This window comes from Podarcis melisellensis (genome assembly GCF_964234715.1).
Source record: "Podarcis melisellensis genome assembly, chromosome: 10".
Taxonomy (NCBI): domain Eukaryota; kingdom Metazoa; phylum Chordata; class Lepidosauria; order Squamata; family Lacertidae; genus Podarcis; species Podarcis melisellensis.
In genome coordinates this window covers 47232567-47368842 of record NC_138542.1, presented here as the reverse complement: position 1 = coordinate 47368842, position 136276 = coordinate 47232567, and the positions used below count along the sequence as shown (strand labels likewise).

Here is a 136276-nt window from a genome sequence, read left to right as displayed (position 1 = left end):
CATAACCTTCCCAATGGATTACTGCAATGCATTCTTTGTGGGGCTGCCCTTGAAGATGGTTCAGACCCTGCAGCTATGGTCAGCTCCTTACGGATCATACAGCATCAGTCCTGAGAGAATTACACTAGCTGCCAACTTACTACCAAGCCAAATTCAAGGAACTCTGGAGTTCTCTCCGATTATTAGTATTAGTATTAGTATTAGTATTAGTAGTATTAGTATTAGTATTAGTATTATTAGTAGCATTATTCCACCCATACAATGAAAAATATAGCTTGGATACTTTAAAAGCAGATTAGCCAAATTCATGAAGGCTAAGGGTATCATTGGATGACTGCCTTCAGTGCTGCCTTCAGTGTTGGAGAACAAGGGCTGGCAGTCCGAACTTGTTCCACACCTGGCAATCAGCCAGTTGGCTGCTCAACCCTGGTGTGAAAAAATCAGCCCAAAATCAAGCTTGCCTGTTGAAGCCTAGTTCCTGAAGTTATGCTTGTTGACTTGCTAACTGGATAGCTCAGTTGGTTAGAGTGTGGTGCTGATAAACAAAAGAGGTTTAAAGAGTCTCTCAAGGCAAATGTAAAATAATGTAGTACAAACACCAACAACTGGGAAGAACTGGCCTGCAGGCGCTCCAATTGGAGAACAGCCTTTACCAAAGGTGTCATGGGATCTGAAGATGCTTGAACTCAAGATGAAAGGAGAAACGTGCTAAGAGGAAGGCACGCTTGGCAAATCCACACCGTGATCAACTCCCACCCAGAAACCTATGTCCCCACTGTGGAAGGACGTGTGGATCCAGAATGGGCCTCCACAGTCACTTACGGACTCACTGTTAAAACAGTGTTCATGGAAGACAATCTTACTCGGCTACGAGTGATCGCCAAAGGAGGAGGAGGAGGTTCTGTTATCTCCAAGGTTGCAGGTTTTCCTGCATTGCAGGGGTTGCACTAGCCAGCCATGTGCACCATGCACCTTCTCCTGGGAAGGAGGTACCATTTGTTGTTCCACCTCAAGTAGCAAAATATCCTGGGCTGGCCTTGTAGACATTCCTTACCAAAGGACCAGCTACAGGAACTAAGAGGGAAATGGGAAAGGACTGCTAGATTCTGCTGCCACCTGGTGGCGTTTAGACTGAACAACCAAAGGCATGTCAAAGGCACCTAGGGTTAAGTACTTAATTCGTTCCGGAGGTCCGTATTTAACCTGAAACTGTTCTTAACCTGAAGCACCATTTTAATTAATGGGGGCCTCCCGCTGCTGCCGCGCGATTTCTGTTTTCATCCTGAAGCAAAGTTCTTAACCTGAGGTAATATTTTTGGGTTAGTGGAGTCTGTAACCTATAGTGTGTCTCTTTCTGCAAGAATATGTTATCATTTCAACATGCAGACATCAGAAACATTATTTCCGTGTGATCCAGTTTTTCATCTTGGTGACATTTTGTCCTGAGATCAGTTTCATCTGTGCCACCATCTGGTGAGCTTTTCCGCTCAGGCCTTCCATGGCAACAGAGTCTCTTTGCTGGACCTGTCAGGGAAGGGGGATGGTACCTGCACCAGGTAAAAGCAGAAGGGAGCTGTATCAGTCCAAGGAAGTGGAGCAGGTGAAGGAAAATATTGCTGTGAGCTTCAGCTGGTTTTTGTTCAAGGTAAACCTGCTGGGCAGCTCTGACGGGCTCATCCCTTTGTTATGTAAACAACGGGAAATCAATATTGCTGGAACATCTCACTGCTCAGAGAAGTGAGGTGCCACATCACAATATCCAGGCATATTTCTTGTTTATTTTGACAAGACAGAATTTGATCTTGTCATTACAAAATACAAAAAAATAATAATTAAAATGTATTTTACATGTTAAGAGAGTCATCAGGGCAGCATGTTTGAATAAGGTGGTTTGCTGTCCTAGAAAAGCAGATTTGTATCAGAAGATAGATTCTGAAGCAACAGGCAATGAAATGCATAATACAGCAGTGGCGTAGCGTGGGTTGTCAGCGCCCGGGGCAAGGCAAGTAATTTGCACCCCCTAACCCATGGATTTGCACCCCCTAACCCATGGATTTGTGCCCCCTAACACTAACCCCCAGATGTTGCGCCCGGTGCGGCCGGCCCCCCCTGCACCCCCCATGCTATGCCACTGTAATACAGTCCCAAGGTCGCAGCTGCACCACACATTTAAAGGACATGGCTTTCCTCAATGAATCCTGGGAACTGTGGTTTGTTAAGAGTAGCAGGAATTGTAGCTCTTTGAGGGGGTAAACTACGCTTCCCAGGATTTTTTGGAGGGAAAGCAGTGTGATTTAAATGTATGGTGTGAACATGACCCCAAACCCAGCAACAATGCAAAACAATTGCTTTCCGCAGAACCTTTGTATATTTTCCTCTTGTGATAAAAGCAATAAACACATGACAACATGAGTTGTTTAGCTTTTTTTAGTTTTGCCCAAAGTTGTTGAGCAAGGTTGCAAAAAAATGAAGTTTTTGAGCTATTTTTAAGGAAAATTGTCCAAAATGACATTGCCGGCATAGGTTGCCATATGTCTGGATTTTCCCAGGCATTTTTAGCGGTTTCCGCCCGGAGACTGCTTCTGACTGCAGTATTCTGGCTATGTCCAGGAAATTCCAGGCATATGGCAACCCTAGCAAAAATGCAAAAGTCCAGCTCAGAGGCTCCAGGGTCACTTCCAGAGTTTATTTGTTTACTGCTCATTCATCCTGATTTATTCATACAGTCTTTGGGGAGGTTAGAAGACATCTACTGTTTATTGAGCATCCATTCTGATTTGTTTGCAGGGAGATTACACGACTTTGCGTAAAGAGATTGTGGTTCCACTTTTTCCAATAATTTCCTCGTCACTTTCCTTACTGCAAAAAGTCTGGGGATTTTTAGAAGTGGGTTTGATGCACTGCACAGGATCAACAAATCCACTTTAATTCCGTAACCGGTATTTGTCATATTGTGACTGAATCTCACCCGCAAAATACCAACAGTCTGGCAGTAGCCTCGGTGGATTTCTTGGTGTCTTAATTTATCTGTTAGAATGGTTCAAACACTGAGAATCTTCTCTGTACGACATGCCCTGAATGTTTCGAACACTGCATTTACATGGAGAGACATGTGCCTAGGGGGTGGGCCAATCAACCAATTTCACTTTCTCTCAGTTTCTCATCTTAAGTTCAGTTCTCCACATCAGTTTGCGATTTTAATCTATTCTTTAAAAAATCCACATGAAAATTCATCGACATTTCAGTGTGAATTTCTCCTCCTATACAAATTTCTGTATGCAATTTCCCCTAACATAACGCATTGTTGTATGTTTTCTTCAGTAACATTTGCATCTTTATACACACATTATTTGGCTGCGGACATGAACTTTAGGAATTGGGGAAACATGAATTCCAAAGAATGCTTGAGTTTCGGTTTGCATATTGTTATGGAAAATGCGAATTAGGAAGGTTTGCCTTTGAATAAGAACCGAATCAAATTTCTTCTCCATCCATGACCCAGAATGGGGGTGGTTATTCCCCAAAGCCCAGTGGCTAAAGAATATCTCCCTGCAATCATGGAAATCACCACTGGAAAGCCCCTGCAGTACCCACGGGTCATGCTTCCAGACAGGAAGCCATGTCACATTAGCCTGTTGCAAAAAACAAAACGACAGAGTCTTGCAGCACCACTTAAGATTATTATGGCTTAAGCTTTTTTGGAGTAGAGTCTGTTCTTTGTGCAAAGACTATAAGGCGCTGTTGCAGGGTTAACCTTGCACCTTGTTTGGAAACTGCAGCTTGCGCAAAATGCAGCTGCCTGGGTGTTTAGTGGGACACCCAGCTTAACACATATTCAAATAACTGTTGAAAGATCTGCACTTGACTGCCTATAAGCTACAGAGCCATGTTCAAGGTTTTGTTCTTGACATCTAAAGCTCTAAAGAACTTGGGGCCTAGTTACCTAGCAGATGACCTTCCTTGGTAGAACAAGTTGATCTTTTAAATCTTCTGAAATTTACCCTGATGATGTTTCCATGACCAGCAGATTGTCTCTTGGTGACAACACAAAAGCAGGCCTCTTTGGTGAAAGCTCACCCACCCTCTCAGTGGCCTCCCTCAGGTAATTTGTGAGTCAGTGGCAGTGACAGCCTTCAAATTGCCCATTAAAACTTACATGTTTTCCCCAAGCTTTCCTGAACTCTGACTCTTAATTTGAGCTATTTCAACCACACAAGTTTGAAATTGTGCAAGTTAATTTCATGCAAGATATGACTGTACTGTACTGTGGATTGGCAGGGTGTCTGAGGGTCTGAGTGAAGTGTGAGATGGAGGAAGCAGCTGGGCACGCAGGAAATCTGGTTGCACGTTTCACCCTCTTCAAAATCACCATCCCATTGCATCTTATTTAGGAGACAAGAGGCAAGGGAAATAAAGAACTGGCAAATCAACTTGCATGGGAGGAAGGCGACAATCCTGAATTTCCTCCTAACCTCTTAGTTCTGTGAACATTGGTACATTTGCCTTGAGATAATACCACTTTGCAAAGTGAAGTAGCGAAGGTGAAAAGGAGTGATCTCCAACAACCGCAACTTGCTCTTCCCTTTTGTTTTCCGTGAAGTGTGTCTCCCCTCCCCTATCAAAAGGCACGCCTGAAATATGAACTTCACAACCCAAAGGAGATGTTTATTTATTTCTTACTTTATTCTTTCTTTCTTTTCTTCCCCCCCCCAAAAAAAACCCATTTCTGTTAGTGCTACTTACAGAAACATATTGTGTGTGTGTGAAATAATGCAGTGCAGCTAGCTCTCCTCAGCAATTTTAGAACCATTCCCAGTTGTGCTTATCAAAACTGGTAGCACAGTGGTCTGTGATGAATGGGTGTAGGAGAGGAAATCCAGGCATCTTCAAACAAGGATGCCTTTTAAATCTACCAGCGGTGAGGTGCAGACAATTCTGCAAGTTACCTGAGCAAGGAAGTTTACATGACAGTCTCTCAAGACCGACTTCCACATAGATTTACTGACTGACCATTGAACATTAATGGTGTCCCTTAATGGTTTTAGAACAAGATGTTTTGTACGGCAGTCATGACTGGTTTGGATTATATCATGTTGACCAGTATCTCCTGAGCTGTCCGTGTGGGCATGAAATCAACCAAGTATCCAGCAGAAGATTTCTGAAGGCTTTTCCACAGACTCGTTCTGAGGGCTCTTCCTAGAGTGCCCTACTTATGTCCTACACCAGATGACTGCTCTCTGCTGTAATGTCTCTCGATCTTCAGTCTGAAGCAGTTGTTTCTCTGCCCAGTCCAAAGTCACTTCCAGACAGCCTGTTTACAGTCATCCTCACCCGTTTGCACAAAGTTTGCAAGGAAATTGTAGCACAACCTGGCAAAATGCACGCTACAAATGGGAAAGAAACGCACCTTTTGCACAGATGGGGGGTGGGGAGCCTTAAAAGAACAAAACAAAATGACCTCGGGACCTATTGACCACTACAACATGAGCAGACATGGAAAAGGAGGCTAAAGAATTGCCCTCCACTCAGGCTGGCCACTTGGGGAGAAACAGCTTCCCCAAGATAATGGCAGCCTGAGCTCAGGGATGAGAAGGGTTGTCCAGGACAACTTTCTCTGCAAGCCACCCACCCTCCCCAAACCATAGCTGGCTTTCACCGGATGACGGGTGCCGATCGGTCGTTGGTCACCGTTGGGCGCAATTTGACTGTAGCGAAAGGATTGGTACCTCTAGGAAGAAGAAAAAGAAAGGTGGAGATTAAATTTTTGGAAACGCATTCAAGCCAGCCACATAACTCCATTACAACATAAAGGCTACCAACACACTGGATACAATCCGTGGTCCTCAGAAAAGTTGCTGGTGTCAGATGAATTCTAGGTTAATAGATATGGTCAGATATTACCAGATATGGTCTTCCACAGTGTCCTAGTTTTGATGGACACTCAGGGCCATAATACCTCAAGGACCGCCTCTCTCCATATGAACCTACCCAGACCCTGAAATCATCGCCTGAGGGTCCTCCACGAGAGGTCCACATGTTAGCAACAGGCCTTTTCTGCTGTGGCCTTTTCTGATGCCCTTTTAAATGTGTTATGGGAGGAGAATTATTGGGTTATCTGTATTCTTATTTTTATTATGTGTTTTATGTTTCTAATATTGTAATTCTATATTGTGAGCAGGCCTGATATCTACGGATGAAGGGTGGTGTCAGGGTTTCAGGGAGAGAAGAGCAGATGGGGGAGGAGACAGAGAGCGAGGGGGAAGAATCCCAGAGAGATGAGGAGGAGGATGACGATGACCAAAGGTCGTCTATGAGTTTGTCCAGTGAGTCAGAAGACTCCCAGAAGGGAGCCCCCCTGGTCAGACCAAAGGGGGGCCAAGGGGGAAGCAGGGAGGAACAGGGGGGCGAAGGGAGAAGCCTCAGTAGGAGTAGGACACAGGAGCCAGCTTCTCAGCCGGAACGGAGTGAAGGGGGTGGAGTTACCAGGGTGTCAGAGGGAGCAGAGCGTGAAGGAGACAGGGGGAGAAGATCGGAGCAGGACCCTCAGCCGGAAGGGGTGGAGAGTAGCACCGGGAGCAGTGTAGCGGTCGAGAGAAAGGTCAGAAGCAACGTACGCGCGCCAAGTTCAAAGGTAGAGGCGCGCGGAAGTGAGGAGAGCCCTGGGGAGGAGCCCGGCCCCAAAGCGAGAAGGAGGGGGGCGGAGGCGTCAGAGGATTCAGCCTCGGGCGAGTCCCGGCGAGGGGGAACCCAGGGGGGCAGAAAGACCCTGCGGAAAAGGAAGGAGAGGAAGAGGTGGTCCAGCACAAGCCTCTTAAATTGGTGCAGAGGCGGGACAGATTCAGAGGGTACTTCAGCGATCTAACGGTACAGACGTAGAGTCACAAAGTTGGAGTGTAAACGCAACCATGATCTTCAATAAAGACTTTCTGTAAATAAACCGGATTGGAGTTGGGTCTCTTGTGAGCTGGGACCAGACGGGTGGCTCTGACAGTAAGTACCCTCCACAGAACGCAAAAAAATTTTTTTTTTGCAAAGCTCACCAACGGGAGCAGCCATGAGCGCGGAGGAACAGCTGCTTACGCTGAGGAATCAGGTTACCGAACTCACAGCTGCAGTCATTGCATCGCAGAAGAAGAATGACGAACTGGACAAGACTTGCCAGGACCTGCGAACAAGGTGGGAGCAGGCAAGCAGGGCAGGGGTTCCGGGGTCCAGATCGGAGGGCGTTGCACTTGGACGGCGGGGGGGCGCCCTAGTTACGCACTTTAATGGCAACCTAGAAGACTACCCTAACTTCAGGGCAGACGTCGTGTATGCACTGCATTTGCTCCGTCATGATTTTAAAGATGAGGAGGAGAGAGTGGGGTTCATAATTTCGCATCTGCATGGGGAGGCCAGGACTTGGCTGCGCAATTTGTGGCGCGAAGATGGCCCTGCCCGCCGCGATTCTGATGAGTTTATTAAAGCGATGGATGCTTGTTTCCAGTCCTCTGTGGATGTGGATATTGCTCGCAAGCAGATGCACGGACTGCGGCAAGGCAAAGCCACTGTACGTCAATATCATTCTAAATTCTTTGCATTACTAACTGCGTTGGGCTGGGAGAAGGATAGTAAACCCGCCAGAGATCTTTTCTGGGAAGGTCTTAGCCCCCCCGTCAAGGATGAGATCGCCAGGGGAGATAGACCCCAGACCCTAGAAGACCTAGTGCAACGGGCTTTGGCTATTGGAATACGGCATGAGGGGCGTCCGTGGCACGAGGGGGAGGGACCCCAGGCGCGTGCACCAGCGAGAACCCCCCTTTTGTCCCCAGGGACTTCAGCCGGACGCACCCTTCGCCCTTGGGGAGGCAAGGAGAAGAGCCGATGGAAATTGGTGGTGCTAGGGCTCAGACACCATCCAGAGCCCCTGTTTCCGGTGCAGTGAAGGCGAAGCCTCCTAGAGGGACCAGGAAATGTTACATCTGTGACAGTGCACAGCATATGGCCAAAGAGTGCCCCCAGAGGCTCCAAAAGCACACTGCAGCTCTGGCAACAGTGGCAGCGGAAGTGGTGCACAGAGAGCAGCCTCAGGGAAACGACAGTGCCTGGCTGGAAGCGGAGCTACTGGGGCTCAGCCAGGCGGATCTGTAGAACAGTCCCCAGCATCCTTGCACCACACAGACCCTTTACCACCCAAGCCAGCAGTGCAACTCACTGCAACCCTTCAGCTGCCAAATGGACAATCCCTGGAGGTTCCCATCACGATCGATTCGGGAAGCAATGCGGATTTTGTGGGGATACAATTTGTCAAGCAGCATAGCATAGCACTCCTGCCTGCAACGACGCCTCTGAATGTGGTCACAGTGGACGGCAGAAAACTGCTGGGAGGGCAAGTTGTGCAGCAGACGCCTCCCATGGTGATGCAGATTGGAAATCATCGAGAAGTCATTAGCTTCAATGTCACCCACCTGTCAGACACGCCCATTGTGTTGGGCATGAGTTGGCTGGAGAGGCATAGTCCCGCTGTAGCGTGGTACCAGCGGCAAATCACCTTCTGCTCATCGTATTGTGCTCAGCATTGCATCCAAACCAATCAGGAGGAGGGGGCCGAGCAGCAGCTGCAACTGGGCATGGTGCAGGCAGTGCCTCACAAGTACAAAGGATTCTTGGAGGTTTTCTGCGAGAAAGAAGCTGACCAGTTGCCGCCTCACAGGCCTTACGACTGTGCGATCGACCTGGTGCCGGGGGCGCAGCTGCCAACTGCAAAGCTGTATTCCATGTCTGAGGACGAGATGCAAGAGCTCAGGGACTTCATAGAGCATAATCTGCAGCGTGGGTTCATCCGGGAATCCAAAGCAGTGGGAGGCAGTCCTGTTTTCTTTGTGAAGAAGAAGGACACGCCCCAAAAAAGATTGGTTGTGGACTACCGGTTCATCAACAGGCTGACTAAGCCCAAGGCCTTCCCCATGCCCAGGATTGACGACCTCCTAGCGACCGTTAGGAAGGGTAAGATCTTCACCAAGTTGGATTTGCGTGGAGCGTACAATCTCATCCGCATCCGGAAGGGCGATGAGTGGAAGACTGCTATGTTCACGCCTCTAGGCACGTATGAATACAGAGTTATGCCGTTCGGTCTCCAAAATGGCAGCCACGTTTTCCAAGCATTTATGCATCACGTGTTGGCGGGACTCCTCTACAAGAAGTGTGTATGTTTTCTCGACGACATCCTGATCTTCTCGGAATCGCCGGAAGCTCACGAGAAGGATGTAAAGGAAGTCCTACAGAGGTTGAAGGAGCACAGGCTGTACGCCAAGCTGGAGAAATGCCAGTTTGATGTGACGGAGGTGGACTTCCTTGGCTACAAGCTGTCCGACGAAGGGCTGGCTATGGATAGAGTCAAGGTCCAAGCGGTGTTGGACTGGAAAAGCCCACGCAATCGGAAGGGGGTCCAGAGATTCATCGGATTTGCCAATTTTTATCGCAAATTCATCAGAGGTTTTGCAAAGGAGACGGCAGCAATCACGGACACCCTCAGTTCCAAGAAGAAGAAGTTCGCTTGGACGGAACAGGCAGAGCGCTCTTTTCGGAAGCTTAAAAGCCTCTTCGCCTCCGAGGAGCAGCTACTACACGTGAATCCCGGCAGGCCCATGCGGGTGGAAACCGACGCGTCAGACAGAGCGGTGGGAGCCGTCCTTCTGCAGGAGGATCCGCACGGCAATTGGAGGCCGGGCGCCTTCTACTCCCGGAAGCTCAGCAAGACGGAGCGGAACTACACCATATGGGACAGGGAGCTGTTGGCCATTCATGCAGCTTTCAAAGCGTGGCGGCACTTCCTCATAGGAGCCAAGCACACAGTGCAGGTCCGCACGGATCACAAGAACTTAGAGTATTGGCGAACGGCAAAGCTGCAGACCCAAAGACACATGCGCTGGGCAGAATTCTTTGCGGATTTCGACTTCAAAATAGAATACATCCCGGGGGACTCAAATGTTATAGCGGACGCACTATCCAGGAAACCGCAATACCTGGAGGAGACGACACCAATTGCAGCGAAGCACATTTTCGCACCGCAGGCGTGGGCGTGCGCTGCCATCACAGTCGACCTGGACGCAGTGCGACGCGCGTTGCAAGCGGATCAGTTTGCACAGTCCAAGATGGAGGAGCTACGCAACGGGTCGCAAAGCGGCGATGAGTTCCAGTTGCGGGACGGACTCTTAACTCGCAAGGGTGCCCTTTACGTGCCTAACGACGAACTGCGCGCAAAGGTTCTGCAGCAATTGCACGACGCTCCCAGTGCGGGCCACTTCGGCAAGGAGAAGACACTAGAATTAGTGGCCAGGGACTTTTGGTGGCCCCAGATGCGGGGAGAGGTGGCGGATTACGTCGCCAGGTGTGACACCTGTCAAAGATCCAAACCAGTACACCAGAAGCCGGCGGGATTGTTGGAACCGCTGGAAACGCCACAGCAGCCGTGGGAGAGGGTAGCACTGGACTTTGTTACTGACCTACCCAGCTCCAGGGGCAAGACGGCGGTACTGGTGGTTGTGGACTTGTTCACCAAGATGGCGCACTTCATTCCTTGTGCCAAGGTGGCGACGGCAGAACAGACCGCCAAACTCTTCATCGACCACGTGTTCAGAGTGCATGGACTACCGCAGTCCGTCCTGTCCGACAGGGGGCGCCAATTTGTTTCCAACTTCTGGCAGAAGCTTCTGGGTATCCTGCATGTCAAGATCAACCTAGCGTCGGCGAGACATCCACAGACCAACGTCCAAGCAGAGAGGGTCAACGCGATCATGCAGCAGTACCTGAGGTGTTACGCCAATCAGCGACCCGCAGCGTGGGTGGACTACCTGCCGATGGCTGAGTTTGCCTACAACAACACGAAGCACGCATCGACGGGGGTGACGCCGTTCTTCGCGAACAATGGCCGTCATCCCAGAACCTTTCCGAGGCTTATGGCACCGGGAGGGGAGGTGCCTCAAGAGGCCGACCAGTTCGCAGCAGAGTTGCAAGAGGTGCACGAGGAGCTGCGGAGACATTTGGAGCTGGCCAAACAGGCCTATAAGGTGCAGGCGGACAAGCACAGAAGGGAGGGAGAGGACATCCAGGTGGGGGATTGGGTATGGTTAGCGGCCCAAGCGATGCCAGCCAGATCGTTAGCCAAGAAGAAGCTAGAACACAGGCAGCTAGGACCATACCAGGTTGAGGCTAGGATCAATCCTGTAGCATTTCGCCTGGCCCTTCCAGAAGGCTCCAGAGTGCACCCGGTCTTTCATAGGTCGGTGCTCACTCCCTACAAAGCCCCACACAGGTTTCAAGAGTCAGGAACAGTACCAGACCCACGCAAAGAGTCACCCAAGGGGGGGGTCGCCTAGGGCCGAACCACTCAACGAGGTCACAGAGATACTGGACTCGAGATGGGGGGAAGAGGGAGTTGAATACTTTCTCGCCAGAGAGGGCACCCCAGCCACTGCCAATAGTTGGGTGCCAGGCTACGCGTTAGACGAACCCCTTTTGAAAGATGAGTTCCATGCACTTTTCCCACATAGACCCATGCCAGCTGAGTACTTTGATGACTGGCTTTTCACGCCCACATTGTCAGATAGCACGTTCAGGGGTTTCTCTTCCCCCGAGGAAAGAACACCAGAATCAAGCCCGCCCAGGGGATCGTGTTCGGGAGTGGACACGAAAACCCCTTATTGGTGGGAGGAGCAACCAGAGGAGGAATGGCGTAAGAGGTGGATGATGGGTCCTTGGCGGGCAGCACCAGAGGAAGTAGCAATGGGTGAAGAGACTGAGACCGCGTTGGGTGAAGAACCCGGGTTCGAATACACATACACAGAACTGCCAGCAGAGGACATTGAAGTAGACGACCTGTATCCCGAATCTACCCCCGAAGAGCCGCAGCTTCCACGACCTGCACCCGACGAGCGGGAGGGGGGAAGGGGGGGCTTCGAGGGGGGGATGGATGTCAGGGTTTCAGGGAGAGAAGAGCAGATGGGGGAGGAGACAGAGAGCGAGGGGGAAGAATCCCAGAGAGATGAGGAGGAGGATGACGATGACCAAAGGTCGTCTATGAGTTTGTCCAGTGAGTCAGAAGACTCCCAGAAGGGAGCCCCCCTGGTCAGACCAAAGGGGGGCCAAGGGGGAAGCAGGGAGGAACAGGGGGGCGAAGGGAGAAGCCTCAGTAGGAGTAGGACACAGGAGCCAGCTTCTCAGCCGGAACGGAGTGAAGGGGGTGGAGTTACCAGGGTGTCAGAGGGAGCAGAGCGTGAAGGAGACAGGGGGAGAAGATCGGAGCAGGACGCTCAGCCGGAAGGGGTGGAGAGTAGCACCGGGAGCAGTGTAGCGGTCGAGAGAAAGGTCAGAAGCAACGTACGCGCGCCAAGTTCAAAGGTAGAGGCGCGCGGAAGTGAGGAGAGCCCTGGGGAGGAGCCCGGCCCCAAAGCGAGAAGGAGGGGGGCGGAGGCGTCAGAGGATTCAGCCTCGGGCGAGTCCCGGCGAGGGGGAACCCAGGGGGGCAGAAAGACCCTGCGGAAAAGGAAGGAGAGGAAGAGGTGGTCCAGCACAAGCCTCTTAAATTGGTGCAGAGGCGGGACAGATTCAGAGGGTACTTCAGCGATCTAACGGTACAGACGTAGAGTCACAAAGTTGGAGTGTAAACGCAACCATGATCTTCAATAAAGACTTTCTGTAAATAAACCGGATTGGAGTTGGGTCTCTTGTGAGCTGGGACCAGACGGGTGGCTCTGACAGGTGGTATACAAATTTAATAAATCATCATCATATTCTGGGCTTAATAAGTTAGATGTGAACAAGCCCCTTTGCACAAGCCATGAGTGAGCCAGGAAGTCTCTCATTAACCTTAGCTTCCGTTTTAGCCAAACAGCGAAACTATTGTTACTAGACAGTTTTGGAACGATTCAGGGTATCAAACCACTGTGCTTTAATATCCTGGCTTGTTCCAAAGCTGGTGACTGTAGTTTTCCAGTTCAGATGAAACGGGGAAATATGGTGAACTAGATCCTTCCTGTTTTGATCAGGGTTTGCTTGAAGGCTCTGCTGCCTGGGCAGCCAAAAGGCTCCTTCATCTCAGACTATTAATCTATGAATATCTGAATGAGGTCCATCTTTTCATGATATACATTATAAATCATCAAACAACACCATTGAATTAGGTCAACTGGACTGTCCCTTTTTGTATTTGACATCTGCATTGGGAAGTGTTGGGTATTGAAACTCCAGACCCTCCCAAGTGTCCCTATTTTCCAGGGACGTCCCTCATTTATAGAAGCCATCCCAGTTCCCAATTTGATCCTGCAATGTCCCACTTTTCCTTAGGATGTCCCTTTTTTCATTGGAGAAATGTTGGAGGATATGGAGTTATCCAACCCATGAGCTGTCTGAAGGCAATCCTGTATAGGGAAGGGGTTTTTTAATGTTAAATGTTTTGTTATGTTTTTATATATGTTGGAAGCTGTGCAGAGTGGCTGGAGCAACCCAGCAAGATGTGTGGGGTATAAATAGTAAAATTATCATTATGGAATGGGATGTTCCTATTTTCATTGGAGAAATGCTGGAGGGTATGTAGCTCTAAGAGGACAAAATAATACTCTTTGAATGTGTGTAATAGGGGTGGGGAACCTCAGGCCCAAGGACTGAATGTGGCCCTCTAGTTCTTTCCATTTGGCCCTTGAGACTCCCCAGCCTATATCCCTTCCCAAACTGCACCTCTTCTCCCCAGACCACAGCCCTTGCCTCCCTTCCTTGGCTGTGTTTTGCATGACTGGGATGTGTTCTTGAGCTCTGATAATGCCACTCACTTGCCTGGAAGGAGGCTAGGCTAGAGGTGTGTGGGGGTGTGTTGTTTGTGTAGAAACTAATCTACTGGCCACACCCACCATTAACATGTGGCCCCCAGAAAGCCATGTGGCCCTCAAGCTGAAAACGACTCCCTGCCCCGATGAGTGAGTGAGATGTGGCATCATCACATAGTCCAAATAAATATAGTTAAAAGCATCTCTTAAAAGAAATGGCCTTAACATATGCAGGGAGTATATTGTTCAGGAGGAAAAGGACACAAACATTTACCTGGGAAACAGTTCTGGATGATGTTCCCTCCCTGCTGGCTTCTGCAGTGAAGAAAAAAAGAAAAAAAAGGTGAAGGCTGAGAGAAACAATACCTTAGGAATTTTCAACAGAGACAAAATGAGAAAGGAAGGGACATGCAAAACACACAGACATGTATAGGTTCAAGTGGTGTCTGCACTAATGGTTGGCAGCAGGTCAGAAGCGCATCCAATAAACATCCAACCCAATTTTTTTTAAAAAAAGCAACCTCCAATTTACATTCGCTGATCCATTCCTGTTCAGGGAAGTTTTTAATATGTGACATTTTAGTGTATTTTTCATTTCTGTTGGAAGCCGCCCAGAGTGGCTGGGGAAACCCAGCCAGATGGGCGGGGTACAAATAATAAATTATTATTATTATTATTATTATTATTATTATTATTATTATTATTATTATTATTCCACTCAATATCAAACCAGGTTGTTCAGAGTTTATAGTTTTGCTTTTTTAAAAAAATTACTGTCCAGTTGTTGCAATGAAATTTACTGAGGGTGTGTGTTTGCTTGCTCAGTTTGCATATATTCCTATACTGGAGGTTACATCCCCCAGGGGAAGAGGAAGAAGCCTGTAGAACAGAAGTGGCTAACCTTTGGACCTCCAGATATTGTTAGACTCCATCTCCCATCGCCCTGGCCATTGGCCATGCAGTCTGGGAATGATGGGATATACAGTTCAGCAATGTCAGTCACAAGTTAGCTACTCCTGCTCAAGAAAGACTTGCCTACTAAAACATGGAGGACAAGACTCATTCATCACAGAATGGCCTCCTCCAATCTGAGCAAAAGGGACCTCTGCTGCAAGTCCACTGTTGCTTATTGTTGCTGCTTTGTTCTCCAGGATTTCTTACTTGCACGGACGGCAGCCCTAACAGAAAACTTGTCTGAAAAGGGAAGTCATGTCAAAATCCCTCCTACACATGGTAAGCTTATGAAATCCAGATCTTCCACACATGGGAGATTGTGACTTGGGAATGCTTTCTCGTCTGTTCAAGCTCTCTAGAAGTCTAAACACTTCAGCAACACACCCAAGGCTGTGTTCACACGAACAGAAAGAAACAGCATTAGGCCCTCCAGGTGTGGTTATTCCAGAGGTTGGACTGGTTTTCATTGGCATATGTTCTTCTGTTACTCATATTTTGTTTATTTATTTGTAATACCTATTGCCCGTCATATATATAAAGGTAAGAAGCCTTGTGCATTCATGATCAGGACAGTTATACATGACTCCACTTTCAATACTGATTATGCCTGCATAAATTTCCAGGCAAACATACTGCTTTCTTTCCAATCAGTCAATTTCCTGCTGAAATTCTGTAACTTTTTACATTCCAAGGTTGTTGAATTTTTGCCCTGCTTTTGTCATGCTGTAGTGCCCCTCCAGGTGGCCATAATACGATAACACTGGGGAAGAATCACAGAGCAACTGGAACATTGTGTGGATGGTCCAGTATAATGCCACAACCAATGCATTATTATTGACTCAATGACAAGTTGGCCCACAAATGCCAAACTGGGTGGAGTCTTTTGTCGCCATAGCCCAACAGAAGTGTATTCTACCTGGCAACAGCTCTCCCGAGACCTGCTGCATAAGGTGTCCAGAATTTGTGGACTTCCTCTTCCTTTTCTTCCTCTGCACGCCCCCTGCCAAATTTCCTCAACTCTCTGGAATAGATTTTCAGGGTACAGAAGGGCAGCATTGGATGCTCCCCAAACTCCACTGAGCTTTAGCTCTGTAATCAATCATTATTGTGTTTTCTGGTCATTCTCAATTTTAAAAAAAATGGTCCCAGTTCCATCTGGGCACTCCCTGTCATAGCAGCAAGCAAGCAAGCAGTATTGCTGAGAGCTGTTTTGGCAGCCAAGGAGAGAAAGATCAGGTCTTTGTCTTTCAGCAGTGCAGGATAAGTTATTAATCTTCTTTAACCAGGGAGTTGTTAATAATTAACAACAACAACAACAACAACAACAACAACAACAACAACAATTTATTTATACCCTGCTCATCTGGCTGGGTTTCCACAGCCACTCTGGGTGGCTCCCAGCAGAATATTAAAAGCACGATAAAACATACAGTAAAACATTAAAAACTTCTCTAAACAGGGTTGCCTTCAGATGTCTTCTAAACGTCAGAGAGTTGTTTATTTCCTTGACATCTGATGGGAGGGCATTCCACAGGGCGGGCACCACTACCGAGAAGGCCCTCTGCCTGGCTCCCTGTAACCTCACTTCTCACAGTGAGGGAACTGCCAGAAGGCCCTTGGAGCTGGACCTCGGTGTCTGGGCTGAATGATGGGGGTGAAGACGCTCCTTCAGGGATACTGGGCTGAGGCCATTTAGGGCTTTAAAGGTCAGCACCAACACTTTGAATTGTGCTCAGAAACATACTGGGAGCCAATGTACTTTCTTCATCCAGTGGAGTCCAACTTTTGTAACATTATGAACATGGGAGTGTAAAGGACATCTTTTATTTCATAAAGTGCATTTGTTAAATTGAAGTAGCTATTCGTGTGAACATGGCCAAACTCTCAATCCACAGCAAGCAGCAACACTCCCCCCAACCCCCTTGTGCTTTCCATTCCTAGAAGCCAAGAATCCGCCAGACCACAACACTAGTTTCCTTTTGCTTCCAAGACAGCCCCTTTGGAAGAGACACTCCATAATGCTCAGCAGAGGAAGAGAGAAAAGGAAGGCTTCTCCATCAGTTGGCCAGGTGGCCCCACCCAAGCCCAGGTTCAACACTCAGCGTCCTACTGTTAGCAGAAAGAGCTGCTGCCCCGGAGCCACCAGAAATCAGGCTGAGATGTCATGGAGAAGAGGAGTGAACTGAAGGGACCCTGGGGGGCGAAAGAGAAGGGACTGAGATGCTCCCGCTGTCTGGGTAGCAAAGCAAGGGGCCAAGGTGGCTATGGATGAGGGTGGCATGGGATGCTATCCTTTGAGGTTGTGGGTGGCTACTGTAAACTGAAAGAGAAGAACATCTCAGAGAAGGACTGTCCTAAGTGAGGACAATAAGCAGATGTAACGGGAGGAATTGCAGAAGTACACAGATGTCTATCTAGGACGTCTAACAGAGAATTGCAGGGGATTTCTAAATGCCATGTTAATTCCACAAATGAAATCATGACCTGTTTGCATCAGAAGGGAAGCCTCCATTGGTCCAACGGATGCTTCCTGTCTGAAGCAAATAGCAGCTTTAGGGGAGATGATTTTCATTAGGAACAGGAGAAGGAATAAACTCTCCCTCCACACCCTTTGTGGTTGCTGTTTGGGCCACTAGTTACCTTTTAAAAACCATGCACATCCATTCACTTATGTTACGCTACAGGCAAATCCATACTATACATTTAAAGCACATCTATTGCACATGGCCTCCCCAAAGAATCCTGGAAACTGGTTGGTTAAGGATTCATTGGAAAAAATCTGGTAACCTTAGACTGGAGTGGGAGCCCAACAACCTCTGGAGGGCCACAAGTTCCTCAACCCTGTTGTGCATCGTTAATTCATCGAAATCTATTGCTTTGTTCCTTTCTCCCACCCCCCAAACACCCCAAAATGGCATAAGCACTTACCTTGGTGTCTGAGGTGGCTGCGGCGCTGGCTGAGCTGCTCCGGCGGCTGCCTGCCCCCAGCAGAGCAGGAGAAGGACCTGGAGACTGAGGTCTGCTGGGGTTGTGCCAGTAATTGCTGGCTGATGGGGTGCTGGGCCGATCCAGGAGCTCGTCTACGCTGCGACTGCTCCGCAGAGGAAACATTCTGAGAAGGAAGGGGAAAGAAAGGCTGGCAAAAGCTGTTGGGGTGCAGGGGGCACATTTATTTATTTATTTGGCCTTGCCTGGTTGGAGCCAGAGTACCTGAAGGACCGCCTGTCTCCACATATACCAGCATTTACGCTGAAATTCCCGCCAGAGGCTAATGAACATACGAAGGATTTTTTCCAAGAATTCCACAGAAATTCTCCAAATAAATAAATGACATGCCTAACTAGCACTAGGGAGGCAGCCTTTTCAGCCACTTTGCAATGTTCTTCCTGGAAAGGCTTGCTGGGCAACCACTGACGTCTTTCCAGAGCTGAGCAAAAACTTGTATTTCCCATTTCCCCAGTCTTTTCAACTTTGGCTGACCTGTTTTGCTTTTGATGCCAGCTGTATAAATTTGCTGCTTTTTAAACTTATTTTAATCCATGAGTTAATTTTGGGGGGGGCGCATTCAACAAGGCTTTGCCCAAGAGCAAAGAACAGCATGTATGAATATCACCATGGAGGCAACTCAAGTTCACAGCACCTGGGGGTGGTCTCCTCGGGGTCTCTCGCCTCCTGCAGTGGCTTCACGAAAGCTTCAGGAAACCAGCCACTCCTGAAACCAAAAGCACATGACAACAGTCACCTTTTATGTCCATTATCGCCACACCTTTTATTCTGGAATGTTAGCTCCTCAGGTTCCCTATAATATAAGGGATACAGAAGATACAGCTATTAATTACAGGTCTAGGAGCCCTGCTCTCATTCTGCATTTAATGAGACTGAACTGATGAGATGCTGTAACAATCAAAAAACCTGAATCTCTTGCACTAAGTTTAGATGTTTTGTTTTGTTTTTAAGACTCAGAAACCGAACTGATCTGAACTGATGCCCTAGATAAGCTCCAAGTCAAAGAAAAACATGTGTGGTGTGCATAAATTCAGAAGCATGGTACAAATTTCAATACGTGGTCCGAAGCCCTCAAAGCCAAGAACCTCCTCAACCTATTATTATACTCTCACAGATCCATGTCTGAGCAGACTTACGTGGATGTACCTTCCAGCTTGCCATACAGCCAGCCATTTTGTGCTTCTGGTATCAGCACGGTGACTATATCTCCAATGCTGAACTGCAAAAGGGTCCGGTTGGAACCAGCAGAGTGGGGCGCTATGGCTTGGACTCTCAGCACGCTGTTGCTGCTCCCCTCTTTGCCCCCAGCTTCTGCTCTTCCTGCTGCCTGCTCCCCAAAGGAGCTGGAACGAGAACGCTGGCCGGTGGAAACAGAGCCTGCAAGAAATTATGAGAGGCAAGATCTCTTGGGGGATCCCAGCTTTGCTAGAAAAGTGGGCTATATAGTAAACATGAATTTATCCACAAATAGGTCAAATGACACCTGTAAAAGAAACCAAAACAACCCTGGAGTTTGTCTTTGGCAGGGGTTGAGAACCTGTGGCCTTCCAGATGTTGTTGGACAACAACTGCAGTTATCTGTAGCCATTGGCCATGATGGTTGGGGCTGATGGGGGCTGGAGTCCAACAACATCTAGATGACCCCAAGTTCCTCATCTTTGGTCTATGGATTAGATAAACTGCCATATTTGTCTCTCATATATGTAATGCCACATTTCCTCTATAGAGATCATTGTGACATACGTGATTCTCTCCTCCTCCAACCATTGTATTCTCACAACCACGCTGGTTGTTAGTTGGTAGGTTAGTTTGAGAGATAAGGACTGGCCCAAGGTCACCTTAATGGGGGCTGACTGGGAACATGGGTTTGGCCAGTCTTAGTCCAACACTCTTAATTTTGACACTACAGTGGTTCTTAAGCGTCCAGTCCTATGCTTCACCACTGTCTCCAATGAACCTAAACACATCATGCCTACCCATATATCAGGAATTCCAAGGCATCTTGGGAAAATGTTTCTGAATGGAGAGTCTTCATCCACTATCAAACGGGACACCCTGACTCCTCTTGAACCCAGGATTTTCCCTCTCCCCTGAAAGATCTTACCGATAGAGGGAGTTCTTTGCAGAGTTCTCCTCCTTGTTTCTGGCTGAGAGGCAGGCAACATTTCTGCCGTCTCCTGTGGGAAGGGACTGGCGCTTCGCCCTGCTATCACTGGACTGAAATCACCCAGAGGCCTCTGGGGCTGCAACAAGGAAATGAGAGGAAGAGCAGGCACTTTGTGAAAGCAGTCCCAGGGGAGAAGATCCTTGGAAGCAATCCTTAAGGCATATTGCCATCTCCTGTGACACACTCTGGGCCAGACACCCATTTCACAACCACTAGAAACCCTGAACCGCCAATCAACTTAATTGGGTGGCTGACAGGGAATTCATGTTTTATGAAAGGGGAAAATAAAAACTACCAATTTTCTCCACACCATGCCTAATGTTATTAACTTTGTATTGTGTTCCCTTTTAGGCTGCATATGCAGCATACCTTTAAAACACTCTCTGCACCAAAATAAAGGGGGGAAAGGACCCTGGGAACTGTACCTCACACAGTTACAATCCCGCTTAACAGTTCCTGGGATTCTATGAGAATGGGAAATGTACTTTAAAGGTTTGGTGTAGGCATGGGCCTAAGTCATCTTTAAAAACAAAATCCCCAATGGATGGGGAATGTTTTTTAGTCTGAAGTGACATTATCTTGAGTCATATGCCAGCAGTGGATGGGCCAGAGGCCAAAGTTGATGGAGCAATGGGTGTACATTTTACCTTTATACAGTTTCTACACGCACCCACACACCTCCCTCTTCATCTTCCTTCTAGGGAAAGCAAGACGCAGTCATAGAGTTCAAGGAAACATTCCAGCCAGGCAAAACAACTCAAGGTGGATGTGAAACAAGGCCAGTGAAGGGTATGGCTAGGGAGGGTGTGTGGCTTGGGAATAGTTTCAAGGGCCAGATGGAGAGGCCCAGAGGGCCACATTTGGCCCACAGGCCTGAGGTTCCCCAATCCTGATTTAGCCTTTCATGGTAAGAAAGTTGGTTCCCCCCGCCAAACCCACTTGGGTTACCCTTTTTCTGCACCTTCCATAGTTCTGGGGTATCCTCCTTGAGACTGTCCAGAAAGAACTGCACACAGTATCCCAATGGCTAACTTTGGTAATTATACCCCAGGTGTGCCTCGTTTCATAAACCCTTCCTGCCCAAGGTTCCTTCCATCTTCTTACCATCTCGAGATGGGAAGGAGCAGGAGCCAGAGAGCCAGATGCATGTCCTGGGCTGAGCGTTGTGCTGCTGAGCGAGGTTGGGGCAGGATTTCGGGTGGCTTCCAGCTGTTCCTTCCACAATGGTGCCTTGCTCTGAATGATGGCACAGGCCTTCGCAGGAGGAAAGAAGACAATAACAGAGTCTGGGAAGTATAATGACAAAGGGGGAAGCGGGAGGTGCGACCCACATCTTATTCAAAACAGCAGTCCCAAAGATTGCAGCAAGGAGAAATCACCACTACCACCAATTTTGTCTAAGAGGTCCCACAAATTTCTGCCTGCCAAGTAAAGTTGTAAAAATGGCCACTTGACGCTATATTTAAGAGATTCAGGCACAAAACCAAACAATGCATTTGGAATATATACAGTTATGCAAACTGGGCGCTTGTTTGTTCAATATTCAGTGTTTGGTTATGTTATTTGTAGGCAATTTTATTTGACTTTGCAGAATTCCTTCCCCTCCTTTCTCCCAGCTCTTTTTACAGGAACCAAAATAAGCCCCGAGACAAGAAAGGTCAGCACTCATAAAATGTTGGTGAGAAACAAGCCTGTAAATCAGGGAAACTAGTACTGAAGAGAAACCGGGAGCTGTGCTGAGTACTAACGTTTCATCATCTGGCAATGGATTCCCTACCTTCCCCAGTTTCTGAGCTTTTAGCAAGAAAATAATGTTAGCCATATATTTCCCATGTCTTAGCTGCTTCCATAAGGGCTAGAAACTTGATATCTTTGAAATCTAGAAATCAGGGTTCTCAGAGTTCCTCCAGCACTGTCACATTCTAATATTCTATGATTAACTGGGTGATTTGTGGCTATTCACGGTAAGCACTGGGGTCTCTTGCTATAGTGAAAGCCTCTTGGTTCCCTCCAAGAGAAGGCTTCTCACCAGACTCCCTTTAATACAACAAATGAGGAACCTGCGGCCTTCTGGGTGTTGTTCCACTGCAATTCCCATCAGCACCAGCCAGAATGGCCAATGATCAAGGATGATGGGAACTGTAGTCCAACAACGCCTGGGGAGGGTCACGAGTTCCTTGTTTCTCCTTTAATGCCAAATTAAACCATCCCCGGCACCACCAAATCTGGGTACGCTGAGGCGCCCTTTCCCTACATACCTCCCTCATATTACATATGTCTTACCCTGGTGTAGAACTGCAGGAAGTTATTGGAGAGTAGCTGGTGCTTCTCAGCTAGGAAGCGGTAGCGGCGTTTCTCCTCCAGCTCAGCAGCCTTCTGGCTCTCAGTGACAAATTCTTGCATCTCGGTGTGCAAGCGCATCATGTTCTCCTGGAGTGAGGGGAGAAAGGATCTAGGTCAGCCTTCCTCAGAGTGAGACCTCTGGGGCCCAAGCATGTGCTCACACCTGCTGCTTTACTGCAGCCCTTGGAAATTCTCTTTAATTTTTTTGTTGAACGACTAGTAATTTTACATTTTTACAGCAGTAACAGCACAGCACTTTCTCAGGACACCTCACCCAGAAATCCTTATTCTGAAGAGGTACCCCCTTCCTCAGAGTGAGGTATAGGAGTAGTGGGAAAGTGCCACAGGAGCTGGGTGAGCAGTTGGCAGCTGCTGGGTAGGTGAACTGGCAAGCCAGGGTCCCAGGGCCACTAACTCATCATCTCCTTGCCCCACACCCAGAGGCAATTTGCTTCATAATAATAATAATAATTTATTATTTATACCTCGCCCATCTGGCTGGGTTTCCCTTAGGCACTCTGGGCAGCTTCCAACAGAACACTAAAATACAATGACCTATTAAACATTAAAAGCTTCCCTAAACAGGGCTGCCTTCAGATGTCTTCTAAATGTTTGGTAGTTATTTTTCTCTTTGACATCTGGTGGGACGGCGTTCCACAGGGCGGGTGCCACTACTGAGAGGGCCCTCTGCCTGGTGCCCTGTAACCTCACTTCTCGCAGTGAGGGAACCACCAGAAGGCCCTCAGCGCTGGACCTCAGTGTCCGGGCAGAACGATGGAGGTGGAGACACTCCTTCAGGTATACTGGACCAAGGCTGTTTAGGGCTTTAAAGGTCAGCACCAACACTTTGAATGGTGCTCGGAAACGTACTGGGAGCCAGTGTAGGTCTTTCCAGACTGGTGTTATATGGTCTCAGCGGCCGCTAACTGTCATGTATTTATTTATTTTTGCTTTGCTTTCCCGCCTTTCCTCCAAGGCTCTCAAAGTAGTGTACATGTCTCCCCCCCCCCTTTCCAAATTGTCCTCACAATAACTCTGAGAGGTAGGTTGTGTAGGAGAGGCAGTGACTGGCCCATGGTCACCTAAGTGAGCTTCATGACTGACTGGGGATTTGAACCCTGGTCTCCCAGGCCACAGTCCAACACCCTAACCGCTATACCACGAGTGCTGAGCTTCAAATGGCAGCATCCGAAGCAGCTATGTCTCACCCACTGGTGCGGACAGACTATACTGGGGTGCACGCACTTTAAAAGCACAAACCCCCCCCCCAATAGTCTGGAAAGCCAATCGCAATTCCACGCCTGGCTTTCAGCTGAAGAGCAACGACTGGGCAGTGCCAAGGCGCCACCCATATTCAAGCAGCCTCCCTATTGTTCCACACCTTCATCTCCCAGACATTCTTGTCTCGCGTTCTCTCCATTCTCCACAGATCCGAAATGCATTTATCTATGTTGGCAGTTCTGCGTCTGTGTTCCTTCTCATATCGCTGCCGGCTATCCTATGAGCAGGCACATTGAAAAGATTTTTAAAATATATACATTTAAAGACAAAAGCCTGAACTCCCGGCTAAGAAAAAGGTCGGGGGAACCAAGACCCAATCCCTGCACAATAGTTTGCTGAAATAAATTCGAATACAATCAAACCTCGGTTGTCAAACATAATCCGTTCTGGAAGCTCATTTGGCTTCCAAAATGTTCGACAACCGAGACGCGGCTTCCAATTGGTTGCAGGAGCTTCCTGCTCTCAAGCGGAAGCTGCGTTGGATGTTCAGCTTCCAAAAAAATGTTTGGAAACCGAAGCGTTTACTTCCGGGTTTTCAGTGTTCAGGAGCCAAAACGTTACAAAATGGCGGCATTTGGGATGCAAGGTTTGACTGTACGTTAACAACAACAAAGTATGTTTTCATTGCTCCTGAGCCATGCCATACTTTTAATGTGCTATGATACCACTTAAAACAGTCATGGTTTCCCCCAAAGAATCCTGGGGACTGTTATCTATTAAAGGTGCTGAGAGCTGTTCCCTGCACAGAGCTACAGTTCCCAGAGTTATCTCTGAAGAGGAATTTATTGTTAAACCACTCTGGAAATCATAGCTCTCTGATAGGGGTCTCCTGGCAGCTCTCAGCACATTATTCTGCTATTCTGTGTTACAGTGCTGTGCACAAGGCCAAGGCCTTTCAGGAGCCAAAGGGATGGCTCAAAACAAGAGCGAGACAGGCACTCACATTGATGAACTGCACATCCAGCTTAGTGTTCTTCTCCATGTGCTGCAGCAAATCTGCATGGAAGGTCTGCGCCTGCTCAGAGAAGAGGAAGTTGTTAGGAACCAATTCAGCATCACTCACCTGGCTCAAAAAACTGGGCATTAAGTGGGAAAGCGGTTGTAGCCCAGTGGTAGAGAGAACATGCTTTGCATGCAGATGATCACCAGCATCTCCAGTTTCAAAGTAACAAATGATGGGGAAGACCCTCCACTGCCTGAGACCCTGGAGAAATGTTGCCAGTCAGAGTAGACAACACTGGACTAAATGGACAAATAGTCTGAACATGAGCAGATCCCTATGTTCCTAATTATTAGCAGAGCTCAGAAGACAGAGTATGGTTCAGGTAGGGATGGGGAAGAAATGGGATTCAGTTGAAAGATAAAGGCAATTCTGCCTAATTCTCACTTTCTGAAACAACCCAAAAACCAAAACACAGCTATGATGGGATAATGAGCTGCTTGTGCGTAAAAGCTTGATCCCTCTGGTGTTTGGCTGGTCAACCAAACCGAGGCACTAACGGAGCCTCCCAAGGCGTGACTCCGTTAGTCGCTGGTAGAATCTGACAGTGGGCGTCTACGAAATTTACGCCAACATAAAAGTTGTTTCACGGACATGCGCCTTCGTGACTCTCTGCGTGACAGCTTCCGGCGAAGGGTGGGAGTTGCCAATGGGGGTCTTGTTACCTCTGCACTATTCTCACTAGAAGTATCCCAGAGCCCTCCCTCCTCCGACTCCCCTTCTGCCGGAGCTTCTGCTCTCCCCCTGCTGGTTCCCTCCTCCGCTGCAGAATCTCTCCGAGTCTGCTGGAGCCTCTGCACCATCTCTCTTTCCGATGGCAGTTCCCTGACATCCACCTCCCCCTCAGGGCCCCCTTCACCCCCCGCTTCCTCTCCCACTGGCGGTGAGGCCGGAAAGCCCCTAAAGGAACTCTCCTCGTCGTCCGAGGATTCAAACACTTCTAACCATGGCGTACCGTCTCTCTCCCCGTCTTCCTCTTCTTCGTCGAAGTCGGCTTCCTCACCCACCCCTGACTCTGGGAACCCTCCAAACTCTCCTTCCTCATCGGTGGTCCCAAAGTGTTCCCTTCTAAATCGTGCCACGGGTTGCGGTTTTTTGGGGAAACGCCGATGAAATGTTTCTATTAAAACCTCGTCATTGACTACCTCAGCGGGTACCCAAGTGTTTTCCGACTCTACTTCCCCCTCCCATTCTACCAGATATTCCACCTGATCCCCCTTCCACCTGGAATCAATGATTCCTGCCACGTTCATGTCGCGTTCTCTCTCTTCTATCACGGGCGTTCGGGAGACCTCTCTCTCACGCTCCCCCCCCCCATTCACGTCCCTCTCGGTACGGCGACAGTAATGACCTGTGAAATACTGGGTGCAATTTCATGTGACTGGGCAGTCTGAGTTTGAATGCTACTGGGTTCACATGCTGTATGACCTCAAAGGGTCCCAATCTTTTGGGTTTCAGTTTCTTACAACCCCCCTTGAAAGGTAGTCCCTGGGTGGATAGCCACACCCGGTCTCCCACCCTTATAGTTTCACCTTCCCTCCTATTTTTGTCTGCTTGCTTTTTATATTCTTCCTTGGCTCTCTCTAAGTTAAGTTGTAGCTGACGGTGGATGGCTTCCATCTCTTCAACAAAATGTTCCGCCGCCGGCACACTCCACCTCTCCCCTCCTTCTCCTGGAAATGCCCTGGGATGACACCCATAATTTGCCAGAAAGGGACTCAGCCCTGTGGACACGTTCTCAGCGTTGTTGTAGGCAAATTCTGCCAGAGGTAACTTATCTACCCAATCATTTTCTCGGTCCTTTACATAACACCTCAGGTATTGTTGTAAAATCCCGTTTGCCCTTTCCGCTTGCCCATTTGTTTCCGGGTGCCGGGCAGTGGAGAAATTGATTTCCACGTGCAGTAAGCTCATAAGTTTCCTCCAGAACCTGGAAGTAAACTGTTTCCCTCTGTCGCTGACCACCCTCAAGGGGGCGCCATGCAACCGGAAAATATGCTCTACGAACAACTTGGCGGTTTCCTCCGCTGTGACCGCATGTGAACAGGCTATAAAATGACACATCTTAGTTAATAGATCTACCACTACCATGACCGCCGTTTTGCCCTTGGATTTTGGCAGGTCCGTCATAAAATCTATGGAGACTGCCTCCCATGGCCTTTCTGGTGTGGGTAAGGGTTGTAAGAGCCCCGCTGGCGCCACCCTCTCCCCTTTCGCTCGCTGGCACCTGTCGCAACCCCTGACATATTCCCGTACATCCTCCCTCACCTTGGGCCACCAAAACTCCCTGGTAACCAACCACATGGTTTTGTGCTGTCCAAAATGCCCCGCTGTGGGGCTATCATGCAACTGCTTGAGTACTCTGCCCCTCAGTTCCCCCATCGGGTATGTACAGTGCCCCTTTGTAATACAACGCCCCACTCTTTTCTTCAACCCCCCCTGTATTCTCCTCTGTCCTCCTGAGTTCTCTGAGTTTCTCTTGGGCGTATTCGTCGTTCTCCGTACCCTCTAACAGTTCTTTCTGCCCCACCAAAGCCGCCCCACACACCCAGCGGTCTTCAGGGATTACGTGCCTTGCTTCCGGCGCGCCCTCCCCCTCTAAGTACTCAGGCTTTCTGGAAAGAGCGTCCGCCCTTACGTTCCCGGACCCTGGCACGTAACGAATCTCAAAATTGAATTTGGAGAACTCCTGGGCCCATCTCACTTGTCTCTGGTTCAGCACTCGGGCTGTTCTCCAGTACTCCAGATTTTTGTGGTCAGTCCGGACTTGAACCTTGTGCTGCGCCCCAATCAGCAAGTGCCGCCATCTCCGGAATGCTTCATGAATGGCGAGCAGTTCTCGGTCGTATACTGTGTAGTTCCTCTCGGATTTGTTCAACTTCCGCGAGAAGAATGCACACGGTCTCCATTCAGACGCATCTTTCCCCGGCTGGAGAAGCACGGCCCCTACCGCTCGGTCTGACGCGTCAGTCTCCACTCGCATTGGTTGCCGTAGATCCACGTGCAAAAGTTGCTCCTCCGACGCAAACGCTGCCTTTAAGCGTTCGAATGCCCGTTGCGCTTCCTCCGTCCAAGCAAATTTTTTCTTGCTGCTAAGACAATCCGTGATGGGCGCTGTTAAATGGGCAAAGTTCTTGATGAACTTCCTATAGAAGTTTCCGAAGCCCAGGAACCTTTGCATGTCCTTCTTGGTCTTTGGTGTTTTCCATTCCAGTACCGCTTGAACCTTGCTGGGATCCATAGCCAACCCCTTGTCAGACAACCGGTACCCCAGGAATTCCACCTCCCTGCTATGAAACTGGCATTTCTCCAGTTTCACCCACAGCCGATTTTCTCGCAGCTTGCTCAGTACTTCTCTAACATCTCGCACATGCTGCTCCTCATTCTCTGAGTACACCAGGACGTCATCTAAGAACGCCACGCAGTTCTTGTAAAGCAATGGCCCCAGGACGTGATTCATGAATGATTGAAAGCAGGCGGAGCCCCCTTGTAATCCAAAAGGCATAACTAGGTACTCAAATGCCCCCAAGGGGGTGAACATAGTGGTCTTCCACTCATCCCCCTTCCTCACACGTATCAAGTTATATGCCCCCCTAAGGTCCAGCTTGGTAAAAATCTTCCCTTTTCTCACCCGTGTCAGAATGTCATCAATTCTGGGCATAGGGAAAGTCACTGGTTCTGACACAGCATTTAGGGCCCTGAAATCACACACAAGCCTGGGTTTGCCCGTGTTTTTTTTGTCCACAAAGAACACTGGGCTGCCCCCCACCGCTCGTGACTCTCTGATGAAACCTCGCTTGAGGTTCTTGTCAATGAACTCCCTTAACTCCTGCATCTCACGGTCTGACATGGCATACAGCTTGCCCACTGGCAATTGTGCTCCTGGGAGTAAGGTGATTTGACAGTCAAAGGGTCTGTGCGGGGGCAGTTTATCTGCTTCCTTTTCACTGAAGACGTCAATCAAATCAGCGTATTGTGGTGGCACCTTCCCCTTGTCAGTCACTTCCATCCCTGCTAGAGTGGCTCTGGCCCCTGCCTGACCCTCTCCCTCCTTGCAGTGTTCTAGGCAATGTGCTGAACCAAAGGAAACCACCCTCTGATGCCAGCCTACTAGCAGATCGTGTAGTGCCAGCCAGCTCATTCCCAGAATGATGGGAGCTCCTCCCAAGGTGGCTACATTAAACGCTATCAGTTCTGTGTGTCTTGCCACCCTCATAATCATTGGTACAGTCTGTTGGCTCACTTCTCCCCCCAACAGTTCCCTCCCATCAATCGTGGTTACTTGCAAAGGCTTACTTAATGGGAGAGTTTGTATCTGGTGTTCAGCAGCAAACTCCTTACTCATGAAATTACAGGAGCTGCCTGAATCCAATAGCGCTTTTATCTTTAGTGGGTGTCCGTTTGACAGTTCCAGCAACACCTCTATCACAAGCGCTGGTCTTGGAGGTTCCGGCGTGGGCACATTCACTACTCCCTGGCCTGGCTGCTGTGCCCTGATGTTGGCAACCAGGCGTTGGCTTTTACTTGCTCCTCTATTTCTCCTTCCTCCTTTCCCCCAACAGTTCCCGCCATGCCCTGCCATTCCTTCCTTTGCGGACAAACTCTGGCAAAGTGCCCTGGCTGTTGGCAGAGATAACATCTCTTGGCACTCTTTCCCTCCTTCTTCCGCCCTTCACTGGTGTTTGAAACTGCGCGCGCGCGCGCTGTTCCCAGTTCCATCGGCTCTGCGGGCGGGAAAGACTGCTCCGGAATCTCTGGAATGCGGAAGTCCTTCCAACGTTCCCCCTTTCCTTCCCGCTTTTCCAAAGCTCTTGCTTCTTGGCGCGCTCCTATGGACAGTGCAGATTTAGTCAGCTGATCCATAGACTCCGCCCTGGGCGCCCGGGAAAGTTCATCTTTCACGGTCGGAGAGAGCCCTTCTTCAAATAACATTTGAATAGGTTCACTTGCTAGATCCCACCCCAGTCTATGAATAAGCATAGTGAACTCAGTCCAGTACTCACGTACAGATCGGCTCCCCTGTTTGCACCCCATCAACTGCCTCCGCACCACCCCCTGCTCAATCTCGCTGGAAAACATCAAGTCCATGGCGCGAAAAAACTTCCTCGTGTCCTTTAAGATATCATTATTGGCTGCCATCAGGGGTCGAACCCAGTCCCTCGCCCCTCCCTCTAGATGGCTAATTACGTACGCCACTCTAGAGTTCTCATCGGTGAAGTCATCAAACAGTAGATTGAGAGCATATTGCATCTCCGTTCTAAAGGCTTGATAGTTCCTGGGATCCCCCCCAAATCTCTGCACCAATCCAGGCACCTTTCTGGCAAGTGGGGCGGTTTTCCCCTTATCCGCATCTTGAGCCCTCCTCTCCTCAAGCCTCGCCGTTTGCAGCGCGAGCTGGACCTCCATCGCCCTGTACCTTTCCTCCAGGCTTGGACCTGCTCCAGCTCCAGCTCCTGCGGTTCCGGCTGGTTCGCTCATGATGCCCTCTGCTTGCACAAGCTGCTTTCAAACACTGTCAGATTGCTGTGATGGGATAATGAGCTGCTTGTGCGTAAAAGCTTGATCCCTCTGGTTTTTGGCTGGTCAACCAAACCGAGGCACTAACGGAGCCTCCCAAGGCGTGACTCCGTTAGTCGCTGGTAGAATCTGACAGTGGGCGTCTACGAAATTTACGCCAACATAAAAGTTGTTTCACGGACATGCGCCTTCGTGACTCTCTGCGTGACAGCTTCCGGCGAAGGGTGGGAGTTGCCAACGGGGGTCTTGTTACCTCTGCACTATTCTCACTAGAAGTATCCCAGAGCCCTCCCTCCTCCGACTCCCCTTCTGCCGGAGCTTCTGCTCTCCCCCTGCTGGTTCCCTCCTCCGCTGCAGAATCTCTCCGAGTCTGCTGGAGCCTCTGCACCATCTCTCTTTCCGATGGCAGTTCCCTGACAACAGCCATCCTTCAAAATTCACACTTCTCTGAATTTTGCAGTGCAGAACTCCAGTCAAGTAATGTGTACAAAAATGCATATACTGGGGTTAAGCATGCATTAAAAATGCATATCTTAGCAAAAACAACACAGAGAAATGCATGATATTAGGGGAAAATGCTTTGCAAAAATATGGACATGAGAAGATATTGCATACAGATGTGGATATTAGGGAAGAAAATGCACAAAAATGCTGGTGGGTTTTCATGGTTACTTTTTAAAAATCTCAAACGGATGTGGAAATGTGAAGAACTGAAAGAAAGATTAGAGGCAGGGATGGAAAACTGAGAGAAGCTGAAATTGACAGATCCATTCATCCCTGAACCCTGGAGAACTGTGACTGTAGACTAGCCTCTAATATAGAGCTAGATTAGGATGCCCACAACCACGTGCCCCACTTTACAGAGGCCATCCCTGCCTATTGATGTTAGGTTGACAGCCACCCAATATCATTTTAGACACCAGCCAAAAGCTTTATTTCAGCAAGTCCATAGATATGTATTCTAGATACCTATATTTTTACTTGTTCTACACCTCTTAGAGAGTTTTATGACTGAGCATATATGCAAATCTTTCTAAGCATAACTATATAAATAAAAATAGTGGCAAGCAGTTGCAAACATGTACTGTGCAGACTCACACATAAGCAAAGCAAAAGGAAAATAAATTCTCCTTTCTATTACACACATGAAACCCAACCACCATGTTAGACTCACAAGCATGAGACTCGGCTATTTCCCTATACAACCTCCCATTATTGCACAAATCTCCCTCCCAGATACTCACGACTGCTTCCAGCTTGCGGTTCAAGTTAATTTGGGTGTCAGACATCTGTATCAAGATTTCACCTTCGAGGAAGAAAGAAAAAGAGAATTCTTTGTGAAATTCTTGAACAAAAGACAAGCCCTGCTGGATCAGGCCAAAGTCCCATCTAGTCCAGCATCCTGTTCTGACAGGGTGACATGAGGAAGAATGAATTTAAGGGTGGATGAAGACTGATGAGGAACTTTGCCCTCTAAAAGTCAGAAATTATCAAACACACTATATACTGAAAACAATATATGACCTATTATCCAAGTGCCAGTGATTTATGACCTTATGCAAAGTGTTATCTTAGAACAAAAGTTCAGTTATTATAATTACTTTGATAACCTGTATGAAAAGTCTGTGAGAAGCGATTCAGAATGCAATCTAGGGAAAGTCCTGTTTGACTCCTGCTGAGGCTTACTTATGAGTCAATGTGTGTAAGATTGCACTGTTTGTAGTTAAACCAAAGGTCTGGAGGGTGGAGCTAATTTTCTTTTTAGCTGTCTTAAAAATTGAGTTTCTAGTTGGAAACCAGGTTAAAAATTTCTGAACTACATGAGCGGATGAAGAAGAAATGAAGTGGAATGTGAAACATTCTGTTGCTCTGTAGGATATTTTCACACAAGACTCTAAAAAAGCATCTTACATTTCTCACATGCCATTTGAATATAAGCCCATTCATCTGTTTGGTTTAAATATGAACCTTGTATTCCACTATGGAATACCGGTATATTTTGCACTATGAATTCTTGTTTACGCTTTCTATGAACATTTATATTATTTATATTTATATTATTTATATTTATATTGCAATGTTATTTTTCTTGTTCTTATTACTGTTTTTATAATTACTTTTAGCTGGATGTTTCATTTGTTGTTTTCTTACCATAAAATAAAATAAAAAAGAACAGAAGTCCAGCATTCACTCAAAGAATGCATTTATTACAACAGTTCTCTTCTGATTTCTGCCTCAAGTAAGAGTGAAAAATGAACTATGGTTTCACATGGACATGGAGCTTCGTGGTGAACACTGCCAAAACGTTTTCTCTCCACTCCTCTCCTGGTCTGCTACCGGGAAACAAGCCAGAGTCTGGCTTGCTGCGATGTCCAGACCCAGGCTTGTGGTTTGTTTCTCTGTAAACAAATCACAAGTGATAACCAAGGTTCAGGTGACACAACAAACTAGGCTCTGGCTGGATTCCCAGCAGCATGAAAGTAGCAGGAACAGAGTGAGAATTTTTCATTGCACACTGCACACTCCTGTTAAACCATCGTTTCTTTTAAGCTATGTTTTAATGTGACATGCAAACCCAAACTCTGCCTCTAATGCCTCCACTATGGGAGGCAGTAAGCCTTTGAATATGAGTTGCTGGAAATCCCATTGTGGGGGGTGGACACTGTGGCCCTTGAGTCCTGCTTGATCTGGTTGGCCACCATGAGAACAGGGATGCTGGACCAGATGGGCAAATGGGCCTGATCCAGCAGGGTTCTTCTTGCATTCAGTCTTGTAAAATTATAGGAATACAACAGGCCAGTTTCATCTCTAGACTAGATAACATTCTGCAGCTCTTATTTTTTATTGATTGATTGAATTTATATACTGCCCTATACGCAGAGGTCTCAGGGCGGTTCACAGAACAAAATCAAAATATAAAACCACAATATATATAATCACAATAAAACCAACAACCCAGTAACACCCCCTCCCCTCTTAACAAACACAGGAATGCTGCCAGGAAAATATGTGGGGGCAACTCCTGCTCCCACCACTTAAGAGGTCTTGGACCTGCAGAAGAGAAGAGTGCTGCAGCAGCAGGAATCTTACCCAATATTTGCGAAGTAGAGCTCTGCAAGGCTTGCTCCCCGATCTTTTGGATTGCTGTAAAATAGACATCGGCAGCCTTGGATAACGCTGCAGAAATTTCAAAGAGGAGAATTAGGAGGCTTCCTCTCCCTGCCTGCAACTCCTCATCTTTTTTGCTCCTCCTTCACAGCTCTTCCCCTTTGCTCTCCATTTCTGCTCTCTTCCATTTGCTGCCACCCTCCCTGGCCCACCCCTCCTCACTTCCTTCCACCATCTTCAGAAGACTTGTCAGCAGCACCCAGAACCCCCTGTGAAAGCCTTCCCAGACTGGGTGCCCTCCAGTTGCTGTTGGGAAAGCTGGCATTGGAGCAAGGAGGATGGCCTTCTGATGAGACCTGCTGACTCCTCCTTCAAGGACACCATAGGTCAAGCACTGGAGATTACTGTATATACAATGGCATCAGTTGTGTGCTTGGTATGTTACATGTGTACTACATATGCAATTCATGTCTACTGTATACCTGAAGGAGTATACCCAGTATACCTGAAGGAGAGTCTCCACCCCCATTGTTCCGCCCAGGCACTGAGGTCCAGTGCCGAGGGCCTTCTGGCAATTCCCTCACTGCAAGAAGCAAAGCTACAGGAAACCAGGCAGAGGGCCTAGTGGTGCCCGCCCTGTGGAACGCCCTCCCATCAGATGTCAAAGAGATAAACAATTACCTGACATTTAGAAGACATCTGAAGACATCAAGGAAGTTTTTTATGTGTGACATTTTAATGTATTTTTAATCTTTGTTGGAAGTCTCCCAAAGTGACTGGGGAAACCCAGCCAGGTAGGCGGGGTACAAATAAATTATTAGCAGTAGTATTAGTAGTAGTAGTATTACTGTACACAAGTGTCCTTGTGCAGGTGTTCTTCTCTACATGTGGTCCTTGGGCATGTTGAGGAGGCAAAGTCAACAGCCACAATCTTAGTTTCGCCATAGCCCCAGGTGTACGTCAAACATCTCCACAGGGCTGATGGGCCAACACAGTGGACACAGATATTCACTTCTCACCTGCAGACAGTCAGTTAACATCACCACTCACCATGGAAAGCCTGCACATACTTGTTACCCAGGTAGACCAGATTCTCCAGAGCTGGGTTAAACTGTTCCAGGATGCTCTGTGAACCATCCATGTGAAGGAAGGATGTAAAAAATAAACACATACAACAGCATATTAGCATGGCTCTCAAATCACCCGAGGAAACCTCTTTGGTGGAAACACTCCCTATGGCAGGGGTAGCCAGTGTGGTGCCTGCCAGTTGTTGCTGGACTCCAGCTCCCATCATCCATGATCCTTGGCCATGCTGGCTGGGCTGATGCGAGCTGGAGTCCAAGAAAAACAGAAAGGCACCTCATTGGCTTCCCTAACCTTGGTAGCAAATTGGAAACACCCACTTTTGGGAGCAGGCTATTGTAGAGTTGTGAAAAATTCAGAGGAAGACAACCAAAATGATCAGCACTGGAGGCTTTTCCATGTAGAGGAAAGGCAAGTAAGATAGAACTCTGTTCTAAATGTAAAGCAACAGATTCTCGCCTGCAACTAACTGTTTCAGCTCAGCTGGGCCAAATAGTGTAGAAATAGCAAATGCCTCCCAGGATTATTGAAATGCAAAGAATAGAAGTGTTATGTCCATTGCCACCTCATTGAACAACTAGATAGCAACTTTCTTCTTTTCAGATATTGGCCACCCTGGCATCTCCTCTGCTGCTGCCTCTCTCATGTGCTACATCTTTAAGCCTGAAGTCCAAGTCTGTTTTGAATTGGATCTAATTCCCTTATGGAAGGAGTCCCATGTGAGCCTTGTGCTAAATAGTAAAAAGCAGGACATCAGCTTCTGCTTCTTCCACCTTAAAGAGAGCCACTTTACCTATTATGCAGCAATTGTGACTGTCATGACTACACCAGAGTGAATGGCAGTGGCATGTTCTGAAACATACTGTGTACCCCTCTTGGGGCATGTGGCTTGAGAGCTCTCTAGGACACAGCCAGGAGTATTTAGGAAGCGCGCCCACCTCCAGTCACTCCATGCTTGCTTGGAAACTCTAGTATAACGGCCGTGAATATTAATGCTACATAAAGGGTGAAGCAGCTATCAATTTGTCCGCAAACCTGATCAGGTTAAGAGCCTCTTTCAGTGCAAGTGCCACGTGGTTTGTGCTGCCACAGATTGTAACGACTGCCTGTTCCGGGTTCAAAATCCACATCCCTTGAATGTGTGCCGTCTGACATCTGGATCAGAGATGTTTAGAAGCAAGCAAGTTTCCCTATTTATTTTTCCCCAGTGCCAGATCTTTGGTTCTTTTTTATCCCTCTCTTGTGCAACCCCTCATTAAGGAACGTCTTTCTAATTCACATTTCCTTCGGCCAATCCATGGTAGTTCTTATGTTCCAGAACACGCACGCAAGGAACCAAGCCTCACCTTGTAGATAGAGATGGTAGATCTGTAGGACTGCTCCATACCCTCGAGTGTTTAACAACGACCCGAGAGTTCCTCCCAAGGATCCGAAATGTTGAGACGGTCTGCAGTCCTCAGGAACATGTATTAATCCAGTTCCACACACCCTTAGCCTCCTCTCCAACACCACAGAAGAGACGGCACACTTACTTTGAAAAGAAAAACGCTGCTAGTGGGGGGTTTAATAATTCACCAGCCAGGATGTTAGAACTTGATCCTTAAGTGTAACCAGATACCAGGTAGGGAGGAATCCTGCTATAGCCATGAAGGTCATGTGACTTCACCCTCAATTATTTATTGCCCGTTTCAATATACAGCTCCCTGCATAGCTCTTTATGATCGAGTTGGCTGTCGTCTTGGGCGAAACAACTTCATAAGGCTGTCACCCACCCACAACATGCCTGTCTCTTGAAATATATAATGCATAGGGATCAGCTATACTGTAAATGTCCTACTTTGTCATCCACTGTTGTCCACAGATGTTCCAATCTCTTTGATGTGGTTCTAGAACCAATGTTACAGACATGGGTATCCATAGGAATATTTAGGAGGGAGTGTCCATGAGGAAGGAGTAAAATACTGAAAGCGGGGAGCCTGCTAATTTCCCATTAAAAATGAAAAGATTGGTAGATGTACATTTTTTCTCCTACTTCAGGGTCTACAAATGCTAGAAACTTAACTTTAAAAAAGGAAGCAAGCTGGGAATCTGGGGGTTATGGTTCATGCAGGGAGGAACCCCAACATGGATACCCACGATGTCAGTGCTGCAACTTGTTAAAGTGCTAACTTCAAAAGTGGTGAGATTTTGTTGCCTTGCAACATTTCTCCACTTTTTTATGGAGTTCTAATGCCGGAACTCAATTTTAACATGCACAAGTTATCCAAGCTATGAACAGGTATGTCCACTAGCAATTCCTATGATAGCAGCCCCTGGTGAAGGTGCTGCCACAATATCCATGATGGCCAAATTCACACATGACATTTGTCATCACAAGGCACGTAACACAAGGGGGGAGAGCCAAGGGTGATAGCATGGAAGAAAAACACCAAAGCGAAGTCAAATATGAGCCAATGAGCTTAGGTTTGTGTTGCACCTCAGCCTCATTACATCCCAGCCCTTGGTCACTGCTCTGTAAAGGAGGGATGGGGAAAATCTGTAGCCCACTGTCATTGGACTCCCATCAGCCTTGGCCAGTATGGCCAGTGGGCAGGAATGATGGGCATTGTGGTCCAGTAACATCTGAAATGTTTCTAGTTCCCCACTCCTGCTTTAAAGCAAGAGATCGTGGTGGTGGTTTGTATAAACAGATTTGCTTAAGGATCATGTATGCATATACTGTACTGGATCTTGCATTTAATCCAAGGGGTCAAACACTGGAAGTGATTCTGAGTGTCAACAGCAAATGGCAGAATCGCATTGCTGAAATCTCCATATGAAAATATGACTCCAGCTTTGGAAAAAGCTGACCTAGATCAGATTCAAGATCAGATTTTGCTTTCATCTCAGTCCTCCATTCCAAGTCATTTAGAAGCACCTCCCACCGGCAGCTCCATCACCTGAGCCCATTTCCTCCTGAATACTCGCATGCCGTTCAAACAAACAGTCTATAGGTGGTCGCTATAAACTGGCGAGCTGCAGGCTTGCTATTGGACAGTTACATGTAAAGTGATCTTCTGTACAAGGACCCTAATTCTATTTTGCATTAAGAAAAGAGAGAGAGAGAGAGAGAGAGAGAGAGAGAGAGAGAGAGAGAGAGAGAGCGCGCACAGAGGGGGCAACTGTCTCAATTACGGTTTTGGGTGCGGACTTCAGTTGGAGCACGGGACTGAACCGGCAATGCCGTTCTCGTGGTCTTTCATAAAGGAGCTTGCACCGTCCATGACAACTGCTTGCTCCTTTGCAGAGAAGAGAGTCTGACACTTGGAACATAGCTACAGAGGAAGCTGCATTATACAAGCCAGACCATTGGCCCATCTAGCTCAGTTCTGCCTACACTGTCTGGCAGCAGCTCTCCGGGATTTCAGGCAAGAGTCGCACCTAGAGAGGCTGGGAATCAAACCTGGAACTTCTGCATCCAAAGCAAACCCTCTGCCACCAAGCTACAGCCCTTCAAGCTGGATTAAGTTCAAGCGCAAGTCAGTTTTCGCATCACACATTTCCTTTTATTTAACACTGTGTCAGTTTCATGAAGACATCAGGGTCTATCAACATCACTACAGTTCAGAGTTACATTTATACAAACTAAGAGTGATTTACAAAAAATGGGGCAGAGGGCGGGAGAAACACCGATTAAATTTCACATTCTCCAGGACATTTTTTCTGTAGTTCTAGTACTGTCTATTAAAGTAGTCAAAAATGCAAGAGTAGTGGCAGTGTTTGCACATTATGGGAAACCATATGTAACAGCTTATTCCCTAGAGCGCAGAAGGTTTCTTGCACTTTGTTCTTCCCCTCTAGCCAGTGGGAGCAGCAAACCACGATCCCTGGGCTCAGGGACTGTGGTTCATTTCACTCCAAACAGGGTAGGATGTCAAGCCAAGCTTTGCTCTGCATTTACCAACCACAAATTGCTTGAGCGACACAAACAAATCATTCCAGGTTTGGATGCACTGCTAAGCCAAGGATTGTGGTTTGCTGCTCCCAGTGGCTAGAAGCGAAGAGCAAAGTGGAAGGCAGACCATTAACCATGGTTTATTGTGACATGCAAACTGAGCCAATAGGTTATTGTTAGCAGCACTTTTTTGGGGGGGAGGCAGCAGCACTGATGGGGGGGGATGAATCTAGTAAGGAAACAAATCTATAGGAGAACAGGAAAAAACAGACACTGGAATGTGTGCCTGGCCATTGGATGTGACAACTAAAAGTCTCCTCGCTAACTCGGTTTAATTTTTTACCCCCTCTACACTGTTTATTCTGGTTAAGGAAGTTCTTCATAAGCGGGGAGAAGAAGCCTTCCACATCTCTGCTGGTGGCATCTGCCGGCCACTCAGATCAAGCGAGGAGGAACCAGGAAGAAGGAAGCAAAAAAACAACCAGGAAAGGGCATGGGGGAGAGAAACAAGCAATTCAATTTGTTTTAACTGCTCATGTGTAATTTTGGACAGAAAGGCACGTTAGTCAAACCCAGCATGTCAGACAATGCATCTGGTCCCATATGCCCAGAAGTAGCAGAGATTGTTCAACTCTGGTCAGTTAGATCCCATGTTACCACACACAAGCCAAGCAAAACGTAGTGAGCCCCTTCCAGTTATAACGGCAGCTGGTGTACTGGAATCAGGTATGCCGGAAAGAGCAGCCACAGCAAGTACTTGAACTGGGCAAGCTGAAAGACGTTTCGGTGGGTGCAGCCCTCCAATTCTTCCAGTCGGTTTCTTGCCATGAGTAGAAGGGGCAAGCCACAGGCCAGTGGAATCTACCACTCCTTGCTGAGAATCCAGGGTCGCTGCGGCAGGGAGGCGTGGCAGAGCTGCAAAGCATCATGGAACCAGGAGCATATCTACCAGCTGTTGAAATTCTGCCCGGTTTTTGAAAATGTACATCTGAGTTTCCCAGAGAAGGTTCACCAGGATCACGTCGCTCACCTCATCCAGCATCACATCCAGCTCTAAAGGAGGGTTGAACCTGCAGGTGCCAAGAATGAGGTAGGGTGTTGCAAGATGGGAACGAGAGCAAGAGTTTGGCCTATGCCTGGCAACTGGAGACGAAAAGGCAAGTCTCCGAGATAGAAGGCAGAGGCAATGGAAAACAAGACAGAAAACCCAATACATTGGTACCTCAGGTTACATACGCTTCAGGTTACAGACGATTCAGGTTACAGACTCCGCTAACCCAGAAATAGTACCTCGGGTTAAGAACTTTGCTTCAGGATAAGAACAGAAATCATGCTCTGGTGGCGCGGCGGCAGCAGGAGGCCCAATTAGCTAAAGTGGTGCTTCAGGTTAAGAACAGTTTCAGGTTGAGAACAGACCTCCAGAATGAATTAAGTACTTAACCCGAGGTACCACTGTACTCAAGAGAGTGCTATGGTGCAGTAGAGATTCAGTTAGAGATCCCCAAAGTGCAACGGGTGCAAGGCACCGACAATCTCAAATCAGGGGCTCTGGCAGGCAAACTCTTTGGACATCTTTAACTCCATGGCATTTTGCCAGATGCAGTCACATCGGTGCTTTCAGTTTCCTTTCTTTTGCTCTCAGGTGCAACTGATACAGCTGGCCAGGAAGATACCTCCTACCTGACATGCCCAAGCTGACTTAGTAGCTTCATCAGGTGATGGAAGGGGCCAGTGGGGTTTTGGCTTTCCCCGTAAATGCGTCAAGCCTGCCCCAGTTCTTAAGCCTGAGCCATTCCCCACAGTTAAGGACTAAGCTCTTGACTCACCCAAACCCTCCCCCTTCTCTCCAGACTTATCTTCTCAGTTAACACCGACCACCTGTCTCTGGCATGGTTAGGTAATTTTAAACTCTGGCCTTAATGGTTTTACATTCCTTCTCCTTCCTGTTCTTCAGATGGCAATGCACATTACTTCAAAAGCATGGTTGCACTCGGGAGGCCCTCACTCTGCTTCTGCCCCAAAGTCTTTCTGCCTGCTTCCAAGTTCACTCCTTGACGGCACCTCCACATAATGCAACCCAGAGCACTTTCACTCGGCCTAAACCTGCCTCACAAAAGGGCTGTGAGGAAAGGACTCGCCTGTGTTGCACAGGTGTCCCAACTGCACAAACCCCCTACATATAAGCAGGGGCTTCTGTGTTAAGAATTTTGCTGCAGAGAACAGTGTGCAACATGTGGCTGTTATAGGAAAGAGACCAGATACTGGGAGAGGGGTTGAAAGTGCAGCCCTGTTTCACTGTCAACACGTAAGACACATATACCCTACATAAGAATACAGTGGTACCTCATGTTAAGTACTCAATTCATTCCGGAGGTCCGTACTTAACCTGAAACTGTTCTTAACCTGAAGCACCACTTTAGCTAATGGGGCCTCCTGCTGCCACTGCGCCACTGGAGCACGATTTCTGTTCTCATCCCAAAGCAAAGTTCTTAACCTGAAGCACTAATTCTGGGTTAGCGGAGTCTGTAACCTGTAGCGTATGTAACCTGAAGCGTATGTCCCTGAGGTACCACTGTATTACATGAACTGGGCAACTGCTCTCAGAGGGCTATCAAGGCAGGGACAGATTATCCTTGCCAGAGGTCTGCTTGCTTGCTTGCTTGCTTGCTTGCTTGCTTGCTTGCTTGCTTGCTTGCTTGCAGGGACTGCATAAAATCAGTCCCTCAGCTGACTGCTGCTCTGGAAAGGCAAAATGTAACCCACAACTGAAGTAAAGCAGAGACGGTTCTAGGATAGGGTGACTAGTGCGGTTGCACTGCAGGGGGCACCAAAACAATGCTGTAGAACAAAGTGTGAGAGGCAGGGAGGGAGGTTAACATGCCACAGGGTGCTGCTGAAATTTGAGGGTCCAAAGTCAGCCACTGAATAAGGTTCTGCTGTTGGCTTACATAATTAGCAGAGGCACAATCCTAACCATCTCCTGGTTTAGTATAACAGAGGATGCTGCTTCACATTGAGTCAAACCTTTGATCCACCTAGCTAAATGTGGTCTACAATGACCAGCAGTGGCTCTACAGGGTTTGGGGAGGGGGGGGTCTCTCTCAGCCCTTAACTGGAGATACCAGGGATCGAACCTGGGACCCACCCCATGCAGAGTCTCTGAGAACCGGAGAATCGAGGGTTCCAGCCATGCTCTTTTCAACCTGCACAGAACATCAAGGTAGACAAGTCCTATACCTGACATAATGGGCATCTATCATCTCACACCAGGCTCTTGCACGGTTCACACACGGCCCATCTGGATCAGTGCACTGCAAAGAGACATCAACGCAATTAGGAAGTGATCCATCCTACGACTCAAATACCCAGGACTACAAGGTAAAAGAAGGCTAAGACAAAACAAGCCGGCATTGCACAAATATGGCTTGGAGGGGGAAGTTTCTCCTAAACACAATGCTTCTAGCTTAGCCGCAGAATACAAGAAAATGCACTGTTTTCCCTAAGTAGAAACAGAATTGGCTTTTTTTTTCCCAGAGCCTTCATAATATTCATAATATTATAACGTCTGTATTGTGGCAGCAGCTTGCAGATCAGGTTACAAGAGAAAACCTCGGAGTCCATTCACTTCAGCCCAATTTGTCCTTGTGAGTCTACAGTGGTTGTGCTTGCATGTCACATTAAAGCAGGGCTAGCCAGCATGATACCCTCCAGATGTTGCTTTGACACTTCCCCAGAACATTTTGTTGAAAATTTTGGGGTGGGGAGGGCTCCTCCAAATCAATGAATTGACTTTCCTTAGCAATGAGACCCTTATAATAGGATCTGGAGAAGGGCCAGAGATCAGTGGTAGGATGTCTGATTTGCAGTCCAGTCCCCATCATCTCTAAGCAGGGTTGTGAATGCCTCCATCTGAAACCCTACAAGGCAATTCCTTCACATGTATTGGGAGTCTGAGCTGGTAAATATATTGCTACCTTCCCATCCCCACCAAATGGAGACGTTCTCTGCTAACATCTGGTTGTTCCATTCCACTGATCCATCCACATCTAATACTCACGCAGTCCACCACCAGCTTGCCCAGTTCTTTAGCCCCATAGACAGTCTTGGCCAGTTCCCAAGGGTTTGAGGGGCGGAAGACATCCACTGAGCTCACAGGGACCTGTGGTGCCTTCCCAGTCCCGAGAGAGACCACCACTCCCAGCTTTTTCACCTTGTGGCCCTCACCCTAGATGAATGGAAGGCAAAGATCATCGGTTAGTAAAGCTGAACCTATTCTAAAGCTGTATTTTGTCATATTTTAAAGCATTAACACCTAGTTTTAGTGTGCAAAGCATTTTACACTTGGTGCTGTTGTAGGGTTTTTGTTTACTGCATTGTGTTATTTGCTGCTAAAAACTGGTTGCCCAACTGTACTTTGTTTTTTTGTTTTTCATCTGTACTTTGTATTGACTATGATTATGTTGCATGCTGCTCTGGGTGCTTTTAGAAAAAGGAGGAAATGCTTCTTCCGTAGGAGGGGGCCACAACCCCCAGAATTTTAAGTGCAACGAGGAGTGCCACTTAAGCTTACATTCTGGATTAAGATTTTGTTGCACTCGTTGATCTCAGCCATGGCATCCATGGTGGGGTTGTTGGCCAGCAGACCTCCATCCAGAAAGCGTCCAAAGGGCCGAAAATACGTTGGGGCAGCTCCGCTGGAACGAGCAGCCTGCCACATCAGCTGATCTGTGAGGGGGAAACAAAGAAAGATGTGTCTTTCTCTCCACATACTAAACTATGTGAATCCAGCTGATTGCTAGAACAAGATCTGTTGCTACTAAGAATGCACATAGTACTGGAGGGCAGGGAGGGGACTCTGTGCCCCTCTAGATGCTGCAAGACTACAGGTCCCATCATTCCTGACCACTGGCCATGACTGCTGGGCCTGATGTGAGTCCAACAGTATCTAGAGGCTCACAGGTTCCTCATCCCTGCTTTAGAGGTTCAAAAAGCTTAATGTGCATACATTCTCTCAATAATCCACATAACAAGGACAATCTCTAAAACATGTCTGCATTATTATCCCCATATGAAAGATGAGAGAGCTGAGGCCGAAAGATCCAAATGACTAAGCAAACACCAAGGGTTGAGAGAACTTTCACACTGACAACCTAGGAAACCTTTTAAAGGCGGCAACAGCAAATAAGGACCAGGAAACAACCAGAAGCATGAAACAGACTGGCCAGAAGTGGAGTAAGAGACAAACTCTGATGCTATAACACAGCTGGCAAAAGCTCATGGACAGAGTGGAGAAAAGGATGAACGACTGTGAATGCACACATTTACAACACACAATGTAGGAGTGGACTGACTGTGCCAGCCAACATCACAAATACCTTTCCTGCACAAAGTGAAATGAAGGCAGGGACTATGTTGGTTGGAACATGCACAACTGGATTCCAAAAATACAAGATAAATCCATCGGTAGATTTTTAGCCCAGACAAATGAGGGAACACAATCCTATTTCTGAGACTACACCTAAACCGTTGGAGAAAGAATAGCAGAGGATGGGTCACTTAACCCGCACTGGATGGTATGATTCTACTGTGGTACCAAGTACTGCTGGCCACTATTGCCTGCTCCATAAGTTATTTTTTTGGAACAGAAATAACCTCTGAGAAGAGAGGAATATGTACACTGTTGCATTCACAATTGCACTGGGTTTATTTTGGTGCAAGTACACAAGCTAGGGAGACTGATCTGTTCCAACTTCACCCAAGACGTGGTCAATGCTATATGGAGATCATAACATATATGACCAGTATTGCTTGGAGACGCACACACAAAAAACGGGGAAGGAAGTATCCTTGAGTAGGGGCTTGCTTTTCTTCAACAAGCAACTTGACTCCACAAGAGTGCTGTGCAAGCGAGTCTTTTACCTTCTGGCCTGGTCAACGCTTGAAACAAACCCGACGACTTGTAACGGGATTTGCCTCTTGCTTCTGGAGGGTTGTAATTCCGGAACAGGTGGAGCTCAGCAGGCTGTCGGTCGCATAGCGTCGCTGTCAACATGAGTCTGTAAGGGATTTTGAGGAATGAAGACACAAGATTTCAGCTTGGTTGTAAGGGGAAGAGGCTACAGAAAGTACCAGGTTCAATTCCTGGCATCTCCAGTAAAAGGATCTCAGGATATCTGTTGCTCCAAAGAACAGAACTAGAACCAGTGGGTGGAAATGGCAGGGAAGCAAATGTCCAGCTGAACGCAAGGAAGAGATTTCCAATGGTAAGAGTGGTTTGACATGGAACCATCTCCTTGGGAGGTAGTGAAGGCTCCACTGGAGATAGCTGGCCATCTGTGTCAGCGATGCTGTAGAGGCAGCCTGAACAGGAGATTGGGCTCAGTGGTACCTCGGGTTACAGACGCTTCAGGTTACAGACTCTGCTAACCCAGAAATAGTACCTTGGGTTAAAAACTTTACCTCAGGATGAGAACAGAAATCGCACACCAGCGGCGCGGCAGCAGTGGGAGGCCCCATTAGATAAAGTGGTACCTCAGGTTAAGAACAGTTTCAGGTTAATAACAGACCTCCGGAATGAATTAAGTTCTTAACCTAAGGTACCACTGTACTGGGCTAGATAGACTCAGCACATGGCAACTTCACATATTATTTTTATATCCCACCTCTCTCCCATGGGATTTTAAGGCAGCACCCCCAGGCAATCCTCCCACCTCGGCACTGAGGTGACCCAAACCTGGTGAGAGTCAGCGGAGTAACAACAAGTTTATTATTTGTACCCCGTCCATCTGACTGGGTTGCCCCAGCCGCTCTAAGCGGCTTCCAGCATATATAAAAACATAATAAAAATTTTAATATTAAAAACCATGTTATGTGCTTTCCGGTCCTGCCTCAGACAGATGGTCATAGATATGATCTCCCTCCTCCAGGGACAGGAGATCAGGAAGCCATCATGATAAAGGGCAAAGACAGCATCCCTCTGGTTTTGGCTCAGTGGAGGTCTAGTCCATTAGGACAAATGAGACACTGTCCTCCTGGCCTCTGTCTGGCCTCAATCAGCCCCCACCTGCCTGCCTTCTGACTTAAAACTCACCCTGGATGTTGGATTTCTTCTTAGTTTCATCCTTGTAGAAGGGAGGGAGGGTCGGGGACAATACTAGAATTAGTCTGCGTGGACTGTCACTGGTTTGGAACGGCCTATCAATGGGTCCAGTTCTGCCCACAGTCGTCCCCCACCCCCGTACTAGATGCAAAAGGGCACCAGTCACTGCTGTTTTATTTACTTGGGTTGCTTGACATCCGTCATTTTGGTATGCTCTCCAAACTCCTTCTTCAGGAATTCCTCAAGGGGTTCCGACTCATAGGGCCGCGACCCTCGAAACACCTCATCCTTCATGCGGAAGTACAAGCAGCGCATGTATTCCATCGGCTTCCCTGAGAGGCAGAAGGGCATTAGTGTTACCCCAAGGCCTGTGTGTGTGTGCGTGTGTGCAAACACACACACACACAGGTGCTGTTCAGGGCTGTCTTAAGCATATGCAGCACTGGGGTGCAAAGATCCACCCGGCACCCCCCCCCCCCAGATTGCCTAGTCCCAGGCACACAGGAGGGCAGCGCTGGCTGGCCGCCTCAGCGTCTCGCTGGCTCAGTCGCCCCCAAACTCGCAGCACAGAGCCGCCCACAGCAGAATAGCCCGCCACAGCTCTCTTCCCCGGACTCAACTCTCGGGCCCCAGACTCTCAGCCTGGTGCCCCTGAAAGCCTGGCGCCTAGGTGCCCCACACCCCTTGCGCCTATGGGTAAGATGGCCCTGGTGCTGTTTCCCCCTCCATAATGTTTGAAGGGCATTTGGAGTGCTTGGAAACCCAGAAAATAACTTTTTGCGGAAACACGAAGACCCATGTTTTGCAGCAATATACAAAAGCAGCTGAAAGGATAGGAAAAGTGGAATAAAGGTTAGTGGAGAGGACGTGGAAGAGGAAAGGGGCAGAATCACCAAGGAACAGGGTATGGTTTATGTACCTCCCCTATTTGCAAAGTCTGCAAAAACCCAAGCATTGTAAAACCAGACTAAAGCAAGCATTTGGGTAGATTAGGATCAGAGTACACACAGTCAGCTTTGCCATGTGGCAGCTTGGACAGAAATGCGAATCCCACTTCCAACCATCGCTCGTGAAAAGCAAACCCCTTGCTTCTTGAATTATCCATCAGGTCTTTTCCAACCTGGTGCCCTCCAGATGTTGCTTGACTCATAATTCTTAGCATTTGGCCATGCAGGGGCTGATGGGAGTTGGGAGTCCAATAGCATCTCCCAGCCTGGGCAAAGCTACAGTGAGTCAGGGCCACTTCTCTCACAGATGGCAGGAACAGTCTTTTAGGCCAGGAAGATATCCAACCCTCATCCTTTCTCTTTCACTCCAGAACTCTTCCCACACCAGGTAGGGAGATTTCCTCCTCCACCTGTGGACCCACATGAGTGCTCTTTCCTTACCTAGTATAACAGACACTGCCAGGATTCCCCCTGTGCTTGTCCCAGCGACCCAGTCAAACAGATCCCGGATGGGACGCCCTGCAGCTCTTTCTATAGCGATGAGGAACTGGATGAGCACCAGGCCCCGGACACCCCCACCATCCAGACTCAAAAGGCGGTCTTGACTAGAGAAGGAGAGAGGGGAGGGAAGAGAGAAGAGAAGGAGTTTAATGTTCCCAGGGTCATATTCACTCCTAAGATTCAGGTGCCTCATGGGGCAACATACTAACCATCAAAGTATCTTCCCTACCCTAGGTGAGGAAGAACTGTAGTTCTTGAAAGGTATGCTGAGGATCAGGTGTGGGGAACCTCTGGCTCTCCAGATGTTGCTGAACTACAAGGCCCATCATCCCTGACACATCCCTGTGCTTGCTAGGGCTGATGGGAGTTGGTAGTTCAGCAATGTTTGGAGGGCCAGAAAGCTTCCTCTCCCTGCTTAAGATGCAAGAAGGCAGGAAAAAAATAGGGTAGGGAGCCCTCCTCTCTGGGCATGCAGTGACCTCATTCACACATTATAGTTTGCATGAACGCACCAAATTGGGGCAACTTCTTCCTTCTGGCATGTGGGAGAAACAATCCTGGCTGAACCTAGGATTGTGGCTTTTTCTGCTCCAATTCAACCATGGTCTGTAGCCAAGGTTTGCTCTTGGGTTACAGACCAATGATTTGTTTGGAGCAGAAGAAACCCTGGTCCTTGGATAAAGATATGACACTAAGCCAGGTATCCTGGTTTGTTTCTCCTGGATCAGCACACTAAAAGTGCACCATTAACTGTGGTTTACTGTGATGGTATGCAGACAGAGCCGAGGTCTCCTCTCTGAGTCTTATCAGTTTTCACATCAGGAACAGAGCATTGCAGACTAGATGAAGTCCATCTTACTAACGGCACCCACTTACCTTTTTTTCCTCTCGGTGGCAAGATCGACCACATCTTGTTTTTTCAGCAAGGTACCAAGTGCTGTAGAGACGTGAATGACGTCCTGGAATTCTAGGGAGGTAAGGAAAAGAAAGGCAGATATTCTGTTCAGCAAGATGTTTAGAAGCAGGTCCAGCAGACTAGGAACCTGAGAGTTTAGGAACTGAGTTCTCCCTCACCCTAATAATAATAATAATAATAATAATAATAATAATAATTTATTTATACCCCGCCCATCTGGCTGGGCCTCCCCAGCCACTCTGGGCGGCTTCCATAGAAACCAAAAATACAGTAAAATATCACACGTTAAAAACTTCCCTGAACAGGGCTGCCTTAAGATGTCTTCTGCATGTCAGGTAGTTGTTTATCGCTTTGACATCTGCTGGAAGGGCGTTCCACAGGGCGGGCGCCACTACCGAGAAGGCCCTCTGCCTGGTTCCCTGTAGCTTTGCTTCTCGCAATGAGGGAACCGCCAGAAGGCCCTCGGCGCTGGACCTCAGCGTCCGGGCAGAACAATGGGGGTGGAGACGCTCCTTCAGGTATACTGGACCGAGGTCATTTAGGGCTTTAAAGGTCAGCACCAACACTTTGAATTGTGCTCAGAAACGTACTGGGAGCCAATGTAGGTCTTTCAAGACTGGTGTTATATGGTCTCGGCCCCAATGGCCCTATGCAATAGAAGACAAGGTTCTCATACCTTTAATTGCTGTATCAAAGGAATACGTAGCAAGCACACAGTCCATTGCCATGACCATTAAATCATTAAAAACATCCCTATCAAAAGGCACAGGAACCCTGTCTTCTATTGAACATAGCAATCCTTCCTGCTTCCCCTAAACACTTACCAGGAGCTACATCATCATTTGGTCCTTTCTGGAATATTAGCATATTAGCATAGCAAAGCAGAAAAAGAAGAGGAAGGAGAAAGAGAGGGAAATAGCTGATACAGTCAAGATGTTTGTGGTCACAGAACAGGGATGGCAAAGCTAACTCCCATCATCCCTTGGCTATGCTAACAAGAGCTGATGGGGAGCTGGAAGCCAACACCATCTGAAAAGCCACAACTTCTCTGTCCCTGCAATAGAGCTTCAGGAAGAATCCCAGCTCTGTGCCATTAGCAACTGGCCATGGTTTCCCCAGCGCATTCGCACTGCAACAGGAAACCTTGGTTTAACCCTCAACTGAGACAATCACGTGCTCAAGTTTCACGTTTATTCCGACATGTTATTCCAGATTGGAAGAAAAAGTGGTCCTAAAACAGTGATAGTGAAGCAGAGACACAGAGAGAAGCACAGGGCTAGCTAGCCTGTTACCTAGGTTTTGGTTAGTGCTCCTCGGGGGCGGTAGTCCTTCCTGGGAAGTGGAAGTAGTTGGTACTGATATGCCAGGTGGGTGGAAGCGGTCAATCCCTACAATTTTCAGCAGGTCTAAGAGCACCTTCCGATTGGCACCTTTGATATGGTGAGAGCGTCACATGCATTAGAGAGGAAAATCCATTAATATAAAGGAAATGGTCACCGCTGCCTGCTGTGAGTCAGACTAATCCCATGTACCTGGTTTGAAAAAAACACAGGGCTGGAGGTGGTTGCCTCAAGGGGGGACGGGGGCGTGGTTTAAGCAACCCGCTGAGATTGTGGCTTGGTCCTCAGAATCCTACGCCACAGCTGTGCTCCTTAGGCCTGAGATTCTCACCATCCCTCCACTGGGCAGAACAAATCTGTGCAAGAGGCCACAAGGTCACAAATGGGATTCTCCAAATCCAGAATTATGGGGTACGTTGCCAGCCATATCCCGATGACACACAGCTCTACTTCTCCTTTACACCTGTAGCTGTGGCAGTGGAAGTGCTGGACCATTGTCTTCCACCCAGCTCCCATACTTCCCTTTCCCTCCCCACAGGTCCCCCCTCTCACCTTTGCTCATCCTGGCCGCCAACAACCCGGGTGTCTCCCCCAAGTCATTGGGGACATCCACATCTGCTCCAAACACAATGAGGGCCTTGATCATTTCTAGATGGTCTTGCTGCAGGGAGGAAAAGAGCTTGTAAAGGGAAACGTGTTGCCAGGAGCTCCCTCCAGCCTCAGCTTCCTGAGCTGGAATGCCCACCTGGCGGCCATCTTAGCAAACACGCTGTGAGCTGCCAATATATCCTACCCAAATAGCTAGGTTTCTGGGAGTCTCTTCATGCAAAAGGATCACTTTAACTAGATGGGTTGCATGCGGAGAGACAAACAAAAATATTCAAGAAAGGAAGATTGAGGAGCTAGGATTGAGGGATGAGAAAACTTTGGCTCATGGGCCTCAATAGGCACACAAGGGTTCTAATTTGGCCTGGGGTGTCATTTCCACCAAACTACATCCACCTGCCCTGCCATTGATGCTGTATGTGATGCCTAGTGGGAGGCAGGGAAAGGTGTGGCCTTCACTTTAAAGTGCATTTGCAAGCGGGTTCCGCTGAAACCGCCTGGAAACATCCTTCAGCAGCGCCGCTGTCACTGATGTCATATTGATGCCAGGTGACAGACCGCTGGGCTTCCGTGCCCCACCCACCAAACTTGGTCCATGGGGCTTTTGGAGATTAGGTTCCGGCCCACCTGGCCGAAAAGGTAGCCCACCCCTGGGTTAAGTCTACATATTGAACCAGAACAGATTGTTACAACAGAAGAATACCGGAAAAAATGGGGGGTGTTCTCTGTAGATGTTATGCACTTCTCTCCTCTCAGCCCCTTCCCCACCCTTCAGTTCGGGAAAAGCAAGCATCCAGCAGATGAGAAGCCCACCTTCATGGCCAGGTGCAGTGGGGTGTTGCCATCTGCCCCTTTCACATTTGCCAGGGCTCCATGCGTCAGCAGCACCATGGTGCAATCAAAGCGCCCCCGCCGGGCAGCGATGTGCAGGGCCGACTCCCCTGTCTTGCTGAGGGCGTTCACTTCGCAGCCGTAGTCAATGAGGAGCCGGGTCATCTAGGAGACAAGGGGGAAAGGCACAAAGGCACACTTTGGATCACAAGCGCTTCTTCACCGGGACAGGTGAGGTCGGATTTATTTCAACGATAAAACGAATAAGGTACCTGGGGCATATGGGAAGATACTTTTAGACAAATGAGAAATCGCTGCATGCATTTGAATAGGGTTGTGGTTTTTTTTATTATGTTCTTTTTGAAACAATAAACAAATATTTTAAAAGGAAGATACCTAGGATTTTTAAAACCCTAGATTTAAGGCCAAAGAGAAGAATCATTGCTCTTAAAGATGAACCCATGCTCATAGAAGCGCAAAAATTATAAGTTTAAGGCTCCTGCCTCAATTCACACATTATCTCACCAATAAAGACATTGTACACATTTCACACATTGTTCTCACTTATAAGGCTGGTTCCATCTGCTTCCCTCTGAGTTACAAACTCAACCAACACAACAGAAAGAGGGACATCCAATTCACAGTAAATGTCTCAGTTACCATAACAATATACAGTTTTTCCGCTTAACTGCACCCTTTGGCACGTGCCTTTCTGCTTCATCACATTCTGTTTTGCTTTTGCTCTGCCTCTTGTGTAACATAGGATACTGTAGCCTTGTATAAGGGCTTCTAATACAAAAGTCCTTCAGGAGATCCAGCTTCCTTATAGTGGGGTCTGGGAAGCTTATGTATAATTTAATGTAGCCAGTATTTTAATTTTGCAGGAAATGGTAAAAGGTCCTATCTATCTATGTCAGGAAAGCCTGTATTATTGGGGGCGGGGGGTTTGCAGCCATGGGCTTGTCTTAGAAATCTATTTTGTACAATTTTGAGGCTGTTTATGTTTGCAAACTCCCGCAGTACAGCCCTGTAGAGAACTTAATACCCAAAGCTCCACAAGGCTAAAGAAATCAGATGACTTCTCTCTGTGCTGATAAAAGCACTACAGTGCTTGTATGGAGATAAATATTTTAGATTTCAGGCACACCAAAATATTTACTCTAACTGTTACGTTTATGTAAGGAAAAAATTAAGTTAAATACTTAGAAACATTTCAGTCCTATGGCCTGTAATATCCACTTTGAGCATCCTTGCTCCCTTGCTTCTCTTCTTCTGTCTCATAAAACAATGAAAGTAATTTTTTTCAGCTGGCATTGGACTCTGAAGAAGCTGGTTCTGTGTTATATTTATGATTCTTGCATGTTTTATTTTAAGGTTGCTGTTCTCAAACCAATCACCAGAGACTGGGAGTCAGATGGGGAGTGTCATACAATTGAGCAAAAATCAGTTTACAAATGGAACGCTAAAAACCAACTCAAACAAAGCCCTCAAAATAATGACAATACTGGCAGCGAGAGCAACCAGTTAATAAAAATGCCACCCAAGTTCCCTAACTACCTCTAAATGCCGTGTTGATTAATATCTTTATTGTCCTTCTAAAAATGAAAAAAAGGGTCAGACTCCCTTGGGAGGCAATTCCACAGAATGTCTGCTGCAACAGAACCCCTATTACTCTCCACAGTCGCCACTGCAGGAGGACTCCAGCTAGAGAGGTCAGGAAGAGGATAAGCAGGTCCATGTGGAACGGATGCTCTCCAGATTATTTGGACTATGACTCCCATCAACCCATGCTGGCAGGGGCAGATGGAAGTTGCAGCCCAACAAGGTCAAGATGGGGAAGGCTGCTTTTAGCATCCCCTCCGAAGCATCTTAGTGTCATGCAGGTATTAAAGACCCAGGAGCCAGCAAGCCTACACAGGTCAGAAGGTCAGAGATGGGGAATGGAAAGGAGCTCTTTGTGGAGGCATGACCAGGAAAGCAAGACTCTTTAAAGCAAAGATGTCTGGCCAGCTAGCAGACTACCCGCTTACATCAGCATTTCTGGCCCAGTGGAGCGGCGTTGCTCCATAGCGTGGGTCTAGCAGCTGTATCTGGCTGATCTCCTTATCAAGAAGGGCCTGAGCACATCTGGAAGAGAAGAACAAGAAGGAAAAGAATGAAGGGATACGACAAACACCTGCCCACTAACTGCCTGGATCCCTGAATATTCAGTAGGTAGGGGACACTTCCAAGGCTCCATTAACCAGCCTGCAGGTGTGCACATGCAAAACAAGAGGGAAGCACGGTGCCTTGGAAGTGGCAGGTGTGCCAGCAATGGCTCCAAGGAAAACCAGTCCAAGTTTAAGCCCACTCCGTGATTCAATCAGGAGACGCTGGTGGTGCTGTGGGTTAAACTACAGAGCCCAGGACTTGGCGATCAGAAGGTCGGCGGTTCAAATCCCCGCGACATGGTGAGCTCCCGTTGCTCTGTCCCAGCTCCTGCCAACCTAGCAGTTCGAAAGCAAAGTAGATAAATAGGTACCGCTCCAGCGGGAAGGTAAACGACGTTTCCGTGCGCTGCTCTGGTTTGCCAGAAGCAGCTTAGTAATGCTGGCCACATGACCCGGAAGCTGTACGCCAGCTCCCTCGGCCAATAAAGCGAGATGAGCGCTGCAACCCCAGAGTCGGTCACAACTGGACCTAATGGTCAGGGGTCCCTTTACCTTTACGGTTCAATCATGTATCCTTTTAATATTGTACTGTTAAATCAGGGGTGGGGCAGCTGTCTCCTAACAACTCCCAGCACCCTTCACAAACTACAGCTCCCAGAATTCTTTGGGGGAAGCCATGACTGTTTAAAGTGGCCCCACAGTGCTTTAAATGTGTGGCGTGAACATTGCCATTTCTTCAGGCAACTCCAAAACATATTTGTTGTGAGAAAAGGTGGTTTATGTTTAAATCTGTTTCAGATTTTGGCCTTGTTTCCTTGCTCGCCACCTTGGGCTCTTTTGGGAGGAAGTAGGGTGAAGGGGAATAAAAATATAGTTAATGCAAAAATATAGTTATTAGCAAAAAAAATATTTAAAAATTCTAGCGCTCTTATCCAAATGAAAAAAGCAAACATACCTTTTCTGGGAGTGTTTCATGGCAATGTGGATGGGGTAGCCGAGTGCTCCCATGTTGCTGCACTTAGCATTGACCTTCAAAAGAGCATGAACGGCATCTTCTTTGCCCAGTTGGCAGGCCAGGTGCAAAGGGCTCTTTCCTTCGTCATTCACGTGGTCCAAAGCGGCAGTTGACCTCTTGCCCATGAGCTGCAACAATTGAACAATGTCACTCAAGTCTGGAGACTCTGAAGGATGGATAAGATGACTCAGCAGGAATACCAGACCAGAAATTGTGTAGAGAAGAAAACTGGTGAATGGGCAAGGGCCACTATCTAACCCTTCACTCAAGCGCATCTACACACAAACACAGACACCAGAACTATGGGGCAAGCAAGGGACTGGGAATCTCATGTGTGCCTCATAATGCATAGTTTTGCCCATTCTTTTCATTTCATTTATTTATCACAGTAGTTCCCTATTAGCTAAGTACTATGGACCCCACTTTTCAACAGCCAAGCCATGGACCCCCTACTTGGAAAAAGTTGATATCTCACCGATATTTTTTTTGTTATGGGAATGGTGTCACCAGAGCAAAACAAGGCCAGACGTTTTCCGGCCACGCTCCTGCACAAGTCACGTGACCCACAAGAAAGCACATAACCCAAAGTGTGTGCTTTGGGGTGCCGTGCTCTCACACGATTTTGGACACAGTGCTCTCCCATGAGAGCACAGCCCACCAAAACAGGAAGTTCCAGACAGTTGATGGATATGGACCCCCAGGTGGCTTACATGGACCCTCTGGGTCCACAGACCACCGGTTAGGAACCACTTACTTACTGCATTTATATCCCACCTTTTTTCACCTAAGGAGCTCAAGGTGACATATATGGCTCTACCCTTTCTCCTTTAATCCTCCCCACAACCCTGTGAGGTAGGTTAGGCTGAGAGGGAGTGACTGGTCCAAGGTCACACAGTGAGCTTCATGGCCAAGTGGGGATTCAAACCCCAGTCTCCCAGGTCCTAGTCTAACACTCTAAACACTGCACAACACTGACTCTGCAAGGAAAGTCCCATAAACTCATAGGGAACAGTCTCTCTCCAGCTTCTCCAGACATGGAAAGTTCCTGTTTCCTCTGCTTCTGCACCCTTCCCTTCATTTTCTTCTTTCTACCAGGAAACCTACCTTTCTCTGTTAACATCCTCACCTCTATGATCTCAGGGTTGTTCCCTCGGACAGAGTAGTGGAAGACGGTATCTCCATTTTTGTCCGTGACATCGAGACGGGCATGGCACTGCTCCACCAGCTCCCGCAGGCACTCCATGTCTCCCTTTTGGCAGGCCAAGTGCACCGGAGTGCATTCATTATCACCGCTGTTGCTGTTTATGCAGCTGCAATGCAAGATGGAGGCATTCTGGGCACACCGCCAGGCCCAAGCGCAAAACCAGCCAGAATCGCATACACCCACCCAAAACGGTTTGCTTCGAAAAGCTCATTAACGTTACTTTGTGGAACAGCAAACCAAATTCTACCACTGCTGCGCTTCCAATATAGCAGGTATTCAGTGCTCTAGGAAAGATTACCATCTAGGATATAGGGTAAGATCAGTGACTGGAGGAACTGCCACCCCTGCCCTGTTCAATTCCAATAGGACAAGCCAGAGCCACTGAAATCAATCATTAGAGCAGGGACTTTTCGGGATCCACAGGCGTGATCCTTACCAGGTTCTGCCTCAAGGGCCAAGTTTAACAAATGGGCAGGGACACCCACCTGTCCATTTTGCAAGTCTATCCCAGCTCCCCTTTTAAGTACTCAATCTCAGAAAGTTAAAAGAGGAGCCCTATATCCATAGGTCTCAGGGTGGTTGACAACACAAAGGTACCATATATGAAGCATAAAATATACAATAAGTTTAATCTAAACACAAAGCACATAATAAAATAAACAATTAACAATACTAATGTATACACAGTAATAAACAGTACACTCCCCAACAAAAGCCCCTAAACCAGTGGTTCCCAACCTTTTTTTGGCCATGCCCCACCTAAGCATCTCTAAAATCCTGATGCCCTTTCCCCCTGCAACATATAATTCTTATTTATTCACGTTGAGGAAGACTATAAAGCCATTAACTGTTAATAACTCATTCTCAAATTGCCACTCTTAAAAATAAAATTGCCCCCCTGTGGGGTGTGCACCCCACATTGGGAAACAATACTCCGGCCAAAAAATACAACTTGACGTTTAAAAACAATTTAAAACAACCCCACCCTCCAAACAAAACAGGACCCAACCAAGTTAAAACCCCATCCCTGTTAGAACAATAGTCAGTTTTCCAAGTTTCCCCGTGGTTCCCTTTTAAGCCTCTGAGTTTGGGGGCTTAAAAGGAGAGGAGGGGAGATTTGCAAGTGGCTTTAAGATGGCCGCCAGACTCCCATTTGAAATGCCCTAAACTAAGTTTGCAATATAAGTCATTCCCCGTTAGAAGGAGCCCAAGCTCTCATACCTCAGGATGTGATTGTGACGGAAGCTCTCCAGGAGCCCAACCTCTACCGCTACATGAGCCAGCGACCAGCTAGGGTGGCTGCGAAAACAGTCTGTCAGTTGCTGCAAAACCTCCAGCTGCAAAGGATTGTGGGAACTCTCATAGAAGGGGCGCAACTTCTTTGCGTACAGCTCGTAGTGCTCAAGGGCAAATCCTTCGTGGTCTACCTGGAAGAGCCTACAGAAGGAATTTACTTAGAAAGATTAGAGCCTGCTTCTCCGGCTTGCGGTGGGGCTCGCAACAAAGATTAAAACAATTAAGAATATGCAAGACCATAAACACCCACAACCCCAGTCAATCAGCAAGAATTATTAATGTTTTGCTGCTGCTGCTGCTGCAAAATATTTGACTTCACTCAAACTTAGCAGTCAAAAGTCCTAATGGAACAGGACAATTTTATACCCTCTCCAGAAGGTTTAAAGAGAAGAACCAAAACACAGCTGAGGGATAGTTCAGTCGGTAGAGAAGAAGCCTGTTAATCTCATGGTTGTGGGTTCAAGCCCCACATTGGGGAAAGATTCCTGCATTGCAGGAGGTTGGACTAGATGAGGCTCGTGGTCCCTTCCAATTCAGCCAGCCTGCTTGCCTTCCTACTTACAACAACTCCAGGGGGTGGGTCTCTCTGCCAGCTTTCTCCTCCCTAGTCTTGGGGTTGCCCTTGCAGAACTCAGCAGGAAGGATGATGGCGACCAAACTGAAATTACTTGCCTCTGCCTGTCATTGGCTCTGGTCTCCCTGCCTTCCACCCTACCAGACCCAATAGTCACCAGCCATCGCTGTCCTCCACCCCACCTGCCTAACCTATAACCCTTCAAGAAGAAGAAGAAGAAGAAGAAGAAGAAGAAGAAGAAGAAGAAGAAGAAGAAGAAGAAGAGAAGTTTGGATTTGATATCCCACTTTATCACTACCCGAAGGAGTCTCAAAGCGGCTAACATTCTCCTTTCCCTTCCTCCCCCACAACAAACACTCTGTGAGGTGAGTGAGGCTGAGAGACTTCAAGAAGTATGACTAGCCCAAGGTCACCCAGCAGCTGCATGTGGAGGAGCGGAGACACAAACCCGGTTCACCAGATTATGAGTCTACTACTCTTAACCACTACTCCACACTGGCTCTCTCAAGTGCCTGGTGGACAGTAACCATGAAAACCTATGCTATTATAGGAATGTTCCCTCATTCCTGCATAGTCCCCTTGATCCCCTTTCTTCCCAATCCACCCTCAATTTCACCCTCTCCTACTAGGAAGAGGTTTTATATCAGAGTTTCTTAAGGTCTAAGGAACAGATTGAAGCTAAAATTAAACAAGGTCTCCCTGCCACTCACCGGAAAGCAACTTTTTCATTATTGGGGTTAAGAAGAAGGCACTCCCAAGAGTGAGATGAACTTTTTTCATACAGCACTATCCTATCTTCAGACTTCACACGTTTCAGAGATGAATAGTCCGCCAGAGATACCTCCTTGATCCGGAAAGGGTTTGAAAACAAGCCGGTGACATTGTTTAAAGTGTTCATAAGCCGACCAAAGAACTGCATGTCTTTAAAAAATAGTGCAAGCTATCTTCGTTCAAGGCTGTGGAAAGATCAAAGTTCAAATTCAGATAATGCCATCATCATACACTGAATGAATCTTCTCCTCAGCATAATCATTTTCCTGGTTTTTAAAAAACGTTTTTAATATTGAATAGACTTCTACGCTACCTTTTAAAATAAAGATATCTACAGATCTATAGATAGCCAAGTATGATAAAATGTTTTTATTCTTAAAAAAACAGCAAAAATACGTGATTAAAATAATAAATTTGAAAGAACTGCAAATCTATTCCATTGCCTGATAACATTCCCATCCCTAAATTCAAGAATGTAACTCATCCCATTAAATTAGATTAGGAGCACCTCTGTCAGAAGAGAGACAGGAAAAAAGTTTCCTTGTTATGTCTCCTTAATCTCTCAGTGGCTTCTGATACCATTGACCAGCTGTCTGAGTTAGGGGTGAGTGGACCTGCTTTGTGGTGGTTCTGGTCCTACTTGGATAGTCATTTGGGGAGTGCTCTTCAGCACTGTGGAGCCTTCAATGTGGGGTTCCTCAGGGTTCGATTTTATCCCCCATGCTGTTTAACATCTACATGAAACCGCTGAGTGGGGGTCATCCAGAGCTTTCGATTACACTGTCAGCAATATGTTGATGACACTGCCATGTGGCAGTGAATGTGTTGGACCACTGTCTTGCCTCGGTAATAAACTGGATGAGAGCCAAGAAACTGAAGCTCAATCCATATAAGTCTGAGGCACTGTTAGTGGCTGGTTCCCTAGACTGGATAGATAGGAAGCTGCTCACTCTTGATGGGGTTACTCATAGAAACCCAAGGAGAAGACCCCAAAACAGCTTCAACAGGACCCAGTAGATCCCTTCTCAAAACAGTGGGGTAAGAGGACGATGTCTGGGTCACAGACAAGTTTTATTCTAAATTTAGACAATAGAGAAGAGCTGCTTTGTTAGTTCTGAGGGGATTTCTTGACTTATTCTGAAACTGTTTTTACATCTTTCCTGGTAGGGAAGTGATTATTGCCCAGTGAAAAAAAATCCAGAGTTTTAGCACAGCTGTGACTAAGCAGAAGCAAAGGCAAGGAGTTTGTGCCCTTTCTAACTCAGGTTCAGTTTCACGCATTTAAAATTCTTGTTTCTTCTGTATGTAAACATTTCCCAAAAAATGCAAATAAAATCCATAATTAGTATTTTCATATTGCCAGTGGGTGGACAGGCATCTCTGTGTGACTGAGAAAGCATCGATTATATCGGGCCTACAAAGTATCCCAGTGTTGCTGTACTAATACTGAGGGGCTGAGAGAAAGTAGCATACAACAACGTTGCTATGGCATGTAGTCCATTGTTGTTACACAGTTTCTTGGTGTGTTTTTGTTTTGTTTTTAGAGAAATACAGGAGGGACTGTTAAGCTAATGTAGCAGCAATGTGATGGAAGGGGTGATTAATTGATTTCCCATGAAGGAAAATAGGTGCATTCTTGGGCTGTTGCAGTGAACACTTAAATGGGTATATTTGTGTGAAAGATACAAACCCTAAAAATTAAGAAAGAATGGCTGTCTGTTTGACCTAGGCTAATAACACTGCTCTAATTATTAAGAGGTATAATTTTAAAAAACCACAAAAAATGCTGTTTAAAAACACTGTTTGCTTTTTAACTGAATCTTGAATGAAAGACCTACTGTAACATAAAAGTTTACATCTCATGAAACTAGAATTATTTGCACGGTTTAGGGTTGGCATTAAGCAGGGTGCTCTTGTCTTTCAACAACTGCATGGCAAGCAGAAATTCAGCAGGTTAAACCTGCTGACATTCAGCTGGTCAAATATCTTATTACTTGGTGTGCAGCCACAGATTTATTTTTGAGTCCTCCACCCAATCAACAAAACAGGATATAAATTTGAATACGACACAAAGCATATACAAAGTTTATGCAAATTGGTGTCTACTTTTGTGAGCAGGGTGGAGAACCCAAGACATGTAGAGTAGTGGGCAAGAAAATACTAGAGGCACCCCATACGACCAGTGGTTGGGACGATGGGAGCCCAATAACATCTTAAGGGCCACAAGTACTCCGTTCCTGATTTAGTACAATAGTACTTGGCTTGCAATTTGGAAATCCTAGCTACAAGTCTAGAATCATTATAGCTCAATTAGTAGTCCACCAAGAAGAAATCCTCCAGCTAGTTCCTATACCTCTCTTATAAAACTAGTTTGTGCACAGTGTATTTATCCTGCTTATTGTGCTAAGCACAATTGAAATTCTGTGTAGTTCAGCAGCTGGCATTTTCTCTCATCACATGACAGAGGAATATCATATTCCCTACTGCCGGGATGCAGAACCTGTGGCCCTCCTGATACTGTTGAACTACAACTCCAATCACCTCTGACCATTGGCACTGCTGGCTGGGGCTCATGGGATTTAGAGTTCAACTAGATCTAGAGGGCCACATGTTTCATAAATTCCTGATGTAAGGGAAAGGCAACAATTCATTATATATCTTCAACATATTGGAGGCTACTTTATTAACACTCCACCTAGGCTGATCTGTAAGGAGACACATTTATATTCTTTCCACTAACAACTGAAGATTTTATTTATTTAAGGCATTTATATATTGCTTAATTATTAAGTCTAAGCAGTGTTCCAGTTGTTCATTTTTGTATGCTTGGTTTGTACTTTCTCCAATTCACTTTTGAGTGTGTAAAGGAAAATGGCAAGTAAGTTTATGCTCATTAAGATTTTGTCCCACACCACTGCATGTTAGAGTGACCAAGAAAAAGAACTGAAGATGAAGGGTTAGAGCTATTGAGATATGAAGTCTTTATTTAAAATAATAGCTAGGGTTCACCCAAAGTAGATAGTATGTTTAAACTGACATGTACACAAACAGCTGTTGTATTCGTACAAAGTAGGGAAGATGGCAAAACTTGCCCCTTAACATTGACCGAGAGGTGGGCTGACAAACAGATAACGAGAATAAGCAATCTAACATTTTTGCATTCAGTCTTTCTTTTTTCATGGTTTCACCTCCAGGAGATAGAAAAGGCAAGCAAGAGAAGCAATATAATGTATTTATATTCACAATATAAATACATATAGAAGGAGGAAAGGAACAGAAAGCCAATTCAATCATATTAAAAACCAACAAAGAATTTTTTTTTGCAAACTTTGGAATTTTAAAGTAACTTCCGTTTTGTTACTTCCTTCCACCAACTTTCAGAAAAGGTGCCGTTTTAATGTCTCTGACATTTCCATTTGCCCGACTCTTACGCTTTTCTTTACAGTACTGAACCATGCTCATGTTTTCAATATGGCAATTCAGAGCCCCTGAAATCACATTTTCCTGTGGACCTTACACTGTGCTCAAAGTCTGGAGATCTTAACATAGTTTCCAACTCTTGCATATGTGAATCTGTCTTCCACTGTGCAACAAACCAATTTTCCAGCAGAAGTAGAGCATTACCTTTTGAAACCCATCAGAGCTGTACTATCACAGATTTCCTGTACTTAACTTTTTTAAGAAACTGTACATGACATCTCTTGTATTATATTCCAAGATGAAATGCAGCATTGCATAGGTTCTACCTGATGAAGAAAGTGTGCATATTCCTAAAGTGAATGTGAAATTCAACTAACAGATATAAAAAGGTTGGTTATAAGTTCAAGCTTTTTGGTCACATCAAGTAGCTATCTGATCACAACTCTTCAAAAACACTTCAAAAATATGGAAGGCTTTAAGCTTTACGTCTTCCACTCAATTACACACAGCACATGGGGGGATATCACCTTATTTTTCTGGCAGGGTTCCTTTGCCTTTAGCAGCTGCTGGGCATGCAGATTTCCACCAAGATACAACTGTTTATGAAGGCCAGGAAAACCTCACCTGTTGAATGGCTGCTCAATTGTTTAACAGCAGCAACGACTTTTTCTACCTAAACTGGGCTGCTGAAATGATGAGTGTTATAATCACGCGTGGGCTTTTGTGTGAAACGACTGTGAGCTCAGTTCAGTTCTGGCACTGGGAGCAAATGCCCGGACTCAGAATGTGGTCAGAGGCGAATTGTAAAACTGATGTCTTTTGCACCTAGTTCCTGGGGTTCTGGTTTAAAGGTGGGGTATGGAAAAGAAGTGCAATGGGCGATCGCAGCAGAAAATAAAGCAGAAAGGGGAGCTTCCCCACCCCCCTTGCTTATCTACCCAAGAGCCTTTATTAAGCCACTAAGACTCACATTTTAAGGACTACGAAACACGCAGAAGAGAGATCTACCCTTCCCCTGTCCTCTAAGACTTGGACTCACTCACCTCTTCAATTAGCCACTACTGTACTCACCCCAACTACTACTTCCGCGAACAAATTCCGACAGTCTCACGTGATCAACGCTCTGCCAACCACAACCCGTCGGAACGACTCCTCCCCGCCGCTTAGTCGATCACCTCATCGCTTGGCTAGCCAAAGGATCCGAAGGCGACGCAGTTGCGTGCGTGCGGCCATTGCGTCTCGACGTTAAGGAGGCGGAGCGGCCATCTTTGCCTCGGGCATCTGATGGCGCGGTTGGGACGCCGCCGCCATCTTTGTGAAGGGGCAAAGAGTGGCGCACGCTCTCGCTGTTGCCCTTTGCCCGCCTTTAAAGTGACAGTTTTAACTGTCAAGTGTTCACTTATTAGAAAATAAAAAAGGGAGGAGGAGGCTTCTTAAACAAGAGCCGGAGGGCGGGGAGAATCATATACTGGTCTTCAAAGTATGAAGACGGCATAAGAACCTGTTGCATAATGTGAAACACACACAGAATATTCCAGCATCAGCCCCTTCCCTTAATACTAACAGGACCATTTTAGCCCAGTCTACTCAGAATCAAGTCCTACTGGTTTCACTGGGGCTTACTCCCAGGTAGCAGGGGTTAGCATTTCAGCCTAAATAATGAGGCGCAAGGAGGGTGCCTTGCAGTGAAGGAACCACGCCTTGTTTCTCCTACAGTGGTACCTTGGTTTGCTACTGTTTTGGATTACAACCACGTCAAACCTGGAAGTGCGTGACCCTTTTTTTGGATTACAACCCCCTTTTGGGGGGGATTCCAACCCCCCCCCTTTTTTGGAGGCCCCATTGGCACACTTTGGGTTACAACCTGTTTTGGTTTACAACCGGACCTCCGGAACGGATTATGGTTGTAAACCAAGGTACCAATGTATTAAACTCTGCCAACCAACGAACAAAAATTGTGAGACAAGATCCTCCCTTAGGTGTGGAGGACTTGGAGTCCAAAAAAAGCAAGGAGGATGCAGTTTCGCCTCCCTAAATTCACACGACTCTGGCTAAGGTACACCTGTTCACTCTTACAGTTGGGCGTGGGGCCTCGAAATCCATTTAACCCCCAAAACTCACCACACATTGAAATAAACTTAAACTAAATGGAACCTCCATCATCAAAGGCAGTGTACCGCTGAAGACTAGATCCCCGAGATGAAATAAGATGGGAGGGTTGTTGCCTTCATGCCTTGCTTATAAACTTCCCAGAGCCATTTGTGTAGCATCTGTTGTAAACAGAATCTGCTGGATTTCTTATCAAATACTTGGACTGTAAGCTAATAGTTAATGGTGTCTTATACATACATACATACATACATACATACTTCCGATTGCTGAGCTATGCAGAGACCAGGTGAATTTATGTCTGCAATTTTTCTCCTACCGTGAAAATCAGAAGATTGCAAACTGTCCTGTGATGTTCAGAAGAAGGGTGATATAGACATTTAAATAATAATAAAAAGAAACCTTTTAAAATAAAGATGTTTACATTTAAGCACCCTTTGCTCTTTCTGCTAACCTGAGGTAATTTGAAAGCTGCATACTTAACAGCAAAGTCTTTCAGCAGTATAAAATAATAATAAACAAGGTGGGGGGGGTTTAAATGCTGAAGTCCTTTTTACTCAGTATTTTATCCACTGAAAACCTGGAAGTTTCATTAACCTATACTAGGATGGTGCACACCAGCTTACAATGAACAAGCTGTGCACTTAGTTGTGGTCCATGGGGTGGTTGGTGGTCATAGTTCCAGAAGTCACTGCCTCTCAGCAAAGCACTCACTCCGGGGGGGGGGGTCTCCCCAGAGCAATACATTTTGAACAAGTGCAAACTGTTCTTGGCAGGGAGCCCAGGAAAGAAGGAGAAGGCATTTGCAGGCACTAGTGAGAGACTGGGGGAGAGGGAATGAGACCTCTCTGCTCTCCCACCTTCCACTAGTTGACTTTTCCTGGAGACTTTTCATTTCTGCAGCAGAGACCAGAAAAGGACCAAGAGACAGGTGGCAGTAGAGTGTATTTGGTTCTAATCTGTGTTATGTAGTAACTATATAACTGATTAAACAATCTATGGCCTTTTAAAAGTGCTGTGAGAGGGGGTTATTGGTGGTGGTGGTTGCAATGGTATGTATTTTGTGTTTTCATTTTGTATTTTTATGTTGTAAACCGCCCTGTGATCTTTGGATGAAGTTTTGTATAGAAGTTTGATTAATAATAATAGTAATAATCAGGATGGTTAAAGTGTTATAAAAGGGGTAAGACTTTTTAATGCATATTTGGCACTTGATTAAATGTGGCATGTCATTCTAATTCACTTTAGTTATTAGTGTCAAGTCACTAAGATTACTTGCCCTCCAGTTTTTTGATATATGCCACCCAGGAAATATTTATTGATAGACAATTGTATACATTTAAATAATTATGTTAAGTATTATTAATAACAATAACTAATTAGTGCACGTGCCTCCGGCTGCAGCTGGTCTGTCAAGTTGCAGCCAAGATTTGCAGCTGAGATCTCCCCTATCTACTAAATAAGCCAATGTTCACTTGCATATGCATTCATATCTCAAAATGAATGTTCCTGTTGTGTAAGAGTGATGCTTTAAAAAAACAAATTACCTGGCTTGCTATCAGTCAACAGAACTGGTTGGGCTGGTTTCAAATCAGGCATTTTTTAAAGGGCTGTCCATAGGTGAGGCAGACCCGGGTGCAAGCAGGTTTAGGAGACCAGATGTCCGCCCAGATAGCCACTGCTCCATTCCTGCTTCCAAATCCTGGGTTGTCATTTGGTGAGGGTGTGAGAGACTAGCAGAATGAACTCTTACTTTAATCCTCTTCCTCCCCCAAGAGAACACTGATGAAAGCAGTGATCTGAAGTCTTATTATCATCAGAGACTGAAATATTTAGGAAGTTAAAGGGGTTCTGAGACCATTTCAGGGCATGACTCGTATAAATCTTTTAGTAATAAATACTGGAAATCCTTTAAAAAATAAACTACTGCACAGTGCTAGGGCTTGCCAATCAGAAGGTCAGCAGTTCAAATCCCCGCGACGGGGTGAGCTCCCGTTGTTCGGTCCCTGCTCCTGCCAACCTAGCAGTTCAAAAGCACAAAGTGCAAGTAGATAAATAGGTACCACTCTGGAGGGAAGGTAAACAGTGTTTCCGTGTGCTGCTCTGGTTCACCAGAAGCAGCATAGTCATGCTGGCCACATGTACGCCGGCTCCCTCAGCCAGCAAAGCGAGATGAGCGCCGCAACCCCAGAGTCATCCGCAACTGGACCTAATGGTCAGGGGTCCCTTTACCTTTACCTTGACTTTGTGGAACAAGCTATCAAAGGTGCAGTAGCCCTGTCCTCTTTTGCATCTGGTTACTCTAATGGCATTGAGGGAATTTCTGTAGCTCTGTGGGAGAGCACATGTGTTGTATACAGAAGTCCTTGGTATTTCCAGGTAGGGCTGGAAACAACCCTTTTGCAAAACCCAGGAGAGCTCTCTCAACCCCCCCCCCCAAAAAAAAACCCCTCCAAACTCTACAATGGCACTCTTAAAAGTGGCTTAAACATATCCACTGTAGATTTATCTTCCCATAATTATCCAACTTGCCCCTGCTGCTTTTTAAAATAAACAGTTGGTCTATAAGCTGGATGACTGTATTAAATTCAGTTGTATGATTTAACATACTGTTGTCAGTTTGGAGAGTCTGGTCATTCTGGCAAGGGTCTCACCCACCCTATACATTAACGGATGTGGTTTTCCCCAGAGAATCCAGAGTACTGAAGTTTACCCGGCACAGAGCTACAATTCTGAGCACGCTTAACAAACTATAGTTTCTGGGATACAGTGATGGGGGGGGCGTGTCATGTGGTTTAAATATATGGTGTGGATGTGGTCAAAGCAGCTAGGACAAAATAAGGGTAAAGGTGATTTCTGGCATGGGCAGTTCACCTGTAAGAGGGCAGGGGGTCTAAGATCAGCTCTCTCCATTTTTACAGTCTGAATTTAGAGAACAGAGCCAAGCGTTTGGATGGGAGGCAGCTTTGGAGCTGGCTGCTGCAGCTGCTCTCTCTAGGAATCTGATGCAGAGGTCAGCAGATTTGCTGCCTGCTTTCGGACAGCTGTATTTCTTTCTTCCAATAGGTTCTACTTGTATATTTGTAAATAAAGCGGACATCAAGTACGTCTCCAGTGTGCTCTCATCTAAAGGAAACTTTGGCACTGCTCCTTGAGCTCCTCATAGCTTAGGGAAGTGTGGTGAGTGAACAACAATATACTACAGTGGTACCTCGGGTTACATACGCTTCGGGTTACAGACTCCGCTAACCCAGAAATAGTGCTTCAGGTTAAGAACTTTGCTTCAGGATGAGAACAGAAATCGTGTTTTGGTGGCGCGGCAGCAGCAGGAGGCTCCATTAGCTAAAGTGGTGCTTCAGGTTAAGAACTTTGCTTCAGGATGAGAACAGAAATCGTGTTTCGGCGGCGCGGCAGCAGCAGGAGGCTCCATTAGCTAAAGTGGTGCTTCAGGTTAAGAACTTTGCTTCAGGATGAGAACAGAAATCGTGTTTCGGCGGCGCGGCAGCAGCAGGAGGCTCCATTAGCTAAAGTGGTGCTTCAGGTTAAGAACAGTTTCAGGTTAAGTACGGACCTCCAGAACGAATTAAGTACTTAACCCGAGGTACCACTGTACAGTATTTCTCTCTCTCTTCTTTTCCTGCTCTATCTCACTTGAAGAGGTGTGTTCTTTCTCACCTGGCGAACTGAAAGCTGTAGCAAAATTTAACAGGAAGGGAGCAGGACCAAGCAGACTATCGCTATGAAGGATTTACAAGAGAAACAGCGGTGGTCTTGGAATGTGTTTGCAGGCCTGTGGAGCAGGCAGAAATTAATGCAATGAAGTTTTCCCATCATGTGCACTTCCTGATGATTTCCGGCCCATCGCAAGTTGTTAAAGCAGGAATGTGATACACCTTGGGCTATGCTGGCTGAGGCTCGTGGCAGGTTGAGTCCAACAAGGTCAGATTCCCCACCCTTGGGTTAAAGGCGAATTTAGTAAGTTGTGAGTTATAGTGCTCAGAAACAAGGCGCTTTTTCAAAATAAGGTGTACAAAAATAGTTGTATAGCTGAAGCTGGCATTTTTGCCTCCTGACTTTCAGTGGCTCCCTCTTTCCTCAGAAACAATCCATTTGTTTGTATCGGGGTGCAGATAGCGATTGAACGGCTAATTCTGGAAAAGGAGCACTCGCACTAGTAAAAGATTTAGGCGCGGGTCCCTTTAAGACGAAATGCCCAGCACCAAGATGGCAGCTTCCTTTCACCTCTCTCCTGCCTGTGCCCTTCACTAAGATGGGGAGGGAGGGGAAAGAATGATGTCATCGCATGACTGTGTTTTTATGAATGAAAAGAATCCTGTGAGTGAGTAATTCCAGGAAACTCATATTACAACTCAGCAGATCGCAGCGCAGAGCCCAGCTCAGCCCTTCTCCTCGGAAAACAACAACTTCGTTTACAGAAATAAACAAGGAGATTTGGAGAGCCGAATCGGCGAGAAAAACGCGGGGGCTCCCCAAGGAAGGCGAGAAGGGAAGGAGAAGGGCAGCGAACAAAAGGCGGACTCGGGGCGCTCGGGCGAAGTAAGTGGACGGCGCGTTTGCAACTCTGTAGTAGGGAAACTTAGAGACGTCAGAGGACGTCTTTCTGCTTCTGGGCGCCCGGGCGCCTTCCTCGCCGGGGCTCCGGGGCGCCTTGCGCACACCGCGGGCGCACCGAGGCTGACGGCTGGGCGGAAAACCGCGTTTCGTGGCTTTATTTTCGGTGGCGAGGAGTGGCTGCTGGTGTCGATTTCCTCCAGGACACGAGAGCGAGAGCCATTATCCACTCGCGAGGCTCTTTTAGGCAGCGTTTTCTGCCCACGAGCGTAGTTTTCGTCTGTGGGGGGGGGGTATGGATAGGATGTGGGTTCACCCTCCCCCCGTTTTCTGGGTCTCCGTCTTCGATCCACGCAGTTGCGAGGAAGCCGAGACAGCTGCAAAAAAGCAGGAAATCGCTTAATAACATTGGAGTTACTCATAGTTCATATTAACCATGTGTATGCACGTGCTGCGGCCTTGGTCACATGTAAAGATGTCTGTCTGGCACGGACGTGATCTGGGATCTGATGGTGGGTTTCGGGGTGGCAAGGCGGTCTCCGCCAGAAAATCCTCTGGTTATGTGTAGGTCCGACTTCTGTTTTAGGGTTGTTTACTCTCCCCCCCCCACGCCCCCACGCCATACCGCGTAGTTAAAAAACGCCAGTTCTTATTTTCAGAGAACGGCGTACTGGCTTTGGCGGGCCGGGGGAGACGCGTCGAGGAGGAGGGATTCCCCAAGCAGGTTCCCTGACCCTCCGGAAGGGGGCTGGGAGTCTGGTGACAAGAGGTCAAGGAATGGGAACACGGAGGGGGGCTTTGGGAAACTTCCACAGGAGAGTTTCCAGGTCAGCATTTTTTAAGGACAAAAATAAAACGGGAGTACTCCGGTCTGGAGCAGTGCTGTGTGAATGTTCTCTCTAGAATAAGGCTGGGTGGTTGTGAGTATCCTTTATGCCTGGGGAGTCCTGACTAACTATTTGGGATCAGGAAGGAATCCCCCCCGAAAACTGCCGAGATAAATATATATAGAGAGAGAGATCATGAAGGAGAAACCTGTGGCCATCCAGATTTTAAAGGACTCTTAACTCCAGTTCCTATCCACACCAACGGTTAGGGATGATCAAGGTTTGTCCAGCAACTGCTGAAGGGCTGCAGGTATGTAAAATATGATATAAAACATTGCCAGTTGTTTGAAAGCAACAAAATGAGCATCTGTTACAAAGCTCAAACAATGTGGGGAGGGGGAGAGAGAGAGAGAGCAGAAGCAAAACAGCCACCTCAATTTAAAGAATAATTTTGGAACCCAAGAGGCTGCAAGAGAAGAATAATGTGGTTTTCGCCCAGTGCCTCAAAAAAGCCAGAGTAGGTGGCAGGTGGGCACCAGGAAACCTGTCTTGCAAGCTACACCTACTGATATTCCGTCTTCTATGCAACTGTGAAAGAAGCAAGAGTCACTGGCCCCTGTTGAATCTGGCCACCCTACTAGCATCTAGCGTGAGCTTGAGAGTAACCAGTTCTCTATTATTTGACACTACCCACTTTATATTATTTGACTAGTAATTTGATTCTCTTTGGGCATTTTCTTAAAAATATTATTTTTATATTGTATCCCGTTGTGTAGTCTTGCCACACGCTGCAGAAAAGACCTACCTGAGCCTGTCCAGCCGAGATGGCTACAGTTTTCCCAGTGAGTTGGGTGGTGGCTGTACATGTAGGTGACAGATAAAACGCTTCAGAGAAAGAAAAGAGAATAGAAGGTAAAAGGGGGGCAGTTGAAAGAAGAGGAAAAAACTGTAGGTTGAAAGGCAAAGGTTACCCAATAGATATCATAGTTAGGAAAATTACTAAATCCAGGGGGTGAGAAAACAAGCAAAGATCTCCAAAGATACAATCACATGTGAGAAAACTGTAAAAACAAGTGAGTCCTGTATTGAAGAGGGTTGGGCTAGATTACTCGTGGGGTCTCTTCCAACTCTACAATTCCTTGATTCTTTGTAATGTGTTGTTTCAGTTTTCTTAAGCGATGATACAGTAAACAACAAAACAGACCACCTCCCTCCAGGCAGGCAACAAAAATAATGATAATTCCCTGGCTGCTAATTTTTATTTTGATTCATTTAGTATAAAAACAGGAAAACAACATCATTCAAGGCATATAGTCAGTTCTCAGTTGTTTGGCACATTCAAGTTCAGGGACTCACAGGTCAGAATTTCTAAGTCTGTAAGGTGCTTTTAAATAATAATAATAATGTTATTTATACCCCACCCACCAGGGTATAAAAAGTTACCCCCTATAAACATAGTGCACATATTTAACATATAAGTGGAAAACTGTATTTTCTGCTTTTTACAAAGAGGGCCTAATGTTTGTGTATGAATGCCTGCATAGTATATTTTTTAAAAAATCAATATCCAGGAGTAAGTAATAATAACAATATTTTGGGAGCCCAATTAGCTGTTGCGGTTTTCACAGAAACTTTTGCCACGGACAAGTACTCTGTGGTTCCATCTCTGGCCTGCTATAAACTCTCTGATGCATGTTTATGGCTTCTGAGGAATGTAATTCTCCAACTAATGGCTTGGTCCACAGGCTAGTTATTACTCTCCTTAGGAAATTCTTTCATTAGGCCTACATTTAGTAATGCTTTCTGTGCACAGAAAATCTGGTGCTTGTTGTTTCTGAAGATAACGTGTGCTGCACCAGAACTTTGCTAACCTTTTTCTCAGCCACTTTCAAGGTTGGCCAACCCTCTGAAAGCCCCCCAAGCCAATGCTGGTCACGCCAAAAGTAACTGTGACCTCTGAATGTGTCCTCCTACATGCATACACAGATCACATGCAGCTACACTGCAGCAGGTTTCTCTCAAATGCAGGTGGGAAGAGTCCAGGCAAGCTAGAAAGAGGAAAGCATTGGTCAAAGCTGGCTGATATTATCTTTAGCACCATCAATATATGCGGCACTTCAAAGAGAAACAGAAAGATGGGTATCTTTCCCTAGAGAAGCATTTGACAGGGAGGAAGAGGCGAAATGGATTCAGGAGGGTGGTGCGTAACTTGTTTTTAGACTCTGTGGGGCAGGTGTGGGGAACCTTTGCCTCCCCCCCCCATGTTGCTATAAGACACCTCCCATCATCTCTGGCCTTTGGCTGTGCTCGCTCAGGCTGATGGGGGTTGTCATTGAGTAAAATCTGGAAGGCCAAAAGTTTGCCACCTCCACTATTGGGACAGAATAAACTGAGAATACAAAACTTCCTTATTCCAATCCAAACCATTGGTTGGTCTAAACCAGTGTTGTCTTCACACACACACACACACACACACACACACACACACACACTGACTGGCAGCACCTGTCATTGTTACCTGCAGGTTTTTATTTGGAGATGTTGGGAAATGTACCTCTTGGCCTATGAAACATGTGCTCTGGCCCCACCCCTCTCTCTGCTGAGGGAACTTTCGTGTGCTGTGGTATATATCTGAATGTCTGGGCTTGTTCAGCTGTCACACATTGTTTGTTTGCATAACTGCAAATCCTGATGATGACACTTTAACTGTTCATGGGCTCCCGCGCATTCATGTGATGCTATACCTGTGGTTCCCCCTCCCCAAGCCAAAGTATTGTTTTGGTTCCCATAACATGAACGAGGAAGGCAAGATGTTGCTGGAATAGGGGACAATTCAAAGCACTTGTGCTTATCTTCTAAACCCTACACTGCTTAGGAGCAGTGTATAATGTTGCTTCGTTTTTTTAAAAGGTGCTGCTCTTTATCACATGAGATTTGTATTTTATTGTGTTATTGTAAATTGCCTTGGAGGCTTTGCTGAAAGGTGGTATCTATTAAATAAATAGAAAACTGGCACATTGATCCCAAGTGCATTTCCTAGATAGGGTAGCCAGATGAAGGGGAAAAAAGCTGATGTGCTGAATCCTGCACCTTTAATAGTTGTGTAGAAGAAGGGATTTTGGCAGGTGCGATTTGCCATGCGTTGCCATCCCATTCAGATCTACTGGGAAGTAAATGCCATTGAACTTGATGGAGCAGGTTCTGAGTAAACGTGAGTAAATGGGTTGCAGTTTCACCTGCAATCAATGAGGCTCTGTTCCAAGGAAAACTAGGCTGTTAGCATTAGTAGGTTTTTGTTTGGGATGACTGTGACTCATGACATGTGAAAGGTATCAAGTCAAAGGACCAGTTTAGAAGCAGCCTCTCTATCTTGAGTTCAAACTTGAGCTGTCAGATATAAAGGACAGGACTAGACAGGAATACACGACTATTAAAGGTGCAGGAACCCACTACTATCCTCCTCCTCCTTATTATTATTATTTAGATTCATATACCACCCTTCATCACAAGATCTCAGAGCAGTCAGTGACCTGATTCAGATGTTCAGAATCAGGCTTTCTGGGTGGGTTTGCAAGCTGGCTATTGCTGTCTTGTCTGAAGTTATAGTTGGCAGCTATTTGACTGAAGCCAAGTCGGTCCGGATCTGATCAGTGCCTGGTTGAGTGACTTCCTGTGAATCACTTGTGTGCTGCCTTAGTCTCCATGATATAAGAAAAGTGGAGTGTAAATATAAGAAAGTAAAAAAATAAATGAGTGGCTAGTACTGTATGATGGCTGCAAAAATCTGCATAGAGAAAGGTAAAAAAGTATAAATTCATGTGTCCAAATAACAAAAAGGTGAACAGGTCACCTAAAGCAAGACGGATAGCTGAGCCAGCATTTAAATTGCTGGTCTGCAAATTTGAGTTGTGAAGCCAGGGTGTAGCCGGGCTCCCTCTGAGCCCGAGGGCCTTGCTGCGATCTTCATTCACCCTTGTGAGTCTTTATCATTTTCATTTTACTCTGTCCTGTCTTAATTTTAAATTGACATGGAATTAAGCGGACTAAATTGTGTTTCATATGAAAAGGGGAGAAGCGTAGAAGGGTGGGGAAACTAATCTTTAAATACCACTCGGGTTCAGAGTTTCCTTTCTCTTCTCTTCTGCCTGCCACAGATAATACGCTAGTATGTGTCAGCCCTCCTCTAATATGTAGCACAAAGATGGGAAACCTGTGTGGTCTTTCAGATGTTTTTGGACTTCCCTGCCCATCATCCCCTGCAAGCATGGCCAATGGCCAGGGATTATGGATGAAGAAGTCTAAAAAATATGAAGGACTACAGGTTAGCCACCCCTATAGGCATGAGACTGTTGCAACACTGGATTCCATCCTAATGGAAAGTGAAAGTTCAGACCTACATAGAGACAGAGATCTTAGCTGCTGTCTTAAAGCTGAGCTGGCTTCTTTCAGAGAATAGAAATTAAGCAAATAATTAACTCTTTCTTATAGATGTCTCCATACCACGTCACAATATCCTCAAATCGCTATGTCCATTTTTTGATTTAGATATAAATTTGGTTCAAGGACCATAAAATGTATGGTCTTTTGATCCATAGGTCATAAATTTATATAGCAGCCCCTGTTGACTTGGGGCAATCTTGCAATAGTACCCAGAGAGACCTAGTAACCCTCATCTCCTAAATTCAGAATTATCAGAATCCTATCAGATACCTGGTTCTCTCTGACCTAAAATCAGCTTAGGGTCGTATTGAACAAAGGTTATGTTGGCAACAAGTCAACAGTAGAATCATAGAAGTGTAGAGTTGGGAGGCACCACAGGTGTAATCTAGTGCAGGAGTCTTTTTGCCCAATGTGAGACTTGAACCCATAATCCTGAAATGAAGAGTCTCATGCTGTAATGACTGAGCCAGCCCTCAGACTATTTTTATTTACAGTGGTAACCTCGGGTTACATACGCTTCAGGTTACAGACTCTGCTAACCCAGAAATAGTGCTTCAGGTTAAGAACTTTGCTTCAGGATGAGAACAGAAATTGTGCTCTGGCAGCGCGGCAGCAGCAGGAGGCCCCATTAGCTAAAGTGGTTCTTCAGGTTAAGAACAGTTTCAGGTTGAGAACAGACCTCCGGAATGAATTAAGTATTTAACCCGAGGTATTTTGATTTCTCACCTACCCTTTACAGTATCAGAAGGTCCCAAGGCTGGTTGCAGAAATAAAACATACAATTACAAAACGAAACAGTTGCAAGCAGAAAAGTTTAAAAACATTTCCATATGTCAAACCATTTCACGTTAAACCAGTTAAATATAGTTCCAATACAGATGCAGACTAGGATAAAAAAGCCACTTGAAAGGCTTGTTTAAAGATGAAGGTGTTCCGTAGGCACCAGAAAGACAGAGATGGTGCCTGGCTAATGCCCTTTGGAATTATGTTCCAGTACATATCATATTCTATAATATAGGTTGATACCAAACAGATCCACATTAGCACTTGATCACATTAATCCATTTGCATCCTCCCTTTTCTCCCACCTCCTTTGTCAACATTTAGATTGGAAGCAGGATCCTGTCTCATTGCACACACTACTTATGAAAGAGCCATGTACACTGAGTCTGCTCACAAATAACAGATTATTGACCCTTTTCTACCACACTGATTTCATGCAGTGTTGATCTGAGCGAATCCAAGCTTTGGAAAACAGTTTGCAATGTTTGGGCCTCCCTTTGGCATAGTTCCTGACACGGGTAGTTCTTGAAACTTGATGGACGTTGATTTGGAGAACACAGTGGGAAAGCCATTCTGGGTATATAAGGCAGCGCTGACAAATCCACCTCCCTGCAGATGATGTTGTACCCCCAATTCCCATCAGCCCCCGCCAGCACAGCCAGTGGTCAGGGATTATGGGAGTTGTAGTCCAGCAACATCGGTTATGAAGGGGTTTCAATAAGTTGCTGCTTGGTGGGGAAAGTGGTAATGTAAACCTTCTGTTTCTTGTTGGCTTAGAAAGCACAACTTGGTGTCCTACGAGGAACTATCTTGAGCATTTGATGCTATTATGCCGGAGTTCAACTGTCTGCAGATGTTTATGCATATGCAATTATAAGCCGCCTCTGCTTTCAAAATAGCATACACAGCATTGAGAAGTATCGGCTAGTTTTGAAGTAGCAACTCTCTAGTGAGGTGAGTAAGCTTCATTAGAAGTTGGATGCCAGGTCTACGACAGCGCACATCTTGGAATGCTTCACTTAAATTATTGCCATAATAATGATTTATGCCAGCAGGCAAAATATAAGGACTATCTCCTGCCTTAACTCCTCTAGGTGATGAGTTGGCAACTCCCAAGTTTGAAAGGCTTTGAAGCTTACGCTGCAGAGTTTACATAGAGACGGTGGTGGGCTCAGTGAACCTGATGCAAAATGGGATGAGAGTTTTTATTTTGATCTCTGCCGCCACCCACTGAGTTGTCTGGAGCCCCTATGCCAGTTATTGAAGGTGTTGGAGTTGTGGTTGGACGAGGATTGGTTGCTTATCAGTATTGTGGCTGGTTGGTATTGCACACTAGGGGGCCAAGTGGAAAAAGAGGACTGGGGAGAGCCAAAGCTGTGTGGTAGATCAACTGCTTTGCATACAAAAGGTCCCAGGTCATCCACGGTGGCGCCACTTATGGCTGGGGAATACTCCATTTCTGAAAACGTGGCGAGCTGCTGTCAATCATTGTGTGGGCGCTAGAAGGGCCAGTCATCTGATTCGGCATAAGGCAGCTTTCTTTGTTCCTAACAGGGCTCTGTCCTCTTTTGAATCTGGCCACCGTGCTGCGTCCATTTCTACTGTCTTGACTTCTAACCCATGTTCCTGCTGAATCATATTATGCATTTGTGCTGCTATTCCTTAGTCACCCGGAGATGATGTCATTTCTGTGAGTCCCCGTGCAGTTCGATCCTGTGCACGATTCCTCAGTTGCATGGTGCTCAGTAGGGCTTATTCCCCAATAAATGGGTTTAGGATTGTAGCCTTGGGATTCTAGGCTGTGCACACACCATACATTTAGAGCACATTAAGGAATGTGCTTTAAATGTTTGCCGTGTACACAGCCCATCTCAAAGTAGACCCATTATGATCGGTGACGCTAAGTTAATAATGTCCATTATTTTTAATGGGTCTACTCAAATGTCGAATGCAGCACTTTGGGTTGTGCTGTTCTTCTCCACCTTGTCTGCATCTCGCTTTTGCTTTCAAGTTCAATTAACATGCTCTTCGGGGACAGAGAAAAGTACACAGAAATATGCAAATGCCCTGTTGCGAACCATCTCTCAAGCTGTGTTGAGGCCAGCAGTCCCATTGAATTCTATGGAGCTAGCTTGCGTTTCAGTCACAGTGCTGAAAGCACAGAGGGTTGCTGATGCGTGTACTAAATTGGCGTTAAGGTAAACAGATGTTTATCTTTCAGAGTAATCCCTTTTCTCTCCTAGCTGTTTGCAGCCTCCTTCCTCAAACATAAGAAGGGTGCAAAGAAGCTGCCCTCCAAAAGAGGGCAGGAGAATGATCACAAGCCCATAGACCTATTTAAATATCCTAACACAGGGTTGCCATATTTCAAGAGATAAAAATCTGGACACAAAACGTTGAGTTTTTTTGGGGGCAACTTCAAGAGCCTGAACCACAGCCACCCGCATGCACACAAATTTTAAAATCCAAGATCCAGGACATTTGCTTTAAAGTGTAAAATTGCCCCTGGATTGTAGGACTGCCAAAAGATGACATGTTCAGGAATTCCCAGACGTATGGCAACCCTCTGCTAACATACACCTCTTATTTGTCTTTAGTTTCCTGATCCTGAGAAGTATAACACCAAGGGCACTTCAGGCAGTTGTGCGCTTCTAAGCCTTTCCAATGAATGGCTTTATTAATTGTTATTCTGTTTACTAGTTAGTTGTATGCAGTCTACCCATCTGTTCTTTATGTCCCAGCGAGGTGAGGAGAGCAGTACTTCCCCCTAGTACTCCTCCCCCTTCCACCTACTCTGCTTGCTTCATGGAATGTGGTTACACAAGTGTCATGGAGACTTGTTGGACATTCCCTATGATGCAATTAGTGATGTCTGGCACAAATCACTGCCCCCCTCTCCGTCACACACACAGTGGCCTGCAGCACTCCGTGAACTTCCTTAAAGATAAATTCTCTCAAGTTCATGAAAGGGTGAGACAGTATATATGGGGTGGGGATAGCTGCACTTCTGTTAAATGAGAGGGAAAATGCAGGTTTAAACAGCTGCAAAGGTTTGAGTAAAGCAGGCAGTGTTATAAATGCAGATCTATAAGCCTGGTGCCAAATAGCTCCTTAAACCAAGGTATCAGTTGCCAAAACGGAATATCTGTTTGCTATTTTGGGGCAAGATGGCTCTAAAGTCTTATTTTTCAAATGATGGACTGACTGTGATTGATTCTTAGTTAAACATCTGGCTAGTTCAGATGACAACCTTGAGCTAGGTTAAGAGTTTGAGAAGTTAAGGAACTGTTGTTCGATTCAAGGACACTCCCATATATATTGGCCTATTCCGACCTCTTCTTAACGGTGACTGCTCCTGCTCAGGCTGCACAGAAAAAGCAATTCGGTTCCAGAAATTCATTCCAATTCATTCCAAATATAATGGATAGCATTCTACAGGATGGGGTATTAGTGTGTGAAAACAGTCCAGATCCAATGATTCCCAGGCATGCACCTCCAGATGATTGCAAAATAGAGTGATGATCAGTTGGGAATGTAAGGCTTAGATAGTCTTTTAGGTATCCTAGTTCCCAGCTTCAAGCTGAATAGGGCTTTGTATATCAATGCACCTTTGTATATCAATACCTTGCACCTACTTTAGTTGCTAATTGAGAGCTAGTGCAATTCTTTGTTGATATTCCACCCCTGTGGGCTGTTAAGCCACCATACTTTGTACTAGCTGCAACTTTAAGCAACATTATAATCCGCACATTGAACTACATTATAAAGATATCTGAGCATGGCGTTTCCTTTTCCACCCTTCCCTCTCTTTTGTGCTGGAGCACACATTTATTTACACTTTAAAATTGGGGTGGGAAGATTGCAGGGAGGGTATCCCAGCCCCTGCAAGAAGCTTCCTCTGCTGCAAGGCTTCTTCTCATCCTTACCCACTTGGATGCAATGTGGTGCTACTATAATACAGGAGTATTTCACAGAGGTTGAAATGTGGTTGTGGTCGGCATTCCTTAGTTGTACAGAAAGGCCCTGACTCTCTCTAGTATTATAGAACTATTTTTTAAAAAAAAAATTAAAATCCTTAGCTTCAGTGTATGGAACATGCGCTAATTTTCACGAAAACTCTAGGGTAGATCAGTGTCATCCCCATACTGCAGATTGGGGTGGGGAACATGCCTGACAGTGCAAATTTTACAAATGTACATGGAAGCAAATTCCACTGTGTCCACGTGCATTGAGAATTTCAGCTTGAAAGATATTGCCTTACCTATGGCCACCTAGAGAGTTCAGGGGAGAAGATCAAGCAAAGGCTAGTGTCAGGGTCCGCACTGATGGGGGACTCCCAAGATCCACTCCCCACCCCCATTGTGTGTTGTCTTTCCCTCCTCCTCAGCGACCACTCTTTTTCTGACAAGTGAGCAGATTGTGACAGTGGCAGGGAGAACAGGTGGTCCCATTGGTGGATAAAGGCCCATGGAGGATGTTTTGCCCAAGCTGTCCAAAATCTGGACACAGCACTGATTGTGAACAGAGGACTTCCTCGTTCAGAGTTTGATTTCAACACTTCACTAGCCAACCACCCCTTGCTTCAGCTCCCGTTTCCAGTCTCCTTTCTTCCTTCTTTTCTTCCCAGTGTGTGGGGTGGGGAGGCTGAACACATGATTCATTTTGTGTCCTCTGTTCCCTGTTGATTCTGGAAGTATACCTTGGCTGCACCTGACGTGCGCTGGGGCACCTGGCTTTCCTGTACCCAAGGCGTCTCCAATGTGATACCTTCCAAATATTGCTGGATTCCCAACTCCCATAATTCCTGGCCATTGGCTGTGTTGATGGGCATCGACGTCCAAAACATCATGGGTGGAGGCGGCGCACGCGAGATTGGGAAAGGTTGGCTTACCCTGCCATTTCCTCTGGCACATACAGTGCTCCCATACCTCTGAGTATAAGCCCAGAATAAAAGCCAGGGACGCTCTCTCTGTATTGCAGTCCTTTGAGTGTTTTGTGCTGCTTCCTCTTCCAGAACATCTTGACTCCTCTGCTGTCATTGGCTGGGGAATCTCATCCCTCTCCCATCTGCGCAAACCCTGACACGCCACATCTTCTCCTGTTTTCCTTTACCTGTCCTGGTTTACCTTGTGGCTTGTCCGTCAGCCCTGCTTTGTGAACAGGGGGGGAGGCAGGGGAGGGCTTGCATGCCTGGCTACTTTGCAGCAGTCCGCTTCAACCTTCTGTACTGGTGGACTGCACAGTGGAGAGGGCAACACGGATAGCCTTAGCAACCTGTTTCTGCTGATTCACAGTGAGCCGGCTTTTCTCCCTCCCACGTTCCTGCTGTCTCTAACCTATCAGTCCTCCTCAAAGGACTCTCCCTCCCTCCCTCTCTCCCTCTCCCTCTCTTATTTATTTAGATGGATAGCCAAGCCTGTCTGAAGGGCTTGGGGCAGATAATGATTAAGAAAAAGAATCAGGTTGGCTAAAGAAGAAGAAAATACCATTCCTCTTCTGTCTTAATTAACTGTGCAAGTTGAGCCCAAAGAGGTCTTTTAACACTTCTGCAAGATTCTTCATCTAGGGGTTGTAGGAGTTAAGTTCCTGTGGGACAGCCACCAAAAAAACCTCCTCTCTGTGTGCAAAGATGGTATTGTTGTTAAAAGTGTGTCCTTAGTTTCAGATGGGATGGGATGTTGGGGAGGAGATTGACTGTATGCTTCTTTGGGGCTTGTTCATAATTCTAAGGCTACATTCACAGACAAATGTTGGTTTGTTTCCTTTTAAAACCACTGTGTTAGCAGCACCCAAGTGGGGTGCAATCCTGGGCAGCCTGTATGGAGGTCCTAAATGGTGGGTTTATGTATTTATTCGCTTACACCCCATTTATGCACCAGCCAAGATGAGGTTTCAAAGCGACTGAAAATTGAATTCGCCCACAAATGGCTAATAGAAATATTAGAAGTACAGTAACTTTACATGCAGATGGGCGTTCTCAAACTTTGTCGCAGTGACATTCCCTGTTACAGGGTAAGAAGGGTCCTGGATGAGGCAAATAGAAGGCTGAGCTTTCATTATTAACTCTTGCTGAGCTTTCAGTGTTAACCCTTGCCTTTACCAAAGCAGCAAGATGTTCAGAGGGGATACATTACATGTATTTAGGTAGTGGAGGGGGAAAGCTTTGCAAAAATGGGATGGTTCATCCCCAGCATTGACAATCAACACAGTGATTGACACACATTTCCATGTGTTCATTGAAATGGGTAGAGGCAAATTTAGAAATAAGTGGTGTAATTTAAATAGAAATTTTAAAAAATGCACTTCGCTGAAGTGGGGAAGACTGTTACTGAGGCGACCTGTGTGCCTGCTCAGTCTACAGTCCAGGTGCTGCCAACTGTTGAGGGGCAACTTTCAAGGCCCCTGCTCTGTTTCTCTCCTTTTCATAGCTTCATAGAGTTGGAAGGGACCACAGGGGTCATCTAGTCCAACCCCCTGCAAGAATGAATGTTTTGCCCCATGGGGCTTGAGCCTATGGCCCTGAGATTAAGAGTCTCGCGCTCTACTGACGGAGCTATCTAGTGTTCTTTATCGTTTAAACTGGACTTGGGCCAGGCAGCCTTTGAAAGAAAGCACTGTCCTCTCTAAAGTAGGGCACATGGCCACCTTGATCACTTTTTTTGTGGGAGGGAAACCCTGGGGTGCCTTGCTAACTATTTCTGTGGCCTGCTTGTCAGTTAATATTGCTCAGTCCGGAGCAGTGAATCCAGAGGATTAAAGAAAATGCACCAAAGCTATAGATTGCCTCCCGAGAGAGGTCCACTTAGCTTAGTGGCGCTTGGCCTTCTGTGGAGTGGCAAAAAGTTGATTTATTTTGGCAGGGCTGTGCTTCAAGTGGGAGTGGGGTTTTCCTGTCTGTCCTTTCTTGTCCTGGAAAGGAAGAATCCAAAGCAAACTGCTACATTGGTGTAGCCGGGGGGGGGGGCAACTGCCCCCTAAAAATAGGTACCAAACTGACGTTCTGCCCGCCCCCCAACAAAATTCCTGACTACGCTCATGGCTTGCTGGGCTGTTGTTAGTGGGGTGGGTTTCATTCAATTTTTTTCAGGTTCCCCTCCTCCACTTCAGTTTTCTTCCTTCCAGGGAAAATAAATACCCCAGCTCCATAACTGACATACATTTCAGCCCCAATGTCAGGGTGTGTTGGTGGAATGAGAGGGCTTTGGATGCAGCAGAACTCCTTCTCCACTGGTGGAGAGGAAAACCTGGTTTTCCTTTTAGCCTGTGGGACATTCTTCTCAGAACAACAGGATTGCACCCTGATTTTCTGTTGTTGGTACAGTGGTACCTCGGGTTACAGACGCTTCAGGTTACAGACTCCAGTAACCCAGAAAGTGTACCTCGGGTTAAGGACTTTGCTTCAGGATGAGAATAGAAATTGCGCAGTGGCAGCGGGAGGCCCCATTAGCTAAAGTGATACCTCAGGTTAAGAACAGTTTCAGGTTAAGAACGGACCTCCAGAACAAATTAAGTTCTTAACTCGAGGTACCACTGTACTCTACAGCTTTGAGAGACCCTGGGCTGGAAGGGACGGTAAAGATGTCTTTCGATTTCTCTTGCAGCTGTACTCCCAGTGGAACTACTTCAACACAAGGATATAATCATAGATAAATAGAATTGTAGAGTTGAAAGGGACTCTAGTCTAGTCCAGGGTTTCCCAAACTTGGGTCTCCTGTTGTTGTTGGACTACAACTCTCACCATCCCTAGCCAGCAGGACCAGTGCTCAGGGATGATGGGAATTGTAGTCCCAAAACACCTGGAAACCCCGATCTAGTCCAGCCCTCCTACAATACAGGAATCTCAGCTATAGCATCCATGACAGAAAGCCATCCAACCTCTGCTTAAAGACCTCCAATGAAGGAGAGTCCACCACCTTTTGAGGGAGTCCGTTCCATGGTTGAACAGCTCTTACCATCAGAAAGTTCTTTCTGATGTTTAGTTGGAATCTCCTTTCTTGTAACTTGGTTTGGGTCCTACACTCTGGAGCAGGAGAAAACAAGCTTGCTGCATCTTAGTGTGATGTTTTGCCTCTACAGGTTTCTACTGAGTGGTGCAGGTCCATAGTCTTGTTTTTGTTTTCTTTTAAGGTGTGTTGTGGCCTGGTTTGCATATAGTGTTAAGCCACAAGTTTCCTCACAAACAAACAAACCAGCCTCCTTTGTAGTTTGGCAAGTGTCTGGGGTGAGATGGTGAAACGAACCCTAGTAGGGAAGGGTGCTGGTTTCACACCTAACCCCATCCCATAGTTAAAACAAACCAAGATTCGTAATGTATGTGGGATGTATGTATATGTACTGGAGAGGATAGCTGTATTTAACAAAGGAAGTTAAGTAAGAGGCTTGCAGAATGCCTGGGACTCATAGGAAGGAAGAATATTCTTCAGTGTGCATGCAGCTGACTGGCACAAGAAGGGGAATGTCCAGCCCCTAAAGCGTTAAAGATGAAAAATATTTAAAGTATGACATTAGCAAGGGAGTTGTGTCACGGGGCACAAGCACCTTCCAGAAAAGGGGAAAGGTGCCTGGGACTCCAGCAACAAATGAGTTACAATGTGCAATGGTTAGATGAAATGATTGCCCAAGAAGGTCTTTATAGAGTCACTTCTTTTTCGATATGCTTTTTTGAACCAGTAGCATAATCGGGCCTATTTAGTTATACCTGGATAGCTTCGTGCCTGCTGCGTGCTGGGCAGGAAATGTATTAGCTCATGGTTCCCCTCTGCCTCCCATCTTGAATGTCATTTGACTGTACAGACAGGTACTGTTTGTCCTCCCATGGAAACACGGCTGCCCTGAGGGTTGAAAATGGTGACTGACTAAGCTGCGGCAACAGAAGCCAAACAAAATGAGTGTATTTTCTGCTCACTGAGCTGAAGCTGCTGAGTGCATGTGTGGCTAGGTTTCTATTCCTAGAAGAAACTCTGGCCTGGTTCTGGAGGGGCAGGTTAGCAGTGCCCCAATCCAAGCTGGCATTGTGGGCCACTTCTGCCTTCCTCAAACAGGCAGTCCTGTTTGTTCTCCAAGACTTGGGAACCTGTTGTTTCTCTAACTGCTGGGCCTGTGCCCATCGCTGTTGCATCTGTCCCCAGTCTCCTGTCTAGGCATGTCTCAGTATGAGCAAAACAAACAGACTTGAGTAACTTTTTCCCTCCTCTACCTCCTCCTCTCATTCTAAGGGGAATATACATCTGGCCGTTTCTCTGGCCAGGGATCTTCCACAAATACATTTGGGCCCTAACCTTGTGTGTGTGTGTGTCTGTTTTGTGTGGTGAACATGACTCTTAGGAAAATTACTGCGGATTTGAAAGAACGCCACGCCTGAACTTCTGCCTCAGGTTTCATTCCTGGGGCTTTGATGCTCCTGTGAGGGAATGTGTATAAAAATCCTGCAAAAATAAATTGCTTACCTCAGGTGCTGAAGCTGACATGACTAAATTGGACCTGACTGAATTTGCCCTTTCTTTGCGATCAAGGAAGTAGAGCTCCCATCAAGTTTTAGAAAGAGAGGCAAGGCGGATCTTACTCTGTGCTTTTCTCTTTCCGCACAAGCACCCAAATTATGCGCTTAGAATAAATCCAGGTTTCATTGGTCTGTTTCTGGAGTCCCCTTCCCTTTAGAAGGGAATCAACAGTACTCAGCCAGCATGTTGGAAAATACTTGATTTACATAGGCTTCTGGGGCAGTAGGATAAATGGGAATTTTTGTGTGGTGCCTGTTTGGATCTCATTGTCCCTATCCCCAAAGGCTCAAAGTGCATGACTGTTAAAAAAGAAAATAGCCTGCTCTTAAATGAAGTCCTTGCTGATCTCTAGCACCTTTTTTAAAAATGCTTTTATTCTCTCCTCTTCAAAAAAAAGTTCAGGGTCATGGGCATTGTTTCTTTCCATTTACCTTCACAACAACCCTGTGAGGTAGGCTAGGCTAAAATAGTAACTGGCCCTAGGTGAGCGACGACTAAGCAAAGATTGAGAATGGGAAACCTGTAGCCCCACAGATGCTTTGAACAGACACCTTGTACCCACAGATAGCTGCTGGTGCTGTGGTACCTTGGGGCAGTGCTGAAACGTATGATCTGGCCATGCCCTATACTGGCACTGATTTGGATGGAAGTTGTCAGTATAAACTTGGACCTGGGAAAATCCCTAAAATTCACAGTTGCCCATGCTACACTCAGTTATATTCCAACATTGTGCTCCTTGACAGAAGGGCAGTGTAGTTGGACTTTGCACGTCCTGTCGGTGGCCAAAAGGCTAGTTAGTGTTGCAATGCTGGGAGGGAATTGTGTTTCCTCCCCTGATTGCCCAGTGGTTGGAAGACTTATCTGCTCTGGCAGCATATGCGAAAGCTACGCTCAGCAAGTGGTGCAAAGAGGAATAAACACTCCAGCATTTGGGGTCTGTACCACTGCAGCCTGTTCCTCACCCACCAAACTCCCTTTTAGTTTTGATCTGGTGGCATTAATTTTAATTGTACTGCAGTACAAATTGCTATTATGCTTTTATTGTTTCTCTTGGTTGATTGTCTTGTTAAGGGGAAACAAGAACCAATAAAATATTAACAGGTGTTTTTGTTTTGCTTTTAAGGGTGGATAGATCCAGCCAATGGGCACTGCTGAGGGAGCTGGGTCAGAAAATAATAATAATAATAATAATAATAATAATAATAATAATAATAATAATAATAATTGTCAGGGTTTCAGGGAGAGAAGGGCAGATGGGGGAGGAGACAGAGAGCGAGGGGGAAGAATCCCAGAGAGACGAGGAGGAGGATGACAATGACCAAAGGTCGTCCATGAGTCTGTCCAGTGAGTCAGAGGACTCCCAAAAGGGAGCCCCCCTGGTCAGACCAAGGGGAGCCCAAGGGGGAAGCAATCAGGAGCAGGGGAGCGAGAGGAGAGCCCCCAGTGGGAGTGGGAGATCGGAGCCGGTTGCTCCGCCGGAACGGAGTGAAGGGGGTGGAGTTACCAGTGTGTCAGAGGGAGCAGAGCAAGAAGGAGACAGGGGGAGGAGATCGGAGCAGGGCGCTCTGCCGGAAGGGGCTGAGAGTAGCACCGGGAGCAGTGTAGCGGTCGAGAGAAAGGTCAGAAGCAACGTACGCGCGCCAAGTTCAAATGTGGAGGCGCGCGGAAGTGAAGAGAGCCCTGGGGAGGAGCCCGGCCCCAAAGCGCGAAGGAGGGGGGAAGAGGCGTCAGAGGATTCAGCCTCGGGCGAGTCCCGGCGGGAGGGAACCCAGGGGGGCAGAAAGACCCTGCGGAAGAGGAAGGAGAGGAAGAGGTGGTCCAGCACAAGCCTCTTAAACTGGTGTAGAGGCGGTACCGACTCAGAGGGGACTTCAGCGGTCTAATGTTACAGACGTAGAGCCACGGAGATGGAATGTAAAAGGAGCAATGATCTTCAATAAAGACTTTTGTAAATAAACTGGATTGGACTTGGGTCTCTTGTGAGCTGGGACCAACGGGTGGCTCTGACAATAATAATAATAATAATAATAATAATAATAATAATAATAATAATAGGGTCAGACAGCAGCAGCGGGGCCTTGCCAGGGTTGTCATGGTAGCTGGTGAAAGGGGCCAACTGCCCTTTTTGCTGCAGAATCTTTTAACAAGAAATTCTTCAGGTTACCGGTGTCAATGCAAAGGCTTCTGCCAGTGGATATAACTGAGATAGTCCTTTTGCCTATTGAAACAGCTGGTCCCAAAAATGCACAGAGACCTGACTGCAGGCAGAACTGCTTAATGCCTGATCCCCTAAGGAGAGCAGATCTGTATGCATCTGCACTTGCGGGATGTGGGGATTCTTGCTTGTTAGGCACCGGCCGCCAAGCGGCCTGAATACCTCTGCTGTGCACGTAAAAAGTTATTGTGTCGATTCTCTCTCCCTGGTGGCTTTCTAGGCACTGTGGCATGTCAGAGACACACCCGCCAGCTGGCTCCCCACCGTTCTGTTTCCTCCCTCTCAGGAAATGTTTGCCCTTGTGCAGTTTCCGGTAGCTGCAGGACATGCCCAGTGTAGAGACGCTATTGCTGTGTGTGTGTGTGTGTGTGTGTAGCTTTTTGGGTAGGTAGGTGGGCTAGTGTGTGACAACATCAGAAAATCAGGACAGATTTTTAAAACGTATACACACACACACACCAACACCAACAAGCATGACTCATTCTGGCACTGGGTCAGCAATCTGGTATCTCTCCTTTGCTCTACTGGACCAAAGAATTGTGGAACATTAGAAGAATCCTTCCACCCACCCACAAGGAAGGTTTTCTTAGGGAAGAATCCAAGTGTCTGTTCTGTGCCTGTGCATTCGGCACGACGGCTAGTGGATGATGGGGTTGGGAGACCCAAGCAGGGCAAAAAGGAAGGGGTACGTTTGTGTGGCAGATGTTGCCTCTCTCCACCCACCAGAGAGCACAAAATGCAGAGGTGGATAGAGATCACAGGCTTATTTTTATTTTATTTTTCTGTTCTGCTCAATTACAGACTCTTTTCCCGGGGATCGGTGGGAGCGCAACGTAAAATGTCATCTGACAGCTTGTCGAGCAAAGCCCTAAAGGTAAGAGTCACTCTGCACCAAAGAACAAGCTTCTCCCAGCCCTTGTTTTCATAGATCTCTAGATCAGGACAAAGTCAGGCCTGGATGGGAGGGTGAGAGAGGGTGATCCATCCCAAAACTGTGGGCCAGTGTGGGAGACTGGTCATTATGCAGGTGAGCAACTGTCCATATGTTTAAATGGAAAACCTGGCCCCATTTGGAACAATTCAGAAATATGCAAAAGCACCTTTGCCCGGCATTTCTGCTGTGTGTTTTCTGTAGCTTTCCCCCACCTCCTCCTTTACTCTCCCCTGCCTTCCACTTTCCCTCTTTTCTCTGGGCCCTCCATTTCTTATTTCACAACTCTGCTTCCTCCCTCTATTATTGCCCACTTTTTCCTGTCCTACTCCCCGAATGTTCGGAGCCAGTAAATATACATGCAGAAGTTAGTGTGTGGAATTAGACTTTCTCCCCTCCCACCAGCAAACAGGCACAGGAGGATCCTGAGAATCTGGACTTCCTTAAGCTTTTTGAGAAACACGAGTTTCTAATCCTCATGGTGGGCAAAAATATGTTTTGGAAAGTGGCAGCAGACAGTGTCTGCAAAAGATTCCAGTCTGGGTGGAGCCGAAAGGGGAAGGATATTCTGTGCTCTTCCTCTGGTACTTTTCCTCTGAGGGTGTGATCGCACTACATTTTGTTTTGTTCAACACGATCTGCCTTTTACTACCATCTTTGTGCTGCATCTGCCTTTTACATGCAGTTTGTGCTGCATGTGCTCACCTTGCCTGTTGTATCGGAGTCCCTCCGTATTTTCTTTCTTGGTAACATCGGTCTGATGTGACACCTTGGCCCCATGTTCCTTAAACCGTGCAAGGGCCTTCGCCACCCCAGCCCCATATATAGAGTTAAAGGGCTTCCCCTTGCACACAACTTGACCCAAGTTGTACAAGAAGTTAGCTTAGGAACAGGAAGGAAAAGGAATGTCTTAACTGGAAATTATAACACTTGTTTTCCCACTTGCTGGGACTATAATGGAAGGGGAAGCTGAGCAAGCCGGTTTCCTGAGAGATTTCTCGCGAAACAGCCTGTAGGGGTGTGTGGTAGGTGAGCACACCCGTGATGTTTGAGGAAATGAAATAATAATAATAAAGCAGTGTTGAGCAATTGGTGTTATTTGTCAGGAGGCCTTGAGGTTGAGCAGGTATTGAAAATAGAGACACCTGATTCCTTATCTTGTCCAGGTGTCCCTTCCTAATGCTAGCCATCAGTGGCCTGAGTTTTACTGCTTCTTGTTTTGGTACACCACTTCTCTATTCAAAACAACACTACTATAAATCTTTTTTTGGTTCACTGTAATTGCCTTGAGGTTTCGTGTGGTTTCAAGGGGTGCGGAACTGAAGCTTGTAGGTTAAGGCAGCCAGGGAGTGGGGGGCGCTCTACAAGGTGACGTTCCTGTTTTAATTGTCTCACACCTCAAAGTGTGCTGGATATTAGATTATAGAAAGCCTATGCTACACCTGTTGCACCAGTTACTGATTTGTTATGCTAATCATTTCAAAGTCACTGAGTTGAATCCAGACTAAGTTAGTCACACTTTCAATCTCATTGACTAGTCCCACTGAAAGCAATGGGATAAATTAGTCACGAGTCACTTGTAAGTCCTATGGACTTCGATGGAACTAAAGCATAGATGTGCAGGGTCAGATCCAGACCAAGTTCAGTATTTTTAATTTATTATAAAAACACACCCATATTTTAGAGATATTTTGTGAGCACTCTTGAGTATCTGTTGGAAGTACAGTGATACCTCGGGTTACAGACGCATCAGGTTACAGATGCTTCAGGTTACAGACACTGCTAACCCAGAAATAGTACCTCGGGTTAAGAACTTTGCTTCAGGTTGAGAATAGAAATTGTATGGCGGCAGCGGGAGACCCCATTAGCTAAAGTGGTACCTCAGGTTAAGAACTGTTTCAGATAAGAACGGACCTCCAGAATGAATTAAGTTCTTAACCTGAGGTACCACTGTATGTGTAATTACCACAGAGCTGTGGAACCTGTGGTCCTGTCGAGGTCTGTTGTTAAAAACAACACCTCCCATCATCCCTGACCATTGGCCATTCTGCCTGGTGCTGATGGGAGCTGTAGTCCAACAGCATCTGGAGGGCCACCGGTTTGACATCCCAAATAAACATAATGTATGCATTTTATAATGTGCATCACGACTGTCAGAGCACTTGGGATTCCTTGGTGCAGAATGTTACCAGACCTGCTCAGCTTCCTCCTTGGCTTCTTGCCTTTCTGATCTGCTCTCCCTCACCTCACGTCCCCTTTTCCTGAGCTTTTCTGATACTCGATACTCACGTGTTCCTTCTGCTCACCAACAGATCAAACGGGAAATGGGCGAGAACACGCCACACCTTTCCGACGAAGAGCTAATGGGTTTGTCGGTGCGAGAACTGAACCACCACCTGCGGGGCCTGTCCAAGGAGGAGGTAGCGCGGCTGAAGCAGCGCCGGCGCACGCTGAAGAACCGTGGCTACGCGGCCAGCTGCCGGGTCAAGCGGGTGTGTCAGAAGGAGGAGCTGCAGAAGCAGAAGACGGAGCTGGAGAGGGAGGTGGATAAGCTAGCGAGGGAGAACGCCGCCATGCGCCTTGAGCTCGACGCCTTGCGCGGCAAATACGAGGCGCTGCAGGGCTTCGCCCGCACGGTCACCGCACACGGCACTACTGGCAAGGTGGCCACTGCCAGCGTCATCACCATCGTCAAATCTGGCTCCAACCAGGCCACATACTCCTAGTGTCCGTAAGCCCGTGTCGCGAACTGAGTCCTGTTGCCATGCCTCTGCCCAGCTCTCACCTAGAATGGCTGTAGCTGCACTGGCCCCTCCCCCTTCTTCCACTTTTCTTCTGCCATCTAAAGGAGACAGAATCAACTTGAAGACGAAACGGCTGAATGTTGAACTTCCTCCTCTGTCCCTTAACCTTCATGAGGAGAGGGTGGGAAGGTGGTGCCCGACTTGCGTAATTAACTGTTGATGTTTATCCGTGGATTGAAATGCAGTGGCCAGTTATCCCCTTTTTCCTCTCTCCCCCTCCCCCGTTTTATGTTTGCCAGGTTTCTCTCCTCTTGCCTTTCTGCGTACCCTTGCCCCCAGCTGATGCAATGGGGTGGGCCTAGAGAGGGCTTCCCTGCTACAAGCTGGGAACACAGGCTCAGAGAACCTTTCGGCCGCAAGGGTTACAAAAGGGAAATAACCTTCCTGTGAGAGGGCAAACTAGGTAGAAGCCGCCATGTTGTCGGTGAGAGCTGCCGCTGCAGGAACCATCCAGGATGAAACAAGGTTCTGGAACCCTTGTCAACTCACCTTTCTCATCCTGGCCCTGTGTTTGTCTGTGTTGTCACTCTGCCTTTCCTCTTCATTGTATCTCACAGCCATGCACCCTTTGGCTCAGATCTCCTCAATTTGTGGGTGTGGTTTGAAGCGGCTGTAGCAAGAGCAGCCGTAATTAGACCTGGGCCTTTGCTAAGTGGGCAGGCTCAATAACAATAAAGAGGGAACTAATTGCAGCAAGGGACAAGGAAGGAAATTATTGCTGTACGGTCGTACGAACGATCTGAGGAAGGGGTCACTGAGGTACATGCCGAGAAGACTAGGTCAGTTGCTGGTATCCCACTCTAGCATAGCATGCTAGAATACAGCGCACCGCAGTGATTTGAAAAGGCATCCACTGTCTCCAGCTGTGCAGGTGTGCGTGACGTTAGTTCATGGGACACTACGTTGTAACGGTGCTCTTGGGCTGAGATTGCAAGATCTCTGACGTAGAGTGGAAGCAACGTCCTAAGGAAAGGGAGAGCAAGCTAGGAGAAAGTGAGGAGGGGAGTGATGGGGCGAGGCAGGAGAATGAAGGGTAAAGCACGTGAAATAGTTGAGATGGGGAAGGGGAAACAGGATTATAACTGAAATCCTGGGAAAGCCATTTGGTTCTAGTGTGAATAGTTTCCAGAGACATCACTGTGGTGGCCTGTTACCCAATTTTGCAGTATTCCTGCTGAGTGACGGGTATGATAATTTGGGGACAAAGAGGAGGCAGTCAGAAAGAAACCCCAGTATGATCTGCAAAGTGTGTCTAAATCAACCTGTTTGAAAATAAATGGCAGATGAGGTATTGCGAGGAGAGAAACTTCCATATTTACTCTCCATCTTCCCTGTGTAGTGGAAAAAACTAGGCCCAGAGCATCAGGAAATAATTAAACATCATCATTACAAAAATTGAAAAGCATCTACTTTCAGGAGAATTTAAGTATGCAGAGGACTGGCCCAGCCCCAAAGTCAGGAGGATTCTGCAGCAGGGATGGGGAACCTGTGGCCCTTCATCTCTTGTTGGGTTGCAATTCCCATTATCCTTGCCCTTTGCTCATGTTGGCTGAAGTTGGTGGGAGAAGCAGCCGAACAACAGCTGGAGAGGCGTCAGTTCCACTTCCCTAACCTAGGCTAAAAGAAAACCCTATGAACCCCTTTGTAAACAAGTGGGGGGATGTCCATTCACTCTGGTGGAGGAAGGAGAATAAACTGCACGTGGGAACACTCATCAAACAGGGATGAGTGTTCTCTGGCCTGCATCCCCCTTCTCTTTGCTCCATTCAGTTGTATGGAAGAGGGGAGGGGGTACTGCAACTGGTGTAGGGAGGGGAGGGCGCAGAAGAAACACAATTTCCTCAGCCCTGCGCAAGCCAGCAAATGTATATTGAAAGATTAATTTGCACACAGGGCAGTTTAAAATAGCTTAAAGCAATCCTGGCTACACAAACCAAAACTGAGAGCTCCTCACCAAAAGCAATTTCTGCCCTAATGAAACTACCCAGATAAAAGTTGGTTGGAGAAACTGAGGTGAAGGGGAAGCTGAGCTTTACTCAGAGGAATTCAGAACTCCCAATATTTATCCCAGCATCCTTTTAAGGGTGCAATCCTGGGGGTTGCTGGGAGTTTGATTCCAAGGTTTATTTGGAGGGCATGACATTGGTTAGCCTGATACTAGATGCCCAGTTCACCCGGGAGAATAAGCCCCACCAAACTCAGTAGGACTTCCTTCTGAATAGAGACACATAAGGTGGCACTGTAAATAACACTGATTAGCGAAAGTTATGCATTGCTGACCAGTCAGCATTTGAGTTTTTTCTCCTCTGAAGTTTAAGTGTCCCTCTAGATTACTGCTCTTCCACTGGGAATGAGCAGTGGTGCCATAAGAAGCCCAGCAGAGGCTCAGTTTAAATGTAATGCTAAGTGGGTTTAAAAATATATGTGCTGAGCCAGGCTTCAATAAAGCTGCTGTTCCCTTTAAACCAGGTTTGGGGTGGAATTCATGGGACAGATATGGCAGAGAGATGTGCTAATGGTGCATGCAGGAACCAGCACCCGATTAAAGCATAATGCTCACCTCTAATCCACTGGGGGAAATCGGATTTGGCCCAAGCTGGGAGCATAAGAAGGGGGGAAAGGAAACGTACACCACCTACTATCTCACCAGCCCTGGAATGCTAGGTTCACCACCTCGTTGATAATGTTAAGATGTTGGCAAGGAAACAGGGTTGGCTTGAATGCAGGTAGCCATGAAAGGACATGGAGGGTTAGATTAGATGAGTCTTGAAGGTACCTTCTACCCTTAAATATATATGCTAATATAGGAACCAGTGAGTATTTGTGGGCAGTCACTTCCAGGCATGTACCACAGTGACTTATTTATATGGCAAACAATTGACCCTTTGATTTCTTTAGACATATGGTTGGGTTCACCCATCCTGCAGCTTACAGTGACATCACATCCCCCTCCATGATGGAATCAGCTTCCAAACCAGTGTTGTCTGTCTATCCGTCCGTCCATCCTCCCCCTCCACCCTGTGATGATGCTTATGGGGGTTCCCTATTTAGCATTTCCCCTACCCCTGTTTCCCATTGTTCCTACCTGTGATTTATTTATTGCACGAATATAAGTTATTTTTCACGTCCTTTATGCCATTCCGCCTTGTGGCACGGCCAGGATGTTGGTACAGAGCCGTACTTTATATTTTATATATGCAAATCACATTTTATCTTCTATAGAGCAAGAAAAGTACTTATTTATTTTCTGACTTACAGTAAGTGTCCTGCCAGACTCCTCTGTATTTTGTAGACTTTACAAATAAAGCCAGATTTTTTTTTTCAAAACGGAGAAGCTAAAAACAAGAGGTTTGTGTTTTTCTCAAAACTCACAGCAGGGGGAGGTGCCAGGCTGAAGCTATAGGGGGCAGTTTTCGGGATCTTCTGCACCACTGAAAAATATGAACTCCAATCTTTGAGTGGCAGTAACACACACCCTTGAAAGACAATAATGTGGATGCATTTCACACCAGTTTAGAGGGAAATTGTATACATGAGAACACACAGCTGACCTCACAGAGCTAAAAAGAATTAAAAGTGAAGTCAGTGATAGGGAACCTATAATCACTAGACTCCATCACTCATCAACCCCAGCCAGCATAGAAGGAATGATCCAAGTCCAACAGCTGGAAGACCTCAGGTTTCCCCATCTTCCAGCTAACTGATGTTCTGAACATTCCTGCACTAGAGAGGTAGAGTAGAAGGAAAGTGCTCCCCCTCTATACCATGATGGGGATTGGGTACGAGGAGCACAAAATGAAGTGGGGATGGGAGCTGGGACTGGGGCCACTCATTGCTACTCACATCACAGGCAAATAACCCATTTGGTGTCAGTGGCACCCTTACAACCACTTCATGTCAATGGTCACAACAGATATGTTGCCTGGAGTTCCCATGTGGAAGAGGCACGGGAAGCACGAGTCACTGCAATAGATGTACAACTGTAAATGGAGGTGGGGGAGATCAGGCTAGCAATGTTTCAACAAAATCAAGACACATTGGCCTGCTGAAAAGTATGGATTGAAGGCTACTTTAGCCAGAATTTGGCAATGTCAAGGATGCAAAGGAACTGCAAATGTAAGTTGTTAGACGACTTTGGGTCTGGCTGAACTGTGCTGAAGACCCTTCAATTGCAATGGGAATTATTTACGCTCATGCTTAACTCTTCTACAGTGGAGTACTATACAACTGGCTTAACACTCCCTTGGTACTCCAACTTTTATAGATTATAGGTTGCTGCAAGAAGCATACACATCACGATGAATTTAAAACACACTCAGGTTTCAATTGGTCTGCTCAGAGTATGACTTAGTGTGATATCACCCTAAGCTTGATTCACGGTTTCTTATGTGTCTTATAACTGCATATTCTTTATTAGCCTTCCATTGTTCAATTATGTTGCAAAAATTGGGGGAGTGGGGTGGCTCAGAGGACGGGTATATGCTTTGCATGTTCCATCTCAGGCAGGGCTGGAAAAACTTGCATCCAAAGCCATGAAGAGCCACTAGCAATCACGGTGTTACAGATAAGAGTGAGCTAGATGGACAAATGGTCTGACTCTGTATAAAGCACTTCTTAAATCGATTTGTGCAGTGAAGCAATTATACAACCACTTCATCAGGCGGCACAACATACACCAAGCCAACTTTGAGAAGCCTTGCAGTCACCTGATAAAAACAAGAGCTCTGAGCTGAATTGGTGGGGAAGAAGGCACATGACCCCTTTAGCACATACTTTAAATTATTGCATATTGCACATCTGTATGGATCAGGCTATACTATTTACAAAAATATCACAAGCCACTTCAGCTAGAGCATTTCCACTTATCAGCTCCTCTCTGCTGTGTGTATGTTTTCTGGATGTGAAGACTTTGGAATCCTTTCCTGATGTACAAATCTAGTTTCACTGACACAGAGCGCAGGTTGTTTTAACAGAGAGTAGACTGCTTGTATACACCAACCTAAGTTCTTTAACCCTGGAGGGGGGGAAATACAATAGCAGCTTCTCCCATCATCCCCAACACACCCTTTAGGGTCACACAAGCAATGTTAATGGCAACTGCCATTTCCACACACATGAGGAATCCTACAATCACAACAGGGACTTTTGCCTGTAAAAGGCCAGAGAAAAAAACTCTTAAAATGAGAATAAAATGCCAAGCACGGCAGCTGAAGCAAGCATGTGAAAGAATCCCTGGAATGCTACCTGGAGGTCAGAGAGTTTGGCAAGTAGCCTCACCCATTCCACATTCCAGAGCATTGCCATCACTGTAACGCCAGGATTCTCTTCACACTAGAAAACAAGCAGCCATGTCAGTTACTAGGAGACTAGAGGAAAGGGGAAATTAGGTAGCAGTTCAGGATCACTAGGTCTGAAGGCAGTGCTCCATGAAAACTGATACCATAATACATTTGTTGGCCCCAAGTCACTTTGTTGTTTATCCACTAAGACTAACACAGTCTACCTGACCCCCACCCCACTGAAAAAAAGGTTTCCAAGTTAACTGAGCTTGTCCCATTTAGTTGCAACATGCCTACACTGGGAACAGGCTGCTGCCTTGAATTGGGAGCATCTTCTATCAGGGATGGGGAAACTTGTGGCTCTCCAGATGTTGTTGGGCTCCAATTCCCATCACTCCTACCAGCATGCCCAATAGCCAGGGATGATGGAAGCTGAAGTACAGCAACACCTGGAGAGCCACAGGTTCACCAGCCCTTGCCTAGAAAAATCTACTGTTTTGTTTTCTCTCTAAAAGCATTAGGTTTTAGCTGCATTGTTGCCACTTCAACTCTGGTCTGACAAGATGGTTATCTTTTGCTCATGTGGTTAGGGCAAATTGCCTGGGAATATACCAAAGAAACAAAAACACAAACACACAAATCATGAGATCAAAGCCTAACTCTGCCCAAGTTTCTGCAGAGTAAGCTAGATCTTGATATTTCAAACACGTGAGCTAAACCACACAACAAAGGCAAAAGAAACATCTTCAAAAATGCAGTGCCAGAATCTAAGCAATGTTATATCTAAATGTCATGCTGTTTGCTGCCAATTTTGGGAAAACCCAGAATGCACAATCTACACACAAGGTTTAAATGTAATCCTCCTCTGACATCCAGCAGTCGAGCACAAGTTAACTGCTGACACCAGGCTTTCAGGGAAGTGAAAGTGTAGTCTCACCATGAGCTGGCAGTCTCCAGAAATAGCTGTCAACCTTCTAGGACATGGGGAAGTTTATACAAAATTACTCCAGTGATGTTATTGCACAGCAGGGATGGGTACTGACTCTACCACTCTGAGGTTATGAGACGTAGGAACCAGGTCTGTGCCAAGGGAGGGCAGTCAAGGAGACAAGGGTCCAAGTTGAGGGGTGAGCCATGGAGGCAGCAGGTGGCCCTATCTTCCTGGCAGCCAAGCTTGAAACGGAGGAGCCCAAGGCTACAGACACTGCGTCCTAAAAGGCTACCTGAGCCAGGAGCAGAGACCGGTAACAAGGACAGCTATGTTGTGGCCCTCCAAGATGTTGTTGGACTCCAGTTTTCATCCATCTTAAGGCAACATGGCCAGTGATCGGTGGGGCGGGGGGCAAGAGTTGAGAGTCCTCTGACATACGGAAGGGCCACCAGTTTACCACTCTGGACTATAGCAGGTCAGTATAAAGACTTTGTATAAGCAAAAGGCTTGCTGAGCATGCGGAAGTAAAGATTGAACAGGAAACAGCTGCAGCTTGGAGTGCTGCCTTTAAGAGTCAGGGGAGGGTAAAGAAGGCTGGCTCTCCTGAGGTTCCCTCCAACTCAAAGGAAGCACTCATGGCGGGCTAGGTGAGACGTCATAATATGCAACTAGCAATCACATGAAGGGCTCTTTGAAGTAAATTTCAGCTACATCCAGACAGGGATCCTGACATGATTAGCAAGGCGCCCCACCTGCAGAGCCAACAGCCTCCTCCTTTCCTTCCTCTTGCCCCTAACTAATTGGCACAATCAGGAAGGAGTCCAAGAGTCCCGTGGGGCAAGGTGTGCTGAAGCTCAACAACTCTCCCTTACACATGCACTTATCCACTCTTTTCATGCAGGCCATGGCTGGTATACACAAGTATTTACAGCAGGCTTCCCCAACATGGTGGCCTCCAGAAGTTTTGTACTACAACTCCCATTAGCCCCAGTCTACATGGCCAATGATCACGGATGATGTTAGTTGTAGTCCAACAACATGCAGAGGACACAAGGTTGGAAAAGGCTGATCTACATCATTTTCTGGAAAAAAATATCCCACTACTTCCAGCAAGAAAACTACTTCAGACATTAGACATATCAAAGTACACAATGGGCAGTAGTTCAATCCTACAAAATGGATACATGCCAAGTTACAATTCTACTCTCCAAGACAATTGTGCAAAACCAGTATCTTTCTCACTAATGCTCATTTGAGCCAGTGTTATTTGCCACTGATATTACATAGCCACAGCAACCTCCTAAGCAATTATTTCCACCGCTAGAAATAATGATAAGATCAGCCTCTGTCTCAGGCCCAAGAGAAATGTGGGAGTGTGTGGAATGGAGAAATACAATTTCCTAGAATAGGAAAGGAGATAAAGATTGTTACCTATGCTCCTTGTGACTTGAATGTTGAAAGATGACACCCACAAGAGAATAGACAAAGGGTGAGCAGAGTGTTATGCCAGAGAGAGAGATGTCAATTTGAGTTTGCACTGAAAAGTTTCCATGTCCTGGTTCCATGGTAGTAATTTAGGCTTCAATGCTCCACACTATGTGGGCATTTTCATACTTACCTGTAACAAATGACAACATTGCAGCGGGAATCACTGTGTGAGATGGAAATTGAATTCATGGCTATGGGCACCTACCCATTCTATGGTTCCCCCGTTTTTGCCCTCTATACTCCATGGAATTCTTACTCCACCATCAAAATATATAACTGGAACATGTGCAAAATACAGAATTATACATTAACTGCATTTTATTTTAAAGCAGAGAATTCCAGACTATGAGAAGTGAAGCGGAGAATATCCATAAATCAGTAACCAGAGACACATTAAGTACAATCTAGATTATCTCTATATTTTTATTTGTCGGATTTGCTTTTTTTCCGCAAAGCAGTATAACATCACAAAGATCAAAATAGAGACAATATCTTGTCTCTGAGCTCACATCAGTTATTACACAATAGGTACAAAACTAGGTAACTCTGTCTTATCATACAGCGTATATTTCCCCAGTCATTTATATACAAATAACTAAGCTACATGGAAAAATAGTAAAAACAAAATTCCAGAGGGTATGTTACTTGGTAAAAAAACAAAGTTGGGGGAGGAAAGAGAAGGCAAGGAAGGGAGCAGCGCTTATAGAGTATTCTGGTGGGGTTGATGTATAAGAATGCATATTAAATGATTAGCCTCTAAGAATCCCTAATCAAGGGCCTACCCAACATAGCAGCTTCCAGGAGCAGTAGTTGGTGTTGTAGGGCTGCCCTGCCCTGCCAGCTTTTGAGTAGCTGCAGTTTATTGGGAGGCAGCAGGAGGCATAAGGCAGCAACAAGATCAGCATGCTGCAAATGCACCGGCAGAAGCACCAGATTGTCTCCACTGGTGTGTTTGCACTGTGCTGACCTCACCTCTGCCTTGTCCTTCCCCCTCCCAGTAAATTGGAGGCCAGGTAGGTAGCACAGCCCCACTCTGCCAACTGTTACTGTCTCCCCAAAAGATGTTGCTAGACTTCTCAATCATCCTTGACCATTGGCCATGCTAGCTGGAGCTGTAGTCCAGCAACATCTGGAGAGGGTGATGTTGGCTACCCCTGCCCTGATGGAATGCAGGATCACTGCTGCACTGAGGGTCAAGTTCTTTGGGCCTATCACTTTCCAGTCTTGTGGGAGAGCAAAAACACCTTCCCTCTATTAACAGCTTAGCACTGATGCCTTTCCATGTCTCCACTTTGAAAAAAGCCACATAGCCTGAGACCTTTTGCTATTACTGGACCTTGTACATAGCTACTTGAAACTGCTACTCATAAGAAGCTCCAAGAAAAACCAACTTCTATGCACAATATGTATTTATATATAGCTTATGTTAAAAATTATTTTTTAAAAATATAGAATTTTTCCCAACACGGAAATACCGGCAAGTCAGCAGCACAGACTTCAGCCACATCCTTCACCCAACCCATACAAAAAGGGAACTGGCCGTGAAGATTCGTTACAAATATGTGTAAATGTGTGTTGGAAGTGGTTGGAGAGTTGGGAAGTAAATGAGTCCCATAAAAACAGGCAAGAGTCAACTATTATCTCCTTCTCCAAAATTAGAAGTAAAAAACAACAAAACAAAAAAGGGTAAAAGGTCATTTCAAAGGGCTCTTTGAAATCCATTATGTTTCATGAGGAGGTATGTCATACTTCTGCATGAAGAAGTCCTACTGCAGGCACAAAGGGACAACTATTTTCTGGTGCAGGGACCTGACGCCAAATTCACAGCTGGTACAAGAGCAGCCCATTAGTCTTTTTTGCAATAAGAGCTGCATCACTGTGAAAGTGTGGTTGTGCTGCACTGGAAAGGGGAGGAACCAGAGCCCTCTCCTGTGTTCCAGTTCTGCAAAGGTGGCGCACAGCAGCTCAACAACTGGCTACATCTAGCTCAAAAGAGGGTCAGAACGAGGGCTTACGAGCATGCTTCAGCTACGGTGGCACAACTCACTGCTACGGCTCAGTAATTGGAGTGCCAGTTGCAAAGAACAGCTATGTGGGTCTGAGGGTTCCTTTTAAAGCAGCAACAGGATTTTAAAAGCCAACCCACAATAATATATTGCACACGTCTAACTGCAAAGAGAGGGATGGTTTTTTTATTTACAGAAACACGTTGCTTTTAAATATCTTCTCTTCTACTTCCTTCATCAATCCCTCAGGCTATTTCAAGCAGGGGATATGAATGGAGCTGTTGTGCTCCAGCATCCCACCTCCTGTCCGGTTTCTTCTGGAACATACAGTGTGAGTGCAAACCGCAGCAGCACAACCGTCCCTCTTCCTCCAAGAAGAGTAACCACAAGTTTTAGAAAACCTGCCACACAAACACTCTTGTCCAACCAAGCACAGCTTGGATGAAGGATGCTGCTGCTGTTCTTGAGCTCTGCATTAACTACGATGTGATGCATGGGTGAGATAGAATATTAAGGCACAGAGAAAAGGAACAAAAGAGTCAAACCCCAGAGATCCTCATTTCAAGACTCTTCACAGGAGGGGTTAAAATCACCGTAAAAGAGCAGGTGTCCATTAACCACAGCAAGCTGTGGGAGAGACACATATAGCAGCGTAGACCAGAACAAGCCTTACTGGTAGTGAATGGGGAAGAGGAATCGAGAGAGGTGTCAGGAAAGGAAGAAGTCTAATGTTATTCCCCTTTTTTTGCGGGCAGTATTAATGCAGGCACAATTAACCACAACGGCAGCAGAGAAGTACAACACACTGCAATTAATTCTATTGCCCTTTCCAGCTTTAAATCATCAAGCAAACCAAGGTGTCTGGTAAATTCAGTGACTGATAGGCTTTTCAGCTTGTAAAAGGGGCCTTGTGATTCTCGCTTAGTGAACTTGTGCAAGTACAGGCCAGGCCTAGAGAGGTTAATGGAAAACCAATGCATTTTTTAAATCACGTGGACTGAAGGGAATGTAGTGGCAAGGTAACAAATGCGCATCACAGATATGTTTACATCTGCTGGCGAAACTGCAGCCAGGCCGGTACAAAAGCAAGGGAAGAGAAGGTGGAATGTTCACCATCCCAGGCAAGCTGTATCCCACTGGCACTTAAAATTAACTATTAACAAAAGTAAAATATTGATGACAGCAAGAAGAACTGGTAATTTACAACACATGTTCTGGAATTTTAAAACACACCAGGATGTAAATGCCTAAGGAGGAGGATAGATGTGATAAAGACATTTTAGTATTAGGAGTTGCAGAACTACTCCTCCACAAGAGAAGTTACAAAAGAAAATGAAAAGAATGATGTGTTCTGCCTCTTCAGGTGAGTGCAACTAGACATCACCCAACAGGTGGTTCCCAAGCGCCCACTCGAGAATCAGCCGGTGTGGTCTCCCACCCACAATGGATGAGGATGTGCAGCTTGACTCAACAACCTGACTGGAATGTACATCCTTATCCTATGTCCTGAACAATTGTGTGTGACTCTCTGAACGGTGGGCATTAGCTTCTAGCAAAAATGTTTCCAAAGATGGGGCAAATCCTATTTTCAGAAAAATGCATTGTATTCTCTTCAAGTGTTGGGCAAGGAACCCATCAGAAAAGCTACCTTCTGCCTCAACAAGCATATTTCACTTAGGCTCACTGTTCCAATCCAGAAGGTGTTTTTCTTCTTTCCCCTCTATCATACTTCTCCTACTCTAAAGCAGAAAACCAATCCCTTCTGAAGCACCCAATGCTGATCGTTAGCAGAGGCAGAACATAAATGTGACTGTATTACTATGGAATATACTGTGCCTAAGGGAATTCTGGTCACAAGCCAAAAGTTGGTCAAAAGTTAATACTGGGGCAACAGTTAGAGACAGGGTTCAACTTATATACCAAATTAGGTCTAACAGGTGTCTAGAAGTGCATTTTAGTAGTGCAGTTTGGGGGGGATTGTTTCTGCTACTTTCAGCCGGCCATATTTGAGACAACTTAGGTAAATGGGTAAAGATACAGCCTCATTTTTTCAAGCTTCCCTTGTCTGACCCTTCTTCCATCTGCCTTCCCCATTAACAACAGCAGAAACCCAGCATACAGAAAGTGTGGTCCCAGATCTTTGTTGTATTCTATGCCAGGTGAATTTAGTGTTCCTTATTAAGTGAAATCTGCTCCAGGTTAAGCCTTTCAAGAAGAAACTAGGAAAAGACAGTCCAAACCACCTGCATTAGTCACAATGGTCCATGCTCACAATTGGCAACAGGAAGTGCCCGTTCCTGACTTGAGCACCATATTAAAAAAGGGATATGACCTGTGTTTCTGGTTCAATAAATAAAGGGAAAGTTCCAGGCTGGACCATGCTTCACCATCTGCTTAGAACTCATCATCTGAGCTCAGGAGTAGGGTCTTCTCATTATCACGAGCACCAGAGCTGCTGTGGGAGTGGGAGATCATGTGACTGCCATTACGCCAAGGTGGTCCATGTTCTAGGGTGGACTGCTGAGTGTACTGCTGGTAGGCAGGGGAGAAATTGTGGATGGCATCCTGCACAATGTCATGGGGGTTCATGGTCTCCTTAAGGCTGCTAGAGATGCTCTTCATAGGGGCACAGCGGCCTAGAGAGAGAGAAATTAAGAATGATTGAGGATAGAAGTCTTCCTCTCCCCACCCCCACCCCCAAATATCCCATTAATGTGAGCAAAAGCTGCTTGTGGTGCAACTTTTGGCAGTTAACGGACTGGTTACACCAGCCTGGAGGCATGCTAAAGCAAAATGAGTGACATAAAACATGGTGGCAACTCTGGGGAGGCAGCAGGAGTAAGAGATCATCACCTAGGCTGCAATGGGCTGCTTTCAAGGATCAGGAAAGGTTACACAACAGAAAGGTATAACTAGAGGGACAGAAAATCCGCTCAGGAGGAAAGGTAACTTATACTAAGTGGCTTGAGCAGCTCGTGGTCTGAAACAAGGGTAGGAGAAAGATAGCAAGAGAAAGGGAAAGAGGGACTTATGTCCAAAGTAGATGTTCAGTTTCTGCTGGCAATAGGAAGCAAAGATGGAAGTCAGATCAAAGTGGAAGTCACACTTTAGGGTAGGGAATGGAGAAGATGAGCTATTGCATACACCACATACCAGTGCAGAAACTGCTTCCAGATGTTCCTAACTCTGTCCCAGGAAGTAATCTGATTGTAACTGGTACCTACTTACTCCAATACTTTTACTTTTAAATTACTACAAAACATACAGTTTGGACAACGTATTGTGGATAACTTTTCTTTTAGCAGGTCGGGGGTGGATGGGGAACAAAACACAAGTATACTAATGGCCTAGTCAACAGATTGAAGACAATGAGTCAAATAACACCCCCCACACACACACACACTTGAGACCCTCAGGTGCAGCTGGAGGCTTCTTTAAAGTTTCTATCACAGCAATTTCCCTCTGCTGAAGAGGCAAGTCCCTTCTGCTTTAAAAACAACTTGGCTCTTTAGTAACCAGAGCAGCTGAGACAAAAACTTCAAAGCCACCTCCCCTTTCATTCATGCTTCTCCTGAAGTACACATACGTGCATTTGTTATACCTAATGGTATGCACACAGGACAGATAATGCAGGGAGCTGAAAAGAGTCACAGTAGCAAATAGCGTCTCAACAAAGAGACAGAGAAACAAATGAAGAGAGAGCATGTCACCTACCATATGGCCCATATGATGGAACAGCTGCGCCAGACACCAGAGCCCAAAGCAAGGGAAAGAGGAAAGAGGGGGGAAACAAGAGAGGAAGATATGGGAAACAACAGTCTGAAAAGGCATGTTATTCTCAGGCTCTCCACCAGGAAATTACCACAATATTCATCTCTATAGCAAACCAAGTACAATTACTATTAAATACAAAATTTCAGAGGAGACTGTCTGTAAAACTCTACTTGGTTCTCCCCTGCAAAATATCTACAAGTGGGTTTCCTAGTCTATTCCATCTCAACTGTGCTCTGGACCTAGTCCCCTTCCCCTAGTCCAGACAGAACTGATACAGTGAACTTTGTTTACCATATCTAAGAAATGGCTCACCATCCCAAATTTTAGCATTAAGAGGAGGGGAAATGTATAGGAACATAATCACAGACTTTGTGTGCAGAAGGTCCCAGATTCAATCTCTCTAGATAGGGCTGGGAAAGACCACAAACTAAAACTCTGGAGAGCTGCTGCCAGTCAGTGTAGACAGCACTGAGCTAGGTAGAAGAACAATCTGACTTGGCATATGCCAGCCTCCTGTGTTCTAAAACCATTCCTTCCAAAGGGAAAACTTTTATGCGGAAATTACTTCTATTCTTGCGTGCAGGGAAACTCATAATAAATGCAGGGGAGTTCCTGTATAGCCATCGGAAGGACTCTCAAGAGAGTGTCTCCCATAATTCAACAGAAGATCGTCTTTCAGCCTCTACAGCTTGGGGAAATGAAAACCAAATCAGGAGACGACCAGTGTGCAAATGTGGCAGATGGGAAAATGGTGTTCAGTTGCCCAGCTGAGGAATTTATACTGTGAACAAGCTCAGCTGGGAAACCTCCCTTCTTTCACCACAGGCCTAGCAGTAAGTACCCTGCCTCCATACCTTGTGCATCAAGACGCTTGTCTGCATAGACCTTGTGTGTGAACGCATGGCGCAGAGCAATGGCTGCAAAGAACATTTCCACGCAGATGATGAAATCCTGGTAGCCAGCAGCCACGGTCCCCTTACCCACAGATACATTGGCTGAGTTGATCTTTGGGATTGCACCACACCTCTCCAGAATGGCCAACAGCATCCCTGAGCAAAACAGAATCAAAATGTAAGACTTAAGGGAATCTCAGAACACTCTACAGAACAATGTACTGTAGGTCCAGAGATCAGTGTAGATAAGAAGCTCTCTGTTGCCACCTCCTTGTTTTAATCTTTCTTTGTTGCAACATTTTATCATTTTAATCAGATTTTGTTTGTATTTTTCTTTCTTACAGTAACCTGTTTGGAGAATATTTGTTGAAAAGCAGGTTACAAATTGCCCATCCAAATGATAATAATAAGTCTACACAGAGGACACTTGCCTAACTAACAGTGTAATACTTTAAGACAAAAGCAGAATGGCTAAGTATGGGTATTTCAGAATACACAATATAAATAATTTTCATTTCTCGTACAAGGCAGAATCTGCATTTCACCTACAGCGAAAAGGCAACACTGATGAAAAGAATCCTAAACCAAATAGAAGAAAAATGTGTCATGTGTCATTAGGTTTTAATTGTCTCTCAGACATTCCCAGTTACATCTACTTCTGGATTAAAGGCATGTGTGTTTGTCTCACCTTGCCAGAATGACAGGAAAATGACAGACTTGACCATGAAGAATTTCAGGACAGGGCTGTAGGGACTGAGAAGTTCACGTGTGGCAAAGTAAAAGAGGAAGAGGGCATAGAGGGCCAGGCTGACAGAAATATTGTAAATTATCGTCACATAGAGATACCCATTGGTGACACTGTAAGGGAAGAAAATATGAATGCTCAGTTTCTCACATACAGTGTTTCTTAGCTCATGCAGTGCTATCAAGACTTCTCCCTGCTCCCAGCTCCATCACTAAACAATGACCCAATGCCAACAGGGAGATTATACTACCATTGCAACCAATTACAGCAACCTCCATTTCATACAACATACAGAGCTTTTCTACATTGAGAAAACATGGTAGTTACAGGGAAAATGTATGCAAGCCGGCACATTTGTGGGAATCAACATGCACATGCTTTACCAAAGCTTTTCCTGTGACTGCAGAAGTCAGGGGGCCATGTTAATAGGCTCTTATTTGTATTTTGTTTCCAACTTCCTCCTCCAGTGTTTTGTGGCAGCATACCATATATTTTGAATTTATACTCACAGCAATTCTGTGAAGGTGGCCCAAAGCAACTAGCTCAAGGTTTACCCTGGGAACTTTATAGACTCTGATTTCAAGGTTCTGAAGCCAAATCAATCCACCTTTTTGCAGCCATGACATTACTGCATTCTCCCAGTTCTTATGATAGGTAAGTCCTTCCTTTTCCGTTAGACTCCTAGTCCCTCATAGGACTGTCAGATAAGTGTTTCGTGACAAAGATAACTCTATAATTTAGAAACAAACTATTTACTTACTCGAAGTCCCCATCCTGGTACTTGCCAAATGCCTGGAGGATGACTGTAATAATTGCCATGAGGGGTTTTACCACACAGAACTGCAGAGTGGCCTGGAAGAGAGTAAAAGGAGGAGGAAGGCAAGATGGGTATTGAGAAGAACAAATGACCACAACCTTCAGGCTTTGATCTCTAACCAGTCAGTCCCATTCATCTAACTGACCAAAAAAAGCAGCACTTTCAACTTGGAATTATGACTGCCATTCTGCTTCTTGAACAGAGATGTTAATCTGCTCATTAATTCGCCATGTTCAGAGTAAAAATATGTTTAAACACAGACAGCTTCTGTGTCTAAAAGCTGTCGAAGAGGCCACCCAACCAAAGGCTGGGTGAATGGACATCTGTATGCAGACTGGACACAACTCTTATTTCTCCTTTTCGTATAATACTAAGTGGTAATAAACTGTAGGACACCTAAGCATATTGAAGCACCATCCAGACAAGACATACGTGCTCCTGGTTGGGAGTGAGAGGGACTCAGGGTGAAGCCATGGATAATGGTAACAAGAGTGGGGGGTCACCTCAGTGGCTGCAGCAATATTGTTGCATACAGCCCAAGAATTGTGATGACCCTATCTCTGGTGGGTCAGTAAGGCATTTTTAAATTCCAAGAGACTTTTCCCTAAGTATCTGCTGGAGGGAGGGAGGGAGGGCGCGAGCGAGAGAGTATTCTGCAGTCTGTGCCTTTGTTACATTTTTATTGTAGCATTTTAATGTATTTTTACAGGGTTGTGCCCAATTAAGTCCTACTCAGAGTAGATCCATTGAAATCAGTGTACTTAAGTTAGTAAAGTCCACTGATTTCAATGGGTCTACTCTGAGTATGTCAGATACAACCTACTGTATTTTAAGCATATTTTCATTGTTTTGCATGATTGTGATTTTATACTTTTGTAAGCCACCCTGAACAGTATATAGGCACTAAAAATATGGGATATAAATTTCTAAATGAATGAATGAATGAATGAATGAATGTATAATTGAAGCTCCCTCTTGGCAAAGGAAATGGCACATTTGCTTTCATAGGCAGATTGTGAGCTAGGCATCATGTTCAGAGGAGGAAAAGCTAGTGGAAGATTCTGGGATTTCAGCAGGAATCTCCTGCTTTGTAGAAAGCACTCAAGCAGGAAGAACCAGCCTTGCAGTCATATGAAAGAGAAAGCCAAAAGAGGGGGAAAGATTGCTTGTGATAAGATGCTCTTGGGTGGTGACCATAAAACTTCAATGAGATTAAAAAATCCTAGCACAATCCAGTTGATGAGTCACTGCTATGATGTGAACTGGAAAAGGTCAAGCTAATTGTTAAACTTGCTTCTAAGCTTCCTCTTCTCCATTCTGGGGGTTGTTTAATCATTTTCCTGCAGCCCAATCCCACAAACTTTTATTTTTAGACACTTCCTGGTGAAGAAAGTGTTAAGACATTACAGGGACAGCATGTGGGTGATGTGACCCAGACAGTTACTCTGTCACTGGGCAGAAGTCTAGGGGAGGACAAACAAATCATCAAAATGTGGTATGGCACTAGCCCTCTTCTGAATCATATCTCAGACACATTTAAGCTCCTGTCCAGTGGCCTGAGAATGTCACATTTGCCCCAGGCAAACGGAATGCTAGGAGTAGGAAATGTAGCTCCTTCTTCACTGGAGTGGTACATTGGGGAGAAGGGGAGAAAGTGTTCTCTGATTCAGTCAACCCTGTTGTTTCAACTGCAATTTTCAGAGAAACATTATGATGTGCAGATGATGATGATGATGAATGAATTTATATACTGCCCTATACCCCAAAGTCTCAGGGCAGCTCACAGAAAATATTAGCAATCCCGATACACTTCTTTATTATCACCTCCACAGCATTCAGAAGAGACAGAGTCCTGGGTTGTAAATATGGACAAAAGAATTCCAAAACACTTGCTCTTGGATCTCTCAAGGACATACTGCTGTACATACACAAGCACTCTAACATCGACAGTGAAATTGCTCATGCTAAATGAAGTTCCAAAGTTAACCTATTTTCACCATACACTCCCAATCCCAGGCCTGTAGCCAGAAATATGATGGCGCCGGGCAGAGACACCATTTACAAATCCTTCAAAATCTAAAATGCAGGCAGTCAACCATGTATCTAGACTGTGCTCTGTTTAATATATTTTGTACTGCTTCCATTTAAAACATCATTTGATCTATAATATAATTTTAATATAAATAGGAATTCACACTAAAAATAAAATGAAATTGAAAATAGCAAATATTCAAGAGGTTGTCAGGTAGCACAATGCATTAGCATTCACTGGCCACGCTTCTGGAAGGGAGGAGAAGCTTTACTTCTTACTAAGCAATAGAGAATACACTGCCTGCACATTTCCCCCTTGCATCTCCATGGGTAAACAAGACTAGATTATACATTCATTCATTCAGCAAGCTGAAAATTCAAGGAAGAGGCCCTGGACTATCCTTATGGGAATGAACTATTCTTTGGTAATGGAAATTCATTCTGATGCCAAATTTCCATGTGGAATAGATGGACCCGAGAAACAATAGTGTCTTGAGAGAAGTCCTGTCTTCTGTGAGTCCTACTGCACTACTACTATTAAGGGAAGGGGACAGGAAAGAGAAACTTTATCAATAGGATTGTGTAGTAAAAATGTATCAAGAACCATTTTCACTTCCTCCCAACAGTTTACAAAGAGCTGGCTGCAGCATATCAGGTAATTTATTCTCTACAATTAAACTGGGAGAGGTTCCCTTGGTGAGTTGTGGCTCACCCTTGACTGCTTCCTCTGCAAGACCCAAGTAGGAGGACTCATATGAGGAGCATGTGACATTTAATCACATACAAGAACCTGTTGCAACTAATGATCATCATGAGGTACAAGCAAATTATCAGGACAACTGAGTCAGATATTTACACGTCTTGATGCAAACAAAAAAAAGTTGCTCGTTGCCTAACACCATACACAGACTAAAAATAACCCAAGTAGTATCAGAGTCACACCCCCACTTCCAAAAGCATTAGATCACACAATGTTCCCTCACACAAGCCAAATTTGAACCCTTGGCCACATCGCCTCTTTTTCTAGACTCAACTATTTCTAGACTCTGCATGAACTGAAGGAACATTCACCAGCTTTTTCTAATCTGACCCTAAGGTTATATTCTCCCTATGCCTTTTACTGAGTTTTCTTCTATAGCTTGCCATTTGTGTCACAATAACACAATTGTACACCAGTCTTCACTCACAATCTCCTTTACCATTTTTAAAAAAAGAGGTTATCAATATTTGTACAGATGAGTTTTTTCTATTGCATCTGGGTGACAATGTGCTTTAGGTGTTAACACTGCCTTTGCTCTCAAATGAAGTTTTATAAAAATGGGATAAATCTGTCGGGGGGGGGGAGTAGTGGGAGAAGACAATCAGCGCATAGCTCACAATGTGCTGGTGCCTATTTACAGGGACATGAGGCAGAAAGGGCTTCAGTTACACCAAAAGTGATGGGTACATACCTGAGGTATATAAAACCATATAAAGAATGAGACACTACAGATCACAAGGTCAGATAAACAGGTATATCCATGACAGAGCAATGCAACGTGGTTGAAATAGCCCAAATTAATAAAAATTAGTAAAAGTTACGAAATGTGAACAAACCATGCATACTTTCTACACTCCCAGTTAAACTGACATTGCAGCAGAGTCAATAATGCAGCTAGCTACTGATACTTTATTTGATGCTAGCATTCTTGTTGTTACTGAAACAATTCTCTCTAAATATTTTTAAACTCATACAGGTTCTTTTACTGCAGAGCTGGGCCTTGGCTGAAAAGTGAAGTGGCAAGTTACGTAAGAAGGGCAAGTGAGATTTCAGTTCAATGTTTCCTGTTCCATAGCTCACACAAAACTTCCCCTAGGCTACAAGGCTAAGTGGAACTAAATTCTTCTTTACTTCTGTCTCCAGTTTTCAAAAGGTTGGCAGAACTGACAGACCTAGAAGTGATTTGTGTGTTCTGTATAGATAAATTAAAGAGAACAAGCCAAGGGTGGGGGGTAGCAGGGGGCACATACTCATATTAACTGACATCCTCACACTTTCAGCAGTGTCCTAAAACTAGTTTAAGGGAGTCCCTGCAGATTCTACTTCTGAATAATCCTATGGAGAGAAGCATCATGTGGCGGCATCTAACTCTCCAATCAAGTTCTGTCCTTCCATACCTGCTTACAAAATCTCAGAAATCCAATGGAATACGTCTTTCCCCATAAGCAACAGGTTCCATACATACAGCTGGACCTAAAAGCAAGATAGCAAGACAGCAAGACAGCTGATCAGAAAATAATTAGATTTAATCTTTAACTTTATTATTGTTATTGTTATTAGGTTTTACAAACAGGAATAATGTTATACAAATAAGTATACCAAGTTTTCTCATGTCTTTGTATATCACAAAAATAGCATAATAAATGTGGAAAAATATATACAACATATGTTTCATTATTAGTGGTCAATGTAAAAATAGATTTCATATAAGATTATTTTATAAATAAGGTGTATAAGTATTTATGGTGTTTGACAGCAGTTTAACTGTTTTCTCATGCTGATGTCTAGAATGGATATATAATATTAAACACTTTTTAAAAGAAGAGGATCAGACAGAGCACCTTAGGGTATGACAATAATATCTCTTATGTCTTCAGAGAAAGTGGAGTTAAACAACCCACTGACAAACAAGCAAGGAAGCAAACAAACAAACAAACAAGCAGGCACACAATTTATTCCCCACATTTTCTTCCCAAATTGCTTTCTCCACGCATTTATGTTAAATTACAGCTGCAAGATTCAACCCACCTCCCACTGATGTTAATAGGTGCTGTTGCTTCCCAAGTACTGCAGATTACACAATGTCTTGTTGTGTGAAGAACAATTGTGGTTAATTTGAAATTAGGACAGAAATGCCTTAGGGCAACAACAAAACTATTGCCAGTATGACTAAAAGGAGCTTGGAGAACAAGGAAAATAAGGCTGGAAGTGCAATTCACGTGTGACCAAATGGTCTCAATCAGACTGGTGTGGAAACTGGTAAACTAGATGAAGGGGCCTTATTCAACGTTAAGGCATACTCATCTCACTGAAGAGTTTCCAGTAGCAGAGGCAGAACAAGTGCTATGATAGATGCCAGCCTGCGCTCTAGTCTTTCCCAACAAAGAGATAAAGAAGATAGATGAGAGAGAGAGAGAGAGAGAGAGAGAGAGAGAGAGAGAGAGAGGACACACAGCATACTCACTCAATGGACTTCCCTCTAATCTCAGACATGATGGAGCTCTCTCCGCCAAGGTACTCATAGCAGAGGCTAAGGAAGTTATAGATTACAAAAGCTGCAAAAAGAGATGAAACCATCAAAAATCACTAAATATACTCCAAGGGTCTCAAAGGATGTTGTTTAAAAGGAACCACGGGGGGTGGGGGTGGTTCTAGCTCAGCAATTCAAAAAGAATCCCACAATGCACTACCAGATCTGTCATTTGATTAAAGACATTTTTATTGATCGACTATTTGAGTTTACAGTATTTGAATCAATTAAAATCTGCATATGAATAAAACAGCAAAAAAGGGGGGACCTCACATTTTTTAGAATGTACACAAATATGTCACAGTCAAAACCACCTCAGAAGAGGTCTTTTGTCCTATACGAGAGGAAGAATGCTGCTTCTAAGCTATTCTCTGCTATCCACGATTTTTGTAAGTATCTTATCTTATCTTGAAGTACTTATTTTTGTAAGTACTTTATCTTATTTATTTCATTTTAAAAGTCTGCTCCAATTCACTGGGGATGATTTTTCATTTATCAAAAGGTTCTCAGCTGAGAGAGTAATGATGGGCTGTGCCAGGATGCAGGCAAGATAATTTGCTTCATATACATAACAGGAATATTATGCAATAAATTACTTATAGTGCAATCCACTTGCAATGCTTCCACTCCAGACCACAAATATTCTTTTTACCATTCCACCTGCAAGCCATTCCGCCATGCTTATCTATGGAAGTTGTTCAGAGCATTTTATATGTCATTTCTAGACTCACAGTGCTCCCTAGTGTCATTCTGGGACATTGATGGTGTACTAGATGGGGAAGTTCCCATGACAATTGAGTCATGCAACTTGCTTGTGCTATTTCTGTTTACTTCGAAGGTCTCACATGCAAATATTGACCAGGTGCCAAACTGCTAAGCTTGACCAAGGCGATGACAAACACACACTCCCTAGTATAAACCAATGGGTTTCCAGCTCTGTAATCACATTTTTTAAAACTGAATGATAAGCTTGGTACTCAAAAGCTCTGTTCATGTGAGGATCATTACCAGATTCTTCTTGCCTACAATATCACGAACTGTGGCTGAACCTCACCCATGAGAATACACTAGGACAGCTGTGAGCGGAGTTCTCCCTGGTTCAAAATCTCAATGCAGCTGTGAATTTTAACAGCACTTGTGGAAATGAGATGACTTCATTAGGTCTACAGCAGGAATCCTTTTTACTTTGAAGGTCTCCAATTCAAATACTGCCCAGGCATTAAGATCACCTAGTCCAGTTGAAAATTAAAGCCTGTGCTATTAATTTTGGTTTTTTAAAAACCCAGCATGGTTACTAAATACTACGTGTTACAAAGGTTCTGTTTTGGTGAGAGTAAGAGTCTTGCCTTTTGTGAACTGCTCTTCTGTTGTCCTGTGGTGGATTCAAGATCCAAGTCAAGTATATTCCTTTTCCCCCCCTTCTGCACTGCTTTTTGACTTTGATAAAAGTCAAAGATCATAATTCTAACCTAATTTTTTGTCTAGAATTCCATTTGGGTATTATTTAGTCCCATGTTCAATGGCACAGAAGCACGCAGCAAGGCCATACAGAGTACTCCCACACCCCAACATCCCACGCTCTTCTTTTGACATCCACATATGCAGGGAAAACACTTTCACACATACAGTTGTACATACAAAGGCTTCACTAGAATTTGGAATCCAAATTGTTCCAGATCCCAAGGATGGCTTCATGCATACAATTACATCTGTAAGGAAGTGGTCCTTACAGATGTCTATGCAGTGTATGTGGACTCCAGGGAAGAGTATGGCCTGCTTCTTGCTCTCATGTTGTTGAACACAAAAGTTAATAAAATCTAAACAGGGTATATCATGTCCCAAAATATGGTTACTGGCATACCATTCCACTCCAGGTCACCAAATTGAAACTTGGTATGGCATAATGGTTAAAGAAGAAGCACTAACTAAGCTCACTGGGTGATCTCCAGCCAGTCACTATCTCTCAGCCTATCCTCAACCCAAACTCAGTGCCACAATCATAAGGGTTTATTTGGATAAAAGGTTCCAGAAAATATTAATTCAGTAAAAACTACCAGGCAGCTTCTTGTACCCAGTTCCGTTCACAGAATTCTATAGGAACCAATCACTTATATAATGCATGTCTTATTACACAGAGTGAAGTCTTGCTCCAGTCAACAATCTTCCTGTATCTCCAGATGTCTACAAAACAAGTTCAGTGCTTTTGTGGGAGGAATAACCAAAAGCACACTGCTGTTCAAGAGGTTTCCGCCCTGCCCTCTGATACAGGAAAGGCTCATTATAGTAGGAGCTGCCTATTCTAGGACCTTGTTTAGGAGAAGATGAAATTAGGTGGAAGAGAACAAAAGTGTTTCCAACATTCCTCAAGCTCCTCATGGAAGTACATTTAGGTTGCACACGCACACCTATGCAAATTTATATTGTAATAAATCCCATTTAACATGCAATAGCACTTTCTTCAAAGGAGACATGCATAAGATTGTGCTGAAGTCTCTGGCTAGTGCTCTACTGCCAACATTTCCAGTTGAAGATGTTATTTAAATTCTCAAATAAGACTACCAACTAAAAAAAAAAAAATCAAACACTAAATGCCACAGATTCCAGCTGTGTATTTTCTTTAACGTTTTCCAAGGGCAGACTTTCCCAAGGGAAAAATCTCTTTTGAAATGAAAGGAGATTCCCACCCCCTCCTGTTTTCTGATTTTCCTAGACATAGTTTTAACTATAGAAAGTATGAAAGCAGGGAGGGGGTCCCAAACCTATTTGCATACAGGCCATCAAGCTGGCAAACTTTAGAATGTGGGCTGACCCTCTGAGCAGATGTTGTCATGTTTGCAAACTCCCTAGGCGAGGCAAAGGGGATAATAGCTGTTGCTAGGAGATGAATTTCACAGAGCAGCAGGCTTCCTGCTACGCAGCTACGCCTTTATATACACACTCAGCAAAGGCAGAGGAAAGGGAAAGCCAGGCCAAACAAAGATGGCCTCTGGATTGTGTGTGTGTGTGTGTGCATCTGCCATCTGTTAACACATCCCAATGTATTGTCATAGGTGTGAAAAGCCCAGTGATCCCCTAACCACAGTTGTTCATGAGCAAATATTGCACTAGTATCATATAAAGCATATTTTCATATGGCTATGAAACTCAGCAGGAGACTCTCTTAGTATGGCTTGCTCAAAAAAAAAAAAAAAAAACCTCACAAGATCCACAGACTAAAACATTTTAAAGTACAGCAAGTGCTGCAGGGTAATTTTTTTGTTTCATCCAAATCAGTGTGCTCTACCCAAGTAACCAGAAAAAGAATATTTCCAACTTATTTAAATAGGAATTTTGTTGAAGGTTGTTTTTCAGTTAGAGATAAAGAAACTCTGCAATGAATGTACCATGATCAGTTTAAATTTGTCACATGCTCTCTAGCATTGGAGCAGGAAATCTAGTCATGAGATCATTCACATATTTGTCCTTCAGAACAATTTCAGGAGATTGTATTAAATAAGCCATAACTGCCCTAATTTAAAAACAAAACAAAACAAAACTGTATTTACATGTTTTTATGAAAACCAGAGGGATGTAAAAGTCTTTTTTCACATGATTCGTAGAAAGCATCTTTCAGAAATCTGGGATCAGTAGCTGGACAGCTGCAGAATTCTACCAGTAGTCGAAAACTTTTGGTGCTCCTAAGTTGGCAAAGGCTATCCTAGAGCAACTGCTCAGGTTGATTTAGTAGTAATCTGCTGAGAGAACTCACTCATACATTCTCTTTTCTTCTTTGATGGAAAATTACTGGCATAATCTACTGAGTGAATCACCAGAACCAAAGGAGTCATACCTATTTGGATGGTTTCTTGAGTTCTTGTATCTGGGCTTCTGAATTCTGTGCCAATATTATTTTTCATCATCTGAACCTTCTTATATGATGGGGAGAATGTCCACAGATTCTAACAACATATTGCATTTATTCCATCCCTATGTATTAGTTCATATACCGATCCCTTTTCTGCTGTAGTGAGCAATATCTATAGCCAGCAGCTTGGCCTATCATTCCATCATTGCCATAGACTTCCTGCCACTTCTCCATATTTAGAACACAACCCCATATTTAACTAAGACCCTTGTGTACGGGTACTTCCTTCAGACTCACATACAAAGCACCTGTTTCCATGCCTTCCAGCACCTTACCTTCATAGCAATCCCGCACTGTGCCAAAGTAAACATAGTACTGGTCATTGGTGAAGAAAAGGAGGCTGAGCCATGAGTCGACAGCATAAATGGGCACAATGAAGAGGATCCGGACAATATAGCGTTGCTCATTGGGACAACTGTAGCAACGAAGGTGCATATAGATCTGGATGAAAAAGATGGTGAAGATGATAATGTCAAATTAGAACAAAAGTAAGCTAAGAGGAAGAGGAGTGATAATGGGAATTTAAGAATGCAATGCCATACACAACATATAAGCACTTTTTTTGCTCTCATAAGGCTTTCTTACTGAGTTTATAGCTTAGTAGCATATATTTACTTGGTTTTTGCACTGTAAGGTCTATGTTTACCCTACATCTGCTCTTTATCCTTAAACAAGAACAAGGGATAAAATTCATTTACAAAGTAAGTAGCTTATGAATATATAAATTGCTATAAAACGTAATGAAATGAACATTCTGTACTATATTTACTCTAAGATAAAAAGCAACTGTCCCACAGTATTTTTTCTAGGCATCTGAATGATATACTTTTCACTTGAGATTTACTTATTTTAATTACAAACTGATTTGGTTTCTAAATGTAATGTGCTGAAGCCGTGAAATGGCTACAATACTGAAGCTATCCTATGCTATCGTTCACATTCATTATCTACATTTCACAGCTTCAATATATTACTTTTAGAAAACAGATTTAAGCACATACACATGACATATATGGCTCGTATGTTTTCAGTGCAATACAGTAGCAGAGCCTTCTGTAATGTCATGATCCTCCTACATCAGACCAAAGGTTCATCTAATTCCCAAAAGCCAGTCAGCAAGATGCCTTGGGGAAACTCACAAGCAGAACATGAAGGCATCAGCCCTCTTAGTTGTCCCTAACATCTGATATGTTGCCTGTTATTGCAGAGGATTCACTTAGCTATCAATTCTAACAGCATTTTGATAGATTCATCCTCCATGGATTTCTCTCTTTTAAATCCATCTACACTAGTGCTCATAACTACGTTCTGTGTCCATGAATTCCATAACAACACAGATTGTAAGACTAGAACTCTCCCTTTGTACACTGGGGGCCAACTGTTTACATACCAAGATCAGATGGCGCTATTCCAACAGACATGCAGTAGATGACCAATTAATGTTCTAAAGAAGAACTAATAAGATTCATGGTTGCTGCCCAAGTAAATGTCAGGTAAGCTGCTATTCTGATTCATAAAGTAGCTAATCCCCTTTTGAATCTCACACAGCCAGTTTCAATAATGCTCTGTAGCTCTCCAATGGATAGTCACTTATCTATTCATTAACCCACAGGTGTTAAACACAGGTTGATGAAATTGTAGGGTTTGCATGTGTTACTCATCATACAAGGACACTATTAGACAGCATTACAAAGAGGATGCTAAATTTGGTTTGTACCGTCAGCCACCAACCTGATGAAATACAGCAGCCAAGTCTTACAGCAGAAAAGCTGGCGGCAGGAGGAGAGGAAAATGCCTCTGCCGCCTCCTCCTCACCATGCAACCAGGTTCGCTGAAATCATTTGTACAGCGTGTTCATCATCATGACAGACGTTTTGGGCAGAAATTTAAAATGATAAATGGCTGTTTATTCCTTGTGCTAAGAACAGGCAGAGCTATGAAATTGGAAGATAACGCCAAAGGGTTATTAAACCCCATGAATCATGGCACATCATCATTACATAGCCTTCTCCCACCCCCACCCCAATGAAACACACTTAATTAAATGTACATCATTCCTAAGCCAATCAACTGCATTACTATGAGGGAAGTCTGTTGTCTGCATACCTCTGAAGTTGACGGACTAATTACTACTTAGGATTCTGGAATAAAGGCCCCAGGGCCTATCCCAGCAATCCACCCCATAGTATTAGCAGTCTGACAGGAAAGATGCTTGATCTTCTATAGCTTTGACATTGTCCCGCTTTTCCCTACAAGTTACTGCCTGGATCTATTGTTAGGCAAGACATGGGCACCATGAACTTAATGGCGAGCTGAAGAGACTAATTTGTAGACAGCTTCCTGGCAGCTGCAGCCTTATGTACATGCTGACACTGTCTGAACAGCTCTGAGGTTTGCTTGTCTCACACACAATGGGATGGGACAGCAAAGTCCTGCATTCCCCCCACCCTCCATACTCTAGTTGTTTTAGCCACATCATTTCCACTCTTACTACTCTATGAGAACAGACTCATCGCACCACAGCAAATACCTGACAAACATATATTCTACCTGATAACCCTCCGTATCACAACTAAAGTAAAGACGCACTCTCCTCTCCTTCAAGTTACATGGGAGCTTGTTCAATGGTGTTAATCCATAGGTGCACCTGTATACACTGTGCAAATGGAGTTGGAGATTACTCATGTATGCTACAGGCCATAATATTGCATAAAGTGTAGCTTAAAACAGAAGCAGCAGTAACCACTTTGGGCAACAAAACTCCATCCACTCTGCATGATCTAATTATGGCAGAGAGTAGAACAGGTAAGGCTACAGCAAGCTTAACTGTAGTCAGCACAGTAAATTTAACAGCTCTCTCTCTCTCTCTCTGGCTGCAGTAGAAACGGTGCCTTTACAAAGTCCCATTCAAAATGCTAGAAGTATTTTATTTTGCTTACCTGATGGCAAGTAATAAGCAAAGCAGTCCACACGAAGAAACCTGAGATGGCCTGGGCAGCTGTAGTCATTAGGAATATTGGTTGCTCCACAGCAGTGGGAGTGCCAACCTCAGACATCCAGGATAAGTTGGGGGCTGCAGCAGGAGTGCTGGCTGGGGAGCCCAGCTCAGGCACAGACATGACTCCAGTCACTACGATCATCATGTCCTCAGAGTTGTGGGTCCTTCAGATCTAAAGAGGAATTATAGAGAGAGAGAGACAGAAAAGTTTCAAAATAGCAGAAACAACCTATCATAGTCAGAACACCTCACAGGTATCCCAGAGTTTTGCTAAACATTTCTGACAAGTGTAAAGGCCTTCGGTAGCAAAGGTAAACAGGAATAATTTGGGAGAAATCGCTCATGTTCCTATGGTATCAAACACAGCTACTCTTTAGTCACTGAACAGTCAGAAAGAAGGTCAGACATGTGAAAAGCAGTTCTAAATTTAAATTGCAGAGAATTCTGGAACACTGCCTAAAATAATCGTGCATTTTTGATACTCTATTAACACATTCAATTTTATTCCTTTCTTAAGTGGTTATACAAAGAGTTGCAATAAGTTTTTTCAAAAACATGGGGCACAACATTTTAAGGTGACTGTTTGGGGACTGCAGGAAGAAGCTGGCTGTTTGTGCATCTAGTGATCTCTTCTCTCAAGTCACCCCATGCAGCAAAAACTTCATACAGAACAGAAGATAGTAAAAAGCACCAATACTTGATAGAAATGTATTAGCTTTACATGGTATATGTGTGCCCAACCAATATATAGATGTGCTAGCCTGGTACTAACTTAAAACCTCCCGTCTGACTCTGATTGTTCTGACAGAATCAGAAGTAAAACTGAGCAGAAAAAAATCCAAACATTTATGGATTAAATGTTCATTATCATTAGCTACGCTCATTATACAAATTCAAAAACTGACAAAGTGTCAGCAGTGAAGAAGATCAAGTAGTCTGGAAATGAGATCATAAGCAAGTACTCTTGTCTCTAAGAAATGGGGGGATGAACTGAAAAGCCAATAGGTAAATTATCTAAGTTGTTAAACTGAAATTATGAAGCACAACTATGCATGAATTACAAAAGTGATACACACAGCAGGAAAATTTTTGGAGAACCAAGTATTTCTATATGAAGTCTTTTCATTTATCACAACCAGACCAGTAGACTATAAAAAGAATCAACATGTGATTTTGTTTTCCTCTGGCCTTACAAAAAAAGAGCAAATAAGGTAAGCACGTGGAGAGTCCCCTTTCAACATAGATCTTTTGATTGTTCTAGCTGGGCCAGCCGCTATTCTAGTTACATAACAATTCCTACTTCAGTTTGTTTTAATACATCATTCTCATTGCTGAAATATCCACCCAGTCTGAATATATGATAAAAATACCCAATGGTAAAAATACTTTACATTCTGCAGGGAACACAAAGCTATTTTGAAAAGAATGGAGACTGACAAACCCCCATAGTGCACAAAGAACAAGGAGATAGTATATAGACCAGTGGTTCCCAAATAGGGGTCCGCGGAACACATCCAGGGGGTCCGCGGCCCCAATCCTTGCCTCCCCCCTTAAATTTTTGTCATTTTTGCACAGGTAATATCACAAATCTTATGGTCTGTTTTAGCACCGTGTGATTTTTCAATATATTGGCCAAAATCAGTTTTGAAATTCCACTGTGATAACGATTTTGACCTGGCAATATGCAGCAATATGTTGCTTCATTCAGGGCAGCTGATTTCAAGGCACCGCCAATATGCTGCTGATCTGAGCTGCCTTCCCTCAGGAGGGAAAACAGGACAGCAGATTGCAAGGTGCTGCCTTCCCCTCACACTGATGGAAAACAGGGCAGCTGATGGCCCTCACTTCAAGGCACTGTGGCACTACCTTCCACTGGCACTAAGGCGAAGCAGCTTTTCTCAGTCAGCAGGAAAGCAACAGCAGCCACAGTGGATGTGCATCTTTGCTGGCTCGATGGCTTGATGCACACCCCCATCTCCATCCCCTCCCACTCAAACCATGCAGTGGAGGTGATTCTGCTTCCTCTCCTCCCTGCACCCATCCAATCTCCGTGGCTGCTTCTTCCTTCATCTGCAGGCACCCTACCCACCCGACCTCTGTTGCTCCTCCTTCCCTCATCCCCACGCCTGATCTCCAATTTCAGACGTTGTGATATATCGGAATATCGTGGTGTTTAGCTGCTGATATAGCACGATGTTGAAAACCAGATATTGCTCAGCCCTAGTGTGTTTTTTAATATACCTAAAATCCTTTGCTTATTAGGGGCTACTCCACATTTTGCTCAAAAAATTGCTCTGCAGAGGTAACTACCATAGAGTTATCAAAATTTTCAAAAGTAGGGGGCCTGTGGCTTGGCTTTTGAAAAATAGGGGCCCTCAGTAATTAGCTAATTGGGAACCACTGGTATAGACCATTGTTACCACACTTGGTGCCCTCCAGATGTTGTTGGACTCCCAACTCCCATAAACCTCAGCCATATGGCCAATGGTTAGGGATTATTGCAGTCGAAAGCAAACTCAAAAGGTCTGCATTTGCATGAGAAGTGGGGTTTCAGGGGAGATCTATGGAAATGTTAAATATAATATGAAGACTGCACTTGGAAAGAGAAAAAAACCCAGATGTGCTTGAAGCGAAGGAAGGAAGGAAGGAAGGAAGGAAGGAAGGAAGGAAGGAAGGAAGGAAGGAAAAGGAAAGAAAGAAAGAAAGAAAGAAAGAAAGAAAGAAAGAAAGAAAGAAAGAAAGAAAGAAAGAAAGAAAGAGGAAAGGAAAGGAAAGGAAAGGAAAGGAAAGGAAAGGAAAGGAAGGAAGGAAGGAAGGAAGGAAGGAAGGAAGGAAGGAAGGAAGAAAGGAAGAAAGGAAGAAAGGAAGAAAGGAAGAAAGGAAGAAAGGAAGAAAGGAAGAAAGGAAGAAAGAAAGAAAGAAAGAAAGAAAGAAAGAAAGACTGAAAAGAGGAAACTGAAAACAGGGTGGAGTTTGAGACGCCTTTGCTGCTGAGTCTGGAGGAAATTGGTTTCCGTCTGACAACATTCTACACACCACAGGGCACAAGTAAGAGGTTTTTGCTAAGCTTATGAAATACACATGTAGGAAGGATTTACCACAGATGTATGCCTAGCCAATTAAGTTTGAATGAAAAGGTGAAAGAAATTATCAGGTATCTGTGAGGCTGAGGAGAGAGGAATATCCAATCCTATTACAATGTAAAAAGAGATATTTTAAATCACAGCAATGCTACAATAAACGAGGATAGTTTAAAAAACAACAACACACCAACCCTAGTCTACACAAACACTCCCCTTTATGATCAATTCATATGACTGCTAGATATAAATACCAAAGCAGGGAATTTGTCTGCAATTTATAACAGACGCTTTATTAAAAACCTTCTTATAATAGAGCCTTTCTATCAAGAAGCCCAAAAGAATGAACTGGACTTTCCATTCTTAGTGCTAAAGTGGTAGTTAAAGGATGCAATCCTATGCCTACTTAGTAAAGGTAAAGGGACCCCTGATCATTAGGTCCAGTCGTTACCGACTCTGGGGTTGAGGCGCTCATCTCGCTTTACTGGCCAGGGAGCCGGCGTACAGCTTCCGGGTCATGTGGCCAGCATGACTAAGGCTTCTGGCGAACCAGAGCAGCGCACAGAAACACCCTTTACCTTCCCATCGGAGTGGTATCTATTTATCTACTTGCACTTCGTGCTTTTGAACTGCTAGGTTGGTAGGAGCAGGGACCGAGCAATAGAAGCTCACCCCGTCGCGGGATTCGAACCGTCAACCTTCTGATAGGCAAGCCCTAGGCTCTGTGGTTTAACCCACAGCGCCACCCGCATCCCATGCCTACTAACTTGGCAGTCCTGATTTTTTCAAATAGGATTGCTTACTTGGCAGTAATCCTATTTCAAAAAATCAAGACTTTTGAAACATGGATAGGAAACAGCTGAAGTGACACAGCTCTGAAGTCAAACCTTTCTTCTGAAAAGTTCTGGAGGACTCAAAAGCATGTTCACTATTTTATGCTGTTTAGGTTGTCCTAATAAAATCCTTGCTTTAATGTGATTTTGAAACTTAGCTTGATTATTAGGCAAACCACTATCTTTCAGTTTCAACTCTGTTTGCAATATGGATATGATAACATTTGCAAGGATTGTGGCAAAGATTACTGAGATAGAGAGTTCTCAGTGCTTCATATACAGTAATGTGTTGTTATTATTATTTAAACAGATTACAGAACCTATAAATCTACATACCCTCTTCTAAGTGCAAGCCAAGATTTTAGAAGAAAGCAAAACAAACCCAACGGTGCCATCAGAAAATAATATTCAGGCAATGGTCCAGGGCCCGACTCAAGAGAATGAGCGGGAACACCTCCAAACATAGCATGGCTGGCTTAACACATTTTTAAATAAACAAAAGATTACACATGAAAACCAGAGTGTAAAATTACCTAACTGCACCAGTGGACAAATCACTCCCCCTCGCCCCCGCCAGGCCCAGCTCTCCCCTAAGAAATGTAAGGGGAAATGCATTTTCAAATGGTAGGTGTCTAGACAGGCAAAATGCAAAGAAACAACACATGAAACATACACTGCCCCCTAGTGCATGCAACCAGTGAAGAATGCATCTGACTAATAAAGCAGTCAAGCACATCATTCATCCCCAAAAATTTTAGAATGTGTGGTATGTTTTCAAATAATATTTTCCTCCCCTTGCTTTGAATTATTTTTTTAAAAAGCACACGCTTTCATTCCACCAGAGATATACCAACAATCTCTACATAGCAACAGGTCAATTTTTAAGTAAACTGCTTTGAGTTTTGTGTGTGTGTTTACAATCAAGCAGTATATAAATTTTATGAAATCAATAAACAGGTCACCATATATTTCAGGTTTGTGACCTATCCGAGGATGAGGGTCTACCTCTTCAAGGAATTGTCGCTCTCCTAACATAAGAGTGGGGAACTGTTTCCAGCCAGCAGGCCGCATCTCTGTGCACCTCTGCAGGTCACAGTGATGTCAGGTGTTTCATTTTTGCCTGCATGGTTTGAAATTAAACTGTGTGGGCAACAGAATGTGTGTGCAGCAATCAGCTGATTGTAGATACTTGGGAAGTACTGAGCAAAAGCCAGTGTTTAGGAAACACTGTGCAAGGGGCTTTCCAAGCACCTCCATCCAGAATTTGTCAAAGCTCTGCCTTTACCTGCACTTCAACTGACACCATATATGGCATCAGGTTTTGGGCAGGTGGGTGAGGCTTGGCCAAAATGGGCCTCACAGTCCAAATGGGAAGGTCTAGTGGGCCTAATTAGCCTCACAAACTAGAGGTCTAAAGGTTGTTGTTGTGGCTAGGGATGCCTTTTTTATTCAATACACTGCTATTACTCACCATTCTGAAACTGTTGACATCATTAATTCATGCATATCTAAACGGACTGGAGTAACTTAATATTCTTTGCAAGTATTGAAAACTGGCGCAGGGGGCATTCTGGCGCAGGGGGAATTCTGGAGGCAATTCAAGGTGCTGGTTCTCACTTTCTGAGCAGTGCTCTCTGTAGACAGAGAGGGCACTAAGCAAATCACTTTTGAAGACCAAGGTCAGAATGAAAAAGAATCATGGCACAATTTACAATTTTAAAAGAGTCTTAATATAACTGTGTTAATAATAATAATGATAATAATAATAATAGCAGCTTTATATTCATCTGCCAGTCCATACCAGGGTCATTACAGGGTCATTTACCTTTTTTAAGAAGAAGAAGAAGAAGAAGAAGAAGAAGAAGAAGAAGAAGAAGAAGAAGAAGAAGAAGAAGAAGAAGAAGAAGACGACAACACAAAAAGCAGTAGTTGCACAAGCCCCCTGCTGCTAGTGTCACCTCTTCCTCAACTTTGGTACAGTGCCAAAATGCTAAAATGCCTTGCTGAAGTGCCTTAGGCGAAGCTCTCCTTTAGTACAGTGCTGAAGCTTTGATTCTATGATTCCAGGTTGCTTTCTATAATTCTATGTCGATCATGTCCTGACTTAAGATGGGTATGAAAAGCAACATCATCACTGCATCTTTCTTTATTCTGAGAAGCGGGGGAGAAGGAAAGTCAAACATATAAAGTAATATACAGGAGCTTCATGTTTAAGTTGGGACTAATGATAGGTCCTGCATCTGACACAATGTTGTAGAATGATATACTGCCTCAAGGGCTGTTGTGTCATATGTCATGACATCATGGCACATGGAACAGAAGTCCAATAACCAAGCAGATGGCAAGGCTGTACTTACTCTGGTTTCTGAGCAAAAGAATGCTCGGTATAATGAGCTGCTGTGTCAATGTGAAGGGAATCCAACTTTACCTTAAAATTCTGTTAATTTACTGTATACCTTAAGTTTTGCGTTCCTTGGTGGTTAATGTGTTACTGCCTCTTTAGGTAAAAACAAAGTGAAGTCTTGGGAAAGAGAGAGGAGTAAGGTCCCCGAACTAGAACATCAGCAGGTACTCTTTACCTGCCTCATATATTTTGGGATCTCATTCCATGCCAGTTTACTTTTGCTTCTGGTACGCATATAAGAATTTTGTTCACCCACACTGAAGAAGGCTGCTTATTAGTGATATAATTAAGCTATCAGTACAACAAAGCATCGTCCAAACACAGCTTTTGTAGTCTTACTGTGGGGGACTGAATAGCCCAAATCCTCATGAGATTTTTGCCTATTCATCATTTTTTATCCAAACAGCTGGCTGTATGCTCAGTGAAACAAAAGAGAGAAAACGCCACTCAAGCTGTCTTTCTTTTTATCAAAACAAAAAGTTCTCCGTAAATGGTAAAAACAAATGACTATGAATAACTTTTTTTAGTAAATGATAAGTTCTAAACAGTTACAACATTTTAATTAAATATATATTGAAAAGTTCTGTAAAATTTAGATCGGAGTCAACATTTATTTCCAGATTTTAAGTTTCTCGGTTTATTCTAGAATGTGAAAGTGCAACTGTCCTTACCTTACTTTCACAGAAAACAGCCCCTTCTTCCCATCCCTGTAGCTGCACCTTTAGTCTATTCCTTCCTTTGCCTTGTTCTTAAATATTGTCCTATACCAGGTCAACCAATTCACTTGCAAACACCCATCATCCACCCTAAATCAGATGTGCAGATCAACAATGAAACCCTTTTACTATGAACAACTATCTTTCTCCAAGAGAGTTTTTCTGCTCTATTAATTTCTTCAGTTTCCTTCTCCATCTTTTGTGTGTGTGTATGCGTGTGTGTGGACTGACCCACATTATAATAGGTCAGCATACCACAGCGAGACTCTTTTTTTGGAATGAGACAGGAAACAAGAGGAAAGGGAGGAGGCTGTTTCCAGCATACCACTCTTCCTTTGAAAAATAGGATCAAACACTGCAGTTCTAGGATGGGTCACCTTCCCAGAATTGGTACCAGAATTAGTCTATGCACACTATGTGCCTCATACCCATGATCTCACTGCTGCTTGCCATGCAGCTCTTCAGGGAAAGGGAGGCACATATCACCCTGAAGTAGCATTTCTTGAACGTTGAAGTTTTGAAAAGAGAGAGGTGAGAGCTGAGTTTAAAAGGGATTTATTTGAAATAACAATAGAAAGTTGCAAGAGAAAAATTATTTTCATACACTAATGTACTAGGAAAGTAGATAAAGCTTCACTTGTATCCTATTCATTCAGAATATTGCCCATTTTGTTTCTGAGACAACCCACCAGAAAGCCATCTAATGCATCTGTGACTGAGCTAAGATTTGAACCAGTGACTTCACCAGCTTTCAACTACATAGGTGCACAGGGATTGCTCTGTTAGCTGTGGCAGCAAACACGGAACCCTTTAACATATTAATGGGAGGTGGGGAATCACACATCAATGATATGCCATTCAATCACATTTTTAGTTATGAACACGCATCTCACTGTTTAACTGGCGCACAGAGGCAGGAGAGTGGCTCTCTAGTTCTCCAACAGGTAGAGATACATTAATTCTTTCCTACCTCTCTGCAAAGATACACCCCCCTCCAAAAGTACTTGCAACTGAAAGAGCAACATTTTATTTTTTTTACTCCTTCCTCTGTTGTCAAGCTTTTGTCTATTTTTAGACCTTAAGCCCTTTGAGACCAGGATCTATCCTTTCTATTATGCATATGTAGATGGTCTAGTATAAATAGTATGCAAAAAACAACAACAATCTGAATAGTGCTTGTCTCACTAGGGCTATCACACCTTTTAGGTATATGAGGACTTATGTATGTGTGCTCCTGAGGTTCAGTTTAAAAATGAACAATCCAATGATCTTTAAGTATCTACAACTTCAATATACCAATAAACAGTTCACAAGCATAGATATCTCTAAGAACCTGACAATAAATATTTAATATAAAGTTACCAGACACAAAAAGGCTACACAAGATAAGGGAGTTGATCAGCATTGGTCAGTTAGAGATAAATCATGTCTGTAATAAAACATTAAATGTCTGTCTCAAAGGGATCACACAATGGCTTACATTGTCTTTTAAAAGCCTGTAGGCTTATGCTCCAGTGTGGATGGGTGGTAACAACATTAGTCCTAGTTTGACCAATGAGCACTGTTCGTAGATAAGGCAGATGCAGCAAAAACTGGAGAAGCCATGGAAACAACTCACTTGCAAGAGAGAGAACATATGGAACTGCTGCATGATACAGCAGCTTAGGGCATTCCACATACACCTTATGGTGCAAAAGCATAAGCCATTTCCGCATCTCATGTGCAGTAGCTTTCACTAATATGACAACCATTCCTGAACAGTTTGCTATACTGTACCACAAGGTTAAAGGGGTGCTCATTCCAGTTGCAGTTCTTACATTTTAAAGAGCATACTGTGCAGCAGGTGAAATGTGTTCGCTAATTCTCCCCTCCCCTCTTTGCTTCCTGTAAATTGCATCCCTCTGGGGTTGTTAAAATGATCACCACGCCGCATTACAGACTCAAGTGTTCATGTGCTACTCCCTGGACACAAGGTGATCTGTGCCTTCCCAGTCACGGTTTGCACTGAAAAACAAAGCCAACGCTCTATGAACACTCTGCAGTGAATGCTCATGCAAAAAATAATAATGAGTAAATGGAGGAGAGGAGCACATCCTCTGAGTTGAGCCAGATCACAAGTACTAGCAGTCAAGAATCACACATTAAAACAGACTACTCTTGACAAAGTGACTTCCTGTCGCTGGAAGGATCCCTCTCCCTCCCCAATTTGTAACTCATACTGGAAATGCTTTCCTAGATATTATTTTCAATATCATATTTTAAGAGCTATTGTAGCTAAAAGCTTTATGTATTCCATTTTACTACCGTGACTGCTTATAGATCAGTTTCTTTAAAGACACCCAAGGGGTTTTGGCAGGATTAATTATCTTGGCAGGAATCTACTCTTCTATTACCAAGCTACAGCTCAAGGAGTGCTGAAAAGATGATGTGGTCCTATAGCGACAGAGGAGGAAAAACAACATATGTAGGCATGGATGGGTCAGGGAAAATCAAGGCCCTGCCTTCACATCTTAGGCTCTATATAATAACTCATTATTGTCCTTCAAACCTTTTCCTCAACATCCTGTGTGATAATAGGCAGCAATTTCAAGGAGTTACTGCAACTGAGAATTAAGGTTTGCTCCTAGGATTTAGGTATCAGACGATTTATAACTAAATAATACATTGAATGGATTAATTTCCATTCAATTCCATTCCATTCAATTCTCACAGAGAAATTACTCTTCAAATAACTGAAGATGCTCAACTACATTAAGCATGAAAATGTTACACACTGCATGTAAAAATTATAGAACAATATATGTTTAGTACATTTCACCTATTCGGTCTACAGGGAGGCTACAAATCTTAGTCTTCCTTCGTGTGCTTTGTATACTAGAGAACTCCACAGTAATGATACCATGTTTTTAATACTACAGAACTACAAAACATCCCATAGCTACAGAACTACAAAACATCCCATTTCAAGATGGAATTGCCAACCCCATCATTTGAAGATACAAAATAATTATTTCTGCCCTCTCATAAAAAAAGCTATGAACCTTGTGCAAAATACATACTGTACTACCAATTCACACAACTTTTAGAATTTGGTCATAATTACACATGGAGTCATTATCTATAACTGGTGCATACTTTATTTAAGAAGGTAGATTCTTACACATAGCAAAGAAGGAATCCTTTCCTGGATGCCAAGAATTACAGGAAAATATAGTCATGCATATGTGTTTGTACAATTCACAACTGATAACACCAGATGTATGTTTAGCCAAAGTAGCAGATTTCAAAAGTGAAGTGTTACCTGGCTCTTGGAGTTAATTTCTTATTGGAAAAAATAATGCATATCAGTCTTTTAGAGTGTGATGTAAATTATAATTAAACATAGATGACTGTTTGTAATTGCCTACTACTACTATCTGCACATAAATTTCAGCAATAAGAAATGCTGAAAGAGAAGCAAAAAGGAAAGTGATTTAATAGTGAACACAAGTTGATGGAACATAAGGTGAAATTTATCTAATAAGTATCTAATAATTTGTGTTATACAAAGACGTCCAACCACACAAATAGCTTAGGGCCTCAAACCTGCTTTGTAAACTCATAAAACCTTTGGCCAATATCATCTAGTTTTAATGCTTATAGTAAATGCTAGATTTTAACTGATATGCTACTGTCAGGCACACTTTAGCACTACACTCCTCCTCCTAAAGCTCACACCATATTACAGCACTGTAACTAGTGCCACATTCAGCATCAAAGCACCGTAAGGCCACTCAATATGACAGGCACCACACGCAAACTAAGCTCAAACTATGCTATGTGTTTCTGCTATTCAGCAAAGCATTACTGTGTTCCCTATAGTTCTTCCCATTTTCAGTGCCAGATGTAGCAGGATGAGTTGGGTTTCTACAGCACACTTGCCACGTTCAACATCTTAGCACCATCACTAGGACACTGGCCGGCATCAAATGTGCCACATCTCCCACAACTGCATGCACTTACCCATTTCTGGACAATGCTCAACGCCCACATTCATCCTCACCCAACAAGGCTGTGTTATTTAAGCACCCTGTGGCACGATGGCGGCACCTAGGACTACCGCTATGTTATGCGCTCGAGTCACCTTGCCTACATCCAAGTAGAAAAAAGATGGTCTGTAAACTTATGTACAGTGGTACGTCGGGTTACATACACTTCAGGTTACATATGCTTCAGGTTACATATGCTTCAGGTTACATATGCTTCAGGTTACAGACTCCGCTAACCCAGAAATATTACCTCGGGTTAAGAACTTTGCTTCAGGATGAGAAGAGAAATCGTGCGGTGGCAGAAGTGGGAGGCCCCATTAGCTAAAGTGGTGCTTCAGGTTAAGAACAGTTTCAGGTTAAGAACAGACCTCCAGAACGAATTAAGTACTTAACCCAAGGTACCACTGTAAATTACAGAAACAAAACACCCCCACCATCAGACTCTGCACCCCACCCACTGGCTAAGGCCCAAGGACCTGATGTCATATATGGTGGCAAACAGGACGGCGTGGCAGATGCCACCCCTTGGAAGCCACATCCCAGGGGGCCACCATCTCTAGGCCATGCCACCAGGACCCAAGAGACGCTGCGCGCAGCTTTTGAAGACACTGAGGTGCCGCCTGGCCTGCGGGAAGGGGCGAGGGCCGTTCCCCTTAACGCACCACACGCCTTCACGCCCCTTTCTCTCTTCGAGGGCCACCCTTGCCAGGCGACACCCCAAGTGCCCCGTGGCTCCCTTCGCCGCGCCACTTGTGCCCTGAGGCGCCGTTCCCGGCAGTAGCCGCCCTCTCCTCTCACCGACTGGCGCTGGCGGGGTTGTCGTGCTCCCGGTGCCGTTTCTTCCTCCTCCTCCGGCGGCAGGGGCAGTCCCGTCACTCGGGGGACCGGGCTGGACGAGAGGCCCTCAGGTGCACCATGGCCAGGCCGGGGGTTCCGTGGCCGCGCAGCCGCTCCGTCGCGAACACCTGGCGTGGCGGGGCCGCTTCTCAGCCCCGGACTCGGGCTTATTGCTGCTGCGGCCCCAAACAGAGGGAGGCGGGGGGGGGGGCAGAGAGCAGCTGAAGGGAGAGATTGGGCAGACGAAGAGTTCCGCGCAGGCGCGAAGCTCGCAGGCTAGCTGGCTGCCCCTCTCTCTCCAGCGCGCGCTCCTGCCAGAGAGGCAGGAGGAGGAGGAGCCGCGAGGCGGTGACGTAACCAGTGGCCTCAGGGACAGTGACGTCCCCGTCCCCCCGCCTTCCACAGACAGATTCTAAGCTCCGCCCGAACAGCAGCGACGGCGGCCGCTTAAAGAGACAGAATCGCTTTTCTTTCCTTCCGCCGTTCCAGCGCCGGACTTGCTGGTTCTGACCATTTGCACAATGGCAGCTGCTCTTTTTCTAGATCAGGGGGCCTCCCTGATGATGCTGGCAAGTACCATCAGTTCCCGGGAGGGGGGGGGTTAGCTGGCATCGACAAGCATTACACGTGTGCGTGTGAATGGGCGGAATGATTTGGATTTAGGAATTCCGAGCCATAGGCAGTTAACTGGGTGACTTGTAGCCCTCCAGATGTCGCTGGACTACAACTCCCATCATCCCTGCATTGGCCATGTTGGCTGGGGCTGATGGGAGTCGAAGAGCATCTGGAAGGCCAAAAGTTCCCCATCCCCGATCCGTGGTCAAATTTTTATTTATCATGAAGACGAAGACTATGCATGGACAAATTTGTTTGGAACGTATTTGTCGAAACCATAGTGATATATGGATTATTAACATATACTTGAGGGAAGCAATAAATTTATGCATCAGCATATATCGTTTGTAGCCTTAATTATATTTTATGGTTATTTTGTTATGGATGTTTTCCTCTGCTTTTTTTTAAAAAAAGAAAAATGTATTCTCCTTCCCCCTTCTTCTACTCTTTTTTCTTTCTTATTTATTTTAATTCACTATAATCTCAATTTTATTTTATTTTTAAAAATTATCCTTATATTTCAAAACATAATCCCTTTCTCAGCTTTGGACATTTATTTAATTCGGCACTTGCCAGTGAATAAAAAACATCGGCAGCAAAAATTTACCATCAGTAGACAGGAAATGCTTGCTCTTGAAATGTTTGTCTAATAATATTTGGGGGAGGTTGTTTTCTGCCTTAACGGAGTTAGGAATTTACTGACTGCTGGAGTAATAAAGGTAGTATTTCTTGCTGTCCCTCTTTCAACAAAACGCTAGGGGGCACCGTTTGTTACTTGAATCCAAATACAACACAGTATATCAAAAGCAGGAATTTACTTAAGATTGCCTGCTGCAGAGGCGGATGGGATTTCTCCATCTCACACACACACTCACACACCCCTTTCAACATCCTGTTGCTATGTTTACTATTATGTTTCTCCAGTTATTGTCTTCTCAATATTCATTTATTTTACTTTCCACATGCTATGAGACTGCTCTGGCGCTGCATACACTTAAGCAATCAGTTGTTCCAAGAGATGGCTTAGCTTCTGTGTAAATCCAATCAAATATTTTTAAATTGATTTTTTTAATGGCAAATTAGAAAAATTAAAAAGGTGTACAGAGTGGAGCAAAACAACAACCTAACAGCTCACATTAACAACATGATAACCATCAATGCATCCATCTTTGTTTACACATATAATTTGATAAATGCCCTCCAAATGTCCAAATAGGTACCCAGACAAAGTTGGTGTTTGTAAAAAAAGTGTGCTCAGATGTAGCAAGAGTGTTTAGGTCTTGTGTAACAGATGCTGTGTGTTTATCCTTTCATGCTCGGAGCTGAAGTCTTTTGGCGACCAGTGCCAAAAAACATCTCCATACTACAGGAATATAATTAAAGAGCACATGGACATACACAAATGTAAATGATTTTGCCAATACAAAATTGATACAATGGCTTCTGACCAGAAAGAAAATACCGCTGGACATGGCCATATCACATGCCTCGGTGAGGCAGTTCCAGCATTACACTTCCAGCATCTATATTAGACTATGCCTTCCTATAAATTTGTTGCAAAGTCCAATATACAGTACAATATACAGAGTGGTGCTGACGACTGAGCCTCTTGGGCTTGCCGATCAGGTGGTCAACGGTTCGAATCCCCACAACGGTTTCAGCTCCCATTGCTCTGTCCCAGCTCCTGCCAACCTAGCAGTTCAAAAGCACACCAGTGCAAGTAGATAAATAGGTACCACTGTGGCAGGAAGGTAAATGGCATTTTTGTGTGCTCTGGTTTCCTTCACGGTGTCCCAAAGTGGTTTAGTTATGCTGGTCACACGACCCGGAAACCTGTTTGCGGACAAACACCAGCTCCCTTAGCCTAAAAGCGAGTGCCGCACCCCATAGTCACCTTTGACTGGACTTAACTGTCCAGGGGCCCTTTACCTTTTAACCTTTTATAGTACCTAAAACAGGCTTCCTCAACCTCTGCCCTCCAGATGTTTTTGGCCTACAACTCCCATGATCCCTAGCTAGCAGGACCAGTGGTCAGGGATGATGGGAAATGTAGTCTCAAAACATCCGGAGGGCAGAGGTTGAGGAAACCTGACCTAAAACATCTATTTTAGCTGAACACAAATTTAAATCTTGCTGTGTAAATTCTATGGGAATAATCTGTTCTTCCCCTTTTACGCATAATTTATATTAACATGCATTTTTAAAATTAGTATGTTCTCTCCTTTTTCAGCAGAACAGTTGTCCACCCAAACACCTTATGCGTTCAGATTACCTAAACAGCCACTTAAAAGGTACCCACCCACCCGACTGTCTGCATTCAGATATCACCTCCTGCTAACTTTCAAAGGTTCCTTTAACTTCAATAGAAGCTGCTGTCTAGAATCAGTCAGCATTTATTTTGTGGCACCTCTGGAGCACGTTCCATTTTAAAAAGTCATTGCATATGTGAGTTGCCCTACTATACAATGACAGGTAGTGACAGAGCTGGCTTGCATATTGCAATCTTTTGCATTTTCAGCCAAATCCTCCATGCAGAGAGATTACAGGCGATGGTCAATTTGCATAATGGTGTTCAGTATTTAGTAATCAAAATCACACACCCATCCAGATACTTTTCTGTGGGGGGGGGGCGGTGAGGATTCAGGAATTAGTTCACACATTCAGCTGACTACCAGTGTAGCATATTGGTTGGAGTGTTGGAACCTGCAACCTGGGAGAGAGACCATGATATTCCTTGGGTGAATTTGGGTCAGTCACTATCTCTCAGCCAAACCCACCTCAAAAGGTTGCCAGGATAAAAAGGGAGGTGCAGAGCTGTGTATGCCACCTTGAATTCTTGGAGGAAAATGGGACATAAATGTAATAATCATCAAAAATCAATGAGAAGAAAAATACACACACAAACTGACATATATTTTATTGTAATGTAGTACTGCCCTGGCTAGATTAGCTTAGTTCTTCCTATGTCTACCTACAAGGGTTGTTATCTTCCAAAGTTTAAGGGAAAGTTTAAGTTGTGAGGATTATAACTGACTAGGTAAAAAGTTACATGGCATTCTGTAAATTCCGAGGTGTAGGTGCTCTTCCTGGCAACCCCCCTAGCCAGGCCCTTATCTAAGAGTACACAACTAAAATGAATTTTAGACCAATGCAGACATAGTGGGATAGGGACGCAGGTGGCACTGTGGGTTAAAGCCTCAGCGCCTAGGACTTGCCGATCGAAAGGTCGGCGGTTCGAATCCCTGCGGCGGGGTGCGCTCCCGCTGCTCGGTCCCAGCGCCTGCCAACCTAGCAGTTTGAAAGCACCTCCGGGTGCAAGTAGATAAATAGGGACCGCTTACCAGCGGGAAGGTAAACGGCGTTTCCGTGTGCGGCTCTGGCTCGCCAGAGCAGCGATGTCACGTGGGCTACATGACCCGGAAGTGTCTTCGGACAGCGCTGGCCCCTGGCCTCTTAAGTGAGATGGGCGCACAACCCCAGAGTCTGTCAAGACTGGCCCGTACGGGCAGGGGTACCTTTACCTTTACCTAGACATAGTGGGGCTTCTAGATACCAAATCTGTTTTTTCTTACTTTGGTCAAATCCAGCCTGATGAAGAATTTGGTGGACTCAAATAGACACTTCCATTCTTTGTTTTCCTTTTTTTGACATGTTGGTTAAATTTAAAATATGAACTGTCAAAAAAAAAAATCTTTAAATGCAAATTGGCAGAGCATGTTTATAGAACTTCTATCATCCTCTGCTTAAGTTATTTGGTAGGCTTCTGACAAAAACCTTTGTGTGTAGATTGGCAAATAGCACCCCAGGAGATACCATTGTCTTTGCTGTGAAATAATGGTGCCCCCCCTTTCCCATCCCTGCTCCATCACACTATGACTCTTGCAGCAGTTTGTGTTGTAATTGTAGCAACCTACCCTAGGAGTCGGGACTTGGGTGGCGCTGTGGTCTAAACCACTGAGCCTAGGGCTTGCTGATCAGAAGGTTGGCGTTTCAAATCACCACGACGGGGTGAGCTCCCGTTGCTCAGTCCCTGCTCCTGCCCACCTAGCAGTTCGAAAGCATGTCACAGTGCAAGTAGATAAATAGGTACCACTCTGGTGGGAAGGTAAACGGTATTTCCGTGCACTGCTCTGGTTTCACCAGAAGCAGCTTAGTCATGCTGGCCACATGACCCGGAAGCTGTCTGCAGACAAATGCCAGCTCCCTCGGCCTACAGAGCGAGATGAGCACCGCAACCCCAGAGTCGTCCACGACTGGACCTAACGGTCAGGGGTACCTTTACTTTTACCCTAGGAGTAATGATGAAAGGTTGGTAAATGGTAACAGCAACCTTCATCACTACCAACAGCAGCTTGATAGGTTCAGCCCTAGTCGCCTCTCCTCCCCACCCACACGTGCCCAACCAGTGACTTAATGCCAAAAGAAAGGGTCACACAGCACATAACCCTTCTGGGCTTCTCATAATGCTCAGGCTCTTTGTTTTCAAAGTCTGGGAATTTGACCAAATCCAGCTGATCTTGATGCATTCTCTATTCCTTTGAAGTGCTATTTACCTTAAATCAGTTCCTTGTTCTTTAGCTAGGCAAATACGCATTCTTCATCTGCATTATAGAAGCTGTTAAGGCAGATCTGTGAGTGTTCACACTAATCCCTTTACATGGGATTGCTTGGGATAATGACTCCTTGAGGCTCTCTCCACTCTTTGGGACCCAATTTTTAAACACTGACTTCTGAAACAATTAGAGCAGCTTTTTGCCAAGCCATATGTGTGTGTGTAATATGTTTAATATATTATTATTATTATTATTATTATTATTATTATTATTATTATTATTTCATATTTTTCACCTACCCTTCCTCCCAAAGGAAGGCAAACAAAACAATATTCACATACATATATGCATTTAAAAAATCAAAATACAAATCAAATATCCTCAGAAATAATAAGTTCAAAGTTGCTAGTTCAATATGCAACAAACCTGGCAGTTGTTGAAAACATTGTGATAAAAAAGCATCATATACAATCAAGTGCTCCCCCTGTTACTCAAGGGTCAACAGCATATAAAGACCTGCATTGGTACCGCCAGGCTGGGCTCCCAGACTCTTGAGCTTTCTTTAATACAAAAACCACATATCAAGCCCTCGTGGAAAGTTATGAAGCAAAAAGTGCAGGCACCCTTCTAAACTACTTCTGTGAAATGAGCCAATCTGGAAGACCTTTTCTATTAAGAAACACGTGATCTTTTATTGAAACTTTAACAACAAAACAAAAACAGAACTATTACCCTTCCCAACTTATCAAGAGAGAAGCCAGAAACAAAATTATTATTTAAAGCATGTGGTAGTTATTACAGTAAGATCTCCTCCATTGCCCAGGGCTTGGTATCTCTTAAGAGCCATACTATAAAAGTGAGATAAGAGAGTAACTTCCTGGTATAAAGAGCTGCTCACCAGATTGTACCACAGAAGAAGCTGCCCTCATAATTGCTGTCTTGGCAGATCTCACAACTGATGCCATACTTAGTCACGCAGCCAGCTAACTCTTGCTGGAATGTGGGGCCTTGCTGAATCAGTTGTTCCAGCAACATCTTGCAAGAGCAAGCTCTGCACTACAGGTTTAATGGGAAACATAGAATTGAGATGATGTGTAACAGTCAGCTGAGCCCAAGGGTGTGGGCATAATACCGTATCAGTTTCATGATCATTGACATTGGAAAGGACACTATAGGAAACAAAGCCCAAATTGCCTACCTTGCACAGTATGTGTGATTTTAGGGGGTGAAACTTAATTTTTGCAAATTTCTTCAGTGAGGGGGGGTCTTAAAAATATGTTTTGGGTTGTGAGGAACTCAAACCTGCTATTATTTTTGTGACTGGACATCATTTAGCTTGGTTAAGTCTACATTTGATGAAGCAGCACCATAACCTGTTTTTGTGGAACCAAAGAATTTTATCTTCTGAGAATGTCAGGTAATATGCTAAATAACAATAATAAATAAAATAATATTAATATATAACTGCAAGTATTTGGTAATCATTTTTAATGATTTCTATTCAATTTTAGTCATTTTGTTTACCAAGCACAACGAAATTATATCAATTTAGCCTTTTGAATTCCCAAGTCATGTTACAACTTTTTAGCACCCCTCATTTTTTTGAATTTGAAAAATTCAACATGCCCTACTTGCACAACTACCGTATACCAATAACATCCTCAATGGCCTCTCTCAAATTAAGGATTTGATATCTATGGAGAACCATTCCATGGTCTCTCTTAGAAAGCTTTGCTGAGCTGCAACTTGTATGCACCAGGAATTCTTGCCTGATATTTTAACAATGATAAAAGCACATTTCCTTTTCATTCATTTTTAAAAATGTTTCCTCTTCCTTACACCAGAGCAGATTCCAGGTTAATGTATATATAACACAGATAAATCAACACTACAACTGCCACATTAAGATTTAGTAAGCACTAGGAAATCCCCAGTCCAAATGGCACCTAAATTTAAATCATTCCCTCTAATTCCAAAGTTCAGAGGTCCTAATTTGGGGGAATCCCCAGAA

General features: G+C 45.2%; 4 protein-coding genes across 11 annotated transcripts; 1 reads left to right on the top strand and 3 right to left on the bottom strand.

Annotated features, from left to right (window-relative positions):
- Window positions 1-4662: 4662 nt before the first annotated feature.
- Window positions 4663-37316, bottom strand: BAIAP2L2 (BAR/IMD domain containing adaptor protein 2 like 2). Of its 4 annotated transcripts, none has more exons than XM_081928310.1 (14): window positions 35605-37316; window positions 34226-34301; window positions 33158-33244; window positions 31312-31373; window positions 24494-24565; window positions 23651-23767; window positions 22210-22356; window positions 21031-21180; window positions 19864-20002; window positions 18896-19136; window positions 18394-18465; window positions 17682-17865; window positions 14074-14114; window positions 4663-5728 (listed from the first exon to the last, which is right to left on the bottom strand). In XM_081928310.1, exons 1-14 carry the CDS (start codon window positions 35641-35643, stop codon window positions 5653-5655), a joined length of 1503 nt encoding a protein of 500 aa, XP_081784436.1. In that variant the 5' UTR covers window positions 35644-37316; the 3' UTR covers window positions 4663-5652. The 4 variants fall into 4 exon arrangements, with proteins under 4 accessions (XP_081784436.1, XP_081784438.1, XP_081784435.1 ...); XM_081928312.1 differs by having other exon boundaries at window positions 34195-34301; window positions 35605-35621; XM_081928309.1 differs by having other exon boundaries at window positions 34226-37316.
- Window positions 37317-38604: 1288 nt separating this feature from the next.
- On the bottom strand, window positions 38605-62203 carry PLA2G6 (phospholipase A2 group VI). 3 transcript variants are annotated; one of them, XM_081928222.1, is made up of 17 exons: window positions 61906-62202; window positions 57382-57627; window positions 56023-56238; window positions 54724-54907; window positions 53538-53725; window positions 52463-52559; window positions 50415-50597; window positions 49548-49656; window positions 48948-49085; window positions 47616-47706; window positions 46680-46843; window positions 45473-45623; window positions 44112-44248; window positions 42763-42917; window positions 42250-42417; window positions 41430-41503; window positions 38605-39262 (listed from the first exon to the last, which is right to left on the bottom strand). In XM_081928222.1, the coding sequence occupies exons 2-17, from the start codon at window positions 57588-57590 to the stop codon at window positions 39118-39120; spliced, it is 2409 nt and encodes an 802-aa protein (XP_081784348.1). In that variant the 5' UTR covers window positions 57591-57627; window positions 61906-62202; the 3' UTR covers window positions 38605-39117. The 3 variants fall into 3 exon arrangements, with proteins under 3 accessions (XP_081784348.1, XP_081784349.1, XP_081784350.1); XM_081928223.1 differs by having other exon boundaries at window positions 61934-62202; XM_081928224.1 differs by lacking the exon at window positions 48948-49085 and having other exon boundaries at window positions 61906-62203.
- A 5073-nt stretch (window positions 62204-67276) lies between these two features.
- On the top strand, window positions 67277-92370 carry MAFF (MAF bZIP transcription factor F). 2 transcript variants are annotated; one of them, XM_081929242.1, is made up of 3 exons: window positions 67277-67528; window positions 86110-86182; window positions 88552-92370. In XM_081929242.1, the coding sequence occupies exons 2-3, from the start codon at window positions 86147-86149 to the stop codon at window positions 88963-88965; spliced, it is 450 nt and encodes a 149-aa protein (XP_081785368.1). In that variant the 5' UTR covers window positions 67277-67528; window positions 86110-86146; the 3' UTR covers window positions 88966-92370. The 2 variants fall into 2 exon arrangements, with proteins under 2 accessions (XP_081785368.1, XP_081785369.1); XM_081929243.1 differs by lacking the exon at window positions 67277-67528 and adding an exon at window positions 68172-68680.
- Window positions 92371-97139: 4769 nt separating this feature from the next.
- On the bottom strand, window positions 97140-129391 carry TMEM184B (transmembrane protein 184B). 2 transcript variants are annotated; one of them, XM_081928378.1, is made up of 10 exons: window positions 129059-129391; window positions 117141-117371; window positions 114477-114642; window positions 110232-110322; window positions 109165-109240; window positions 104920-105011; window positions 104103-104272; window positions 103376-103570; window positions 102462-102485; window positions 97140-101383 (listed from the first exon to the last, which is right to left on the bottom strand). In XM_081928378.1, exons 2-10 carry the CDS (start codon window positions 117342-117344, stop codon window positions 101142-101144), a joined length of 1260 nt encoding a protein of 419 aa, XP_081784504.1. In that variant the 5' UTR covers window positions 117345-117371; window positions 129059-129391; the 3' UTR covers window positions 97140-101141. The 2 variants fall into 2 exon arrangements, with proteins under 2 accessions (XP_081784504.1, XP_081784505.1); XM_081928379.1 differs by lacking the exon at window positions 102462-102485 and having other exon boundaries at window positions 129059-129388.
- Window positions 129392-136276: the final 6885 nt, after the last annotated feature.

Excerpts from the sequence above, each read along its gene's own strand:
- BAIAP2L2 (XM_081928309.1), bottom strand. The coding sequence starts at position 34,469 with ATGATGGGAGCTGGAGTCCAGCAACAACTGGCAGGCACCACACTGGCT. Across the intron at positions 19,137-19,863 it reads GCAAAGAACTCCCTCTATCG|GCTCTGTTTCCACCGGCCAG; the intron begins GTAAGATCTTTC and ends AATTTCTTGCAG. Across the intron at positions 18,466-18,895 it reads AAGCTGGAAGGTACATCCAC|GAGTGGCTGGTTTCCTGAAG; the intron begins GTAAGTCTGCTC and ends TTTTGGTTTCAG.
- TMEM184B (XM_081928378.1), bottom strand. The coding sequence starts at position 117,344 with ATGATGATCGTAGTGACTGGAGTCATGTCTGTGCCTGAGCTGGGCTCC. Across the intron at positions 105,012-109,164 it reads TTCTGAGATTTTGTAAGCAG|GCCACTCTGCAGTTCTGTGT; the intron begins GTATGGAAGGAC and ends ACTCTCTTCCAG. Across the intron at positions 104,273-104,919 it reads TACCAGGATGGGGACTTCGA|TGTCACCAATGGGTATCTCT; the intron begins GTAAGTAAATAG and ends CTTCCCTTACAG.
- PLA2G6 (XM_081928222.1), bottom strand. The coding sequence starts at position 57,590 with ATGCAGTTCTTTGGTCGGCTTATGAACACTTTAAACAATGTCACCGGC. Across the intron at positions 53,726-54,723 it reads ACAACCCTGAGATCATAGAG|CTCATGGGCAAGAGGTCAAC; the intron begins GTGAGGATGTTA and ends CAATTGTTGCAG. Across the intron at positions 39,263-41,429 it reads ATAGATGCCCATTATGTCAG|GTTCAACCCTCCTTTAGAGC; the intron begins GTATAGGACTTG and ends TGGCACCTGCAG.
- MAFF (XM_081929242.1), top strand. The coding sequence starts at position 86,147 with ATGTCATCTGACAGCTTGTCGAGCAAAGCCCTAAAG. Across the intron at positions 86,183-88,551 it reads TGTCGAGCAAAGCCCTAAAG|ATCAAACGGGAAATGGGCGA; the intron begins GTAAGAGTCACT and ends GCTCACCAACAG.